This window comes from Nymphaea colorata, chromosome 6 (assembly GCF_008831285.2).
Source record: "Nymphaea colorata isolate Beijing-Zhang1983 chromosome 6, ASM883128v2, whole genome shotgun sequence".
Lineage (NCBI taxonomy): Eukaryota > Viridiplantae > Streptophyta > Magnoliopsida > Nymphaeales > Nymphaeaceae > Nymphaea > Nymphaea colorata.
In genome coordinates, this window is record NC_045143.1 from 5,822,652 (window position 1) to 5,963,404 (window position 140,753).

Consider the following 140,753-nt stretch of genomic DNA (forward strand, 5'->3'; position numbering starts at 1 on the left):
AAAATCAAGGTCCATCGACTTGTAATGCTGGATGTGGTTGGAAATGAATCTGCAAATCGGCCGGTGAACATGCATGGGCAAGAAAGATGTGTCATATGCAAATTGTTTCTTATCGGTTTTGTTGGCATTAGATCACTATTCAGTTCCTGTTCACTGATCAAGATCGCAAGAATGGAACCAGCTTTGTTCTGAAACAAAAGTAGAGAATCTATCTTTCAACCAGTGTCTTGGATATAAAACGAAATAATCAGGAAAAGTCGCGAGATTTTAAAAATCTTGCTAAAATAAAAACCTCCCGATTTTATTTCTGTTTTTTTTTTCCATCGATTTTAATTTTTGAAGGTTTTTTATGATTTTTTAATTTTTTAAAAAATGACGTAGACATTCCTGAAAAAGAACAACTTCATGGAAAAGTAGAAAAGTAGCCGTAAAAACTTCTCTGATATTTTTCAGAGAACGATATTTGTGATAATGCTTTCTGTCTACCTAGTTACAAAAACTTAGCCCTTGTTACGTTTTAACTTGGCCGTCGGTGGCTCTCCATTTTAAGGTCTTGAGGGTTCGAAACTACAAGCTTCCAACCTATTATGATCTTATGCACCAAACTCCTCAGGGACATCGAGTTCCTGCTTAACTTGTATGGTGAATCTTGCCAGTGGCTGAAGAACATTGCGGAACTCTTACTGAATTTGGACATTGTGCAAGTAATCTTGCCAAAACATTTTCCTTAAAAATAGGTCCATTTTACACTGTTTACAAAAGCACATAATATCACGATTTTTATCAGATGAAGGCATAGTTTCTTTGTGCCCATTGAGACTTGAAGCCAGCACTGTCTCTTCTCTCTGGCGTCCTGCTGTAGGTTTCATATCAGGGGAGGAGCACAAGAGTACCAGAGGCTCCTCATTTGTCAGAGTCCTTTTTCGCCTAATGTATGGAAATACTTTGTCTCCTGGTTTGTTCAGAACTGTTATGGTCGAGAAGAAAGAAATTCTCTTAGTAAGGAGTTCAAGCTCTCTGCTGGGCATCTTTGTTTCGATATTGTGGTATGGAAGGTGTAGAGATTCCGAAACCTATTCTTGCATGAAGGAAAAAGCAAGAGAATTAGTGAGGCAATTCAAGAGGTGCGGGCTGCATGCTTAGAGGTCTTTTTGAAGCAAGAATGATTGGTGGAAGCTGCTACTTTAGGCTGTGAAACTTTGGTTGAGGACACGAGGCCTTTACTCCATTTTGGAGGATTCGGAACCAAGATATTATTCACATAATGAGCAGCAAAGAATGCAAGACATTATTCACTCTCGCACTGTTGGAAACTCAACTGCTAGTTCAGTTCTTGAATGAGATTCGTGCAGTGGTGGAAAGTGCTTGTGATCATCATAATTGGCGTAGATGGAAGCAGAACTGCATTACCAACAATTTGTATCTTGGGAACCTCTCTGTTGCTGTTGATTTCATTTCATATGATATTCTACTTCTGCATGTGTTGATTTCGTTTCTGTTTGTGTTGAAAGATGTGGTTCAAGGCACTATTCGTAGGACCCAAATTTTTTTCGCATGGTTAACTCTTACAAAGAATGAGATTTCGTATGAAACTTGTAGTGCTTTTGTTGCCTAAGGCGAAGCAGCATGCGGCGGCTTCTTATGCAAATATTTTGTGATTTATACAAGCATCCAAACCGATTTTTAGAGGTCAAAAAGGGTTTTGCTTCCAAAACGCCATGTCAAGATCAGCATTCAGATTATACAAAATTTTTGGCAAAACCAGTTTTTTAGAAAAGAAGTGAGCAACCCGACACCTATCAGATCATTCACAAAAAAATGTGTCTTGGTCCCATTACCCAAACATTTTAAAAAGCCAGTTCTTCAAAAAAACTGATTAGAAAACTTTTTTTGTTAATCACAAGTTTTCATAAAACCAAAAACTTTTTAGCGCTACAATAAGTTTTTTGCTTCGTATTGCATTTCAGTAAGTCAATACTTTAATTGGCTTTTCTAAAGTAACTCCTCATATTCGGTGTATGGATCTGCATAACCAACCTTATGAAAACGCCTCTATGTGGTCACTAAATTAAAAGGTTTCCTAGGAAACCGAAGGCAGTGTTTGGTGGGTTTGGCCGCTGATCAATTGCTGGCAGTGGCAGTTTCCCATCCTGGTTGCTTCAAGAACCTGATCTATAAGAATGTTTAATCTGGATTTGAAATCAACGGATCTGATGTGGCGTATTTTTGGTGATGTGGCAAAAGATTCATAGTAAAGTCCATGGTTAGTCAAACTATGGATCTTGGGTCCTATTTATGATCCACATTTAAGATCTTTATTTTACATATGAGAAAATGTCATATTTAAGATCCGAGGGGGAGGGTCCAGTATTAATCCACGGTTTCAAATCTTGTGGATCTCAAATCTGAGGCCTGATTTTGGGTTGGAGCCAGCCTTTAAAAGGAATTAGGTTGATGGCTTAGGTAAACTCTCATGAAAATTCCTTGGTGAAGACTTGCTTCAAGTGAATTTAGACAAAAGCAAGTTCAAGGCCCAGTCATATGGCGACTTATATTTTTTACCAAGTCGTTCTTAGTTTTCTTTCCTTTTATCAGATTTTGACAATATTAAAGCATTTTTTTATCCAAATTCAGCTACATTGAGGTTGCATTTTGGAAAATTCTCAGAGATCTTAAATTCGCGTTACATGTTAAAAATCATGAATTTAACGTCGGATTGGTTGGGAGATCCGACCCTAAATCCACGGATCTGAGATTCTAGTGATCTCAGAGCACCGCGGATCTGAGATCGGTAATGAAACAAACACACCCGTGTGAAACTGAAATGAAGTCTTCAAAGTAATTACAAATGGAGAGAACCGAAGAATCAAGAACTGAAGGTTGCACCTCAGTGTCGAAAAAAAAAACGAAAAAAACAAAAAAATAGGGAGCTCCCAACCGCTGATTCGTTGATGATCAAAAGTATTATCTACAATAATATTTTATATAATTATAAAAAAACACAAAAAAAAAAAGTTACAAAATAACAAAAGCTTTAAAAACGATTAAGGATTAACCATACAAAACATGTGGCCTCCGCCCCTTCATCAGTCGACTCATCAAATTGATGAGCGACTGCTTTCAATGGGACGATGCTGCCAATCTCCAGTGTTCTCATAATCGGCTGATTTGAGCCCAATTGGATTCCACGTTAAATTGAAGAGTGCCACGTGTCAAACATTAAATCATTTTTGTATAATTTTTTTTATTAATTATTATAGGATAGTTTGGCAGCAGACACATTTGTGAGTGTTTCACTTCAAAGATTGAAGAACTATATATTGTTCCGTGAACATGTTCCAATCATTATGACATATTTATTGAACAATCACAAAGTGTTCCAGTTACCAAACGGGACTTGCATAAAAAGTGGTACACTTATCAACTACAATGTTGCACATCTATTGTTTGCAGTTCAATAAAATAATATCTACAAGAATCAAGCCATGATCAGGGCGATTCGGCCAGCTACACTACCCTCCTCAAAGCAACAACTTCTTTTTAACTCATTAACAATTTGCGCCAGAGAAGACCCTATGGAAGAGCAAAAGATGTGGTTGTGTGAACCCAACCCATTTAATTTGGGTCCCTCTTCTCTCAACTTTTTCTGCTGGCGTTATGGGCATGGGCCAACCCAGTTCCGTCCGCATGCGACAGAGCATTTAATGCTTGAAAGCTAACTCGGTTTTGATTATAGACCTTAGCGTTTCATGTCCTTGTTTGCTTGAGGAATGCAACAAGTGTTCCAAATGTTTAATTGTTCTCGCTTCATACTTTAAGAACAATAATAACACTCGAGCAGAGTGGTTGTGAACGCTTTTAATATGGTAGGTGTTGTCTCGTCGGCATCCGCTGTGACTTCCATTATCTTACCCTTCATATCAAGCGGTAGGTATCCTTACATTAAATATATAAGGATATATATATATATATATATATATATATATACACACACATTAATGTCCTACGGCCTCAGATATATATATATATATATATAATTGTTCGATACATAAAGTCAAAGTTAGGTGCATTAATGTGAAGCGATGCAATTTTGAACTTATGTACGTAAGCATCATGTCTAAAATTTTAAAATATGTGATATCTTGGAAAAGATGAACAATGAAAACTAAGAAGGTAAAAATGATTTGTGAAACTAAATTATATGAAAAGCTGCCTATGTATGTTTTTCTATAAATTGAAACTAAATATAGATGTATGATCACTAACTTGAAAAATGTAAGACAAAAAATATTGACTCTCAAATTATGAAACTTGTGAAATACATGCACAGCCGATGAAATCAAGTGGACAAGTCTTCTTCCATAAAATAAACTTGATGTTACGTAATATCAAATTTAGATATCTAATACAATCTAAATGAATCAGAAAGTGTAACAGCATAACTGATAAGAACTGCTACCGGCCGATCTGCCATTTCTGTCTGCCTCCATCTAACTCAAAGAAAATGATAAGAAAGGCAGGTATAAATACTCATCCAAACTAGAACAAATCATCACTAAAAGTCATACAATGTTTGCTGGATAGTTTGCCGAACAACATAGCTGCATTCAACCAGACATGAAAAATGGAGGTCTTTTCTTTAATGAAACATGCGGCCCTTCTTAACTGCCGGGAGTGTCCATTATCAGAACACAAACACGATGCGTGCACTCCATCTCGCCAGAGGCATGCGCGCCAAGTCAAATATGGCTTCCATGTGCTTTTTGGAGCATTTTACTATTTGAAGCACAGTGATGCGTGATGCCTTGATGTGCACGCATCTAACAACAACATTGCTTAAAATTTAAAAGTAAGTCATTAAATTATCATCACAACATTAACAATCTCTAATACCAATGTCATGTGTTTTTCTAGCAATAATGTTTTAAAATTTTAATGATATAATTAATACGAGCCAATGATCATATGTGTGTGTGTGTACAAGTAGGGTTGAAGAAATCAGGTTGTTATCGTTTGACATCATGTGAATGCTTGATCTTGAATAATTAGTGAATGACAAATCAACGAGGCAAACCGCAGCTCAGCTATATATTATATATGAGCGGAAAAGGAGTAGGTTTTTTTGTTTAAGCTGTACATTTTTTAAAATAATTCGCAACCTAATAATGGAAGATGTTATATGTCTAAAATATTACTATAGTGTAACATGAATGTGGACACATTGATTTGGCCCTTGTTCAATTAAAGCTGGTACCAAGCATGGGCATCCACAACAGATAGTAAAAGTGACTTATAGATCTCGTAATTGTGCTAATGAAGAGGTTAATAGTACGTTATAATCGCTCACATGAGCTTAATAAGTGTTTTATAAGACTACCCACATAATGCCATTTATGAGTCCAAAATGAAACTTAGAATGCATGTTTCTATGTATATCTATAAACATTTTCAGTTTATAAAATTTGATTATCACATTAAGAAAATAAATAAATTTTTATGCCTTTGTGGATGGTTAGGTCTCACTATCATAAATGGCATTGTTGGGTTTTGACCACATTAATCAAACAACCCCAACTTGGTTGTAAACAGAAAAAAATCTTAGTTATTTAATCAATATTCGTGATGTCACGAATTATGTCATTGCCCCTTTCAAGGTTTTTGCTTCCATATTGCACCAAATCCATGTGCTGGTCATCACTCACATAGCTCCTTCCCTTGGGCAAACCCTAGAGAGACAAACTTGAGCAGTATTTTTTATGACATGAATAATGTAACATTACTTCCATATCTTGTTGTGATGCACCCACTGATTTATGTTTACCAAATTATATATTGGTGCTTGTTGTTCTTATAGTGGAAAACTTTTGATCCAAAGAAAGTTACAGTCCTATTTCCAACTAAATCTGATGGATAACTGATCTTGAAATATCTCCAAGACCAGTTACTAAAATGTTTGGACTTGCTATGGGACTTTCGGTGATCTGAACAAACTATTTTCCTCTCTTTTCTTTTCTTTTGTTTTACTTGTGGAAAACCACCCTGTGCGGAGAAACTTCTCCACCCCGAGGGAGGTTAGAGCGAGAAAATGTTTTCATGGAGCGCTAAATATATAATTAACAAATTTTCAATTGGCCTTAAAGTAGTGACACCGGGTCTCATGGAGCTGCTCCATATAATTGGAGCAGCTGGACTCTGTTTCAACAGGTAAATTCAAAGTTTTGATCATGTGGATAACGTTACGCTTCAACAAAAACACGAACTTCATGAACTCGGCCGCATTTTGGATTATCTAAGCTAAACGCAGATTGTGTAGCAAATTTTCTCCTTATATGCACATTTGCCAGATTCGGCCTCACTAAAACATGATTCCTCTTGCGGCCACATCAAAAAGATGCAAAAATATCCCGTGAAATTTCTATCCAATGGGCACTAATACGTCAAATTATAACTTTGAGAGGGCAACTAATGTATGAACATGTGAAAAACTATGAGGGACTCGACTCGCTTACCATTTCGATCTGAAGTGTAAACTCGAACTCAGTTCGTTTATAAATCAGTGGAGCTTGAGCTGAACTTTTTCGAGCAAGTTCGACTCGAGTCCGAATTGGCTCCACTCGTTGTACAGTCCTACTAACACACAGATGTGCAATTTATGTGTTTTGTGCAGGCAATTGATCAAACAAGTGCATGTACCTCCGCAAATGTCTTTAAAGTAGTTTCATATCTTAAATCTAAGGCGCAGATCTACTAATCACATATTTTAGATCCGAGACTATCAAACATAGCTTTAACACTTTTGACTTCAGGATAGGTTGGATTTGTGTCGCTAAAAATGGTTTGGTCAGCGAAAGGAAAGCTGCCCGCAATTTCCAAAAGTACCAGGTTCTTAGCATTCGTCAATATTTTATGTTCTATTAAATATTGGAAAATGTTTATTGAATTTAGTTAGGTAAAAATAGCCAATGACCAGATATGGCTTGACGTATGTTGTGATACATTTTCATTTTCCAAGGTTTTCTATCATAAATAGAAATCAATATCGGTGTGTTGCTGACGAGAACACTTATAAAAAATAAAAAAGAAAAGAAGAAGAAGTTCAAGCTGCTGACTGACAACATTGGGACTTGATTTTGGGTCTTTGACTAAGAACTTATTCTTACGATATTATCTCCTCTTGGTGGTCAAACATTGGATTATTTGAGGGAAATAAGTAATTTTTTTTGATAGAAAAATGGGGATAATTTATCACAATTCGATATTTGTAGTAATCTTATGGAGCATGGAAGATCACAGGGAAGGTGCGAACGAGGGACTAACCCAATTCGGTTTCTCTTCTTCCGGTGTGAGAAGTTGATCGTATCGTGGACTTCACGATTTGACCGGACATTCAACCATTCTTACCGAACCTTTTTTTAGTCATGAGCCTTGACCATGGAACTAGGCGCGGTCCATACGCCTACTTCCATGGTCGTGCTTCCCACTAAAAGCAACTTTGTAGTAACCTACGGGACAAATTATATGTGCATCTTTTTTTATTTTTTGCTATTTCTTATTAAGAAAATCATGTATCTTTTATTATGTAATTCTTTACAAACAATCCTTAAGAACAAAGTTTCATTTATAGAAGACAATTTTGAATTCTTCAATGTTTTTTCTGTTTCTTATTAAGAAAATTATATATCTTTTATACTTTTATTTATTAAAAACAAAAATTAATAAAGTAGTATTTAATATTAATGAAATTAAACGGTTAGTTGTGACGCCGGCAAGAGTGGGCCGGGAAGTTGCACGGAAGATCAGGCGGGCGAGCCAATTGACCCCCAGCGCCCAGCAGGGAAAGAATGGGCAGCATTGTTCTTCCGTACTCCATCCAGCACGTTGTCCATGTGAAATGCCAGAAATGCCCCTCCTGTCGCCGTCTTCTCCTGTCAGTCCCGTCAACCGCGTCTTCCCTTTTTTATTATTAGATTTTCCGTCAAGCCGTCTCTTCCTTTCAGGGCTGTTAATGGATCGGATATGTGTTTAACGTCTACCCAAAATCCAATATCAAATATAATTTTTATAAACAGAAAAAAGGTATTACGATTTTGTTTATTTTAGTGATACCTTTGTTAAACATTGATACGAAACAAAAATTGCATTTTAGGTTGAAAATTTTTAATTTAAGAGTGGAGATGATATATAATGCGGGTGATGGGGTTTCATGAATGTGTCTTAATTTTTGTGACACATTTATGGAGCTCTTTTTTTTTTCTCAAATTTCTCTTACCAAATGATCCATAAATATCCAATAACATTATATAGCAATTCATTTTTTGCTTAGTATGCGGTTGACAATGCATTTATTATTAAATGGCGAAACCACACCCAGAGAGAGAGAGACATTCTCCAACCAATTCTCAACATTTATGGTCCATATTTGCTTCTTGTTCAGTAATACTTCGAGTCCATATACTATCTATTTCATTTCTTATTCACTTTTTTTTCTTTTTTCACAAAATTACTAAATTAAAAACATGGTCATAAGAATTCAGAATAGATCATTTAAAAGAAAATTGAAAATCAGTTAAAAGGAACTGAACTAAAGATCATTTGTGAACTGACGAAGACTAAAAACTATTTATTTAACTTTAGTGTGAAAAGTACAAAAAAAAAACTTAAGAGAAAAATGAAAAATATATAAAAGTTAGTATTATAAATATTAATATATCAAGCTGTGTTCACAAAAGGGTGTTTGACATCAATAACACTGATACTGTTTTGTTTTATGAATCTGTTTAAAAAATAAAATAAATTTATAAAATAATAGGTTACAATATTTTGTAAATTTGTGCTCATTTTTAAAAGAAATTCATGAAATATTAACAATTTATTACTGACGCTTTGAGTTTTGTCGTGTATGATAGCCTCATCCCACCAAGATCTTTGAATCAACCTTACCTGAAATGGAGCTTTCTCATGTGATGCGGTCCACATATTAAATTATAATAAAATCTAAAAGTCATCGGGACAAAATTTTTGCGAATTTTTTTAATTTCGGAGAATCATATTCTATACGGAAGAGACGCGTTCATATGACCTGTAAAAATACACAGAAAATAAATAAAAGAAAAATTTTCCCATAAGTATACAAATCCGTGTGGTCCGATATCTGGATCCGGGGCCCAAAAGCAGCCCCACTGCCAACCGAACCCGAAGGGCAACGTCCCGATGTCTTTTATCATCACAATATTTAAAAATAGGGACCAGCCGACAGAAGTGTTGAAGAAACTGGCTGGGGGTATTTTCGTCAATTGAAGAAATCGACACGCTGGTCGCGATCAAACGCGATGTGGTGGAAACCGGAAAGACGGCGAAGTTTCAGAGACGGTTTGTTTGTTGAGACAAGAAGAACGGGAAAATAAATTTCGGGAGAAAAAAACAAGGAAAGGAAGGGAAGGAGAAGGTCCGGGGGAAGCAGGAAGGAGACATAATTTTATGGTGACCTTTCTCGGTGGGGTGAGACTTCGGATCGATTTCGACATTTAGCCTACCAACTTTAACCGAATCCTCAGCTGAGTCGTGTTTGACACAAAAGATGTTTCGTGGATTTTTTTCTCTTATTAAATTAACTGCAAGTTGAACATAACTTGATTAGTACCAAATCTAAGATTGGGAGATTGAGCGCCACTAGAGATGTTGATGGATCAGATTTAAGTTGAATAATATCTTTAACTGTATCTGCTTTTTCGGATATTCATATTTTCGAATTTGAATGCAAACAGAAAAAGTTACATATGAATCTGAAATCTGATTTCATAATCTGAAGCTAATCTAAGTATGAATTGTTTACATTCATATCCAAATCCAAATCCAAATTTTGAACGAAACCCAATTTAACCTAGTTTCAAAATGTAAGAGAGTTAGATATACTATATTTGTTTAAAAATAAGTCTGATAGAATATTTATGTGTATCCAAATCTGATTGGAAGCCATTTCTTAAATCCGAAGTTGATCTGATTTCTTAATCCGGTATTAATTTTGTTTTCCATATTTGACTTCTTCAATCGGATATCCAATTTAAATAAGATACATTGACGTCCCTAAAACCAGTGAAATCGATTCGAGCCCGAATTTAATGACTCAGTAAGCTTGGTCCAGGCTGCATGGCTCGCACTGGCTTTCCAAGGTTTAGGTGAAGTCAAAGAATCTCTAGGGTCCTATAGGAGGGACAATGTTCAACTAAAGAACGTAATGTCTCACCCATCAAACGCCAATTTGATGCTTTTTTTGCCATGCAGCCAAATTAACTAGAGAACAAAATACTTACATTGTTTTTGAATGGTACCTTTGAAAAAGGTTGTTCTGTTCTTTTAACCTGATTTTAGAACCTGGTTTGTTTGTGTAGGTGAAGAAAAACGCGGTTATGTCAAAAATGAATTTTTCACAAACTCAGTTTCGACTATCAAACACAAAAGCACCTATAATTAGTCTTAATTAACTCGTATTAACGGAAAATTGAAACAAATGTCGAACAAGGATTTGTTGGATCAATCTCCCTGCGATTCAGTGGTAGGAAGAAGACGTGAGATGAGATCATGGTAGTCGTCCAAAATCTTTTGGGGAGATTAAAAAAAAAACTGAGTATGCAATGTGAAGGATCCGACTCATGGCCGTCACGGATAAGTCAAGAAGAAGGGCACACGTGAGAATCCGAGTGTGGCCGGCTCCTCTACTCGCCATTAACCACGGGTTTGACTATGCACCAGCAATGGCCCATGGAGGAGGAGAGTTTGAAGGATTCAAACTCGGAAACCGATGCACCCCAACTAAAAAAAGAAAAGGAAAAAAAAATTGGAGAAGATGATGTTGACCGCCATGGCGTTCAATAAATTTGACTGGTAGGAGGCATTCAAGGAACAAGGAAGCACGCTTTCAGATTTGAGCAGAAGAGTGCAGCACCTTTCTCTCCAGCAGAATAAAAAAGGGCGGCCTTTGAAATCAACAAGCACCGTCACGTTCAAAATTCTCATTCTGCTAGCTTCTCTCTCTTTTGAGAGAGAGAGAGAGAGGAAGAGAGGGAAGGGCCAACGACCCACAAAGGGAGCAAACTCACTCTCTTTAGTTGACGGTTTGACAAAAGAGGAATTTCAAGGCACTCCCACTGTGTATATAAGACTCGGGGATCCGGCCAGGGTGTTGCACGAGTTGCATCGAGACCCAAGCGAAAAGAAGTTGGTGATAAGCTCCCGACTTAAGCCTGTCCTTCAGGTTTGTGTGGACCTTCTGCTTGATTTTCTGTATCTTGTTGCTTGGATGGATTCCCTCCCAGAGATCGGTTTGTGAGAAAATACAGGTCTTGATGAAGAAGTTAGAGTGTTTCTCACATATCCGATTTAGTTCTCATTTTCGCTTCAATTTTTAAGGGTTCTTGGTTTGAAGAAATCAATCAATCTTTTTTCCTGTTGATATGATCTTTGGAACATCCTCCCAGAGACCTTCTGGTTTCCTGGTTTTCCTAGTTTTGCATGAATGGCGTTTTAATTGGGTCCTTCATGATTTAAACTCTCTTTTCTCTTTCTGTCTCCCTCTCTCTTTCCTCTTTTTCTCTAACCAATAAGGTGGTGGGATCATGGGCCAGCCAAAATGGAAAAGCTAAAGAATCCAAGGGCAAGCTTTTGATCTTTCTTGAAATTGGTGTACAAATTGTCATGTATTCTAAAGTTTAAGCCTTTATGCAATCTATTGGCTCTTTTTATGGAATAAACAGTAGTCAGCGGCATCCTGGTTGCTCTTTTCATGCAGATAAACTTGCCTTTTCAGGTTCTATAATTTTATAAACTCTAACTTTCTCTTCTGTGTTCAATTTTTTGCCAGATCCACAAAAAAATTAGAGTTGCTGCAGTGCTTAATTCGATGGGCGTCTCTCTTGATATGGTCCCATCTGGTTGGGAGAGATTTGGAGACCTCAGCAATGAATTGACTCCAAAAGGCAGTGACACAGTCACGCTGAGGTCGGTCAGTTTCAATGGAAAGGATGTAGAGAAAACATTGAGAACAGTTAGTTTCAAGGATTTAGATACGCAGAATTTGTTGCAGTCAGATGCGGCCAGCAAATTTGTGATAGAAGAGACGGTTGGTTCCAAGAAATGGGAGCACAAGAACCTTAAAGTTGAAACTGCAATCTCCTTGAACATGCAAAATTCAATGGCGTACCATGGAGACTCTTTCAGTTTCAGACCTCTTGCTGATTGCAATTCTGCACAGCCACTTGGTCCGAGTGACTCCAGCAATTCTATGTACAAAGAAAACTCATTGAGTTCTCCCTCCGATAGGGATGCCGCTGCTCTTAAGCTGCAGAAGGTTTACAAAAGTTACAGAACTCGAAGAAATCTGGCAGATTGTGCTGTCGTAGTTGAAGAGCTCTGGTATGTCCCATCGCTTCCTCTGATTCAGTATATGAACCTTTTCTTCTTTCTTCTTTTCTTCTCCGTCTATCCTTGATTTACTGACTTGGGGATTGATTATGTTTCAACCAGGTGGAAGACCTTAGACTCTGCTACTCTTGACCTAAGCTCTATTTCATTCTACAACAAAGCAGAGGAGTCTGCTTCATCACGCTGGTCCCGTGCAAGGACAAGAGCTGCGAAGGTATTAAAAATTTCAGAGAGTTTGGTGCGAAATGGTAACTTTTCTTTTGTTGTTGAGTGCTCACTGATCTGGATTTCATCCGCAGGTTGGGAAGGGTCTATCCAAGGATGATAAGGCTCAAAAGTTGGCTTTGCAGCATTGGCTTGAAGCAGTATGTTCATTTGCTTCTCTGAATTTCTTTCATTGGTTTTAAGGAGCTCTGGATGAAAGTCTTGTTTCTGTGTTTTTCTTTGTTCTTGGTAATTGAACTTAACAAAAAGTTTAGCATCTTCGTCTGAACCAGCAAGTATTAATATGTGAAGCTTTGTCCTGCAGATTGATCCCCGCCATCGTTATGGCCACAACCTTCACTTCTATTATGACCTGTGGTTCGAAAGTGAGAGTAGTCAGCCCTTCTTTTACTGGTTAGTATTTAACCCGTCCTTCATGTTTTGCTACTTCTTTTCCAGGATTATCACGGAAATCAAGATTCATTCGTTTCCTGACATTTTCTTCTGAAACCACAGGTTGGATCTTGGAGATGGCAAAGAGGTAAATCTAGAACAGTGCCCTAGGAGTGACCTTCAACGCCAATGCATTAAATATCTTGGTCCGGTAAGTTCTTTATATAAGCAGCAACTGCACGTATATATATATATATATATATATATACTTTTTTCAAAGATAACTCTGTATATCAAATCCTCATACTCTTCTTGATTTTTTGTTTCTCAGAAAGAAAGGGACGCCTATGAAGTGGTAGTGGAGGACGGGAAGCTCATCTACAAAGAAAGTAGGAGCTACGTTGACACGGTTAAAGAGAATAAGGGATCCAAGTGGATATTTGTCCTAAGTACAACTAAGAGACTCTATGTTGGGCAGGTAAATGTTTGCTACAACCTTTGTGGCTATATATTATTAGTTACACAGATAGTTCATTTATGATGACATAGTTTGGTCGCTTAACTAACAAACTGCATGATAATTGCCCTCAGTACTGCGTTGCCATTAAAAATGATTTACTTATTCAAGTTTATGTATCTTCCACAGAAGAAGAAGGGCGTATTTCAGCACTCAAGTTTTCTCTCTGGAGGTGCAACATCATCTGCTGGAAGATTGGTTGTTGATTATGGTGTCCTGAAGGTATGCTCAATAGGATCAAAACATGTGGAACTTGCATAATATCCTGTTCTCCCATTAGCTTCTGCATTTGCTTAGTTTGTTCTCTGTTTCAGTATTCAAATTTTTTTCTGATCTGCATGTTTATCAATTCTTGCAGGCAATTTGGCCATACAGTGGTCACTATCACCCTACAGAGGAGAATTTCAAGGAGTTTGTTAGCTTCCTCGAAGAAAACAATGTGGATCTCACTAATGTTAAGGTTAGATTTACTGCTCCCCTTCCCCAAAGATTTTGTTGGGATACACTCTATTTGACTGGTCATTAAGTTTCAGTTGTTTGGTGCTTCATGTCTGACAATGTCCATCTCTTCTTCTATCTGCAGAGGTGTTCTGATGATGATGACACCCCTCCGTCTGAAATTAATAGTGAGGCTGAGAGCAAGATTAAAGGTTCAGCAAGTAGCAAGTCATTCCTTGATGTGGTCACAAAAGCCACTGCTTCAAACAAAGCTGCTAAAACTAAGCAAATGGAAGCCACCTTCCAACTGGGCAACCGCCTGTCACGCAAATGGACCACGGGTGCAGGTCCTCGCATTGGCTGTGTTAGGGACTACCCTGCTCAGCTGCAAACCATGGCACTGGAACAAGTTAATCTCTCTCCCAGAGTCATTCCTTCACCTTTTGGCGCCTCCGGACCAATTCCTTCACCTCGTCCTAGCCCAAGAGTCAGGCTTTCTCCACGGCTATCAGGAATGAGCCCAAGGCTGTCGTTCTATAATGCTTGAACAGAGCAGTACTGTAATGAAGGGTCTGCATAGCCTGACGTTGTTAATAGCAATTCAGTTGCGCAAGCAATTCTCAAGGTTCTGACAACAACGGGATCACCTTCTTGTCTGATACATACAATCTTATGGCAGGAAACCTTTTGAAACAAAAGGACTGCTGCATCCTGCAATTTAGGAGCTGGGCTATATACTTCTATCCTTTCCAAATTTTGTAAATTCTGAATTTTTGATCCATGGCCTGGTTGTTTGGCCATATTCCTTTTTTTTTTTTCAATTTCTTTTCCTGTAGAAAGAGTGTATGTATCTAAACTGAAGCAATTTTTATTAATTTCATTTATTATTGAAATTCGTTTTCAAATTCCAGTGAGTGTTCAAGAACTAGCAGTATGTTGGATACTTTTCAGATGTCAATTCCACCCATTTGTCCACTCAACCACCAATCTAAAACACGATTGTGTGTGCTAGAAAAAGCTTCAGATTCATGAGCACGGCTGTTAAGTTCACTTGGAGCATGACCTTATATTATATCGGGAACTGCACAGGACCTAATTGGGTACTTCTATTTCACATTCAATCTTTGAGCTGGACAGCAGCTTGTCTAGAGATTACAGATCTGATCTTGGAACTAAATGAATTCTTTGGGTTTTTGAGTTGCTTGCTACAACCCAGCAAGTACAGGGCAATTCCAATTCATGGGATCTAGGGAGCTTGATGCTTATGTTTAATGTGTGAAATTTTGCAGCTTGAATGCATGATTCTTGAACTGTCTCATGCTTGACTTGCAAGAGCAATCCTCGTATGTGCCGTTTGCAAGAAGGGATGTGACTACTTCCTTCCCCCAACACTCCACGCATGATGGAATAAACCAGTTTGTGCCTCGGCCCACCATGCGCAGCAGCAGTCGGGAACCAACATGAAGATTCGAAAATTTGTTTGGCACAGTAGGTTCTGGCGTTCCAGTCCTAAGTTTGAGCTTCAGCAAACCCAAATATTGGTTTATTCTTGTAAATTCTAACCAGGGGTTACAATGAAGAATGAGAGATTGAACAGGAAATCAAAGCAGAAGCTATTGAAAACAACTTCGGAGAGCAAGTCATCAACACCAAATGGAATAGATAAACAAAAAGAAGTCACTATCTTGATGTCGGAATTAATTTCACCAGACATCCAACCACGATATGTCAAACACCTTGGCCTTGCTTGTACCTCGCCTTAATCTTGAAGTTGTCAAAGATGCTTAGGATCTGCCCCCAAGTTGCTATGGCGTGTACCTGGCAGAACAAGTAAACCAGGGGTAGCGATAGTGACTGGACTTCCAACTTCCATGACTACACAGTTTGAAAACCATGACAGATCACCAGTAAGATATTTTATTTATAGAAAACCCATACAGCCCAACCGAAACCATAGTAAATCTTCGGTAGAGGTCCTTCAGTGAAAATTTGACTTGTTTACAGCATAATCATATACAAAATCGGCAGAACTAGGCCCAAACTGCAGTAGATCTTCAGCAGGACTGGATTTTTTACAGCATAATTAAATAAAACTATAAAAGTCAGGGAGGAAGAAGTCGCTTGTAACTTCTCAGTCCTCACCACTATGTTTATCTCCATCTCTCTTTAGCATTTAATGAAAAGAATGATGCATATAATAGCAAAATTTGTCATTTTTTGGCAGAAGCTGGGATCTAAATTCAAGCACGGTTTGATGGATGGCTATGCACGTATTGAGCAAGCCATAATAAGGTGATGACCCTTTACAACTATGTCCTGTATAATACAATGGTCGTTGAAATTTGTGAAAGCGCACTGTTGAACTACTGCCACCTCCGTAGATAGAGACCTGTCCACCGAGTAGGTCTCAGGACGACTCCATCTTGGCCATGAAGACGCGGTCCCCTGGCAACAAGAGGGTCCTCCAGATAAGAATCGAAGACCCTTGGTTGATTTTCCCTTGACGGTGACTCTGTGAATTTTATGGAGACAAAATCAGAAACTGAAGGTCAACAGGACCCTGTTACGCAGAAGTTACTTGAGTTAGTGGAACCAATGAGTTGTTGGAATCATATGTACTAGAAAGTAATGCTTAGAGAGAGAGAGAAAGACAGACAGACAGAGAGAGAGACAGAGTATCATAAAATTATTAACTAGCACTTCGACTTATTGATAGTGAGGTTAGATAACAAAGCAGAAGTTTCAAGACGAAGACTCTTGACAGTATCAACACCAAAGATACTTGACAAATTGGAAAAGGCTAGCAGAATGTCCATGAAAGGATGGGAGTTGATGAAACTACTTTTCTGAGTATGTTGAACAAGCACAACAAGATCTTGGTCGAGAAATTTGTACAAGATCAGGGAGAGGGGCAGCCATGACAAAAGTGCAGAGAGAGAGAGAGAGAGAGAGAGAGAGAGAGAGAGATTCGCCTCGCTCGTCATTGATGATGATTTGTGCTGCAGCATTGAGAAGAACTAATCAATCAACCATGTCCATCAATCGCCAGACCCCATAAATGACCATGTCCGCAGCAGAAAGTGCCAAGAAACATATCAATGCATTTCAAAAATCAGTTTTTCAAAAATGGAAAAGGTTGATGTCGACCATGACTAAGAGCCTGCCTATATCCAAAACAGTGGCTGAAATTTCTGGTTTCCACTTGACGATTATTACAAACTTTTTGCCTCCTCATCTGCAATTGAGAAGGCCAGTGCTAACCTCCTAAACACTTGTTTTTGAGCTCCCTCTTTGTCCCCTTCATTTTTATGATTGAAAAACTCCACGGACATCTTTTAAATTTTTCTTAGTGTAGACCAAATTTTATGGGAGCATGAACCTTTCGTGCAATAGAATGCCGCACGAATGCCAGAAAGATGTTGATTCACATTTCGGTGTCAAACAAGCAAGTACCATCTTTGTGCCCAAAAAAAATGATTAATGAGTACTGCTCTGTAGTGTTACAAAAATCGGTTTGTAAATCGAATTGGTGGGACTGCCGATTCTGGTACAAAATTTGTGAAAAAGAATAACCATCATTTATTATAAAAATAAAGAATTAAACATATTTGAGTTGATCACAGAATCTAATCGATTTGCCAAGGATTCAATTTTGAATCCGCATCGATTCAGATAACACTCGTCCTTTATTGTAATCTTATCTACAAGAATCAAGTTTTTGCAGTTTATTCTGGTAAAAGGTTCATGTTAATATGAATTTCAGGGCGTTGGGAAGGTGATTATCATCTTATACTTTTGGAACATGATTTGTATTTCTCTTCATGTTTGCGTGTATTTGTATATACCCTTTTTATATTTTTTATTTAATAAAGCTGCAAAGGTATTAACATGGATCTTCACATATAGTGTAAGATATAGGAAGACCAATACAGTAAAGTCCACACGCTTTCATCTTTTCTCTTTACAAAATATTACACGCACAACTCAATTTTATGGACTATCTACGGCGTTTGATAAGACACATATTCTTAAAACAAATGTTCTAAAAGCATCATATTTTTTGTTCCAAGAACTATTGATTATCAATGTCGTTCTGATACATAATAATCAAATCTCTTCACAACCACAAAAATGTTTCTTGAAACAAACAAAAACATGGTCTCGAAATATATGCATAAATCATAATGTTCTAAAAAGATGTGAACCACTTTCTTTTTTAAGATTAGCTTCAAAGTGTTTGTTTCGGTTGCCGATTCCCACGCTTTCACTTCTCTCGCTTCGGAAATCACTTCTTATATTCTTCTTCATTTATTGTTACGTCTGGCCCAAACTTAGGACTGTACATGAGCTGAGTCGAGCTTGAGCTCGGTAAGCTCAACTCGACTTGATTCATATGTTTGAAAATTACCCGAGTTTACTTGAGTTTAATCGTGTGAAATCCATGTAACTCAAACTCGACTTGTTTATAAGGCCGAGTGAGTTCGAATTATATTCGAATTGCCTCGACTCGTTGTACAGCCCCAGTCAAACTTGCCGAACCTGTGAAAGAAAATCATTCTTAAAAATCTTGAATGAAGACCTTGACTGCATCCACCCACCTAACCTTGAGTAAGAATCAAGATATATATTGGCACAACGCTATTTCCTCCTGCCAATGGAAATTTGGCTTGGGAAAGAAGTTCCTTTCTTGTTTTCTTCTTATTTTAAATATCAAGTTGGCCTGGCATGCATTCCCCGAGAATCACAAGATCTCAGTCTTGGTTGTTGGTCTTTTGTTTTTCAAAATAATCATCCTCACTCTTATAACATTGTGGAATCTCTTGATATCTGCACATTTATATAATGAGTGACTCGGTGACTTGTGAATTTCACCAGTTTATGCATTAAATTCGTAGCTTGTGTCTTTTACTGCGAGTTTGTATTGAAAAGGCCAAATTTACTCCACCAGGCAACCTTTCGATGGTTGACTGGTACTCCAAAACCGAGCTGGTGCAATCCAAGTTCGGAGTAGAGCTATCAGGATTAGCAAGAACGGGGGCATTTGAATCGAACCTACTTCTATTCCATGGTTGATTCAACAGTGCCATGTTTCAACTTTTAGCTAATCTTTTAATAATATTGTAAGAGTTTTATTTTAAAATTATTCTAATATATTTTCCATTTACCCTTTAAGAAAATAGTTTTTTTTAATATTTGTTTGGTTGATTCACAATTCAACTAAATCAAAGAGTCAGCCGATTCACCAAATTTGCAGGCTGGCAATTTTAATCGACTTTTACAGCATTAATAGAAGCATAAGCTTTTCAATTTTTTTTCTTGTTTCCATAAAGGGTATAGCTGGTTGGACTGATAGAGCGGTGAAAGGTCAACAGTTTGATTATTGTGGGTGCTACTTTCTTGGACTGCAAATGATAGATGCATAACGCTAATTTGTTGATGAATATTTCACTCCCCACCTAAGTCTCGAAGCAATTCTGAACCCTGGGTAATAGGAACTCTTGTTTTAGAAATTAAAACATTTTCAAATCAAATATATGAAAGATTTGTTGCCAATCTATTGGATAAGCAGGTATATTCTTCACATAGAAAATTGAGATTTGAGAGTATGTAATGAATTTCTAGTTCAGCTGCTATGGTCTCGAATGGCGTAACATAGTTGGTCGTGCTGGAGGACTGGTAAGAAGCTGGTAGTCAGTTCGATTTTTAGGGACGTTATTCTGTTGAAATGCAAATAGTAACAATTGTAAGGAGCGGGGTTTCGGCTTCTCACTTAACTGAGGGGTTTCCTCCAGCTTACCCAGTTTAGTTGGTACCAAAATAATGTATAAAACCAAGATGAACCAATGCACAAATTATCTTCTTCCTTAATACACATGTTAACAGAGATTAAGACAAAACCAGAGCCAATTTGTATGAAGAGTTTATAACAAAATGCATATCTCAAATATGTATTGTGAAATCCACTGTTTGCTTTGGCAATGAATTTTACCCATCAATCATAGATACCAAACTCTGGACAAACTTGAAGACTCGTTTCACTTTACAAGGTCGTGTGAGTCATTCATTTGGTTGTCATGCATGTGGACGATCCCAATTCATTTCCAAGCACGAACTTTTTATTTTTTTTGTTTTCGTGGGGAGGGGAGTCAATCAAGGCTTTGTAGTTTGTCCTCTTTAATAAAAAAAAAATATGCAGTCTGAACTTTGTAGAATCTCAAGGACTTTTTAGTCTTGGGAAGAACATTTCCAGCATATTTATTTTTATGTATTCGATCTGTGTAACTGGTCAGATCTATGTCAGGCCCATGTCCTCAAATAATCAAGCTCATAAAAATCTCATCATTTGAGTGGGACTTCTTATCAAATGGTTAAAATTTAAAAATTTATTTTCAAAAAACAAATAAGGGTTTGTAGTAGTTTAGTGACGATTTATTGTATTTTTTAGAACAATTATTTTATTTTAATATCTGGCAACTAAGAGGCACATGATAGCATTGACTTTTTGTTTCTTTAATCTTTTGCTAAAAGTTATTTTTAAATGAAATATAAGCATCATATATATTTATAAAAAAAACTCTTTTGATATAAAACAAGCTTTTGAATCAAGTTGATTTTTCTATTGTCAAAATATTGATGTTATGACAATCATTCATCTTTTGTTCAGTATGAAAGCGTTAAACCCAAAAAATGATCAACTTAATATATACTTCGCATCAATGCATCCTTAAGATCACATTGGCAAGGTTATGTTAAAAAAACACTTTGAGTACCATATTTAAAGGGTTTGGTTTTCCTCCCTAATCTATTGTTCTGGTTTCCATCAATCACTTTAGAGAGAGAGAAAGAGAGAACGAGAGGGTGGGAGAGAGAGAGAGAAACAAGTCAGGCTAAGTGAACCGGATACTTGACCAAACCGGCATTTCAAGAGTGTTCATAGTCACCGGAAAAATCTTCCCTTTTCCTCAGTTGCTATTCATTTCAAATCTTACTTTTCCGAGTCCCTTCACCTATCTCAATATAACACGCTTTGCTTTACGAGCTTAAGCAAATAAACTCCTTTTTAATCGATCCACTAACCACTTAATGCGTGCTTAGTTGCTAGGTCTGTGCACCACAAGCACTCATTAGGGCGTCCAAAAAATCCGGCAAATAAAGTAGAAATGTTCATCTTAAGGTTGTGGTTGTTTCACCGCCGCAGAATTGAAATTTGCAGTGATCTAAGATATGATTCATAAATTTAATACATATGAATCTATGGTTTTTTAATATGTAGCATGAATTTAAAATCTATGCGATTGAGGATCTTTCAAAACACATATTTTTATGCAGTTTGGGATCAGACGCATCGTACGCCATTCTTTGCTCAATTTCTAAAGCTTAAACCATATACTAATACAAGTAAATGTCATTAAGCAATCAAACGTGTTCTAAATCCAGATCCGAGTTCAAAATAATATTTACCACATTTGACTAGTCAATGGTTAAACGAGTCTGTCCACGGCATCTGGTTGTTGGATTTGGTTTTGGTCTCAGTTAGAAATCCGTTCTTGGTCGTCAGTCACCATGCCAAGTCCAGGTCCAGTTGACGTTGGAAAACGGATCAGAATATGCCAAGGAGACTGCCGTACGGTTCGGGTCAGTCAAATCTGATGTCTGACCCTGTTTGGTGCAGTACAGATCATTTTCAAACGTATCCCCGTCAAGTATGGTGTCTCGTGCACGCATGAACTATGAAGTTCAAATTCAAAAAACCGGCGACGACAGGTTCACACACTCTTGAAAGGATATGAGATCCAGATCCGAAAGAGATCCCGTTCTATATCCAGTTAGAAAAAGTCTTATCGGTACAAATTGGGTTCAAGAGAGATTATTGTGAGAGAAAAAAAGAATGATAATATGGATAAAGTACATTAATATTTGGTTTTGTATAGGATTCGTTGTATTATGTTGAGATTGGTAAATTTAAATGAACAATTAGAAATTGAACGATAACAAAGAAATAAAATTTTTCTTGTTCATTTATAAGTTAGGTCCCGCTCAGTCTATATTTGAACTGAATTGGTGGGTATTGAACACATTATCAGATACATGTGTGGGCTGTTGCCCACACAAGTCCCACAAAATTCTTTTATTTACATATGGGTGGTTTCCAAATAATTTACTTACTCATATATTGGTGCCCTTCATTCATTTCATTGTGTTTGGAAGGAATTAAAAATTCGAAGGCAGGCTGCTCATAAGTGCGAGCAGGGCCAATAAAAGCCATTTAATGTGCCATCCAGCGCTATTTATTATGCAACAATGATGTGGTGAAAATGCATGCAATTTATATGTGTGGACTATATTACATTTTTTGTGCTTTTCTCTCCCAGTCCCGGAGTCATCCCATTAAATGCTATTAACCATTAATGGTTTTTTGTTGTAAAAAAAAGGGGTTTTTTTTAATTAAGTCGGTGGTTAGATTCTACAGCCAATGAAAAAGGGCCATGCTTCTAACCATAATGTTTTATTTCATTATGTTTTTTTGTACGTTTTCAGTTTTTTAAAATGGTTTTTTTTTAATTTTTAATTGATTGACTTAATAGTCACAGAAAACCATGTTTTTTTTTTTTGAAAAAAAAGTGATAAATTAAATGACCTTTTTAAAAAAAAAGTTAAAAATGTCACTTTTTTCCATTTTTTTAAAGCCAAACCGTTTGTTCCTTTTTTTTTATTTGTTGTAAATCTACTTATCTTGTCATGTTTGTATTATTAGTTTCTCACTTATTTTATTTTCTCTCAATTTTTAGTTTTTAAAAATTTGTTATATTTTTTTTATATATTTTTAGCTTTTGTTTGAAGCTCACTGTATTATACCAAAAAAAAATCTCGTTATTTAAAACTCCAAAACATTATTTGTGACCATAGTTAATAGGCAACTTCACAAATTTGGTTTATATATATATATATATATATATATATATATATATATATATATATATGTGTGTGTGTGTGTGAGAGAGAGAGAGAGAGAGAGAGAAAGAGAGAAGGGAATTTACTTTTTGGCAAAGAGATGAAACTTTTAAACCTCTATTTCATAGGGTACGGGTCTTTTTTCGGTACCTCGAGGTGCCATGAGGCCCTTTTGTGCGTCACACATGTGCTCTCGAGATGCCTATTTGGTTTATAAACTTTAGAGGCATGTCTCATTTTCAAATATCAATATAAATGGCTACTAATAAAGGGCAGACCAGACCGTATGTTTCACATTCTTTCTTGAACAGAATGAGAAACTGAAAACCGTTCAATTCATGTTTGAGTGAATGTTTGTACACTTCCCTCATTATTGAAAATCTGTATCAGTCACTTGCAATTTTTTGGAGATAAGTACCTTATGGTATAAAGATCTCACATGGACAATAGCCGAGTCAGAAAATTTTGGCTAAGGAGTACTAATAGATCTCTTCTTAGGGATAATGAGTGATTACAGAGCACCGATTGACTAAGGCCTAGTGTGGGTATCACATGCTACTGGCCCGAGTTGAACATTGGTTCAACTTAATCACAATGCAAGATTTTATGAGCTGGTGTGGGTAGTGACACCCTAGACAACAGTACGGAAGTGGTAATGGTATTCATAGAAAAGGGATATGAAATGAATGACAATAAAATTGGACTTAAATGCATGTAAGCGTTGGGTCATATGTTAGTCACCGAATTCAATTTTGAACTTAGAATGAGTTCACATACAATCTGATCGAGTGGATTTGGATGAAAAACTAAATCCAATTTGAGTACGAATTCGAACCATTTTACATTGAATTTTTATTGTGGCCAAATGAAATTCTTTAAGAAATTTATATAGTATTTTATTTTTTTTAAAAAGTAACGGAATCGAATTGAAAAACCAAAGTTTATGCATTAAGACATTTTAATTGATGGCGTTATGTAATCGTGGCAGTAACAAAAGAACTACTTTATTCGCCCTTAGGCCTTTACATCTAGTCTTCTTTTAGAACACATACATCGGAAATCGTATTGAAAAACACAAATTTAGGGAAGAAATTCCAAACGAAGGCAAGGATTCTGCGACTTTCTTTCCGCTGGTTTCCATTTTCGCACAAACGCAGCCACCATAGCCATAGGTGGTGGAAGCGGAAGGAAGAATAAAACGGATCGGGGCTGATGGAGACTCGACCCGAACTTGAAGTGAGCACGCGGATCCAAGACGAGATGCTTTCGTGCCGTGTGCATGCCCCGACGGTAAGGCACGTCCCCGCAAAGCGAGGCAGGACAGGGATGTAATTTTCTCGTACCCCAGTGGCTTTATCCAGCGTTTCGGGTCAAGGGGACACTGACCGCTTTACCGTCGCGGTCCTTTTGTCCGACGGTCTTTATTCTTTCATTTAACGCTCCGGATGCCGTCCGTTTTAGGGATCGACGGCTCTGACTGCCGACCTCCGGTGCCACCGTACCGGCAGACCGCTGACCAGACCGCCAGACCTTTTCTCGGACTTCGATAGAGAACTGAAGAGGCTCCTTTGTAAATATTCGGACAAGGGGGGTTTCTTTTATTTATAATTGTTTCTTGGGGGATCAACGGTACTGGTGCTGTGCTAGTGGTGGTGGTAGACCGCTGGCGACTGCGGGGGAAGGGAGCGGGCTAAGCCGTTTTCTTGCGTTCTTGTATTCGAATTTCGAAATTCGAAAGGGAGCCGCTAAAAGTTAAACGACATTCTGTATGCCTCTGAATCTTTTGCACGCTGAGAAAGCTTCAGAGAAATAAATTAAAAAAGAGAAAGGAGAGAGAGAAGAAGAGGAAGAAAAGGAAAGGTGGAGAGGAAGACGGTTCCTTCTGTCTAAGTGAAGTTTTCTTAAAGATGGGGGCGTCGGGGAAATGGCTGAAATCTTTGATTGGAGCTAGGAAGTGTGACAAAGATGACCAGGTACTCGTTTGCTTCAGCGCGTCTTTTGCTGTTTTCTGTTTCTCTCATGTCAATGGTAGGCTTCCTTTCTTGGTTGGTCATTGGTGTTCTTGTTCGTTGTCTTTTTTGGTTTTTGAGTTTTTATGGTTTGGTTTGGCTGTGCAGGAGAAACAGTGGAACAAGGGAAGTCGAAAATGGAAGATATGGAAGGGTCGGTCTCCATCGTCAAGGGCTCCATCCGAGGCATCGGATTGCTCGCCGAAGGTGGCGGAAGATGTTTACAATGTGGTCATTGCTACGATTGCTCGGGCTCCCGCCAAGGATTTTAGAGTCGTGAGAGAAGAGTGGGCAGCAATTCGCATACAGACGGCGTTTCGGGGGTTTCTGGTATAGTTTATTTTGATCTAAAACTCGTTATGGTGCTTTTGTCACCAACCTTTTTCTTAGTAGTCCAGTAATTCCTCTTCTTTTTCCTCTTTGTTCTTTACTTTAAGAGAAAAGTTACGCATCTTCATTTTTTGACTCCCATAGTGACGTGTAATGGGCCACTCGAGTTGAGGTTATGACATGCTGGAAAAATATGCGAAGTCGCAAACTGCTCAGATATTTCTCTAAGGCAATGGAAATATGCCTTGTGATTCCTTTACAGTCTAATAAGTTCGTTTTTCTTCTTACGTACTTGCTCGAACCACATTGATGCTTGTCATTCATCTTACTGATGTGTGTGGTACCGAAATGGCTGAATCGCAGCTGTTCGCCTTCTTGTGTTGTTCCTGTTTTCCGCTCCCCATTTTAGAAACAAGTTGAAGAAAAGCTGCACTTACCTTTTGTCTCACTGAGGCTTCACAAACAATGAAGGCTTATGAACGAGATTTGGTTCTAAAAATGCTATGGACGATTCATGAGCATCACTAGCCATATGACATCTATCTTGGAGGTGAATAGGGTTTATGGTACCCATTTCATATGTCCTTGAAAGTTGCCGCTCCGAGCCATACTGATTCTTGTAAAACTTTGCAGCTGAAAATGGTGCACTGCACACTAAGGCTGAGAGCGCAGTTTGCTTCATTTTCTCTGTTGAACTGTTTCTTAAGTCAATACCAGATTCAGGAGCCTAATGAGTTCCTCACTTCCAAATGTTGCCGTTTCTGATGCTGAAGTTTTTTGCAGCAAGGGAACCAGCGTATTTGTTAGCAGAAACCTTCTCGTTTGCAGTTTCTCGTCCGGAAGAAAAAAAAAATATTGTAGCTTACTCTTCGATTTAAATCAATGGACATGATACGTGGGAATAGAATGACAGACAGTAAAAAGTGCACAACACTCGTTCATTTTGATAATGGCGTGCATTTCTCATGTTAAGTCTTCAAATTAAGTGTCGAGGAATTGTGGTTTGTTATGTTGCAGAAATGTGGGATGTGATACATACAAGGCTAAATTGCTACTTGAATTTTGTTCTGTAGGCTAGACGGGCTTTGCGAGCTCTGAAGGCTGTTGTTCGGCTTCAAGCAATCTTTAGGGGTCGGATGGTAAGGAAGCAGGCTGCTATCACCCTTAGATGCATGCAGGCACTTGTGAGAGTACAAGCACGAGTGAGGGCGCGGCGTGTGAGAATGTCTAGTGAAGGTCTAGCTGTACAGAAAATGCTGGACCAGCGAAGAGCAGAAACTAATCCCTTGAAAGAGGCAGAGGTACCTGCTTGATATGAATATCCTTGCATGGTTGTATGGCAATGGCAATGAACTTCATACGGAGGGATACTGCAATGTCTTCAGTTGTGCACTTAATAGCAACTAGTATCATATGTTCATTGTAAAAGATCACAAAAGATTGTTCTTTCACGGAAACTGCTCCTTTTCCATTAGAGTGCTATGCTAACCTCAGTCTCTTAACTGCCTGCAGGAAGGTTGGTGTGACAGACAAGGAACTCTTGAGGAAGTCAAAGCAAAGCTCCACATGAGGCAGGAGGGGGCCATCAAGAGGGAAAGGGCTCTTGCTTATTCTTTCTCTCAACAGGTTTTGGTTTCTGCTTTATTCATTTTTTGATTTTTTTTTTTTCCTCTGTTGTTTAACCCTTTTCTTCTGTTAATTTTCAGTTGTTGAGATCAAATCCAAATCCAAATGCCAATATAAATCCAAAAGTGAATTCTAGGCCAAATTTGTCAGTGTCCAACCTGAAGAATGATTCAGATAAGGGCAGCTGGAGTTGGTTAGAGCGGTGGATGGCTGCCAAACCATGGGAAACCAGATTAATGGAACAGTCCAACGCAGAGTCTGAGACTCCCCGCTGTGCAACCTTTGTTGATCCCTCCAGAACACAGTGGAAGCTTAATGACAAATATGTAGAAGCTCTGCCAAAACAAAAACATAATTCTCAGATGCTTGCTAAGCAAAATGAGTTTGTATCAGTTACAGTCCAGAAGAACAACATATCTACCAGGATTCGTGCTAGGCCTCCGGCTGCTTTTTGCAATGGCCATCATTCATTCCCTCAATATTCGTCAAGCCCAAGTTCTGAACTCAGATATGGCGAAAGCTCAGCTTCTTCAGCAACCACTTCCACTCCAATATCTGGCAATACTCATACAGCATCCGAAGAGGGCAGCATCGGTAAACCAAGTTACATGAATATGACAGAATCCATGAAAGCAAAGCAGAGGTCATGCTGTTCTCACCGACTAGGCAGGCAGGGCTCAGATGAATTTCAGCTGTGCAAGAAATCTTTTCTTTCTAGTGGAGACTCAGCTAGTGTTAGATGGTCGGATAATTTGTCAAAGCGAAGTGAGAGAATAGCAATTAGGGATGGAGAAAAACTATTGCTTTGACGTGTGATGTATGTAAATGAGGTTCAACAGCTTGTTGTCCTGTACTAGTGAATGGTTCTGTAATGGTTTTTTTTTTCTAATTGTATTGCAATGTGCTTAAACCGTTCCCGGCTGACTTATAGAGTGTTGTTTATTGTTACTCCCTTTGTTGGCAAATAAGATAGCTGCAGTATTTCCTTCAGTTGCATTTCTAGACTCTAGAAATGTGCCTGTGTTTGCTGTCGATCTTCTGTATAGCGACCTTCCCAAAGGGCATTGCTGTCGTTGCTTCTTATATGATACAGATATATGGATACACAGTTGCATGCAGCATTCATGCTTATTAATTTTAGAGCAACTAGAAGAGTTTATCAATTCATATCTTGTCATGCTCTCCATGTACTTATCTTACTTCTGCACGATTCTCTCTCTCTCTCTCTCACACACACACACACACACGTGCATTATGTCCCAGCATGTAGAGACAGTACTCATCTATTCTTGCTGTGGCATATTATGGCTGAATTTATTAGACATGGACAATCCAGGTAATGGTTAGACAAAAATTCTATAAGAAATCTATATGGTGGGTTTATATATGTGTCGATAGTTGTACATTACAGGCTATACATTACAGGCTATCTGTGTAGATAGACCCAATTTAAGGTAATAAGTCTGAATTGGTATCATCTCATCCGTATATTTTAGAGAAAACTGAAAGCGAACATGGCAAACTACTTTGTAGTCCGTCTATTCAGAATATACTGGGTTTCATGGACAAGGAATGGCAACGTAAAGCCATGGCAAGCCGGATTATGTTGATGTTTTTCCCATTGCCAAACCACCTGAAATGAACTGTTATCAGCTAGGAGGGCCCAAGTAGCTCATAATAAAGTCCGAATCCTGATTTACACTGCATGAATATTCCATCTGTAATTTTGCAGTCCACAATCTTGAAGCCATTCTCTCTCTCTCTCTCTCTCTTTGCACGAACACTCTTATAAGGCCTGGATAGAAGGGTATGCTGTAGTGATCAGGAGAGCCCGCAGTCTAGCTTTGACTGTCAAAGACATCGTAGAATCTGCAAGTTGTCGGAGTAAAACGTGGGGCAGGTGGTCGTACCCAAGTGTTTTGACTGCTGTCCTCAAGCGGCTCCAACTGGGTTACCGCAATTGCTGCACCTTGAAATCCTTCTTCTGAAGATATTAAATGTCACCATTAATGGATCAGCACCTGCTGAACAGAGCCTGCTTAGGTCCGCAGGGAGTTAAAGCCAGGAGTTCATGGGTTTCCATGTTCACTTAATATGATGTGGATGAATCAGGAAGGAGACATTAATATACCAAAACTTACAAACATTTACTTCCTTGTCTGTTGCATCAGTTAATTCACACTTCTGGTAGATATTCAGAAAAGCAAAGACATTGATGAACAATCAAGTGGAAGGCGGTCAGCTATTTGTGAAGACGACTAGGCGACCAGCATCTTTGGCAGCTTTTCCTGGTTTTACCACTTGTGTCAATACCACAATAACTTGATAGTGGTATTCTTCATGCTATATCTATAAATGAGCGAAACCATGCAAGAGCATAAATGGTTCTGCATATTTCTGTAGTTGTTTAAGTGGGCGACAGAAAAATTATAAATGCATTTACATTTAATGCTCGACTCCAGCATTCTTCTAATAAGCTTATCCAGATTTTATGTGTCCCATTTCCTTACATGAGTTGGCTGTACTTTTTCTTTCCTTCAATGATGAAAATATCTCTGGACATAAAAGCTACAGACACCACATTTTTGGTTCACCAAGGAAGTCTGCTCCTACCTTTGATGTTTTGGCAAGATGCACATGCTACGAAAATATTGAACTATAAACCATATCAATTGAAGGTTGGAAGAACATTTAAGTTTACAAATCTGCAGAGATAGTAACGTGGTGATGGGGGAGAGATGTTACAAATGCAGCGAGAAGTTCAAATATCTCAACAATGGTGGCGCCAGAAAAATTTTTGGCTGAGTAGTTTTACTTTTAAGGAGCACTCATATGGAAATAAACAGTTCAAGAGGTATTAATGTAGAAATAAAGCCATTTTTGTGGGTTAGTATGGGTAATTACCTACAAGTAGGGCAGTATAATGAGTCGAGCCAACTCAAGCTTGACTTGAACTCTCTTGGTTAAGCTCGATTCAATTAATAGATCGTTTAATTTGTGTTGTCTTTATATATATATATATATATATATATATATATATATATATATATATATATATATATATATATATATATATATATATATATATAAACAATTTCTAAACTTAAGACTAAGGGAAGGGATCACGTCAAATGGAAAGTTGGTAAACAAGTTGAGATTATACAACTCGAGCTTGAGCTCAAGCTGGTCGATATATGAGTCTAGTTGAGTCGAGCTCACCCAGCTCGTCCTAGCTTGTGTACAAACCTACCTACACGTGCCTCTATCACCGAATGAGCGAGAGGCATACTTTATTTTATCGCATGGAACAGAAAGCCTCCTCTTTTCCCTGCCTTCAAGGTCTAGATTCTCTAGAACTCCATGAGTGATTAATTTATTGCCAACTACTATGGTGGGGGCACTAGATCAATAACCTTAATGTTTTAAGGGGCATACATACATACATATATATATATTATACAACCAAATATATGAACCAAATATATGAAATTATTAACATAAAAATAAGTAAAGTTTGTGAGGCTGGTGTGGACGACTGCCCACACTAGCCACCATGTGGCTCCGCTACGGCTAGTATGACACTCCCACTTATTAATGGAGGTATAGACCAAATGAGAATCAAAGAGATCGATGATGAAGAGCATAATTTTTATTATATGTTTAAAGATAAGCAATGTGGTGATGGAGAGGATGGTTAAGTAACGCTGGCAGAAGTGACGGTGGTAAATGGTAGCAGAAAAGCGGTGATGATGATAGCAATATTAAGTGGAGGTGGTGTGGTGAAAGCTTAAGTTACCAGGGTGCGCCCTGTTTGGCCTCGCACCCGCGTCGACACTGTGTGGGTGCGGGTGCGCACCCAAAACAGTCAAACAAGAGTCGGGTGCGGCTGACCACACCCAACTAAAATTGTCCTTTTCCGACTCGCACCCGACTTGCGTTTGACCCGAGTCGGGTGCGGTCAAATGCGAGTCGTCTATTTTCGTCCAATTTTTTGGGTTTTTTTTTTATTTTTAACAAAATCAACCACCCTCGTCGACCTCTCCCCTTGCCTCTCGCATGCGTCTTCCTCGCTCCTCCTAGATGTGCTTTGCAATATATGTTAGAAAATTTTGTCGATGTCCTGTTACTGAATTTTAAACTACTTTTAGTTGTCATTTGTTATACAATATAAAATAAATGGCGAACTTGTATGCTCTTTTAGTTTTCCCTAATAATGAAACTCATTTTGGCGACTTAACATCAGCTTGATTTTATTGGAATGTTTTTTTTCTTGGTCTTCAAATTTTCAAAACTACTGGGTGGAGACTAACTGAATTAATTTTGATTTTTGTATATGAATCAGGTTTTGTAAATTAATGTGTACTTGTGTAATTGTGTTATTCAAGTGCATGTGCATTTGTCCATTTATGACTCAAAGTGCTAAGAAGACTATCTAATTTTAAATTTGTTATATTTGAAATTTTTTATTTTTTATTTTGAATTTGAAATTTTTTATTTTGGACTTTGAAGGTAAAACCATAAAAGAAGATAATAATAATAATAATAATAATAAATTAATAATAATAATAATAATAATAAAATACTCTTTCCGCATCGTCGCACCTAAATTTTTTGAGATGTGCCGCGCCGGCACCCACACCCGCATTGGCACCCGCACCCCGCACTCAGGTGACATAGGGTGAAAGTGATGGCTTCATGGCAGTGGCGGCAGTGGTTGAGAGGTTGATGATGAACGTGGTCGTTAAAAAGAAGTTATCATGAAATAAAAAATAGATAATGAAACTATAAGTGTTTCTTTATTTATGAAAGCAAGTACATCCAACTTTAATTCATTAAGCCTCTTTTGGTAACATAAATATTATATTTTTTGGAATAAATGTTTCATAAAAACTTTTTGGTAATAGTAACAATATGTTATTGTTCCATGTATTTACCACAAAGATTGAAATAGATAAGTAAAAAGTGTTTTATGAACCTATTCGAATCATAAGGTAGATATAACACACGCATAGTGTTTCTTTATTTATGAAAGCAAGTAAATCCAACTTTAATTCATTAAGCCGATTTTGGTAAGATAAATACTATATTTTTTGGAACAAATGTTTCATAAAGACTATGTATTTGCCTCAAAGATTGAAATAGATATGTAGAAAGTGTTTTATGAACCTATTCGAATCATAAGGTAGATATAACACATGCATAGTGTTTCTTTATTTACGAAAGCAAGTAAATCCAACTTTAATTCATTAAGCCGCTTTTGGTAACATAAATACTATATTTTTTGGAACAAATGTTTTATAAAGACTGTTTGGTAATAGTAACAATATGTTATTGTTTCATGTATTTGCCACAAAGATTGAAATAGGTATGTAAAAAGTGTTTTATGAACCTATTCGAATCATAAGGTATATATAACACACACATAGTGTTTCTTTATTTATGAAAGCAAGTAAATCTAACTTTAATTCATTAAGCCGCTTTTGGTAAAATAAATATTATATTTTTTGGAACAAATGTTTTATAAAGACTGTTTGGTAATAGTAACAATATGTTATTGTTTCATGTATTTACCACAAAGATTGAAATAGATATGTAAAAAGTGTTTTATGAACCTATTCGAATCATAAGGTAGATATAACACACACATATTGTTTCCAAACAGCTTCTATGGGCATCTGAAATATATTATTGTTATACTCCAAGATTGAAACAGATTCATGAAACACTCAGGTTCTGTTCTTATTAGGGCAAATATTTAATGCAGATACATGAAATTGTTCCTGCTCTCAAACAACTCTTAAATGTAGCTTAAAATTTCCTATGGAACCATCAAGTACGAGAATTTCACAAAAAAGATCATAATTACATCTAAATGAGGGAAAGAACAATGTTTTCTATGTTGCATCTTGTGTTAAAATTAAATAATTACAATGGTGAAATATTCACATGATAAGACGCTCATGAATTTCCGAAAACCTAATTGCTAACAAATGCTTTTCAAAAAATGATTTGGGAGTTCTTAGTGAACATTTGAAAGGAGGAAAACTGGTCAGAAAGTGTGGTTTTTTTTAACAAACATGGCTTTTTCATTCTTCCAAGTTCCAAAAGTGAGAAAATTGTTACTAGCAAAAGGTTTTCGGGGAAAAACCGATCCCCTTTTCTAGCGAAGGCTTCTCCATCAAGAAAAACACTTCTAGGCTTTGTGGTGTTAAGTTTTTGCTCCTGAAATCTTTTCTTCGCATTGACCTTCTTATGTGACAAATACAAACAATACAAAAAAAAAGGCAGTGAAAAGTTTTAATAGCAGGATTTCTACTAGGCAATCTTTTGGGGTTTTCTAGCAAAAGATTTCTCACTTCTGACCGGGTTTGCATTCTGAAAAGTTGGGGAGAGATCAAAATAACTATATTTCGTTTTATTTTGATTCAATCTCTTAATACATATTTATATTTTTGAAGGACTTTAATGCTAAGAAAAACATTTATATAGATTGAAATTGTTACTAATAACAGAGATAAAAGGTAGCGACACATTGTTTCATGGTTCAAAAGCATAGCATTCGTGGGAATTGAAGTAGCCACACATTGTTATATATATATATATATATATATATATATATATATATATATATATATATATATATATATATATATATATATATATCATTTGGAGTTTTGAATCGGCAGAAGAAAAGGTGTTATGGGTTAAATAATTGAAAAGCTATAGGCTGTTGATTTTTTTGAAGCTAATTCATGGGTTATGGCAAACGATCTAAATGCCGGTGGTGGGAAGGTCAAGCATCTCTGACAATGTTGCTTTTGGATTTTATCTACATGGTCTCAAGTTGAGTTGTCCTGTTTTGAGGAGAATTTTTATTGGAATGAGTGGGCAAGAATGTTAGTTCATAAAATATCGAAACCTTGTTTTCGTGAACGTGATTCCAGGAGGAATTTTTAGCTTTTTGGTTCACATGTGTCGGTATAAATTTGAGCCCATGAGCACTCTCCACATATTTTATTAATTAATATTCACTTGTAGGTTCAAATCCCTTCATATACACATCCAGATCTTTCTTTTTCTTTCTGTCAAGTTAGTTTCATGCAGTATTTTAGAACTCCTTGAGTCAGTGCTTAACTCAGCTCGAGTCGGATCCCAAGTCACCGACTTTTAAAATATTGATTTCATGATCACAAAACCAAGTATAGGAATTTAGAAGGGGTTAAGATACATTCAGAGAAACTTGTTGATTGAGCATTCATATTAAGTTGTCATTGTAACACCCTAGAAGTTTAGTTTTGTATCGAAGATTGTGAGAGATCTTCACGGACTTATAAACGGAGACCATAAATGAAATGATTGTCTTGGTTCATAGTTCTTTTCTGGTTAGGGCCGAAACTGCTAGGAGGCGGGTTAAGATCCATCGAACCAGGGGCTTCGGTGGGGTTGTTATAGTCATGGAAGCATAACTCTTAAAAGGATCACAAGTACCAACATCAAACATCGGTTGTGAATTTTTTAATCAGTATCTGAAACCTGGTTTGTGTGTTTGAAATGTTTTGCTTCTAAAACAACATTTAAAGATGACACCCAACATATGTTTTCATCTTCTGCATGAAGAGTTTATGATGCCCTTGTTTTGGATATTAACCTTGTTGAATAACATTTTATTAGCCCTCTCTATATGGTTACTAATTAATTAGATTTTTTTATGACTATTGGTCCTTTGGTTAATCCCAGCCCATTCTGCTTTTCCTTTATGGACGCATTTGGGAGTCTCAAAAGGCAATTAAGAAGCAAATCATCTTGTGTTCTTTTGTGTAGACTTAGTTAAACATTTCAAAAGACAGGTGAAGTTTCCAGTTCCATTCTCTAAGGACCGTTTGGAAGCAGTAACATAATATTGCCGTCTCACGCATCTAACCCAAAAGTCAGTTAGATTCATTGAACACTTTAAGAAGCATTCCATGAATCTGCACCACTTTTAAGGGCAAATGCATGGAACATAACACACTGTTACTGCTAGGGCTGCACAACGAGTCGAGCCAGCTCGAGCTCGACTCGAACTCGCCCGGTTAAACTCGGCTCGAGCTCGACTCGTTTATAAACGAGTCGAGTTCGAGCTTACAATGAAACTCGAATGAGTAAACGAGTCGAGTTCGAGTTTTAAGAACTCGACTCGTTTATACTCGACTCGACTCGTTTATACTCGATGAGTAAACAAATTTCATCCCACGTCATGAAATTTACTAGATATTTTAAAAAGAAGGATCATATTTTATTTAGACGAGCTAATCGAGTTAATCGAGTCGAGCTCGAGCTCGACTTTATTTAATCGAGTCGAGCTCGAGCTTGTGTTAGGTAGCTCGACTCGAGTTCGAGTCGAGTTCGAGCTCGAGCTCGTTGAGTCGAGTCGAGCTCGAGCTGGGCAAGCTCGAGCTCGACTCGGCTCGTGTGCAGCCCTAGTTACTGCTCCCAATCAACATCCTAAGCAGGGGTGGAACCAAGGTAAGGCCCCGCATGGGCCCTTGCCCCACCTCAAATTTAAAAAAAAAAAATTACATGTAAAATTTTAAAAAATTTCACTTGTTTTATATAAAAAAAAATGATATTTCAACCCTAGTCGAAATTTAGAAACTTTAATTCGACCTGCTCCATAAAATATTTCTGGCTCCTCCCCTACTCCTAAGGGTTGATTGATCATCGCAGACGAAACTTCTTGTTGATGTTTGGTACTCTTCAAAATCTTTTATATGGGATATCAAATGCCTGCTAAAGGAGAGTAGTGTATCTCTCTTCTTCTTAAGGAGGAATCTGACATAAATCTACTAGTGTATACTTGGCGAATCGATTCATGATCCACAAATAAAGGAAAACATGTTTAATCCTATCAGGGCCGTTTGGCAATGCAAATAGTGACGTATTAGTCCATGGATCTGACACAATCTTTGGAGTAGACATCTGGACTAGTCCCATATGCCAAACAATCTCATAAAGAAGCACTAACACAATGTTTGTAGTGCAAACATCTCCTTAGCAATATTCAACCTTTTTTCTCTCTCTCTTTTTTTAACATAAAAAGTTGTATGAAGAGTGAATTTCACAAAGCTCATGAACTTCATTCTCTCTTTGGCACAACTGTCTTCCTAAATCTGGTCTCGCGAGTTCTATTGTGATTATCACAATGCCCCGATCATCACCAATTGAGTAAAGTAAAAACCGAATTAGCCAGGCAGAGTAGTTTGCTGTTTGATAAGGAAAACATTATGTTCTTAGAATACGTAATTTGAAAAATGTTCTTACAAGTGTAATATTATTTTCATTAAACACTAGATATATTGAGACCATGTTTTATAGAATAAAAACATAGAATAATTTGCACATGTGTTCCATGAATACATTGTTCTTCCTATCGAACACTTTTTGATTAAATTGAAAACGATTTTTCCGTGTTCAATATGCCAATAACAATAATCAATGTTCATCGAGCATTAGCCATTCCTTTTCCATTAAGTATTCGAATTATAACTTTTTAAATCCTTTTTCTTATGCTTTATATATTTAAATAGATTTTCTTTGTTGATTAATTACACCACTTTTATCTACAATGTTAAATATAGGCTCCCATCTCCACTTTTCCGGACATGGGCTCTTTTTTTGCTTATGAATGTCACACAGGCAGGGGTGAGCCACCTGAGCCATGGCTCCATCCCAACTATGAAAAAAAAAATATTGAAAAAATAAAAAAACTTTAGTTGTGTAATGTATTTTTTGGATTCGGATTAAGTTTGATCCTACCCAGATCGAATGTCACACAGGCAGGGGTGATCCATCCCAACTATGAAAAAAAAAATATTGAAAAAATAAAAAAACTTTAGTTGTGTAATGTATTTTTTGGATTCGGATTAAGTTTGATCCTACCCAGATCTGATATTAAACTGTTTGGCCCATCGGCCTATGATTTTACCTTAAAAATTAATGAAAAAGATAATGATACAAAGGCTATTTCCTTCCTATAGAAGTTACCAGTACAATGGCCACAGGTCCATATAACAACGCGACAGAGAAATAATTTAAAGCTGCTTTTTAGCAACTGCAGAGAAATTGAAAAAAGTAAGTGGTCACAATTTAATATCTATGATTATGGCCAAAAGGCCCATAAAAAGAAATTCACTGTGTAAGTATTCATATTCAAGTTCATGCTTATATCATATTTAAATTGCATTTGACATGTAAATGCCTTTTTCTTTTTCTGTTTCTTACTTGTGGAATTTGCACTCAGGTTGAGAGGCTTCATAGAATGCTTGGCAGTAGCAGAAATACATGGGGGCTGATGTAGGCCACTGCTCGCAGCAACCTATCAAAGATTTCATTAGAAGAATCCAAAAATACATTATGATGACTGAAAAATTATATGAGGTGCACACATCAGACCTGGGCTGGTAACTTGAGCGCCCCTCAATCAAAAAATTCTAGCTCTGCCATATATAGAAGCCCAAGACTGCTCTCCTTGCCTCTATTGTCATATCACGTGTCGACAAGAGAAATGAGTAACACTCATAATGCTTGAAGCAGGAACCACCAGCCAAAAAGCCTTGGCATCGGCCTGGTCCGATAGGGAGTCAGGCTCGGGCCGGCCCAACTCCCGGAAACCAGGCCTGACACTTAAAACCTGAGCCTTGGCCCACGCAAGGCTTGATTAAATTAATATATATATAATAAAATATTTGTAATAAATATTACAATTATATATATAAATTCATAAAATATGTATTAAAATAAAATATTATCAGGTCCACCCAAGCCGACCCGATGCCTTTTTTTTTTTAGTCGAGTTGGGCCGAATACCGAGTACCCACTGGTGACCTGACCCGATGCCCAGCCGGAACCTGTGCCAAAACCTTCAAAGGGCTTCTGCTGTCGAAAGGAAGCACCATACCAATAAGCATTTCCTTCAATTCGAATACTTCTCTTCTTCAATTGATTCAATATAATAGAAGAACGGATAACATTTAGGAGGCCAAGTGTAAAGGATTAGAAACCTCTCTAGTAAAGAATTTTGCACTTTCTTTCTCTTGTTGCATATAATGTGTTGAAACACCAAAAATTTAGCAAACGCCACAATGGCAAAGTCTTAATGTGTATCTGATCTAAAACACATGAAGCATTCTGGTTGATCCCTTCTTCAATGTTACACCATTTTGCAAATTCTTTTCTTTCACGTCGGTTTTTCAAAATTTAACCACTTGAATATCGCCCAAGTCATGTCATCAGAACAAATTCATTTGCAGATCACGATATAGAACTGGCTTTTTGACGAATTTCAACGGTCACAATTATTTGTGTTTTTCAAGTTTTAAGAATGATATTCGCCAAAAAAAAATGTGGTTAAAGAATTTATGCACAGCATAATGATCCTAATTGAATGCATCTTTTAAGATCTAATTTGGTCAAAATGCTTTAAGACAACTGCGTAACTGGTGTTGTAAATATTTGTTTCCCACATGCTCTAGAAAAAACAATGGATGGATTGGCTTAAAATTTAAGTTAAGTTTAAATTACTATCGTTTAACATATTGGCTTGTATCAGAGAGTTTAAATCTACTAATGTTAAATTTACTAATGTCAGATGTTGCTGGATGATTAAAAATTAAAAATTTATCAATGAAAAAAAAAATCACCAACACCTTATGGTGTGATAATGATGAATGACACTTTGAATAACAAATTATAGCACTTTCTCTAACAATCCCGTTCTTGGCCTTGAGCCCTTGGTTTGGCGAATCCCAACCCATTCCCTAACAATTTCGGTTTTAACCCTGAAAAAACTGGGAACCAAAACAACCACCTAATACATGACTAATTTTTTAAGGTGTTACACTTTCAACAATGACATTTGGTAGATTTGAATGTTATATATATATATATATATATAATTATTAACATTAAGCCAACAATAGAAAAGATTAATATTGAAAGTCTTGTCCTTCTTCCAATCAAAGGGAGAAAGTCAAACGCCTTATGTTTTATAGTAGGAAGCCTTTGTTAAAAATATTGTCATTATTAAGACCGATATACTTTTGGTAAGCTTACAATCTGCATAATGAAATGGTTGGACAAAAAATGAAGCCGATAAGCAATAACTTTTCTTTTATTATTACTTTTAGCTTGATCACTTAATCCGTAGTTGGCTTTTTCTTAAGTTGGTAGTTGTTTTTAATGATAATTTTCAATTTGTAGACATCTGTTAACATCAACCTTAGGTCGATTTCAATTTTCCTTGATAAGCATTAATATCATCTTTAAAATAACAAATTTTTATTTGTTTCATATAATCATAAAAAAACACGCTTAACTAGCATCATGCAAATTAGGAAAAAAATTTACCATGTTATTAAAGAAAATCTTATGAACCAATTGGACAGCCCGAGCCCATCTCAAAGCTTGGTCGACTCGACTGATTCTAATTGACTAAGTAGAGTTTTGTTTTGTCCCTGACCAAGTCACCGTAATCTTGACTTGGTTAGGAATTTGAGACGGAATCCATTATGGCTAAAAATTGAAAAATTATTTTTAAAAAATAGTTATCGTCAAACATTAGTGATGGTTTATGGTACTTTTTAATGTATTCATGGTACCTCTAAAAATAAATTATAATGCTTTTAGGAACAAAATTTTATTTTTTAACCATTACATCTATGTGAGACAGATTTGAATCCTCCGTTCTTTTATTTTTTCGATTTTGTGTAATTAAAGTAACTAACTAAAACTAATTTAAATTAATTTAAAATGAAAATGAAAAAGGAATTCTGGGCGTATTAATTGGAAACGATTTTGCTAAGATTGTTACTTAAACGACTCGAATTGATTAAATATGTAAGTGTCAGATTTCGTGTCCCGGTGAGAAGAAACAAAAGAAAAATAAAAGATATATTAAAAGAACGACTGTCCTCCTCGTTGCGAAGGAAGGGGATCACAGACTCCGCGTTATTTGATATATAGAGAGAGAGAGAGAGAGAGAGAGAGAGAGAGAGAGAGTCGTCGTCTATCATCATCTCCTTTGTATTCTTCGTCTCCTTCCGCAATGGCTTCGCCCGATCTCCGCGGGCTGTCGCCTGCTCGAAGCCCCTAGATCCTCTAGCGATCTAGCCATCTTCTCTCATCCATTTTTCATGTCTTCTTTCCCTCGCTTGCAATTGCAGCGATCGTCTACCGATGGGCGTCGATCGGCCTGAATTTGGCGCGATTCTGGCGGGAGCCTTCTCCGATGGAGTAAATCGATCTGGTGTCGTCTGATTGACCCGTAAATGGTTCTTACCGTCCTTGTCTTCGTGGGATTCGTTGATAGGTTGATGTTGTAAGAGACATATATGTTGTGAGTCTGGTTTTTCCTTTGGGTGTTTGGGTGTGAGGGGGTTGGGGTTGTTTGTTTTAATTGGGGAATTGTCTTTTGACTGAGAATCGTGATGGAGCCTCGCGTTGGCAACAAGTATCGCCTCGGTCGTAAGATTGGGGGCGGCTCGTTCGGAGAGATCTACCTTGGTTCGTTTCCCTTTGCCTTTCTTGAAAGCTCTGTTGTTATTGATTTGCTTTAAGGTGACGACTCGCGTTTTGATTTTGTTAATTTATCCTTTTCAGGAACAAATATCCAAACTAATGAGGAAGTCGCCATTAAGCTCGTAAGATATACGTTTTTGTTGTTTGGTGTTTTTGCTTGCATATTTGAATTTTGTTATTGTTCTTCTCTTTTTTCTGTATTGATGGTGGTGGAAGATTTTTTATTGTTCGTTTCTTTTGTTTGGTCTCATTGGAATAATCCTTTTTTGGCTCTTATTTTTGCTGGTGATGGTTTTTGGTTGCGACGTTTTCTAATTGTCGACAATTTGACCTTTTTCTGCGACATCTGATCGGCCTGACAACTCAATACGCGCTCTTGATCATTGTCCGACTTGCTTTCGGCTTTCGCATTGGCTCACGTTACACGTAGCGTAGCACTCCTTTGATGATTAGTGAATCAGATATCTTATCGTGTAGATGATGCACTTCTTTGATCGTCGAGTATCTCTTTGTTTAAATAGAGATCACTGTTCCTGTATGCGGTTGACTTCGTTGTCGCTTTTTTTCACTCCTCCCCCGGCTTTTGTAGGAACCATGTAGTCTTTGCGACAAAATTTTCACCTCCTTTTGGCTTAAGTTTCTGATGCACCTGATCATCCACGGAGATGTGGATGAAGAGCTTGCGTGATTTGGACCGGGAACAGGAATTGTACTTGTTATCTGACCGTCCTATCAACGGTTGCGTTTTTTGGGAATGCATTTATTTTGAGAAATGTGTAATTTCTTGTTGCACGGTTAAGTAACTCACTCTCTATAGGAAGCATGACCATGTCAAGTTTTAGGAAATCATATATGCAGGGAAAATTTTGCAACTTGGTCATAAGTCAGGGGCCATTTATACAAAGGCTTAAAAATACGCAGTTGAACACCATGTTGCATTTGCAGGAGTGATGTACTGTTTGTGTTTGTGGAAATAGCCTTGACATTTGATGGACCATATGTGCTACTTTCAGTAGTACACCATGCAAGATTGCCCATGATTAGAAACTGGAGAGTCTATGAAAGCAGCAGATTAAAATCTTCCCCATGCAAAAGCAAGCCAGCTGGCAAGGGGAAATGTTGTATATTAAGGAGCAGAATTTATGGCATTTGGCCATATATTAAAAAGTGTTGTTGGTTGGGATTCTGTTTCATTAAGAAGTAGAACACTATGTAGGATGACTTTAGTTCAAGTATACATACCTGAAGCTATAGATGAGTGAGAGTTCACATGAGTTAAGTTCTTCTTTTGATGCAACTCCACAGGGTTGCAAATCTTTGTTCCTTGGGCTAAGAGCGAGATAAAGAAAGAGTGGTTTGGTTGACGTTCTAAGAGAAGGTAATGTGAGATTGGATTTTGGGTGGTAACAATATTTTACCCTAGATAACTTCTCTGAGTTCAATATGATCACTTTATTGGGTGACAGGTGTTATTCTCCAGGAAAAGTTTAAAATTTTAAATTGCTGCGTGGTGCCTGCACTTTTTCTTTTGCTTTTGTTTTCTTTATTATTAAAGCCTCTGCTAAAGCTCAAAAACTACTCGCGAGCTGCTAAATATGAAAGTAAACCTAGTTTCCTTGTGGAAGTTATTTTATAGTTGTGTTACATGGAGTTTAATGACTGTAGGTATTGAAGTATCAGCATGGGCAAAGTTTAGAAAGGTAGACACTTGCACATGGGATCATTTCATCAATATCAGAGCATATCGGTCCATATTGGTATATATCATGTCGGCACCTTGCTGATGCAATATGGGGCCCAAGGCCCTTTCAAAAATGTGCCAGTATGAAGCTGACTCTGCCGAAACGGGCAGATAAGTTGATGAAAAATGCCTAGAAGATGATTAAAAAATTTAAGCCATCTACATCTACATGCTGATGCAAAATGATGCATATCACTCATATGCAACGGTTTTCAAGGCTTTTCATATGAGTCAGAAGCCAGTTTTTACAACACTGCCATATATATATATATAAAAAATATGTGTATGTATGTATTTATACACATGTATTCTATGTCACTTGGGGTGCTTTGCTCCCCATGTTCATTTTCCTCATTTTTTGGCGTCAATATTATCATGGATTAAACTTTAAAGTTAAACTAGATTATTTGTCTTCAGTTTTATCATCATTGAAACATTAATTTTTATCATTTCATCTAGTTATTTTTATGTCTTTTTATTAGTTTCTCATTTACTTTATTTTTATTTTTTACCTAGTTTCTTGGATGTTTTTTCCTTTTTAAAAATTGCCAAGATTTTCTGGAGGAAAACCAATTTTTCTGAAAAATACCCGAGAAAAACTTTGCTGTTGAAAACCCAAGAATTATTTTTGTGCAATGCTTTATTGTAAATGTAAACCTATACCCTCGATGGGTTATCTGGAAGATGCTTCTGGTGTAAGGAACGTAGTGGTTAGGTAGATTTGACAAAAAATGATCTCCACAATAAAACTGGAAGGACAGGTCCAAGTAGTAGGAGCTACGAAGGGACTCAGGAGGTAGTCCAATAAATGGTACAAATCAACTTGTACCCATAAATTATTAGGTATTATATGGTGACATCAAATTATTGTTGTTGTTGTCCTTTTTCATATTCTTTGTATATTGTTTAAGCCCTATCTTGTCAAGGCCCTGGCAGCGCTAAGGCAAAAAAGGCAACTGATTTTTTTTATTAATTTTTTTAGTTATGTTAACTATTACATAACAAAATTATGTACTTACTAACTGAACTGTAAGCTTCTATTCCAGGTGTGCCTGTGACCACTAACACAGACATGTGTAGTACAAAAATGTAAAACATGAAAAACTATTCTGTTATGTTCCAATTGAATGATTACACTTTGTAAGTAAAGCCAAAAAGCAAAACATGAAAAACTGTTATACTCTTGTTTACATGGCAGATTAACAGTACGTTTCCAGTTTGTTTATATACTGGAAAACTGTTCTGTTCTGTTCTAGCCGATGCATTAGTTTGATACACAAAAGAAGACACATCATTTTTGTTTACATACTGGACACAATGCTTGCATTTCTTAGGATCAGATCCCATCAGAATCCAATGCCAGACACATACCTAAAACATTCTGACTCTAAAACAACAGTTTCTCTAGATAAAGTACTGCAATAGAAAAACTAAATACGAGTTCTGTTGTAAATAACTGTATATCCTTTTATGAATTGAAATCCATTTTATGTAGTACCTTATAGACTATTTCATTTGAATCATTTCAAACAAAAATCGTATCAGAACAGTACATATAATATACATTACAACAAATTGTATATATAACATATAATATACCTTATACTGCTTGTGAAAATCAGTACATATCTTCCCATGGACTAGGCGTGCTGGCGCCTAGTCCATCCTAGGCGCACCTAGGTGCCAGCCCCACACCCATCGCCCAAGTGATGGACTTAGGCGACAGGTGTGGACTGGTGCCTGGTCCACGCTTAGGCATGGCTGAGACGGCGCATTAACAATATAGTTGGAGCCTTGTATGCATTTTGGTCACATTCTTTATCTTCAATACACCTTCCTATTAAGGTCAATTGGTTTTGCTTTAGATCTGCCGCTTTGAGTATCTTTTGCTTGTGATTTTGGTTCATCAGCCTGCATGAACTTAACTACATTAAGGATGTTGCTTACTTGTCTCTGAAGCAAATTTTTTTCATTCTGCGTTTCCTTTTGACAGGAAAGTGTGAAGACTAAGCATCCTCAGTTGTTATACGAGTCAAAGTTGTACAGAATACTTCAAGGAGGAAGTAATGAAAATACTGTTTCCTTCTTTTTATGTGTGATGTGTGTGTGTGTGTGTGTGTGTGTGTTTGTGTGTTTGTGTATTTCTGCACTAGTCTTTTAGTTGCTAACTTTTCCAGAAACATTTCATATGATTATAGCTGGAATTCCAAACGTTAGATGGTATGGAGTTGAAGGGGACTACAATGTGCTTGTGATGGATCTGTTAGGGCCAAGTCTTGAAGACCTTTTCACCTTCTGCAGTAGGAAGCTTTCACTGAAATCTGTTTTGATGCTTGCAGATCAGATGGTATTGCTTACTCTTAGCTTTTTAGGTTGAGATTGTGTTCATGATTGATATTAACTCCTTCATTTTGAATTAGATCAATCGAGTTGAATTTGTTCATGCAAAGAGCTTTCTTCACCGAGATATAAAACCTGACAATTTTCTTATGGGCTTGGGGAGGAGAGCGAATCAGGTACACAGTTTAGATAGCTGATTCTACTTATTAGACGGGGTGAAGTAACATATTATCATCCTGCAGGTTTACATTATTGATTTTGGCCTTGCTAAGAAGTACAGGGATTCTACAACCCACCAACATATTCCTTACAGGTAAGATGAATCACATTAAGTTTGGGATTTTAAATTGTGTATATTTTGACAGCTTTTAGTTGAGTTTTTTTTATCAGCTAGAGATATTTAGCATGTCTGTTGTGCATTGAGTAATGGTTTTGTTGCATACAAGTTTGCTTTGTATTTTCTTTAATTTCTAGTAGAAATGAAAGTACTGTTCAGTAAATATGATACATATACAGGTTTAGGTATGTGAGATCATGTGTTCTCAACCTGGGTCAGTAACCAGTCCCAAAAAAAAGAAAAATTTCTCAACCTGCTGGTTTTAGCTATGCCAAACCAGTCTTCAGACCTTTGTTTCTGCCCAATTTCCTTTAATGTGAAAAATGTACATCTGAGACCAGCTATGAAGACGAACATCCAGCACCCCATGGAGAACATCCAGCACCCCATGGAGAACTGTCTTCTATTCCTCAGCTATTCATGTTAAAACTGTCCCAAGAGATATGGAGAAGAAAGAGAATCGATCAATTACACTCGCCCTAATCCCTTGTTAATAAGGAATTAGAGTCAATAAATAAAATTATAAAAAGGTTCTCGAATAAAACAAAATTATTAAAGGCACCCCGCAACATCTGAAAATATGAAACAAGCACAACTCCTAAGTATTTACCAAATACTACTACTTTATGGCACCATTCTCAACACTCCCCCTCAAGCTAAATTTTTTGACTTCTTTTGACCAGGTTGATAACTGGCTTAGCTGAATCAAATTGGTTGACTGTGGCTAGTCTTTAGGCACTGGTAGATACTAGTTTGTTTATATAACATTTTTTGAAAAGGTGTGTTTACACATGTCTATTTGTGAGCCGTCTGATCATATAAAGTGAATGGTTGGGATTAGTGCTCACACATACAGTCATACACACACACAATCTTTGTGTATTGAGGATTGTTAGATTGAGCCCCCTAGGTGTGCCTCGTAGTTTGAACGTTATTTTGTAAATCGAACCATATGATGGATGTTTAATGTATGACATGACAAGATTAGCATAAAAAATCAGGAAAAGGTGATGCCTAGATTGGATTCATTGAGCAGATAGAGCTAACATCGTTCTAGAATTTGATTTACATTTCTGATCTTCATTGTATATATATATATATATATATATATATATATATATATATGAGAAAATTGGGAAAATGATTGACTGTTGAGTCTAATAGATGTGCCTATGACCTATGTCACATGGGTGCTGGGTGCAACGAGCAAATATACATATATACAAAATTTGTTATATAGTTAATTAACTGTTTGATAGCTTTATTTATTTATATTTACAATTTAGTCATTATAAATTTTTATATTAGGGCTAATTGAGTTGGGTCTGCATCTAAAATGGTCAGTTTTGCCCTGACTCATATTGATGCATTTGGTGCCATGTCGGAACTGCACCAGAACCTGTGTTGTGTCGACGCTGGTGCAGCAGCTGTTTAGGTGCACCCATGTGACGTAGCTTATGATCCAGAAACCTACTAGCCACTAGATGACTGTTAGGGACCATCAGACCTGTCATACTAGTCAGTCAACTATTGGAAGCCAGCTATTGGAACATGGCCCATTTTAAGTCATGGACTAGTCTAGCAACTTGTTGCCCAGGTTGACAATACAGAATGTGTGTCTGGATGAAATGTTTAGATAATAGAGTTCTCATAATTTTTCAGGCTTGTCATGTAATTCAAAACAATGGATCCTTTCTACTTGAGCATGGATTCCACTTTTTTGTACTTCTTGTCATTGAAGGTTTTTTCATTATGCTGTTTGTGTTTTTATCAGCATGGGCCTTAGTTCTTTCTGTTCTTTTGGTGTTTGATATTTACTATGGTTCATGAATTACTAGTATTTCTTTTTAAGTTGCATAATTGACTTATGTGCTGATATTCATAATAATGTAGAGAGAATAAGAATTTGACTGGAACAGCAAGATATGCAAGCGTGGACACCCATCTGGGCATTGGTATGTCCCGACTTTGACTAGCTTCTTTAGGTTTCTGGATTTGATATGTCACTTTCTTGCGTATTTGTAACCATTATTTTCCCTTGTCGAAGTTTCAGGCATATCCTTCATGCTTTTACCATGTACATAAGATGTATTAACTGATGTTATTTACTTATTTGTTTTATTGGCTTCTGAAGAACAAAGTCGAAGGGATGATCTAGAATCTCTGGGATATGTTCTAATGTATTTCTTGAGGGGAAGGTGTGAAATCTATACAATTCTTTCTTATTTAAAAGGCTATTTGCTATCCTTTTGCCCTGTTTGATCCTCCATCCATGTGCTTTTGCAGTCTTCCATGGCAAGGTCTTAAGGCAGGAACCAAAAAGCAAAAATATGAGAAAATCAGTGAGAAAAAGGTTGCTACTTCTATTGAGGTACATATACTAAACACTTGTTCTATATATCATCATATATCTGCATCTACTGTCATGCATACAATTGAACTAACTAACACTGAAATAATCTGCCAGTCCTTGTGCAGATGCTACCCATCGGAATTTGCTTCATATTTTCATTACTGTCGTTCATTGCGTTTTGATGACAAGCCGGACTATGCTTATCTGAAGAGAATATTCCGTGATCTTTTTATTCGAGAAGGTTTGCTACATATTGCAGATGTAGTTCTTGAGGTTCCTATGCCTTACAAGCATAACTACTGCATGCCAGATGTCGGATGATCATAATAATCATTTTTTTCTGCGTCTGATGTTGTAGGTTTTCAGTTTGATTATGTATTTGACTGGACAATTTTGAAATATCAGCAATCCCAGATTGCAAGTGGTCCTCCACGTGCTCTTGTAAGTACCTGTTGTGCTCAACTAGTAAGTGTTTGTTGTACTCCTGGTTGTAAGATCGTCCTTTTCCTCTTTTCCAGGGTGCTGTTGCTGGAACAAGTTCTGGCGTAACTCCTGCTGCTAATGCTGATCGACAATCTGGTATGCTTGATAATGCATTTCCTGCTTGAGTTTCTATGATATATGGGAAAAGTGGACACTATGAACTTTTGAATTAATATGATATGACCTTCCCGAATCAACTTAACCTCTAATATAGAAGTTACGCGAGCAGTTTTCATTTTCTTCATTTTTTTTGCTTTTCCTTTCTGATTTATTAATTTTGTGGCTAATGTGTCTAAAAGAAGCTCCACTGGGATTCAAGTCTTAGTTCAGTTCTCCACCAAGATGAATTTGGAACTTCTGCTTATCTCCTCCATTTTTTTTTTGTTTTCAGCACATTAAAGTGTCTTTATAAATTTTAATCATGTCTTGGATGTTCATCAAGTTTGGTCACACGTTGACGAAGCTGAAAAGTTTTAATCTCCTATAGTCTAGAGATCTCATATTACATACAGAAGCATGCCTCATCAAGCATTGACTTTTAGGTATGAAAGCAGGTGCTGTTTTGTCTTACATTGTCCAGGTGCTGAAGAAGGAAGAACAACTGGTTGGTCTGGATTTGATCCTTCTCGTCGGAGGGCATCAGGGCTGGCTGGCAATTCTGGTAGCTTAATGAAGCAGAAAAATCCAGTTTCAGGTGAAGCGATGGTCAACAAAGAGATGGTGAGCTTGACAAGTTCTGTACTTCATATTCTTGTACAGGTGGTTCATGTAGTTCATCTATAAAGTAGGAATTTGTTAAGATTGCCGAAGGAAAATGCGGCATGCAAGGATACTTAGGAAAAAGTGCAATAAGCCATGTCATCAGGTGGCTTTCTCAGTCATGAGTTTCTGATCTTTGGTTTTGAAAGGACAACCAGCAGAGCAATTTCCTTGATTTTGGTTTTTACCGTGAATGGATCTTCCTAGCCTCATTTTGCTTTATTCTTTGGTTTTCCTTTTCTTTCCTTATTGTCATTCTAATGAACAAAGTCATGAGCTTCTTCTGATACATATTTTGTTGACGTTACATGAGCACTTTTGGGGAAATTGTTCCTGTGTCCTTTCTAATGCTGATATTTGTTTGATTTCACCAGTGTGGCAAGTTCAAGCAGTTATTGATGTACAACGAATAAAGTTACTGACTTCAGATTTGGGCGTGTACATTGACCACCATTTTGTTTGGATTTGCAGCTAGCAACTTCCGCGTATATAGGTAGGTCTGGGGGCTCATCAAGGCGTGCTGCTGTCTCTAGCAGTCGAGATGCTATGTTAGGGAGTGAAGCCGATCCTTCTCGTCCCAGAACTGCAGATGCAAGTCCAGGTGGGTTTCGCAGGATAGTCAGTGGGCAGAGGGGGTCACCTGTTGGTTCGTCTGAACAGAAACGTACATCATCAGGCAGGAACACCACCAACATTAAGAACTATGAATCTACTCTCAAAGGCATGGAATGTCTGAATTTCGATACGGAGAAGGAGAGGATGTATTAGTATATCCATTATGTTGCATTTTCTGCACAAGCAGACTGTAAATCTTTCTGGTGTACCATTCCCTTAGGACGGGGTATTTTCTTCTTCTTTTTTTCAAAATTTAATTTTGTTTTTCCGGTGATGGTGAGGGGGATGGTTTGAACATGAAAATAAATTAATTCGGCTCTCGAGACCTGTAATAAATGAAAAAAGGAGAAAACGGGTCTGGTGAGCCAACCAAAGTCTTCTGTTAATATACCGCCGGTTGATAGGGCACAATTTCTGTTGCTTCTTTGTTTTGATCTACTTTACCCAGATTGTTCCAACTGAAAGGGTAAGTAACCAATTTGGGGGTGTTTGGATGACACTCCAAAACTTGGTTTTGGAAAAAGGAAAAACTTAGTTTAACCTTTATAATCAGATTTTCAAAGTGTTTGAAGGAAAATCCAGTTTTGACAAGACCTGGTTTTGTAAAAGGAAGCAGCCCGGTTTTGTGAAGGAGCAGGTTATTGAGAACCAGGTTTTAGATTTGTCACCTAGACACATAAGCAAAGTTTTTAAAACTCGTTAAAAAAATGTTAGTGTTAACAAGACAGTTTTTACAAAACTGGGTTTGATGAAGGTGCAATGCAAACGTTCCCTTGATCTTAACTATGATATATTTTATTTTCATTGGAGGCCTACCTTGGCGTGGGATTGAGACAGAGTACTTATATAGGAGACAAAGAAAACCAGGCAGACGGTAGCTGAGGGACTTATTTTGCCCAGATAGATAGGTGTACCAACTTCATATTTTACCAATCTTTCACCTGTGGACATTTTCTTTCCTCCCTTTTACGTGTGACCGATGGTCATTTGGAGGGTGTTTACAAGAACGTTCTGTTTGTGGAACACATATTCTTAGAACATATAATTCAGGAGAAGATATAATTTACGAACAACATGTTTTTGCTTAAAAAAAACATAAGATAATTAGTCCCTAACTTTAAAAATAGTTGTACTATGTTTGCAGAAAAAATTGTTGGTCACGACATCTAGCTGCAAAATTTGCAACGAGAGACCCAAGGGATTGGATGAAGTTAGTTCCAGAGATTTTGGCGCACTCCTTGAGTATCAATTTGAACCCACTGATCGGACATGGCCAACTGACTAATTAGGATTTTAAACGAGTTTGTCTGTTTTAAACCATAATTACAAGCCAGCAGGCCGTATGGGATAACAGAAAACAACAAAAGGATCAGTGGAATAGTCATTAATTAGTGAATAGAATCGCAAATATACAGAACAACGCATATAAGAGCTGGAATGAAGACGAGAACTCTTAAGAGGGAGTCGACAGTTTCCAAAGCAAACCATCAGTAGGTAGCTCTTTCAAAGCGGATGGAGTTAGGCATCTAAGAAACAGATCTGAAATTCAAAGCACACAAATGCCTTTCCTTTTCATTGACTACTGGCTTTAAAATTCCAAGCATGTCAGAATGACCAAGTTCATGAAATTTAGGATTCAGGCTAGCATGAGAAAATTGGCCAAGCAGGTGAGACCTGCATAAGAGAATAAGAGATGTATTTATAGTAGTATCACGAATCAGAGGCTCTTAGAAGATCATTAGTTTTCACCACCATAGAAGTAAGGGGTTCTTTGTGTGTGTGTGTGTGTGTGTGTGTGTGTATATATATATATATATATATATATATATATATGTAGAGAGAGAGAGAGAGAGAGAGAGGAGAAGGGGGTGGGTAGTGAAGGAAGGGGGGAAGGACAAGAACCGATCCACTTGCGGCAACAGCACCCTTGATGCCAATATTATCACTTCTGATAGCACCCTCCAAGACTTGAACAGAGTATCAGAGTAAGTGGTTAATACAGGCCGCCCAACCAGGTTGTCCTATCCGTCACTTGGAGAGACAGGACCAACTTGCCTCAGAAGCCTAACATTTTCGGAAATTAAATTGATGAAGAGAGAGAGAGGCTATGGCTTCCCTCTTGAAATACTAACTATGAAGGTCTGGGTGTCCGTCTCCTTATCACTTCCTCAACATCAGGGGAAGATCTGTCTGCTCACTATGGCTTTTCTTGGTCGTTTGTTGACGACGTGATCTACGAACCTCAAGTCCTAACACTGCTAAGGGCCAAAAAAAAATGGTTAATGAGCATCTCTAACGGCTAGTGGGATATCGACAAGTGCTACAATTCGCTCCTATCGTTTCTTATAAGAATTTATCCAGTCTGTCGTCTTATATTATTTCATTAAGGCTGTCCGAATATGAAATTAAGGCCAGTGTTGTACAACTAAATTGTACGTATTACTAAATGATAAGAAAAACTAGAGGCCGGGAATAAAATGTTATGAAAAATATTACATTTACAATTAAACCTGGTTATATTCGTTATATAGTTACGATAAAAATACCTCCATATACAAAAAAAAAAAAAAAAAAAACTTGTTGAAGAGACAAAAATGAAAATCGAAAAAATTTAAAAAATTATAAAAGCCATACTTTTTAGAAAAATACTAAAATGTCCCTTAATATAGATAGCCCTTATGTAATATACATAGCGCACTCACAACGGCGCACGCAACTCGCTCTAATTTAGAATGGCATCTGAACCCATCGAGGCTTATGAAACGGGAAGTGAAACGGGGGCACGAAAGCAAGCTTCATAAAAAGGAACAAAAGAAAAGAAAACGGCGGGTTTCCTATGGTGCTCAAAGCTACAAACCTCTATATTGGTTGCCATGGCAAGCGTCATATTTGCAGAACAACCTGATTGAAAGAAAGAAGCAAGAGAATGCAACAACCGGATTCAATGAATTTTTCATGTCTTCTTTCTCTTTTCTTTGTTTCTTACATGAGATTAGAGACCAGAACACATAAAACTGAGAGAGGAAGAGAAAGAGCGAGAGAGAGGTGGTCTCAAAAATCAATGGAAGAATTTGTACGTGATGGAGGCTGAGATCTGCCTGATGTCCTTGGATGGTAGGTTTCGACCTTATTCCCCTTACCATCATACACAACCTCCTCCTCCTCCTCCGCACCGCTGGGGACCTTGCATTTCTCCCCCAAGATGATCTGTTTCTTCCATATCAACTCTCCCTCATCCATCGTCTTCGACGCCGCCCTCCCTCCCACTCTCCTTTCGCTTCTCGTCCAGTTTCTTGTGAGCCTCTGGCTGAGGCTCACCATCAGCCTCTTCTTGCCGCCATCTCCCCTGTGCACGCAGCTGGACGCCCGGGTCATGGTGCTGTTGAGATTCATCGGCGGTGGCGGTGGCAGCGGGATCCTGATCTCCTGGTCGTCGTGCACGATCACTTGCGACGGTGGCGGCGTCGTCTCCGTCGACGTCGTTGTATTCGATTCTTCGGACGATGGCGTCGGCGGTGGTACAGGTTTACGTGGCTTGGACGCACAGAGGAAGAATATCAGCGCCATAGCTAGCTGCCGATGGATGATGCTGATGATCGAAACAATCAGTGTTGCATGATAACCAGAATCACGATGGCATTTGAAGCTGATGGGTTCCTGGGGAATGACTCCACAAGTTCATGGTAAAACACAAATCAAGAAGATCGAAGAAGCTCTCTCTCTCTCTCTCTCTCTCTCTCGTTCTCTCCCTCCCTGTGGGGAATATGTGTCTCCCTTCTTCTCATCTGATTGCAAGGGCTCTATATTCATGGTGGTAGTTATTTTTAGGGATGAGAAGTTCAGAAAATGCCCCTATGGTTGAAGTCAAGGACAGGAGGGAGCATGGGAGGATGTCAAGTGTCAACCCCTGTCACAAGCTGGTGCTTAGCGGACATGAACATCTCTCTGGTTGTATGATGGTTGTTCCATCACAGAGCTATATATATATATATATATATATATATATATATATATATATACATATATATATATCATTTGGTATGTTAAATTTGTTCATTTTCTTGTGGATGGTTGATTCACAATCCAAATCTGGGGGCTGTTGGCTTCGGATATATTCCAATCAGGAACCTATAAATGGACAGGCTAGCAAGGATTCTATCTACACTGTTCGGCGACGGATGTTGATCCCTTGAAACGACGTTCTTGGTCCTATATTGGGGTCTCTGATCCCTCAACTGTAGGGCCATTAGTGATCCACAATGGGCTTGCTGTATTAGGGCGTGCGGTTTTGGGGAGGAGTTAAGGTGCGCAGGCTCAGATCTGCAGATGGTAATGAATTGATCCAATATCATATGTAGGATCCGACCCGTTTGTCATGCGACCAATATTAATTTTCTAGTCCTATCTATGGTTCCCCTAATCGCTAAACTCTCTCTGGATCTCCTCTAGTTTCTCTTGTTAATGTTTCAGGAGAAGGATTAATAAATGTTTTGAAGGATAGCCAGCAACAAAGGTAAAAAGCAGTAACCTCTGTTGCAAGGCAGTAGTTTATCAGATTTCGTGAGATTGTTAAATCAATCAAGATGTCGTCCATTAAATCTGGCACGATGAGAAAAATGAGTTCGACCTGTTTAGTGTTTTGACTGGTCCTGCTAAAGAACAATCTAAATTCTTGACGATCTCATTCGATTGTTCAAGTTTCTTACTTTTGGAAAAGAAGAAGAAAAAGAGTTACTGACTTCCATTTATTCTATCAGAATGGTGCGAGTGTCAGATTGTCATTAGTTTAAGGAGTACATTTCTCATCGAGAGAGAGAGAGAGAGAGAGAAGCGTGCACATTGTCATATGGTTTATAAGTTTGGGTTATAGCTTTTCACTGAAATAAACTTGCGGTAGAAACCGCTTTCCGGGTGAGCAGGAAGAGAATCTGTCTGCCAGAGTGAAGACAGAAGGCCACCCCAGAGTCTAGAGCTGTGTTGGTGCCTCGGGGTTGCACCTATAATAGCTGCATGTCAACTAGTGTATTGCTTTCTCCTTATTTGCGGCATAGAGGTGGTGCATGCACCTTGATTCGAACTAGCAACCAACTGCCTACTGCCTACTGGCCACTGGCCCCATCAGTGCACCAACATCCAGCCTTCGGGGCAGAAGAAACTGATCTTACTGCTTGCTATATATAGATTGGTGTCTGGTGAGTGTCTTGATAGGAACCATGATGAATTTCATGAACCAAATCTACAGTCTGCGTTTTGTTAGCCTTGGAACTAAGATCTGTGGTGATTTGAGACCCATATTGCTGTGAAATCCGTTATTTAGATGACCAGTGGATTTTCATCCTCAGTTCTCAAATCACCTTGGATCCTAAATTGGAGGTTACCAAATGCTGCCAGAGTTCAAACAGGCTGCTAAAGCATTGATATGGTTAATAGAAATCTGAATTCAAATTCATGTTTAGAACACCACCACATCAAGTATTAACTAGATCAGGTGCTTGTAACATGATGAAAATTGAACCTGGATCCTTTATATGTGCAAACCTCACGAGGTAATTTGATCTGCATGTGACGTAAAAAGCATGCGGACACTTTCATTTATGCAAACCTCTATCCAGTGTGAGTATATCTAGTCTAACATGTTCTACATGTTTGATCAAATTGTAGACTTGATCAGATTGTTCATCCGTTTGCGACCTTAACTAATTAGTCAATATGTAATTGGAAACCATGGACCTAGTTATATATTTATTCATGTGTATATGAAAGAGAGAGAGGCAAAATGCATAACACTTGTATACTTGTATTTAGTTGGCCAAGTCGTCAGTACAGTGGGAGCTGCATAAATAAGATATTGAAACTGATTGGTTGGGTGGGAGCCAAATTAGTAAGGGCAGGTGTAATCAGTCAGGTACTAACTAAGCACATCTTGGGTTCAGTTTTTCTAGACTCAACCTGCCTTGTCCGAGCTCATGTCAAGGTTAACTCATCAATTAAGGTTGTTAGCGGCGTCAGTTTCAGTTAAAATTGAATATATTTGGAGTTAGAAAAGCAGCATGATTAAACGATTGTGAATTCAGGAATCATCATCCCATGTTCAAGAAAATATACCGTAGTTTATGGCTGCAGCATTCTTTCAGCTTAGTATCCAAATTAAAATCTTAAAGCTGCAAATGAATATATGTTTCCTAAGAGTGTGATTATCATTCTTCATTCTTGCTCTCAAATGATTGCAGGTTTTGATTCCAAATCGACTAAAGGCATGTCCCTTGTTGCAGATTCCCTATTTTTCCAAAAAAGACCTCAGGAAATTGTTGGTAGACTGTAAAATTCACTGGCATGTGGTCGATCATTGAGGATCCTTTAGGGGAAAGATAAGTTCAAGGCCATAGAATTTTCGGGGAAAAACTCCTGTCAAAAGGAATGCTGCCATTAGTAATTGATTTAATCCAGGATCAAATTAATACTAAGCACAGTTGGACAGAAAGGGAGCAGGCAGCTTTTACTAGCTTATAATCAAATATGGCGCATGATGAAGGAATACTATATTGATTAGGCATCTTGACAAGCAAAAGAATTTAGACTGGAATTATGTGAGATATTCTCCACTACATGCGCTATTAGAATTACAACAGTATATATTCTGCTGCACAAGACAAAGATTGGTCATTGGATACCTAGTTGAATGACTAAACATGTGTTTCTTCTTGTCTTCACCCAATTCAAACAATCCCTCTTGCTCCTCTCATTTAGTGAGAAGCACCAAAATCCAGAAATCCGTATTTCGATACATGTCATATTTGTAAGAGGAATCATTTCTAGAATCAAAGAAAAACTTACAGCAATATTATGTGGGAAAAGTTGTTCTGCTTTCGATGTTGTGAATGTAGCGGAAGTGAGAATGTCAGCTTGAGAGATCGCTAAAAGGTTATAAACAACTGCAATTTGAATGGTTGGCCATAATAACCTGAAATTTATGTTTCAAAATATTTGAAAACTGCAAGTTTCTGCACTTCAAATTATACCATATGTAACAAGAACCTTTAGAGATGATGATGCTCCTCTAATAAAGAATGTGCTTTACGCTAATAAGATTGTACCATCTGGTGATCTTAAGACAAGAATTGCTAGCAGCAAATTATTAAGTGTTCTCATATGCTGTACTTGACAAAAGAATCTGTAACTGCAGATGGTTAGTAAATTTAAACTGGAAAGCAAGCAAATCCATGATATAAACCTTTGTTTGTACAGTTGTTTTTTTTTTCTTTTTGTTTGTGAAATAACAGGTAGACGACCTCTTCCCAGGAGAGTCCCAGTGGAATGGTTTTCCAAACTAAACATGGCAGGCCAAACAGGAGCTCAGATTCTATTCATATGGGATACTAGCGAAACCGATGACAGGTACAACAATGATAGATTAATCGACCAAAATATACAGATCTATTGTACACATAACACACTCACACGCTAGCAATATCTCTATTCTCTCTCCTAAGTAAAGGCCAAAAGTGGAGCTCAGATTCTGATTTATGCGATACCACACCGACGGTAGGTAGGACATCAATCAATTATTCAATCAAATTCATTCAAAATAAGTTGACTGTATTTGTACTAGTATGAGATCATTGGCAGGCCAAAAGTTTGACATGAACATTGTGGATAGATTAATGATTAGAACAAATTAATGTTTGCACTAGCAAATAGCAATGATTCATGATGTTTTCAGCAACAAATTTGTAATTTTTAGCCATCCAGCAACATTCTGGAACATGGTAAAATAAAATTCTGTTATACATATACTCACAATAGCAAGAAGGGTTGGAATTATAGTTGGTTTGACAATTGGACTGACGGTATCCAAATAGGCTACTCCTCCTGTATCAGCATATCCTTTTCACATATCTTTCAACTACTCCATCATCTTTTTCTGGAAACACTCATATACATCTATAATATGTGAGGCTTCCTTGCCAGAAATAAGATAAGTCTTTGTCTTGTTTGTGCCAAGAACTCATATTTCCTCCATTGCTTCTTGCCAACCTGCGCTCAGCTGCATGATTGAATGATTGCGCAACTTCATGGTGTGTTTCAACAATGAGAGCAGTTGGTATGGAATATTCTGAAGACATAAAGTTCGGGGCCTTCTGGTCCCATTTGTGACTTAATTGTCACCACATAATGACTGTGAAGAGGCAGGAAAGCGGTCGATCGAGACCAATTTAGGTCCTCACGAATAGTTTCAAGCATGCTTGGACCAGGTTCAACAGTTTCTTCTGTTAGCTCGGGCATCACTTCACTGCCCATTGATGTCATGATCATCATCTCCGGATTGACGCAAGCGTGAGCTGAGATATCTCACTAGCAGGAACCTCAATAAAAAAAACAGCCTTGAATCTTTTGTTAGATCCACCTTCGTTTATCAATAAAGGAAATTTTGTTCATTGAAAACAACATGAGAGATCATGATGATCTTTTGCTTCTCAATATCTAGATATTTATAGCCTCTATATTTGTTATAATAACTCAAACTATGCCTCGTTATGTTGACAAAAATTATTCAGAGACATCTCGTGTATTCATCAGCTATTGATGACCATATCGATCGTGAAAGCAAAGCGTTTGACTCCCCAATTGAGAATTTAATATTTGAGGTAAATAGATCGATTTGAGTTGAATCGGTGGCACCATTTAGTTCCATGGCCAATCCAAAAGTACCATGTGTCAACTTTAACTGCAACATATTTTAAGCTTTTCTATTTTAATATTTTTTTACATTTTTTCATTCGATTTTCGAAAAAAGGAAACTCTTATATAAGTTTTTCCGATTTGCAGCTGGTTCTGGGGAATCGGTCGATTCACCAAATGGGCTTTTTATAAGTAGCAAGCTCAATCACTTCTTAATTACTCCACTAATGGTTAGCTTTCCAAAAGAAACCCCCATACCTTACAACGAGCATAGCCGAGTTTTGAACTAGAAACACTCCTACAACATGGCCCCCAAGCTCACGCATTTGCACTACGCGCAGGGCAAATTTGACTAACTATTGGAATTATCTTCCACAGAGCCTCTCTCTCTCTCTCTCTCTCTGTCTTGTGTGTGTGTGTAGATGTAATCAATGTAAAAAATCATAAAACACTATTTCCTAAGGAGTTACTGGCTGTTTGATAAATAAAGAAGTATATTAGATCAACCCAGTTTGATGTGGTGTGGGTTGAGATGGGGTAGCACTACCTATTTTGCAGCCGCAGAAGATTAGTTGTCAAGTACCTCATGAATAACCTGCATATCAATTATTGGTTTAGGGTGCACTTAGCAACAATGTTGTCATTATCAGTACTAGATATGAATTATTTTATGCAAAGATACAAGGGCCATAATTAACTAACATATTTTAATATATTTAAAATGATTTAGTAACATAATTTAATTTATAATGGTTAAAAGGGTACAGGAAGATTAAGCCCGTCATTTTTTTTTTCATTTCATTTCAATAAAGGGCCCTACACGATGCATACAAGCCAACGTAGACTGATGTGCACCTTACATTTTTTTTATTTTCTTTGATTGATGGTCACACTAGTTTAAACCTCTCTTGAGTGTTGCTAATACGGGTTTGTTTGGTAACAGTAACACTTTGTTCTTTAGAATGGAGTATTGTTCCATGAATATGTCCTAATTTTTGAGGTACATTTATGTTATTACTGAATAAACCATATTGTTCGTTAATTAAACTCACAATTGATTAATTAAAGATTTGATACACTTAATGGTAACATGAGAAAAACAATCTCGAAACAATAAGCCTATAAATTAGAATAAAGGAAGAAAATCTACCGTTGTTTCATACAGACTTTGTTTGCTTCCTCATGCACAAAGGAAATAAATTAAATGATAAACATAAAGGAAAAATAATAACGATGGCAATCAGGCGGCATTATTGTTAGCTAGTCCAAAAATATTGTGCACACAAGCATTAAAGAAATCCTAAACAACCACTTTTATTGCGTGTCATGTCCTGCTTTCCTTAGTTTATTAGATTCACGACATCTTTGTAATGCCTCTCTGTCTGTAACACCTCCTTCACAATAGTCTAATCCAATAAATGCAGATTAAGACAAAGATTAAGCAACCTCATGCAGAAAAAAAATGGTTAAAACATTCATGATCGAGCCCTTCGATGCCGAAAACACCGACATGGTCAAGATCCTGTTTGTTTGTGCTGATTTTGCTTGTCAAGATCGTGAAATGATAACGGTGCCACATCGCGACCACATTAATTTTGATGAATAAGGCATGGTTAGCAGACGATTAAGGAGAATTAAAAGGGAACTTAGAACACCAATTTAAAGTAACTTGACTAGTATGAGTGAGTAGGAGGTTAACACAATCACACCATTCCAAACGAACCCAAGGGTCCCTTCATTCTCCTAGCCTTTAGAGTCCTGGAGCTGTATTTGGGATCTGGGTAGGTTACGATATACTCTTTAGCTTGAGTATCGTGATCCTACTTTTAATGGATCAGAAGAGTAGCATCCATATGAATTGAGCAGGCATGCCTGCCCAACCAGCTATACTACGTCCCTTGAGGCCACTTACTTAACTAATTGTGTGTGTATTCTTTTCATGTTGATTTCTGTTTGTAGGGTAGGAAGCTGCACCTCCCAGCAGCTTTGCATGGGAACTTGTTTTTGTGCGTTTATGTGTGTGTATATATGTGTGCCTATGTATATTACCTGTCATGGATATTTGAAAAATAGAAGATCTATTCCATGGAGAAAGAAAAGGCTGTGAGTATATAGAGAAGAAATGCATAAAAAAAGTCATCTAAAAATGAATACAAGCCGGTCATCTCTTCTTAAGGAGAAAAAAAAAGTGAAAAGAAGGGATGAGTTAATGTGTTAGGGGTTAATAGGAGGTGCATCTTACCTGTGACAGAGCTACATGTGGGCTGATGTGGCCAATGCACACACCATCCGACACCACACCAGCTCATAAAAATTGCCTTAATTACATATTCGTAACTCATCAATTTTTATTATCTGAGTGCTCCTTGAAGATTAAAATTACGCTGACATGTGTGTAGACCTTGACTTTGAAAATGACTTGTGACGTACAAAGCACTCGCAAAGCGTAGGGCTGATTCAGACTCACTCTGGTAATGTATAAGGTGGGTGGACTAAAATTTCATCTTCTTCCGAGTCCAGCACCTTGGAGAGGTTTTTAGAACCTTCTTTGATCTTCTTTCAAGTGGTTTGTTAGTCTTCTGATTGAAAAGCCTCCTTAGAAACACAACGCCTTTTAGCCAAAAAAAAATTCTGGTTCTGCCTTTGCATCTTACCCCTACCCATGGACAAGTGCCCCCCGGGGAATCTTCCTCCAAAAAGAAAAGGCACATAACTTTTCATCCATTTACAAATGCACACATGAACTTTGAAATATTACCAATAACTGCCTAGATATTACAAGTAATTTTTTTTAAAAAAAAAGCACTTAGATTACCACCGCCCACTTGGCTGCAGTTATAGATGAACTAGTCACTTAGTTGAGTGAAATGAGAAATTATTCCTCTATTCTATAGTACTCTATGGAGCCATTTGACAATAAGAACAACACGGGATTGTTTCATGAATCTGCTCAAAATTTGGATAGATTCATATGATATTTGAAGAAGTGTTTTATGAATCTACTCTAAATTTAAGGCATATTCATGGAACGCCCAGACAATGTTCATAGTACCAAACAGAGCCTGAGCCTGTAAATGCTTAGCTTAGAAGAATGAAAACCTGGTTCAAGTTTATATTAATCTATCTTAAATTTAATATAAATTCATGAAACACTTGTACGTTGTTCCTAATACCAAACAGTCCCTCTAGATGCTTCACTTAAAAAAGAATGAAAACCTCCCTTTCATACTTCCAAGGTTCGTCCACATCATTCATAGGTACCATTATTGAAGACCTTTATTCTAAGCTATATCCATATTATTGTTTTCCTAATAATTAGGTCCCCATGTATAATCTGCATTTATCTTCTTTTAAGAAGTCAAAGTCGCGTATTCATTGACAATGTCCTAAACTATAAATGGCCAACTTGTGGATGGGGTTATAATTCCACAGTAGTTAGCCAAATTTGTCGACTTTTGTTGGCAAATGTTATTCTGCAGCTGGATTGATCCGACTCTTTTGGACATGAGCAGTTCTGTGCATGCAACAAGTATGTTCCAAAGAGGATGGAGGACATTTTTTATCTTTTCATAAAATTAATGTGTAGTTTAGACTTTATATTTAAAAAAAAAATTACCATTTTAAAATGTTTTTTTATTTTAATAAAAGTATTTTGGTCATTGTACACCAGGTGCACAATTTGTCATGCACAAGGCTGTGCACATAACCAGCTTCGGTTAGAGGTGGGGCCAGGCTGCAGCGAAAGGAGGATATTGGTGTGGTCAGAGGCCCCCTACCATAAATAGCTGGACCGTCTTCCGCCAACCCGAGCTTGAGTAAACACAGCTGGTTGTGCCACACCAGCCACACGTCAGCCTAGAACACCTAATTGGCCAAGTCAAATATGAGCCTCGTTCCGGTGTGGTTCAAGCCGAGGTGAATTCAAAGACAGATCATGGACAAAACGAATGCATGTAGAGGGTTACATGTCTAGCCAATAGCGGAGCTAGAAAAATTAGCTGGAGGGACACTCGTTTAAAAATACTCATATATGGTGGGACACCTATATATATATAAAAACATAAATGTTTAAACATGTCCATTTAAAAATAAAAAAATGTTAAGAGACTGGTGTGGGCAAGTCACCATGTAGGTCCGCCACTGTGTCCAGCACTGTCCGAGCTAAAGGAGGTGGCAATTATTAAGCAAGCAAACATAGCGGTACAACTGATACTACGTGCAACAGTAACAAGTTGCCGGATTTGTGCAAGAATCAACATTCTTTCCACCCATTGTCCTTCTCATCGTATGGTAAAATTTCGCAAACTTCTCAAGGTTAATCATGGAACAGTTCACTCATGAGTGTGGTTCGCTACATGTTGATAAGTGGTGACCTAAATTAATGCTAAATGATGAAAAATTTTATGACATTTGTCTCTTACTTTTTCTTTCAACCATCCATCATAAAGATGACCTTCATGAGTGAGTGAGTATGGTGACTCGAGATAGCCAATGTCTTCATTCAGTTTTCCCCTCTCTCAAAATGATTTATATAATCAGATTTATGAAAAATTAGCAGATATATTTGGTAGGCATAATTTCCTTAATTTTTTTTATTTTTTATGTGATTTATTTGCATGATAAACCCAAAAACTCATGTCAAAAGAAATAGAAATCAACATTGAAATTAATGTGCTCACCTTTAGTATGCATATCAAAGAAAATGATTTCCTATCAATTTGTATGGTCCTAATAAGAACAATAACAAACTGTTTCATGTATCTACCCTAAAGATGGATCCGGGCACCCTTAAAATATATAGTAGTCCTGATGAGTAGGTTAAATTTTGGTTGGTAGGGTGTCCTACTCAAAAGAGTTGGGGAGGAGAGGACAGGGTACATATGGTCCCCTTCCGTTTATTGAAATGTGCCCTCAACACGACGATGCCAAGGCCACAGGGTTCTGTCTAACCGACCCTCCGGTGGGGCAATGGCCGGCAGCTTTCCACAGTGACCAGTGCCTCCATTACCATTGTCTGCAGCAAGTCAACACCAATAGCAACTGGTCAGGCATGGAAGACGAGAGGGACCGCTCCTTGTGTGAACGCATGGAAGATGGTGCAGTTTCTGTACGCAGTACGAAATTGGGAGTCATCAATCAATGAGTCCATGGCTTGCACGACTCTTCTCCACTCAGAGTCGTGGAAGCAGCCATGGCCAACTGTTGCCACCTTCCTTCATTCCATGGTCCCCTTCACCGTGAGGGTTCCGTGCCGTTTCCCATTTGATCGCGCATTTAATTTACAGTGGGTACATTCCAAAGGCAGATTCAAAGGCACTAAATATATGGTTAACAAATAATTTTCAATTGATCTTGAGGTGATTACTCAATATCGTGAGACTCACCCATGGAGTTAATTTCTATCAAATTCAATTACTGAAAATAAAGTTTTATATTGGGCTCAGTCAAACATACACTATCTTTGCCCTTCTGGTACATTCAAACTCAATTAAGCGACCCCTTAAAAAGAATTAATATTTTAGAAAAACTGAGTTTTTAGACAACTTGGTCAAGAATGAGGTAAATGTGGGCACTGCTCACACAATTGCCCACATAGATTTACAAAAAACTTTTATCTTCATATGTGATACTTTCTCGAAATTTGCTTCATTGGTACTTTCTAAAAATTTAAAAATTTTTACAACTAGTGCCCTTAAGCCAAAATTTTTGAATTCTAGCTCTGTTTGGGTGACAAGATTAAAACACCCTTTTGTATTAATAATGTTCCCTTATGAAAATGTTCTTTTATCAAACTTGAATTTCTATTAACCCAATTTTGATGTCATATATATACGTCTTAAGCGCCATCTTTTTGAAGGCAAAACCACATTTTGCCTTCAAAAATATATTTATCGGTCTTATTGGAACACACCCTAAATATTTTTCATGATTTAAGGTAATGAATGGAGCTAAACTTGTTGAACTTGAATAGATAATGAATGGCCCCTCCTCACATTTTGGAAAAACAGAACGCCCCCTTTCTTTGCCCACCGGCCGGCGGAGAGTCAGCGTCACCCTTCGTCGCCTATCGGCGGAGAGATTCGTTCCCAGAAGCAAAGCTTCTGGCAGGCGTTATGCTTACATTTTTGAAAACTTTTTAACTTCAAATGTAAAAATTATCAAAAGCATTATTCACCCTGTATAAATTTTGAAAATACTATTCAGCCTTTTTGAAAAAAAAAAAAAAAAAAGGTGATGGCTTCGCCCTTAGATTCTGCTTTTTTAGAAAAAATTTATGGGTTCGCCTCGAGATTCAGCTGAACTATTCTCCAAATCTTGTGCTAGGCGATTTCTCCCTGACATTCATCTTTTTCCGTGAGTTTGGTTCGATCTGTTCGAGTCGTTTAGGAAAAGTCTGTATCTATGCATGCATGCATGTGTTTGTATTTGTACAGATTTACTTGTTCTCTTTCAAAGAACAAGGGAAAAATGTGGGTGAGAACGTTCGCTTTATTCCCTCTTCATAAAGGATGAATCTGGGCAAGTACAAGGCACACATGGGCATGCATTAATTTAAACGGTGGAAGAGTACAGACACAAGAAGTTCAATACAGATACGTACCATCCGTTCCGTGAGAGTCTTCCAATGTGGAAAATGGCTTTTCCCATTTGAAGAGTATTCCTAGGAGTAAAACTTTAAGGCTCTTTGGTGCAGCCGATGGGCTGAGCCGCTGTTAGCAGCAGGTGGTCGTTGGTTCAAATCCCGGAGGGGCCAAGTCCCTGCAAAAAAAAAAAGGCCTTGAAGGAAGGGTACTAGTTCTGAAGTTTTAATTATGCTGCTGGGTGATCGACAATATCGACTGAATTTTTCTATAAGAAAATTTGGCTTAGTTTTTTGTCATGGTTTCATGAAACTGTTTCAAGATTTATGGAATATTAAATCACAGTATTTTATGAATATGTCCAATGTAAATTCATGAAACAACTGTTCTCCCAAACGACCTCTCAGGATCACATCATGGGTTAGAAAGGGCAAAAAGTTGTCAGTAAAAACTTGAACTAATGACTGGCTGCTGACCCATCTTTAGGGTATATATATATATATATTCAACGAACTGATTTCTAGCTCAACCTTTTTCTTCTGTTCCTTTTCTAAAACTATCATCTCTACTTTAAATTGGTACATAATTTAATAAGAGAAAAAAACCTGAAAATCCAATCTCTAACCCAACCTTATGAAACTGGTTTTTTTTGTTTGCCATATATATATATATAACGATGGATCATAATCGATATTTTTTTCACATTAAAAAAAAACTTAGTTGCCTCATAGGAAGCCTACATATATAGTTGTGCAATGATCAATTTGTTGTGTGCATTAACGACCCTTTCCCCAACCTATCAACCTTGAGAACCTAAAGATGAACTAAAATTGGAAAAGAAAAAGAAATAAAGGCCAGAAATGCATTTGGGTGCCAGACTAACTTTCAGAAGTGCGCTGAAAAAATGAATAAAAATCATATATAAAGGTACAGTTAGGTGAATTATAGATAGATTAGCAATGAACAAATGTGCTAATTATTTAATCCATGGAGCATATACCTTTCCAACGCCAATCTAAGTCAACCGAATCAAAACAATGAAATGGTTGAGTACTAATTATAAAATATATGCATATGCAAAACTAAGAATTTTGTTAAAGAATAAGCACTTTAATCAGACCAGCTGCTGTCCAGTTGTGTTGGGCAGAAGTCCGCTATTCTCTCGAAGGAAAACAATGCAAAAGAACTATGAAGTAACTTGCGCTGCAACTGAGACAAAATGTCGTAGGAGAGGACAGGTTACTTGTGGAGATACTTACTCCCTGGATCGTATGTCATATCATTTATGCTTTCGTGTTTCAACATTATTTTATTCATTTTCGAGTGAGCAAGAGAGACACACCGTCCCGCCAAAGGCAGAAGTTTTCACCCAACTCTACATCCCCCAAGAATACACATAGTCTGCTTTCGGTGCCTTGAGTACCACTTCCTTCACCTTATGTTTATGTGTCATTCCGGAGCCAACTCCGTCAGAAACAATAACATATTTATTTTGTAGCATCCAAAATGATTAAGTGTTTATCTTTCTAATTATGACCCATACCTTTTCAATTCTTATGAAAATTAAGCCTATTATTGTCGGTCAGTTTCTACCATTCATAGTTTGATTAATATTATTCATCGTTTGAAGACCAAAATTTCCGCCGGCGACCGGCGCCGGAGCAGCATGCAGTAAAACCATGTACATTCTCCGAGACCTTGGAAGATGATCCAGTACTCAACCTTCTTGGAAGCAGCGGGAGAACTCTTTGCGTCCTCCTTCGGATCAGGAGTATTTGTCACACCTATACTGTTAATCCCACGTAAAAGTTATATATGCCATCAACTTTATATGTTTATGATGCATACCCATTTTAATTAAACCATTTAGGCTTGATTTCTTTAAATAAAATTTAAGCACACGAGACGCATATAACACTGCATTTCCTAGAAACTAAACGCAACTATGTGTAAAAAAAATCTTGAAAATCTAATGCGTAAATCAATTTTTTTTATGATTAATAGCTTATTTAGCTGATCAAATATAGTAATTCACATATATTGGATTCTCATGTTCTTTTTGTATTTTTAAACACTGGAAGGCTCAGTGCGTACATATATAGGTTGCATATTTGGGCAGCTTGATTTTATTTATGTGGAGAGAGAAAGAGAGAGAGAGAGAGAGAGAGAGAGAGAGAGAGAGAGAATCTTATGCATGCTACCTAATCGTTGGGACCCAAGCTCCATTTAAATAGCATTGGAGAGCTTGAATATATTGACTTTAACAAATCAAAGTTAAGTGCTTAATTGCTCATTTTAGTGACGGTACCCAGAGCTCGAGCTCGACTCGTTCTTGCGGTTTGTTATTTGACTGCGCCTAAGCAAGCCTGCACCGAGCTTCGGCTCTATCGATTCGTAAATGAGAAAAAAAAAATGACATCACCCAAGCCTCCACATAAGCAAATTAATCCCACAAACAAAGAGTAAAAGTAAGAAATTAACTACTCAGAGACATTTTGGGGTAAGTAGGAGAGAGAGTGATGGCCCATTAATTTGTCGTTGCCATTTGGACCATGACTGATGCATGGCCCCATAGGAAACGGCTACTGTTACGCCATTGTTTTTTGCCACCCAATAGTCTTTCCTAGGAATTGGATTCCACCTAAGAAAGCTGTCGATCGTGAATAACACTTATATCTCTTTCTCATTATAAAAAGGTTTCATTGTCATGGAAAATTCCGTGGTGCGGTAATTCCTGTTGCCTTTAGAGTTGGAAACGTTTTCTTCGTGTGAAAATGCAAAATAATTGCCGGCAACTTACGAGAAAGTGAACTGATGACACATATCGTGCAGCTTTCCAAATGTATCGTGTTGAAGTACCTTATAATTAAGGGCACGTTTGATTGGGCACACAACCTTTATTTCACATTGTACAAGTTATCATTAATGCAGGGAAAGCTGCCCAACACAGAGGACAACTTGCGTCCTATGAGATTAATGCACCATGAAATGGTTATTGTAAGGGCCCAACTCACTCCCACATCGGGTTTAGGCTGGTGGTTTAATCGATTCAAATTTGCTCATTAATAGTTTTTATTTTAAACTGTAAAAGGTTAGAAGCTAAAATAACCAACTACTTAACTAGTGAATTTATAAGTCTCTCAAGATTCTTTACAATCTTATGTATATATCATTAAACTTCTCAAAGTGAAACAATACAATATACCTCCATTTATAACTCTCCCAAAATTCTTTACAATCTTGTATATATGATTAAACTTCTCAAAATGAAACGTTAGAATCTACCTCCGTTAAGACATGCATTTTCGTATGTATGGTACCCTAGATATGAGTGTTGAACCATGCTCTGATATCACTGTAACAGCACGACTGACGGATCTCAACCCCGCCCCTTCCTTTTAGCAACTTCGGTTTAGCCTTGAAAAACTAGAAACCAAGGCAACTAATCGCTTAACAAACCCTTTTTATAAGTCCTCCAAAACTTTTCATAATTTTAGATAAGGATTAAACTTCTCAAAGTGGAGCATTGTAATTTTTTCCACCCTATGACACATGGCCGTGGAATGATATGGCAACAACCTGCTCAAACACACAGTGTAGAAAGTAGATATTTTTTTGCCATATATGACAGCCATGGAGCCCATTAATGAGAGCCAAGAAGAAAATGTTATATGTTTGGGCTTAACAAGGAATAACATGTTATAGTAAAATCATAAGTATCTATAGTAAAATCATAAATATCTATTTTGAACCTAAAGTTAAAAAAAAAAGACTTTTTTCTTGAAGAAATGATAAAAATATCCGTTTCTTTTCCAGAAATGATTGTATAGGAGCATGACACGCTTGTTCCAGGCCAAACACGCAAAGGGCTCATGTGGAGGCCAAAACCACATGGCCCATTTGGATTTTTAAGAAATTTTTAAAATACATACACTCATGTTTTCATGAACAAACTCTTATTCTCTTCCTGTAACTGACAGTCTTAAGGAGCATAGCATAACGGGTCTCTGATCATTAACGTTAGTTAGATTTCTATGGGTGTCATCCAACAGTCTCGAACCTGAAGAGCAGCAAGAAAGGGAAAAAAAAACTAATATCTCCTCCCTTCCCTCCTACAACTAAAAAAAAGTGCATGATAAGCGTGTGCTTGTTAGGCTTTGTTTCTGTGTTGTACAAGAATTTAGCAACCTTTTCAACGAAGAAAAAATTGAAAAAAAGAAGATGCTTTCCACTTGGTATTTGTTAATGTCCATCGGACCTCTCAGTAGATGGAATTCCTTGTCATCCTGTACGGGTGTGCCGATTATTTTTCTCAAGGAGAAGTGAGACAGAACAATGATTTTGTCGTTTGGAGTAAATTACAAAGAGGTACCTAATATATTAGCAATGCACAATTCAGTTGCCAAGATATTTACTCATTTTAAAACTTTGTTCCCTGCCATTTCCGAATGAATTTCTGTTCATGGAAGTACAGCTACTGCGGTCTCTTTTACATGAAGACTTAAATGAAGCCAATTCAATCACTTCTTCTACAAATAGGTGCTCAATGCTCAAGTTTTGATGGTTTCACAAAAACACTTCCATTCGACTGCTTGAATTGCAGACAAAAGGGAAGGTGGTTTATTGATACTCGCATTACATAGGAGGTTTGTCGCATTCCCTCGAGCAATAGCGAAGCCAGGATTGTTTGGTTGAGGGGCACTCGAGTCACTAACACAGGTTTGAAGTTGGTGCTCCATGTAACCATGATATCATGGCAATATAATTTTGAATTTTACTTATAAACTTTTGATAGGCTGGTGTGGGCAGTATCTCTTCGGACCTGCCCTTTAGTCGACCTTACCGGCAACCACACATGCAACCCATCTGATGCAGACACGTAAACCCTGCTTTAGGAGCATGTTGTTGTTATACCATAGAAGAATTTACCTTATGCAAATCCCAAAAAATCAATCATAATATATACCAAAAAAAAAAAAGAATTAACAGTATACTTCTTTTACCATGTACCCATCTAGCATGTAGTTCTTTGTACTTATAGTGACTCTCATGAATATGCTGTAGAACTTAGGAATATCTTCCTTGGGGATTCTTTCCCGGTTCACGTGCATTTTTGGAATATAAACCTAACCTGCACCAAATAGCACTATGATGAATCTATACTGATATTTTTTCCACTGCCATGCATAGCTAAGAACCAAACCCATCCTCCAGCTAGCTACGGCTCCATCGCTTCGTTAGCAGTTCTTCATTTTTAGTTTTCCCCTCTAGTAATGAGAAATCCACCAAAGAAGAACTCATTTAATCCATTCATTTCTACCTTGATAAGGAAGACACGGATGAATCTGTCTATACCGTTTGTTTGATGTTGAGAATTTGGCAGCTTGGTTTTACCATGCTCTACTGGGAGATAACATATCCCTAGTCTTTAGGATATTTTATCTCTTGCTTATAAACATGTAAAAATGATTGACCATACTGGGAAGACTGGCTACTTTCATCTGCAAACAAGTCATCCGGGCCAAAACTTGTTTTACCATGCAATCAAACAGGCCTTCAATGTGAGACGGAGGCTCTACAAAATCCACTTGCATATGAGGAAGGAAAGTTTCTCGTAGCGTATCAGCTTTGCAAGATGGAGCATCGCACGGAAAAGTCACCCCATGTACTGGGAAGGTTTGAATTTGATCTACCAAGTTCGATACATGGGGCTCTTGTTTGCATAAAAAAAAAGAGTAAAATAAAATAATTTATGAGGCGGATTATTTCCTTAAAAGAATCAGCAATCAATTTTGATCACTCTTATCATCTATCAAAGAAAATTAATCAGCTTCAAGAACACCAAATCTACAGTTATTTTAATGGTATGACATTATGGGTCTCACTTGAACTTCCAAAATATTCTTTTAATCGCTTAAACAACCAGTTACCAATAAATATTATAATCAAACACGTAAAAGTAGACAAGAAAATAGAAGCAAACCGATTTAATTTGATCGCTTACCTGATATGAACGGGCCGGCCGATTCTACAAAATTGCTGCTTGTAGAAGTAGCAACCCAACAGCTACTGGGTCCTCTTCTTTAGATTGAATCAAGAATCATTTCCTTCTAATAAATAAGCTTTGACAACAGTAACCATCGGTTCCTGAGACCATCCAATTTCAAGCTGTCTATAAGCGTGTTCTAATGTGGGTCTGAGATATATGTGATGTTCGGGCATTTTCAAAAAATAAAAAAAAATAATTAAAGAAAAAAAAAATCTGAAGGTTGTGACCCTCAAGTTTTGCAGGTGGTGACCTTTCATTGGCAGCTTAAGTTTGAACATGGTAGCCAGAAAATCATCATCCCTTGTGAAATGAATGTGACATGGAGGCCCTTTGGGCAAGAAGACAAAGATATTAGCCTATCTAAAAAGATAGACAAAGATATTATATATGATAATAGGCCCTTAGGTAGTGGAATCTAAAGGTGCATGTTTGTGGTGTTACGTGTATGAAGACTACACTAGTCTATCGAAGTTGAAATGGAAAAGAGCTTTGATCATTTGGTGGATGGTGGGGAATACAGAATTGGAAAGCAATCCATTTTCACCAAAAAGGTAACAAACAAGGAATTGGTTAAAACAGTAGAACAGAATTTTTACTGTGAGGAATGAATTCTAATGTTCTCAACATTGTTACCAAAGCGAACTGTCTTCCAGAATAAAGAAAACAATTGTTATTTCATCTTGGAATCAAAGAACGAAAGCAAACATATTCAAATCAGATGGCTTGCAGAGCTGAAGTTAATGTGTGTTGCCTGACGTGGGCTAATTTGCACCCATATTTTCAATTGCAGATCCTTCTGTAAAAAGTATTGTTTCTTGGTGGAATATCTATGTGGTGAGTAGGGATGCTGAGAGTGCTGCTGTGTTTTTTTCTGAGGTTTCAGTTTTTTCTTTGTTGGGTTCTAGAGATTCTATCTGATTTCTTTATGTATTTAGTTGTTTTAGTTGAATTTGTTTGGAAGTGTACGTCTTCCGGTTTCTTCTTCAATCATTTAACAGCAGCGTCACCACTTGTTTGAATGGGGCGGCACGAGGGGCGGCCGAAAGTTCAGCCCCCATGAGTACCACTCCTTGCATAATCCTGAGTCAGGGCGCGCACTTGAGAGAGTAACAGTGTTTTTCGTTCTTCTTTTGCGAGAAGCATGATTCAGTAATCCTTTGCTCCTTTATCAAGGAGAGATCTTTTCTTCTTTTATTTCCAAATAAAAAAGTAAGCACCTAGTAAGGAGCAAAGTAATAAACTGGCCCACGGGATCCATCTTTATTGAGATCGTTCATGGTTAAAACTTAAAACATTATTCCAGTCGTTTTCATCTTCAAGTTCCATGCGCAGGTAAACCTGGAGGTTTTGGAATGGTTCTACCATAAAAAAGGATGGTTGTCGGGGCTCACCTAAGGTTTTCCTCGCCAACAGCAACCACACTTGAATAACCATGGAAGAAAAGATAAAGAATCTATATCATCTGTGTAAAGGTGATTTTAATTTTTTTCTTTTTTACTTCTCAAAGATGTTTGTTTTTTTTCTAGTGCTCAGTCAGAGGCATCTGGTAGGCAGACCAATGGCCTCCCAGAATTGGAATATGCTCCAGTAAGATAAGATAAGATAATTGACCTAATCCCAAGACTGATTCAACTGTCAAAACTCAAACTATATTGAAATCAGACCTGAAACAACAGTCGATCAAGGGCCTGATCTAGGCAAAAGTTGAATATAGTGTTGGCTTTATGAGTTCTAACTCAATCCGAGCCAAGACCTCCCCACTGGTTCAGTAAAGAAATGAACAGGTTAGATTCGGTTCGCATGTTGGATATTTCCACTGTTAGCACCAATTGGTGGTTGAATTCCGCACAGTTAAATGCATTGGAAGTCGGGTCAAAATCGAATTTTGTATAGTAAAACGTGGCAAAACCTCCTAATGAATTCGGCGCATTTGCACCCCTGGTTGCACAAATAAGACCCAAAATTAGATTTGTTTTAAGTTTTTGACTAAATCAGTATGCATTCTGCACATATAATTAGCGTTGGACATCCACATAAAGAATTGTGCTAACTGGAATATGGACATCCCCACTGCCCACCATTAAAATTTGGCAGTAAGTTCCTATAGACTTTCATGGGTCAGCTTCTACGTGTAGGCCCCAGCTGGTAATGATCACCAGGGACTTGTTGGTCATTCTACAAGTCCACGGTGAATGTCAGTGGCCATTGACAAGAACACTGGCGTCAGCTTCTTTTTGAGTTAGTTTTGGCTGATTTTTAATTTTTCAAATTATTTCAGGGGTAACATCCCTGACACCCGCAAGATAATCCAAGAAGGGGTGAAGACATTGGGTTCTGTGCTTTTGTTTTCGGAGCAGTTTGAAGGTGATATTTAGAACAAGATATGTAGCATCATTCTTGCTCTATAAAGATGCCGGCAGGGGAATAGGTGAGAAACTGCTGTTTACCAAAAGAGAGACTGGATTGGAAAGGAATGCAGAATGTGGCCTTTATGTGCTTTCCATGTGCATTATGCGCTCCACATGTTGTTGGAGGCGTGAGGATGGGCTTCCCGAAAACTTGATATCTGAATTTGGAGAGGCTGGATACTTCTGGAACTGGTTCTATTGTCGTGGTGCCAAAGTGAAAATTCAATTTAAAAGGGCACTTTCCTTTTAGTTTGTGATGGTTTTGTGGGTGTGATGGAGAGGAATAGAGTGAAGAGATTCAAAAGGATTTGTGTCTTTTGTGGGAGCAGTTCAGGGAACAGAACTGTCTTTAGTGATGCTGCTCTTGATTTGGGGAACGAATTGGTTAGCATCTCTGCTTTTTTTTATTTGAGGAAAAGTTGCTTCCTTTTGTGGGCATCTCTTTTATTGTCTTTCATCTTTTTAATTCTTGCATCCTCTTTTTGTTGCTTATGGTTCTCACGAGATGCGGGATTCCTGTTGTTGTGGCTTATTCTGTGAGCTTGGTCAGTGTTGAAGGCCTGCAAATGGATGGGAGTGGAGCTTTTCTTTTTTCCTTGTGATGGTCCTTTTGGGCTGTTCATTTAATAATTTGATTACCCTGTTCAATACTTGCCTTTTTCCTTTCTTTGGCTTATGTTTCTTGTGTGAACAGGTGAAGAGAAAGATAAATTTGGTTTATGGTGGAGGAAGTGCAGGATTGATGGGCTTGATTGCTAAGACTGTCTTTGATGGCGGTTGCCATGTCCTTGGGTGAGCAGTTGATCAAATTCTAGCATTACTGTAATACTGAAGGGACACACTTTTACAAATTTTGCACTACAAATGATGTTCTCTGCTTTCTTCCTCTGTTGCAAATTTTGCCTACAATTATGCTGTTCTCTTCTTCTTCTTCTTCTTGCTCTTTCTTCTCTTCTTCCCTTTTTCTTATGTTCCCCTTTGTCTGTTGTTAACCACAGAGTGATCCCCACAGCGCTGATGCCACTAGAGGTATTAGACAGAACCTGCGGCTTTATTTATATTGAACAGCAGGCTTTTGATTTCCATATTCATTTTAATCTTTTGCCGTACTCGTTTCCAGAAAAAATATGTGGAGGTATCTTGAGCTTGTTTACAGAGAGAGATATTTGATGCGATGTGTAAATGCTTATCTTGAGCCTTAAATATCCCTCTGCACAACAGACTCCATTTACCTTTCAGAAAACAGGATTTCAATCTGGATATAGAAGGAAATTTTTCATCAGGAAGCTGGGAATTCTTCACCTGTTCCGTCCAATTAAGAATACCTTTCTCAAAGTTGCAAGGCGAAAATTACTGGATTTCTAGCTAAAAAGGTTCTGAATTAGTTAAAACTCTGAAATCCAACAGAACAATACTAAGAGAAATAAGAGAGAGAGAGAGAGAGAGAGAGAGAGAGAGAGAGAGAGAGAGATTCTTTGCTTGTTAAACATGACTGCTTTGAATGGTAGTTATGGTATTAAAAATTCAAGATTGTGGCCTTAGGTACTAAATGGAAAATTAGTTTGACGCTCTCAGCTATGGTCAGTCATTAAAGTCCATCTTTCTTTTCTAGCATATCCTGTTCAGTACAATACTTACCGGCTGTATTCTTTATTTAACAAGCTAGAATAAGGTCAAATTTTTTCTTCGTTGGACTTTGTCCCAATCATGAGAGAATTTGCTGCAAGACCATTTGTTTATGTTAGAATGTGTGTGCACCTCAGGGTGACTAGTTTGAACTGGCAGCTAGATTTTTTTCTTGATGATCAGTAATGCCAAAGGAAGAATGTAAACTTTCGAAATTTTGATAGAGCAACTGAAAAATTGTAAAAACGATCTTTGCTCCAGATTAGAACTAAAGGAGCCTCTGCTAGCCCAAATATCTATTTTTCTCTTCCATACATCATCCGAGCAATGTGGTTCAGCAGTTCCTGGAGTGAGCAAATAATAATTCACCTGATAAAAAACATTTCCCTCGAGCTTACATCCTGTAACTTCTATTATATAACCGAGGTTCAATTGGTGGGAATTGTCAACATTTGTAGATATGTGGCAAACCTGTTGGTGATGTAAAGAAAGTTGCTGACATGCACGAACGCAAGGCAGAAATGGCGCGGCAATCTGATGCTTTTATTGCTCTACCTGGTAACCCTTTATCAATTTGAATATCTAGGAGAGTAAAGACTTGGATACCTGTAATGGTTATATATTTATCATATGCATTTACTCTTGCTGGTTTTCCAATGCCTTAGGAGGTTATGGAACCATGGAAGAACTACTGGAGATGATTACTTGGTCACAGCTTGGCATCCATGACAAACCTGTAAATTGCCCTCCCCTTATGCTAGTCTGTCTGTTTCCCTTTTGGGAGCCCCTGATTGGTTTGGATTACTAATCATGCTGACTGTAATTCACTCAGGTTGGTCTGTTAAATGTTGACGGATACTACAATTCCTTGCTTGCATTATTTGATAATAGTGTTGTTGAAGGTTTCATAAAACCGGCAGCCAGGCATATAGTTGTCTCTGCACCAACTGCCCAAGAACTTATACTTAAGATGGAGGTACTATCACTTTTCTTTTGTGTGCTTACTCCCCTGCTTCATTATTAGCATAGTCATCTAAATTTTGACATAGCCAAATGTCAACGTATAATTAGACAATGGATGTCTTACTTTAGAATCGTGCATATGACCTGCCAGTATCAGATGTTGAGATCTGATTTAGCTAGAGCTTGATAGGAACATCTAAGTTGGTTAATCTGCTAATGGTTCAAGTTGAACCAATCAGGCTGCTAAGAGCAAATTCATATGAACACTGAGCAAGTTTGCTTGTTTTAATCATGATTGATGCTCGTGCGCTCTCCACATTGAATATGCAGGAATACATTCCACTCCATGAACAGGTGGCACCACGTCAAAGTTGGGAGGTCGAACGACTAGAATACACGGCCAACGTTGATTCTTCTGATGATCAGACTTGATTACAGGACTGTTATATGCCCAGTCGATTCTTTTCTTTTCTTTTCAAGTTGTGTATATGCAAGTGGATGTAAAGGTCCATCAGAAGTTCTCACTTCTCACCAATTATATTCTAATAAATCATCTTTCTTGTCTTACCATTTTCACAACTTTGCATTTCATGAAGAATCAAACAAACACTTCAAATGTATGCCTGCAATTTTCTGTTCCTGGAAAGTCAGGCCAATGTAGAGCATCTGTGCTCGGGCCCAACATGTCGTAAAAGGTCTCACAACAGAGGCAGGCAGAACACAGAGACGCGACATTATAACTTAAAATCACGATTACGTTTGTCATAGTTCTAGCATCAAACCTGGAAGCTCTGCTAGCAAAATGCGTGAAACTGTCTGAATGCCATTGGAATTTGTTGTACAGGGCATCCATGTGATGAGAATCTGAAGCAAAAAAGAAACTGCAACAGCCTGCAGATTCTGATGGGCTTCAGTTACTATTCACAGTGTTCGTGCTTATCCACTATTGTCACGCAATGTGTGGTGAAAAGCCAAACTTTGGTGGTCCTGGTGCTGGAACTGTTTGCTGGTCTACGCGGCCACAGTAGGGACTGTCCCCATGGGTCCCTCTTCCTTTCTGGTGTTGCATCCTTTTCTGATATGGATGCTCACTCAACTATTGGCCCCCAGTACTAAGGGCATGAGGAGGTTGATGAAACTCTGGGCCTCCTGTTCATTTATGTTATCATGTACCATTTCCCCCAACCCCCTTCCTCCAAATTTCCTCTCTCTTTCACCCCTAGTGGTGGAGAACGGGTTACGTGGTATAGGTTTCAGCAGTTGTCATGGCTGGGTCGGATGGTACAGGTTGCAGGACAGCACCTCTCTCTCTCGCTCGCGTAAATGTGCAGCATGAGCTCCCAGTTGCCTTTCTTTTTCTGTCTCAGTAGTGTTGATTAGGAGAAACGTGTAGTGCTTGTACCACCCTAGATGATGAATAAACATAAGAATGCTACGGAGAAAAAGACTACAGAAGTTTGGAGATAATAGTTCCTTGGTACCTCTGGCGAACAGGAAGGGATGCAAAACTGATTCTTCTGACTGCCATGTCCGCAAGAGGAAAAGGATACTCTGAGAGAGAGAGAGAGAGAGTGAATTTGGAAGTGTTTGGCAGCTGGTTCAGACTGAAGAGAGAGTGAGGAAGAGAGAGAGAGAGAGAGAGAGAGAGAGAGAGAGAGAGAGAGAATGGGTTTGAAGTGTTCGGCAGCTGGTTCAAACTGGTTTGGAAGAACACAGCTGGGGAATAATTGGAGCGTTGTTGTAGGTGTCCAGGCTCATCGACCTCCACCCTGCACAAAGCAGATCCTACACTCTACCCGAGGCTGAACGCCTACCACCTGCACTGCACCCACGCGGTTCTCATACTTGTATTGCAGTCCCCCGAGTACCCTTTGCCCAGAATCTGCTTCTCCCATGAGGAAAAGGTGAAATTAAAGCCGAAGTCACCCGTTGTTTTACACAAGCATGCCAGATACCTCGCATATGCCTGTGACAGGCTTCTGAAACAGTGATGCATTGTCGATGAATGGAATGGTTTTGTTGGTATTTTACATTTCTGGGACACCCTAAAGAGTTTACTAGTTGAACCTTGTAGCAAGTGATTATCTTTTGCTTGCTGTGACTTTTGAACATGCCACATCTCAGTCTTGAAGAGGAAGAGAGCACTTACAGACCTTTCTATTTCTTTGTTCGTGGATTATTAGTAGCATGAGCATCATCCAAACTGTAACCAAGACTTGCTTGGTAGAAGGGAAAGTTAGTTGCGATTTTTCTTTTGTGGGATAACTAAAAAGGCAAGGTGGACATGCGTGCTTTACAGACCTGAAGGGCTTTTGTTTGAGTTTACACTGCTGAGGAGGTGACTGCAAGCATATACATGTACTTGCTCTGACGTCCATTTTCTCTTCTTAGCATTACGAGAATCCAACCGCGTTGCACCCAGATTGTCAGATTAACTGAATTGAGCATGCGAAATAAATAGGATTAGATGAGAAAAGATTGTTCGCGAGGATTTCATTGTAGTGGATTTGGAATGGGTATGCATCAATCCAAGTCTTATTATTGGCCAGTTTTGTTAGAGCAAATGAAATTGGTTTTCGCTTCTGCATCCAAAATCAAACTACAACCCAAATCCAACGGATAAAGTCATAAAACTGAACTGATGACATGATACATACCAATTAGCCAGTGAAGATTTGATGTCAGCCTTCCTCGACCCAACTCTAAATTCGAACCCCAAAATCCCATTATGATGGAATCTGCAACGCGAGATTGCAAACCAAACTTACTGTACTTTATATTCCTGATGCCCATTATCGCAGTGTGTCCCAACAGTTTGTCGCTGATGCTCCTTTTTCATGGAGTTGGAAAATTTTCGGGCTTGACCACCTTTATGCTAATTCAAATTCCGAAGAAACAAATCTAACTCTGTTTAGGAATCTTAGAGCTTGCCGGACAACCTATTTAACTATTCTAATGCAGTGTTTTAAACACCTACCCAAGAAGATTTCCTTTGCGAAATCCATTTTGCCATTCACAATGAACAGTGCCAGGCATGGAAGTCACAAGGGATGGTTCCTAAATGGAGCCAGAATAAAATCGGAAATTGCTTTCCATTGAAACCATGCAAGTGCAACCCGAGGTGTGAAAAGTAAGGGCTGGAAAACCAACCAGGACCCTGATGGGGCCCTATTATTCTTTCTGCTGCCAGGAAATTTCAGAAGAGCTGCATTCCTTGACAATAAAAATCCCAGCTCTCTACAGTCTATGAATTTTGAAGCCCTTCAGAAAGAACAAGTTGTTCAACCTGAGTTCACATGAGACGAGAGCCACCCCATGGAGAATGAACAAAACATCAAGGGATGTGGAAAGGTGGCTCCACAATTATTATCACAAAACAGGTCCGGGGAAGTTCATGGGAATCTGACCAATATATTCAGAAAGTATATCTGTAATTTTGAAAGGGAAAAAAATCTGCAAATGGATGGATTCTTACAGTTCCATCAAATGACAAATCTTTGAGACCACATATGGAATGTCGGTAAAAAAATTAATTGAATCAAATTTTGGCATATGATTATGCTAGTCGGGATCACTAGCAGCAGGAATGAAGAGCAGTACACGAGCACCACCCAGGAAATAAAATACATAATTATTACATACAATAAGAACAAAGGAGAGAGACATACATAAATAGACATATCTGTTCAACTATCTGTGCCTTCTTGCAAATCATCTACCAGCTCTTCCTGCTCTGATATCTGCGGCAACATGCTTCTTGCTGCCCGTGTATTCTCTTGGTTGACCTTGTCAAGGTTCTTCTGGAGTGTCTGCATTTTACTTTCTTGTTGCTTAATTGCTGACGTCAATGACCTCAAATCTGAACGCTCTCTCTGACTAAGAGAGAGGGACTGCAAATTCATTAAGGAAAACTAAATCCATCAATATGGCTAGACCAAATAATGGTCACACGTCTAACTAAAAGCTAAGTGTTAAGTGCAAGGGGAAAAACTTGAATGATAGAAGTACTCTGATATATACATGCAGATACCGGTGTTTACATGCACATGCATGTGTGTAACCGTTAGTCAGTTACACATTACTGTTGTGTTTAAAAAGTTTAGATCAAAAAGGATAAAAATAGGGAAATTATATTTCATGTGCCCAGGGGAAGCATCGACATATATCTTTGACTACTCATTCTCTCTTGCTCTGAGCTCCTATTAAGAATTTTTTCAAAAAGAAGGTAAAGAATTGAGCAGCATCATTCCTTTTTGCCAGCTCAGATGGAACTAGGCATTATACATCTGCATTCAAGAGTAAAGAACAATTCTTCTCATTCAATGACATGAAAGTTCACACATATACTCCATTTGCCACCACCATCTTGGCAAATAAGCACCGGGGATCATATGCATACTAGAAACTAAACAGTTAGTGGAAGAATGTGAAACCGCAGAGAGAATGATAAAGTTAGATAAGTGATCTTTTATATGATTTAGAATAGAAAAAAATAAACAAAAAAGTGAGCAATTTAATTGGCTTATGCCACTATGGATAGAAATTAAGTATTGGATCTGCATTCTTTGTGAGACAATTCTCCTACTCTTTTCTCTGAATTGTTTCTTCAGAGTTCACACCCCTCAACTGCATGAAACATTGGTCCTCTACATTAGTCAACTTCATTACCTTCTACAGCAGAACAGTGACAGCTTCTAGCTTGACTACCTAGTAGTATTCAATAAAGAAAAGGAAAATCACCACACCGAAATGTGGTCCATTATCATTGTGCACTATTAAAGGTAGATAGCAGTTTTATGTAGTCTAGAGAGAGAGAGAGAGGAGAAGAAGAAACCCAGCGTCATTCTGTTTGGACCACCTTATACACAGATAGTAATTCTGATCGTTCATTTGTTCCTTCGAATCTCTGTAACACACAAAGCTGGGAGACAGCCAGAATGGCTCTAGCTGTTGCCTGCTTGTTTCTGAATCTCTAAAGCACATAACGCTGAGGCCTTTGGACTTCAACTCAAAGATATATGGTCTGAAATGGTGAACAGATCAAATCTGATGTATGCTTGTCAAAATAGGTGCTACTTTACCAGCAAAAGTACTTTCAGAGTTGGAGGTAGTCTAAACTGTACCTTCATGTCCTCTAAAACAAAGTTTGAATCACATTATATTTGGTCAATAAACTTATTTTATGGTGAAGCTATAAGTTTGCTCCTGGAATACGCTATCTAAGCCAACCTACTTATTTTGATCATGAACACACATCTAGTCTGTAAATAAATTGGTTTCCACTGAAATGACTTCCGCATATCTAAGCTAATGCACAAAAGGAAAAAATTGTAATGGCTTTATATGTAAACATTAGATTTTAGCCAAAAGAAGATTCAGATCTGGAATCACTTCCACTAAGAAGCCAATCCAATTCTAAAAGAGTCATTGCCATCAATTCTGTTACTAAATCAAGTAACTTTATAGTTGTATCATGTATGCAGGTTCAAATTTAGGTAAGATTTGCAGAGCATCATGTGGTTGCCAGAAAACAGCAAGGACCTGAAATATAACATGCAACGGGGGTAAGATGCAAAATAAAATTAGGAAAGAAAGAAAAGACTTCACAGCTCATTCTCTTGAACTGCAAAGTACAGGTACAGGTAACTACAGCTTTAAAGCTGCATTTATAGGGTGTGCCTCCAGTTAGATTTTAACTGTTAGGGTGATATGTCACTCAAATTACATGTCCTTCCTTATGGGGGTTGTTACTCAAATTTTACCAGAGAATTATTTGCGACTTTGCTATCTTGTGACTGAAAGATTGAAACATCTGCAACACATCATCTCTCTAAAACACCATCAAGTTATAAATTTAGTATAAGCATCTATGAGAAAATGATTCCTGTCAATACTCCTTGAAAATTGCTCGCCCTCCGACAGTCGAGTGTTTATTGATCCAAATGAGCATGACAATTCAGCTCCAGAAAATGTTCTTAAAGGAACAGCTGAGAGACCTTTGTACACCACGACTCTTAATTTTCTCAGAAAAAAAGAATTGGCTTGATACTAAAAGATAAGTTCCATTGTCCAACGAAAGGAAGTTAAAGGGTGACATTATGAAACTCTCTGTTGTGTCCTAATGTTTCTTCAATTTTATTGCCCATTATGATCTAATCTACTTCTCTGCTAGAGAGGCTTGGGCTAAAGTGGTAGTCATTACTTCCTAATGGATGTCCCTCTTCCATTTATGCCCCATCAAAGGACTCTTCTGATCTCCTCCATACTAGATCTAGGTATTTGCTTCATTAGATGTGGCTAAACTGCTAATTTCCTTTTTGATAATTGAACCAATCCTGTGGAGTCAGTAGAGTACGCATATAAATGCTTCTGTGATGGAAGATCAGTTCAAGTAGAGATGTCCTATTTGTGTGATACGTGGTGTATAAGTTCTTCTATAGGAAAAGCACCCTTTTGTGAAAGGAAACAGGAAGAAAGAAGCATAAAGAGTTTAACCAATAAAAAAGGAAATAAACTATGGGACAATCAAGATCCGACACAAAGTAAAATATCGCACTGAATGATTTGGCCATGACAGACAAAAACATATAGCACCACAAGAAAAGGTTAACTAGGTATAATTTGGAAGGAAGTAAGAGAAAGTGCAATCAAAGGGAACTTGGAAAGACACCATGCCATTTTCAAAATTATGAAAGATTTTGGGGTGGCAAAGTGTTGTTACATATACAAACTCGCAAGCAGATAAAGACCTCGTAAAGCACTACCAATTCGCCAGAATATCTTTCTTGTAAGATAAAACAAACATGTGAAACTACAGAAACAGAACCACCCTTAAAAACAGTGCAGAACTAATACAACAATTGCGCCTTGACTACCAAACAAATCTAAGGTAATGAAGCTTGTCCTTTTGTGCTTTTTTCCCTCAACAAATAAAGGGTTGGAAGGAACCTATCGGCTACTAAATTATAGGAGTTGACACTTGACAGTAACGAATTCCACTGGCAGAACCCACCCACATTCATGTGAAGGAAATATCTAGCAGCCAATTCTATGGATGCCAAAGATTAGAAACTCTAATTCATGAAAATGTGAAATAGACTCATTTAAATAATGGACAGCATTCCCAATTCTCTGGAAAGCGAGGCCGTTTCCTTTTTTTGGACAGAGCACAGCAAGCCACGTAACATAATGATACAAAGTTGTAGATGTCACCAAAATATGAGGCCTAAGATTATAAGCAAACACGGGAGAAAGAAAGACTAGCAAGTGGCAGTCACGGGAGAAGACAAACACCTTCTCGAGCACCGATGCTCTCTGCCTGAGATCATCCTCCGATTCCGCCTGCTTGTGAATGGATTGAAGAACATGCAGTACGTGAGAAAGAAGGAACTCATCGCAATGTTCCTTAATGTTGCACCAAGGCACGCTCGATCCGCAGCCGACTTGATGGAAGGGGCACTTAACAAGCTTCATGGGGCAGACCGTGATGCAATGGCGATCCATCTCTCGCCGCAAAACCATCTCTGAGCACCCTTGCTCGCAATCCAGGATCTTCAGGGGGCAAGTGGAATCATGGTTTTCCAAGTGCACCGCACAGAAGGTAGCACGACACCCTTCGTTCTCGCAATTCATAACTCTGAACGCGCATACCTTCTTGTGATCCTCGAGTTCCTCCGGCGTATCGAATTTCGCCGCGCAGTGAAACTCATTTTTGAAATCCACATTCTTGATCAGAATCTCTGCTACCGGCTTCCTCTGGTCGATCGGCCAGAACCCACGTCTCCCCAATTCCTGAACTACATCGTCAATGTTGTCCTCCCTTCTCTCACTGAGCAACCACCCCGAAACCCGGCTCCAGAGATTCCTCTTCGTGGTCGTGAAGTCGTCGATCATGTTGGAGATTATCTCGGTGGGATGGAAGGGATCTGAGCTCTCGTCCACGCCATCCAGAATCACGGATTCGGCGACGAACGATTCGCTCTGTTGCTGGAGATAATCCACCATCTCTTTCCGGAACTCTTTCGCGATCGAGGACACGCCTCTGAAAAGCGCCCCACTAGTATTGTCCGAGCAAGCAGTGGCCAATCCAACGAGCAGAATCTGAGCGATTTCGTGCGCCAACTGAACATCAAAATAGTCGCAAGGACAAAGAGGCCCGTCTTTCTTCGCCTCCATCTTCTCGTCCACTTTCAGCTCCACCGTCTCCATCTTCTCACTGTCTTTCAATTCCAACGACTCCATTTTATTCTCTTCGACGTTCAAGTCCACAGAATCCATTTTCGTCTCATCGTCGTCCCATTCCTCAGAATCCTTTTCCTTTTCTTCGGCGTATGACTCCGCAGATTCCATTTTCTTCTCGTCGACGTTCGACTCCACGTGATCCATCGGATCAACGCGACCAACAGCAGGAATCAAGCACAATAGGGCGCTCCCACCATCAAATTGTGATGAACTGAACAAGAAAATTCATCACCCAGAAGCCACCACCATTCAAAACCCAAATTAAAATTAAACGAGAAAAGGTAACAATTTTTTGAAAAGGTCTATAGCCATCGCTGATGAAGCCCCTCCCGCCGAGAGAGAGAAGGAGATCTCGGCTATTAATGGAAAATAGGAGAAACGGCAAATTTCCTCTTGCGTGGTCAGTAGGATCCCAAGGTTTTCAGCAATTCAAAGAAGGTGGACGTCAGAATTTTCTGCGCCTTGCTTAGGAAATTATGAAGTACGTTGAGGGCAATGCATTCTGAGTTGAATATGCCTACTTTGATTACTTTTGCGCAAAATGAGCTCCACAAATCCGACGATTTTGTGACCAATGTAATCTTGTTTGAGATCGAGGCTTGAGCTTTGTGTTATTTACAAGAATTATCTACGCATCAAAAGGAAAGACTTGCACGTCAACTGTAAGAGCGTGTTTGATTGTCAATGGTTATTAAAGAATACTCTTTGTGCACGACTCAATCAAATATAAGCGAAGAAATCTAGGGACTTAGACAATTAAACTCCAATAGCTCGTGTTTTAACCACTCACATGCCTAACTAAACTTAGTCTTTGGAAGTAATGAGATAGTCGCAATGAGTTTACACATAGGGCGAGCAACTTAAGTCTCAAGTTTTATTAACATCAATATGCATCTATCATATGGAAGAAAATGATAAGTTTAGGAATATGCTTCAATCTTTAAGACAGATTAATAGAACACTCACATAGTGTTTCAACTTCCAAACACTCTAAAAGAGAGCGCCAATTGGTTGGGTTAGCGAATGGTAAAAGATGAGTTGGTAATTTGATGCTCTTGAGTGTTCATCCTTCCATGTGTTGAGATACTAGCCTTAGGGTGTTGCAATAAAGAGTAGAGATACCTGGTCAGGTACCCAGCCTGCCTGATGCCCACCTCTATTGATGACCGGTTTAATGAAGCTAAAAGTATGATAAAGATCTCCTTTTTTTATTAAAATAGTTTGTTAAGTACATGTTTGGACTATAAAATCAGTTTTCAGATACTGTTTAGTAGTACCTACTATGGTTTAGTATTACCTACACGGTTACTTAGTAGTCACGTTCTCGAAAGTTGAAATTTCATGGAAATTACAAGAAGCCTTTTTGTGGGACATAATATAGTTGGGATTTTTTATTTGTTGCATTAACTCTAGCGGCTTTCATTATGTACCTTGTTATTTAATGAAACCCACCTACCCAAAGAAGTACATTAAAAATATGATACGAAAACCTAACAGAATTTGTAAGCTGTTCACCGCAATTTATTAACGTTTTTTTTTTCATTAGTGACTTTTATGAGGACTTGAAAAGGCAAAATTGACCAATTTTCCATTGGGATCTCTTTTTTCTATCTTTTACAAGATGGCACCATACTTTTAAGGGGTCCATAAAAAAAAAACAACAACAACAATTTGTAGGTAATCATTGGACTGTGAGGTGATGTTCCATTCCTTAAACGAATTTAGTGACTATATATATACAAAAGGTGGAAGTTGCGATGTGCTAGATAGTTGTTGGATTTGGATTGTTAAAATTTAAAAATCTGTCGCTAAAAAGCTGTCAAATCACTGTAAACAGTGGCTAATGTAAATTTTGTGGCTATTTTATGATAACAAATTTTTAAAATTTTCTAAACACGGCCCCATTGAACACACACCCGTTCTGCATGACATGACAACATAATGCTCTTCTATTTTCAATGTTGAATAAGTTGTAACATACAGTTTTCAACTGCATATTACTCATATTAAAAAGTGCCGGCTCTGAAGATTAGCATCATCAAGAAGAAGTAAGTTTTGCATGCAGGTCAAGGCTGCTGACAGTTCAGACCGCATGGCATCGACTGCATCGTCAGCCATGAAAGCTTCTTGCAGATCAGCAGGCCCCGGTTCACAGTACAGCACACGAGTTTAAGTAGATCGACTCACAGCTATTGTGAGGACGACGGTACCCAAAACCTTTTGTCGTTGTCCATCTCTCCGCGTATACTAAAAACCAACATCGAGCCAGGTGTACTGCTGTTGACCCAACTGTGGCTTGAAGGCCTGAACCTCGAAACTTTATAGGAGTACATTTCTAAGGTACTGTGGCATCAGTTTTCTCAAATGAATCGAGCAACCAGTTGCTTGGCTCTCAATCTGCTCTTCAAAAGGTTTCTGTGGGTTAATAGAAGAAACAAAAACTAAGATGTTAAAGAAATGAAAAATGAATAATATATAAAGGGTGGTACTCTTGAATCGGCCTAGTGAATTGAATCAATTTGTCATGGATTCGATCAGAATTTTCGCCGATCATATCCGAATTGGCCGGGTTATAGGCTAGCAGATTCAAGCTGACTTTGACAGTGTTGGTTTTCTCCAAGATATTGCAGGTAGATTGCAGCAATCTTGAAGTGCTTGAGATTCTGGCGATCTCTGGGTCCTCTGAGCTTAGATCTTTTTTGGTTTCTTCTCACATCACTACTCGAGGTGATAAAAAAAGTTTGTTTTTAATGCGAGAGTTACTTTTCAGGTTCAACTTCATGTCCCTACAATCTAGACAAGTTATAAAATTCATCCTTATATTGTGATTGACAAATCCATTCTCGTATTTTAAGTCGAATTTCATTTTTTTGTTGGTTCAACCAAGGTCAGCAGCTTACTGTAATCTCAGTAAAATGAGCTTTTATATGATTATATCTGAAGAACACCTGTAAGCCATTCTAATGGCTCCTTACTTTCTTTTTTGTTTTTTAGGATAATTGCACTCTTTCATTCAAATTAGACGAACAAGCTTAATACCAAGCTCTAGTTAATTTGGTATAATGAAGTACAAGGAGCAGGGATAATTTTTATCAGTAGCAAAAAGACGGATTTTCAATCACCTCAAAGTCACAGATGAGTTCGATCGAAGGCCAAATCTTTTCTATGCAGCATGAAAATGTTCGTAATCGGAAATCAGGAAGACCTGCACGGCCAGAATTTCTTGGTTTGGCTGAACTGGACTAAGGGTACCCTCGTCTGAGCTGTGACAACTTAGAATTGTCAGATATTACTCAAACAGTTCCATCAAGACTTTGAAATTTCAAACAATTCTGTCCAGAACAAAATTGAACTGTTGTTTTAAGAAATACCAGTTATGGGCTTAAAGTGGTGTTTTTTAGGTACCTTCTTAGTTTTTATGATAAATATAAAATATAATTATTTTTTGAATTGCTTTTTCGATTAATTGTCCGATCCAGGTATGTAGGTGTGTGTGTGTTTGTATAGCGTTAGGGTGCATATGAATTTGCATTGATATTGACAACGCTAGTTGAAGCACTTCTCTGCTTCTGCTCCTGAACTTCTTCCTTCTGAAATCTGACATATCAAGTCCCAAGAAAATGAGGGTATCATGAAGTGCTCTACCAATCAAATTCAGACGTACCAAAAATTTGTATAGCGGCCTGTTTTTGAAGCAATTTGATGAATGATATACTTAGACCAAGATGTCAGCAGCTTTCACATCCATGGATTAGTGCTTCTTAAAACCTATGTATATATTCTTCAACACCATTTCTTCTGCATTACATTCAGTAACATTATTTGGTTTTCTTGTGATTGTTACTGGATTACAATTGATGGGTCTTCACAGCATTGATGCCATCCTCATTGGGAGGAGGTTTGGAAGTAAGAACAAAGAAGAACTACAAGCTAGGCATATAAAAAGATATGTTAGGAAACGAAATCTGCTTAACAAGTTGAATTTTGTTCTCTCGGTTTGACATGAGGAAAAGGGATGAGGAAAATTAGAGAGCAAGATTGGATAACATAATGATCAGGAAAAATTTTGCATCATTTTTGTTCAACCTCTCTAGTTTTTTTTCTGTCCTCTAATTCACTCCAATTTCAATCAATGGGTTCAAGTACATTATCAAGGCATGTCTGCTATGATTAGTAGCCCTTCCCTTAGGTCCATAAATCTAAGTACATTGAGTATGTTTGACGACCTCAGATCTCATATCGGCAGTTAATCTCAAATCCACATTTTCTGTAACTCATTGTTTAAACAAACAGCGAATTTTGGGGGTCGGACCTCAAGCCCTCGGTGTTCTCAGGTCACCTTGAATCTTATCTGATGTAAACAAACATAGCCTTATATTTGGGGCAGAACCTCCATAACTAAGTGTCAAAACATTTAGTTTTGACTCTTCCAGATGGAATAGTCACCACCTACTTATAAAATCTTCTTATACCTAGGAATTGGACCAAATTTATGGCCTCTATCAGCATGAAAAATGCAACCAACTGTCCCCTAAATTCTTTTCAAGTAGAGGGAAAACCCTTCATGTGTGTAGCCCCACAAATTTGTAACAAATATTTGATTGAGAAGTTAAAATTTGAGGCCGAGTCTTTTTCAATGAGATGAAACATTCGTTTGGAAGAATAAGACGGAGAGGTCAGTCCCAGAATTGAAACATGAACTACCACAGGGAATCACGCTTCTTGTTAGGAAGAAACAAAAACGGAAAATTGAAGCATGAGAAAGTAGGTGAGACATCACTATATTTTCGTTGCGAGATACATCCATTAACTAACTGCTAACTCTTGTGCCTCATTATTTTCTTCGATTGTGTTATAAGAAACTCGTGCATTGAATTTTGATGGGGAAAAAAAAAACCCTTCGTGGGAGTTGAGACCAGATTTTGCCATGAAAGTTGCATGACTCGGGAAAAAGGCCGTACCATTAATGTTGGGCTTTCACCTGTTTTCCTGTCTTTGTTCTTTAAATCTGCTGTCGTCTTGGTGAAATGCCAAATTTTGACAGAGATGTGTGTGAAACAAACAGAGCCCTCGGCTTGCCACGAATTTTTATGTCAAAAATAAGCTGTACTGCCAGAAAATAGACAAAAATTTGGAGTAGAGTGAAACAAACAGCATAGCAAGAAAAGCATGTGTGGGTCCAACATTAATGAAGCACCGAATTCATTCGCAGGTCATGCTATTTTGATGGCAAAATTCAGTACCAATGGGTGAAATAGATGAGACCTTAGCTCTGATTTACTGAACTGGTAGCTCCTACTTTTTCAAATATTCATCAACTATTTCAGGCTCCCAACTTCTGCAAAGGAGGAAGAAGGTGGGATCATGTTATGGTTATATGCTTATCAGGTAGCTCCCATTACTGTAAATTGATACCTCCTACTTTACCAAATCCATGAACTGCCTTCACTTCTCAACCACTCCAAAAAGAGAAATTTATTTGAGAAAAGCTCCTTGCTGAACGACTACCAATGTCATTAAAATCCATTATATTACTCCTGATTCGGCTGATAATAATAGTCCAATTGATTTCAGAATAGTTTACTGCAGAGAATGAGGCAGCGGGGAATCGATTAGGTCCAAACGATAGTTTGTCTTTTTTCTTTACTTCTGTTGATTTCTTTTTTAAGAACGGAGAAGATGACCCAATTGCATTCTGTACAGGATCGACAGTATAGGTTCGCAGTAATGCAGTCGGCGAATAAAAATTTTATTGGAGAACCAAGCACGTTCTTCCTCCAAGGTTCTCAGCCATCAGTCAAAGTCCAAATTTGACTGCAAAAGCCAAAAAGTTCGGCCCTCCACTGGAGAAGCTGCCTCGCACGTTTTCATCTGAGGCCAAAATGCCGACGCTCTGTTCGACTAAGACAGTCATGGACATCTCCTCCCCATTTCTGACTCTGACTTTCCTTCTGTAACAGCAAATGCCATAAACGCCCATGGTTGCTCTGCTTACCTAACCTACGCGTATTCTGACAATCTTGGCTTTTCGTCTAAAGTTAAGGTTGCTAGTGTCAACTTATTAAGCAAAATCATTCCAACACCCAAGAATCTAGTGATTTGAGTTTGATTAGCTGACAGCTCAAGTCTCAAGCATCTGTATGTGCAGTCTATAAACAAAGTGGAGGAATAGAAAAAAGAAGCAAAAAAAAGAAAAGCAGGAAGCAGGAGAAAGAAAAAACGATTGCTTTGAGAATGTTACAAGGACAATCACAATTGATTATTTGATGGTAGTCTCCTCTCTTCTCCTTTGAGGAGACCACCACGCCTTTTCTGAGTTTTGGGCACCCACTAACAATCGAGTTGAAATTTTTTTGGTGGGTACCATGGAAGATTACAGATCCAGGTCATATGCTGATGGGAGGATGGAGATGGAGGCCTACAACAGGGGATACCCGGCTCCTGGCATGCATGATATGAGGAGCCATAGTGCATCCTATGCCTCGCAGCCGTATCCCAGAGAGATGAAGGTGAAGAAGATGAAGAATAGTGGAGGTGGATCATCTGCCAAAGGATGGAGTCTTAATGATCCGGAGTTGCAGAGGAAGAAGAGGGTTGCTAGCTATAAGGTGTATGCTGTGGAAGGGAAGGTCAAGGGGTCTCTGACGAAGAGTTTCAGATGGCTCAAGGATAGATACACCCAGATCATGTATGGATGGTGGTGAGGGGCCTATGTCGAAACCTCCACAGCATCAGCATCATCATCGCCGTTAGGAGATGATGGCCCTGATAGTCCGTGCTTGGCGGTTGTGTGTGGTGAATGGGTTTTCTTTGGTGCCGTTACGAGTTTGGCTTAATTTGTCGGTTTGGTACTTGAACGGAAACTGATTTGATATCAGCAAAACCTTTGAAGTCTGGCCTTCTTTTGGGGTTCAATGCTGTAGCCTTTTGTTCTTTGCTTTTAGTGATGCTATATTTTATGTAAAGATAACCCTGTTTAGCTTTTCATAGTTTTGGCTTCAAGGAAAGATCTCTGGCTGGTTCTTGATTGTTCTGGTTGCTGCAACAAAGGCCTTTTCTTTCCTTTTTTCTTCTTCTACTTTTCTTGTCCATTTTCACCTATTTTACTAGTCTGTCTTGGCTTTACTGTGTTATCATGTGGGAGATGCTATAAAACTTTCTCTGATGTTAGTGCACCATTGCCCACTTCCAAATCATGTGCCAATCTTTAGCAATGTTCATTTTATGAAATTTCCAATTGTGGGTATTAAAATTTGTCTATCTTTACTTCAGCTTTCGATACAAGTAGCCAATAGGCGCTTTGTTCAACTTTTGCCATCATTATTCGATCTTCTTGAGACTGTGTAGAGCTCTAGGGAACTTGTATCTCATTTGTATTCGCTTGTGGCCGCCGCCATTTCAGGAAATTATTTCTTACTAGTGTTACCATCGTATTTTACGGAAACTGAAATTTGTTCTGCTTTGGCAATCGATGTTTTTGCTGACTGAAGTTTTTCGAGGAAAAGAATTAGCGTAAATAACATGAACAACTTTGCTTCTGTATTAATATGACAGCACCTTGAGGTTGTTTTCGAGTTCAGATTCCTGGATCTGTGTTGGTGTCCATGGCAATACTATCGCAAAAGGAAAGTATTTCCGAAGTGTTTACTTCAAATGCATACTCAGTTTCATTTGCCACTGAATACAGAACGGAAAGTATCAAAATTGGTCGAAGGCAAAGTGCGCAGGTGATGTTTGCTGGTTATTTTCTTACCACCTTTATGATTTTACCACAATAATTTTCCAAGCTTCTCTATGACATATTTATCATTCTCAAAATATGTTGCTTGAATAATGGGGTTTGACAAAGCACCCCCTATTTTGAACGCAACTTCAGACTTCCTTTATCTGAGATTAAAACTTGTAAAGCTTGCAGCTCGAGCTTAATAATATGTTGAAACTTGAAAGAGATTCCCTCTGTAATGCAATAAACATGTGGGAACGGTGGAGACTGGAGCTGGTGCTTCTGGTACTTAAAAGGCTTGTCATATCTTGTTTTAGAGTTCCCTTCTCCTCTGTTCTTGACTAGTTATGCTCATTTTTTCTTTTCCATCTATCCTTACGTTGCTATGGTCTGAACTCATAAATGTATTTCAAATTGCAGTAGGATACACGTTTCTGAAACATTGTCAAACAGAAAGAATCCATACTTGCTACCCAGTGTTGGAGTTCAGAGTGAATGGATGCCGCCTCTCTTTCTCTCTCCTTAATGCTTTATGGAGAAATTGAGGCCTCTTTTCTGCCATCTGATTCAACAATATCCAATCAGTTTCGTACTCTTCAATGCAAACTCAGTGAACTGGAAACTTGATTTGTAATATGAAGTGATTCATGCTTCTGATTGTTCCAAGATAAACAAGTATTATGGTGTCATCCTTTATGTGCTTGTTGAATTACGTGCACCCTTTTTACCTATATTTTAGTGTCTTACAGGAAATGGCGAAAGAGTTGATATTGCAGCTTACTAGGCGTTGTTCCAAAAATACCATTAGACATCAAAGGATGTGACTTCAGAATTTACACCGTGGCGTGCTTTCCCTGTCAAATTCTTCTAGATGTTCCTTTTTTGCCATTTTTTTATCAAACAAATGGTTCTTCTTGCTTTTTCAGATGCAATGGATGATCTGTCGAGTGCATATCATAACGAATTCAGATAGGCCCAAGCTCCATTTTGGCGACTAATGGCTTAAGAAAGTTGTTGGAACAAAAGATTAGTAGTCATCTTCCATGTCCCCACTTAAAATATTAAGATGAACTGGAGAAGTGCTGACTCCCTTCCTACTTGAGGAGGTGTTCAGAAAAATTGCTGATATTGGTGGTTTCACCTCTCTTGAAGTTGGGTGCCTTCTCGTTCAATAAAATCCATGTGCAGTTTATCGCTTCCTATTCTGTAAAGTGTCTAAAAAGCTGCAAGAATATTGTCAGTACCCATTGGTGCTACCTTCGGGAATCATGTCATCCTAGTGATATGGATATACGGTTGGGCAAGAGAATTTGGTCATGTGCTTGGTGCCAGCCATGTCTAGAAGTTCGAGATAAAACGATGTGACTGCTACGTGTTGCCAATTATTAATTCACCATACGCACTTGTTTTCGCTTTCTCCATTTAGAGAGAAATCACCATTTTAGCTTCTGCAGAATTCACCCACCATGCCTGTGTTTAATTTTTCAGATCGTGTTTTTGTTCTTTTCATGTTTTTATGAATAAGCTCATATACCAGCTTTCCCCAATTTACTGATTTTTTAGTTGCCTCCTGCTTGTTTATCAAGCTGTCTATGGCTTGAAGACAAACCCAGTGCTCTGTAACGTGCTCCTTGATAATAAGTAGCCGTATCATAAATGCATCGGTGCTCCATGTGTGAAATATTCTTTATCTAACTCTCATTCGTGAAGTTTGATGTCACAAAACTTCATGAAAGACTGTATCGTCTTCTCTCACTTACGGTTCAAGTAAAGAAAAGTCGATTAATGCATGCCTCTGGCTCTCTTTCTCAGATAGTGTCTACACTTGATGACTCTTGCACTTTTAAGTGGCAATTCTTCTCATCCATGCACGACTCCGTCTCTGCTTCTCTTGTAACTATTTTCCGCATGAATCTGTGGTTCTTTTACTTTCACCAGACGAAAATGTATGCATCTAAATCAGCTCTACTTAGAGCTACCATGCCCTTCTCGAAACTCGATGGTCCTCTACTGGTAAATAGCTTCAGTAGCTTGCTTCCAACCACCCGTTAGCTGCACTAAGTGATATAAATTCTATTTGTTGCCTCAGTTTTGCTACATAGTCATTACGTACTACGTACTATCGCTAGTGCTGTTCATATCAAATGTGGATTTACCAAGTGGGTATGTTTGTTGTGTACATCTCAATTTTTGAAAAACATAATTTTGATGGTTCTCTTAAATAGATCTTCTTTCCTGGGGCATAAAAGCAGCCTATTGTACCAGTAACTTAAGCATTTTTTTTTCTTTTAGAGTATGGCAGTTGAGACTCGCTTAAAAGTTTATCCTATTGATATATTGTAATGCGTCATTCTAAGAAGTTCAGTCCCATATTAAAGATTGTGTGAAATATTCAAAGAGTTATAAATGAGGTTGTTAAGTGATTGACTGTCTTTGTTTCTAGTATCTTTGTGATTGGAACCGACACTGTTTAGGGGTAGGTTGGGATCCGCCTAACCAAGAGTGCAAGCCCTGTGGAGTGGGCCAAATTGTTACATCTATAATGAAACAGCTAAACATTTTTCTGCGGTTCCACAGTTTACCATGAAACCTGCAAGAACAGCTACCAGCTATGTGTGAAGTTGGGTAGGTTCAACCACGTTCTTCTCTCCGCAGTTTGTCTGTGCCTTTAGATTGGTTTGTGCCTTTGTGGCTTTCCTGTCTCTCAGCCTTCTGAGAATGCTAACTGGACGTTCTTAAGGGGGCAGATACACCAGTGGTCTGGTCATTAATGGGTTCTGCTCCGGAAAAATTATAGTAAAAATATTTTCCTCATATGTTTGTGTGATGATCATTGAATGAATTAGTGTTCCAGTAGATGAAGGGCAGGAAACTGATGATCCGTATCAGTTGTATCTGAGAAGACAAGATGCCTTGTTTATCAAACACTCTAAAGCCCAATCGCCAACATGTTCTGTGATCTAAACAAGAAAAAATACCAAGTACCTCAGCATTCACTTCAGTTGGGTTCAGGTTCCGACTCAAATTAGCAGCGGAGCTCCATTCAGATACTTGGATCTCCAGACGGCTTAACTACTGACTTTCACAAACTGTTTCAAGATTAAACTTAGTGCAACATCAAAATCCTTACAAGTTTCTTATCAATCATTAAGAAAAGTAATTCAAAATACATTTGGATTTCAAATAATCTATACGTCATCTATATGATGAACAATTTTTGTAGAGCTTGAATGATGATAATTGGAAGAACAAGTTTTTCTGAAGTTGATTCGGTGCTAAAACCATGATGTTGGAATCCTCTGAACCGCAGTTGCTAGGTATCCTTCCCCAAATCTTGCTTCTGGACTCTTTGGGTTGCCTTTGATTATCACAGATCTGAAACCCATGAATTTAAAAACATGGATTTGAGATCCGACTGCAGGGTTGATGCTGAAAGTCAATAGTTTGTTAAATGTGAACAAACTGTGGATTTGAAGGGGGACGGGGGTGCGACTGGCAGGGGCCTTGGCCCCTCCCTCTTTAAATTTTAAAAAAATAAAAAATATATATATATAAATTTCAAAAATTTTAGTTTATTATATATAAAAAAAAAATTAAACTTCTATCTTTGATTCTGTTAAAATTTTAAAATTGTAGTTCTTTCCAAGTGACAGAAGATTCCTACTTTTCGATGTCCCAACCTATCCTTTTTTACGTTTGGATATTTGTACTCAGATCTCCATTACCTGGGTCCACATCCAACCCGTTATGCAGTTGAGTACTTAGAGCCCTTTTAACAGGTGCTGTTTTCCCCGACGTCCACCGCCAACGTGCGAGTAACGGAGTCTTCCTCTACGCCCCGCGAAAAGCTGGACCTTGTAACCTCTCTCTCTCTCTTTTGCCGCTCTCACGAATCGCTCTGCAACTGCGGTTTCAGAGCAGTTCGATCTCCTGCAAGAGCCATAGCGAGGAAGAAGAACACCAGCAAGTAAAAGTTTCCTCTCTTGGTCTCTCTCTCTCTCTCTCTCTCTCTCTCTCTCCCCCTCTCTCTCTCTGTGGAGATTCAGTAGTTATTTACGTTTCCTTATTTACTACGTTGGTTCGTGGAGCTCTTTCTCTCTTAGAGGGGATTCAGTAGTTGTTTATGTTTCCTTTATTTACTACGCTCCTTTTGCAGCTTCCTTTATATGTCTTTCTTATTTTCTTTTGAATTGTGCGTTTTGGAGCTTTCGTATTTTCTTTTCTGAAGTTACTTTTGCTTTTTCCTTTTTTTTGTTTGCTTCTGGAGGAGGATGGAATTTGGGTTTCTAGAGTTGGACTCATTTTCCGGATTGTTTGTGGTTTGGATTCACGTGGAGTTGGAGTTGAATGTGGTTTTCCCGAAGCTCCCGGGATGTGTTCTTTCTTTCAGTATTCTGATCGTTGTCATCATCTCATTGTTTTCGGCTTATTGTGCGTGCTGTATTTTCTGAGGTTAATTTTTATTGTTCCTTTTCAGTTTGTTTCTTTCTTAGGTTGTATTTGTTCAGTTGCGATGTAGTAAGTTTGGCCTGTCGACGAAACGCAGAATGGAACGTTAATCTTTTGATGCTTGTAATTACTGTCTGAGTAGAAGATTTACTGCTTTTCTATTCAGCTGAGTCTGGTCGCTAATTCAGAAGAAGGTTTTATCTTCAGAACAAGTTGCGGCTACCAACTAGTTTTACAGTTCGGTCCTCTGCATGATTTTTTTAGAACACCCATTTCTTTAGTTTATGAATAAAAAAAGAAAAGAAAAAGAAATCTCCAGTGCTGAACTTTGATATAGTTATTGACCCATAAGAATATGATTTGATTTTGTGTTCTACCTGTGATGCCTTTCATGCACCAAAATTTTCCTTCCCGTTGCGTGGCTTGATTACACTTGCTGTAAGCGTGTTCTCTCTAAACATTTTGACTTTCATCTGATAGGGTCTAGTTTATATTTATCTAACATGGATTATGTGCCTGAGTGAGATGTTTGTCTTTGTCTCTTTGAGTAGGACATGGGTGTTATTAATTATTATGCAGCTGTAGTTCATCGAGGTGGCGTTGGCTTTCTTATGTTTCTTATACCTTTTGACGACAGATGGTTGGTCTTCTAACTTTTGGATACTTGTATGCAGCAGAGCACCTTTTTAGTAGCTGATTGCATAGTCCCTTTAGAAAGTGATGCTTGTACATATCTTTCTTCTATTTACTGTTGTTTCGTTTTTCCATACTTGACTTGTCCGTGGTGCTTGCTTCAAAGGAGGGTGTGCGATCGATCTGATTTTTTTTGAAGTTTTTGTTATTTTGATAAAGATTGTGGTCCTTTTCTTATTGTAGGCAATGGCAGGACTAGCACCTGAAGGATCACAATTTGATTCCCATCAATATGATGCCAAGATGAACGAATTGTGAGAACTACCAATTCCTATGGCATATTTTCATATTCTGCAGTTTCCTTTTCCTTTTCTTTTTATCTATATTTTTTAGTTTGGTTGGGGAGGGGGATGATGGCATGCTTAGCTGTCTTTTTTTTTTCGAAACAAATAGTAATTGTTCTCTCCTTATGATAGGCTTTCAGTTGATGGGGATGAATTTTTCACACCTTATGAAGAAGTTTGTGAAAGCTTTGATTCCATGGGTTTGCAGGAAAACCTGCTCAGAGGAATTTATGCATACGGTATGTCCTTGAAATGCTGATTGATTTATGCATGATGTACAGTTTGATAAGTGCTAAGATTGCCAAGCTCTGTTATGATTATTGAAGGTTTTGAGAAGCCCTCCGCCATTCAGCAGAGAGGAATTGTTCCATTTTGTAAGGGCCTTGATGTAATCCAACAGGCTCAATCTGGTACTGGCAAAACTGCAACCTTTTGCTCTGGAATTCTGCAGCAACTAGATTATGGATTATTGGAATGCCAGGCTCTGGTTCTTGCTCCTACTCGAGAACTTGCACAACAAATTGAGAAAGTGATGAGGGCTCTCGGTGACTATTTGGGTGTGAAGGTTCATGCATGTGTTGGTGGTACAAGTGTGCGTGAAGATCAGCGCATCCTTTCAAGTGGGGTTCATGTTGTTGTTGGCACTCCGGGGCGTGTCTATGACATGCTTCGCAGGCAGTCCCTTCGTCCTGATTGCATCAAGATGTTTGTTTTGGATGAGGCAGATGAGATGCTCTCACGTGGTTTCAAGGATCAGGTTTATTTCTGATCAACATGCTTTAATCCTGTCCTCCATTGCTGTTCTATTATTGTTGTGGTTATTTCTCAACATGCTTCATCCAAATAGCAAATCTTATATCTACTTGTACACATTAAATTCACAGCATCTTTTTGTTCTGGCTTATATGTTTATTCGTGTTTATTTTTTATGGTCTTCTTGTGCAGATCTATGACATTTTCCAGCTGCTTCCTTCTAAGATCCAAGTGGGTGTTTTCTCAGCCACGATGCCGCCAGAGGCTTTGGAGATCACCCGGAAGTTCATGAATAAGCCCGTCAGGATCCTGGTGAAACGAGATGACCTCACTCTTGAGGGTATAAAGCAATTCTTTGTCAATGTTGAGAGGGATGATTGGAAACTTGAGACGCTCTGTGACCTCTATGAAACCTTGGCGATCACTCAGAGTGTGATCTTCGTGAATACGAGGCGCAAGGTTGATTGGCTCACTGACAAGATGCGGAGCCGTGATCATACAGTCTCTGCAACTCATGGGGACATGGATCAAAACACAAGAGACATCATCATGCGAGAATTCCGATCAGGTTCATCCCGTGTTCTGATCACAACCGACCTGTTGGCTCGCGGAATCGATGTTCAGCAAGTCTCCCTTGTCATTAACTATGACCTGCCCACACAACCTGAGAATTATCTGCACCGTATTGGCCGTAGTGGAAGATTTGGGAGGAAGGGAGTTGCCATCAATTTTGTGACCAATGATGACGTAAGGATGCTTGCAGACATCCAGAGGTTCTACAATGTGGTGATCGAGGAACTCCCAGCAAATGTTGCGGATCTAATTTGAGGCTGAGGATGACCGACTGATATACTTGAAAGGAAGCGATATACTGAAAGGAAGCTGGTATGCTGACCATCTGTTCTGGTCCTTTTTCTCTGTTTCTTTCTTTTACTGTAGAATGCTCCAACGATGACTAACGAGTCACTCTGATACAATGCAATTTCGGATTCTATAGACGGCCATTTTTTGAGAAACGCACTAAGAAGAACCTGCTTTTTTCAGACTTCATGGCCGTAGAGGGCTGTAATTTTTGTTACCCGTTAAGTGTCTTGAAGGACGGCAACTTTCGTTATAGTGGTTTTTCATTTATTGTGAAAGACGGCAACTTTCGTTGTAGTGGTTACTCTGTCTGCTTCTCTTTCTCCTTCTCGCTCACTTTGATTTATTCTTGGAGAGTTGGGCTCTAAAATGGACTGTTTTAGAACATCAGGGTCACAAAGTCTGCATGAAACGAAAAAGTTATCTCAAGTCGAGAACCATGTATAGGTTTATGGTCAATACCATGAACAAAATGATCGTTCAAGCAGGTGCGAGCTCAACCTTCAGCTTTCTAGCTATTCTTGAAAAGTAAAGGTAGCTGCGTCTACTTCATGAAGGAGCTGGTATCACCGAGATCGGCTGGGTTTTCAAAGTTGGTGGCCCCTCCCTATGGACATAGTGTCGTGAACCACCCAGCTGTTCATCAGCTGAGAATTGTCCTCCAATGGAGGTATGAATATACAGGCTGCTTCAGGACTTGGGTGGGAAGTGGGATATCCTTCAACTTAGTGCAGAACTTAAGTGGGAGATAGAACATCCATCAATTAGAGTGCAGCAGCTTATCTACTATTTATAATATAGAGAGAATATAGAGGATCAACACCCATGAGATACGTTTTACCGGTCTGCTAACCCTGCCCAGCTACGCAAGGCGTCTGAGAATTGTCATCTAATGACTTGCAGGGGATGGCTTTTTGCCAGTCATTATTCCTCACGTCTGCACCAAAAAGGAAAGTACGATCTGTATTACTGGACTCAAGAGAGGTGAGAGAGCTATCCAGGTCCTCCAATATGTACGTTCTCTGGGGATCCGATTTTGAGAGGATTTCGATCGGGTTTTGAAAACAACGATTCCTATCTTCACAACTGGTTCAGCAAACAAACATCCAGTCTCTTGACGGAAGTTTGGAAGAATATTTCCACATACCCGGACTACAACCAACGCATTTACCTGAAAAAATCGACTATTATCCCGAAAAGCGCACTCAAACTTCTTCTGCTTGAGGCATTTGAGATGGGTTATCGTGTTTACTCGACGTTTGCCCAATATTTCCGCTATGGAGACCACCCATCCCGATCTCACTCCAAGTTCCAACTGGTTTTATGCGCATTTCATTTTTAGGCCGAGATTCCAACTGGGCAGTTGAAACATTTGATTTATTCAAGATATCTGGCACTTTAGCTGAAGATCTCAGCAGCACTCGAAACCATTTCGAGGGAAAGCCAAAGAGAGAGGGAGGGAGGACTTGTCAGAGCAGCCAACCTGGTGGAGAACGTAAGAGCTTTTGGGATGTTTCTTTATAAGCCATAGGACGAGAGGCCCTTTTTAGCTTTATCATAGTTAAGGGGAGGAAGACGCCACTCTTTTCCTCTTTTCTCTTTTCCAGACTGTGGATACAAGCGTCGGATGTATTCTCGGACCCATGGTGACGAAGAAGATGATGGCCATAACTCGATCAAGTCTTACAGGATAAACATGTCGTCCGCTAACTCATGTCTGGAGAAGGCTGGATCAGCCTCCTTGGATGCATCCTAATCTCTCATGTGGAGATATTACAGCACGAATGAAGCAGTCACAGACGATCGTAGGTACAGAATGATGATTGTAATGATCATGGCGCGGTCCAATTTAGGGACTAATAATTTTTATTTTAACTTATTTTATATTTTTCATTTTTTCAAAAAAAAAAAAAATTTCCAGCCGATCAGCTGATTCACCAGATTGGCAACCATTCTTGAGAGAGCCTTTTGGCCCGAACCAACATTTAGATGAACAAATTCTGATAGTTCTACAAATTTTGAGTTTTTATTGGACTCGTCACGTTTAGCAGTTTGAGGGTAAATGCAACCCATAGAAACAGCGCCCAAGATAACGGCAGAGTTCAACATAATTAACTTCAGAATAATATAACCGAAACTTTGCCAAACATGCGTTCAATTAATTTACGCAGAGTTTCGAGTTGAGCTCCATAGGGTCCATGATAACGGCAGAGTTCAACGTAATCAACTACCTACAAGATAATACAAGTATAACTGCAACTTTCCCAAGCAAGCATTCACTTAAGCACATGGTTTCAAGTTGGAGATAACAAGTTAAGCTCCATACCTTGCTGTCAGAGAAAACTAATTTCAAATTTTCAACACGACACTCATGGCAATGATCTAGGTATCAGACTATGAGTTGCTTCTCTACGTTGAGCTTATGGCAGCAAGCAGAAACCAAGATTTAACACTTCAACAATGTCCCAGAGAATAAGCTAAACAGAATAAGCTAAAATGCCTTCATTGGAACTGCTACCACAGCAGGGATCTGTTCCTGCTTCATCAGCCACATGCTGGGAGGAAAATCCGCCAAAAAAGAATGCTTTAAATAAATGGGCAGATCTTATTTCAACAAATATTTCTTCAATTGCTTCTACAATAACCCAACAGAATTACACTTATATTGCATTGAAAACAAAAAAATATAGAAGGATCTTATAAGGACGTCCTATTCGGCCTCTCCAGATACGATGGCATACACAGGCTAAGCCATGATGACAACTTTGCCCCTGGAACCTGCAAGGAAAAAAAATAAGAATATGAACTTACAAAATTTACAAGAGAATGGCACGAGTATGAGGTATTATCTGTCCTACATTGCTCATAAAACTCCTTCGCCAATTGTAACATTGCATCAGTCTTCTCAGCTAGCCGTTGAACCCGCTCTGCTTCCAACATTGCTTTGTATGCCATCTGTGATTTGATTTCAGCTTCAGCAATTTCAGATGCTATAGAAATTGCTGTTTTCTCAACCATGCTGTTTGTTGTATGAAGAGCAGAATTTGCCGACAACTTTGAGCGATGAAATGGGTCTGTCTGTTTCGGAGTTGGAGTTCTTGTGCCAAGTGAAGAATTGATGACCTTGTAACCATTGTGGACCTACATCTCATGATGCTAAATTTTAGCTAGAAAATTAAAAGCAGACAAACACATCAAAGAGAAAAGGGAGGATCAACATGCGGAGATAAGACGCTATAAGCCTACAATCGTGACCTAAAAATAGATGTTAGAACAGAAAAGAACAGAAGAGAACATGCTTCGTGAGTGAGGTAAGTATTAATTGTTTCCTATTTTGAGAGCCATTGGCTCATCACTTTAGTAACAAACATGCTCTTATCAAGTTTATATGCAGAGCTTTAGTATACATGTAGATTACTTGCATTCAGGCAGAGCAGGCAGGAGGTATACCTTCATTATACACATGGCCTCAACATATTTGGAACCAGATATAATGCCCCAATCAACATATATTTTAACATACAATCAGTTGAATTTAGTGCACATCGAACTAATTTATTCAATAAAAGCTCAGTAGCCTAACTCATTCAACAATCAAAGCTCAGCGGGCTCAAAAAATTTAACCAAGGCATAATGCTCTCAGCTATCCTACAGAACATTAAGTAACTAATACAAACTGAATAACGAAGAACAAAAATGATGGTGATTGGTGAACATCCTGAGTTCCTTTAGGATGAGAAAGAATGACATAATAGTCCATTCTTGATGATAAATAAGTGAAAAATAAACTTAACAAAATAAGTATTTGATATAGATATGTTAACAAACAACAAAATAATCTTACCTAAAGAAATATGTGCAAAAAAAATAAACAAATAAGAATATTCTTGAATCCAAAATTCAGCATTTATCGGGGTGATATTGGCAGCACGATGAAAACTCTAGCAGCAGCTGTATCTGCGGAAACATGCGCTGATCCCAACATTTTATGTTAGAGAGCAACATTGTGCTAGTGTCCTGAATCATGTACGATACCCTGGAGCAACAAAATCAATTCAATATGCACCAACCAACTGAAACATCACCTTTTCAATTTTTCCCTGCTGAGCTAGTTGTCTCAACTTTGAACTCAACTTCTTTCTAAAATTTGGCGGAACTTCATGCTTTTCCTGTACAAACATCATGTAACAAAAATCAGAACTAAAGTAAAATAATAACATGTAGTACTGATAATTCACAAACTCATAAAGAACAATCTTAACTTACAAATAGTTCAATAAAGTAATTATCATGATACAAGTGTTAAGATTCCAAAACAATTGATTGCTCATAAATTGTTACCATCTGCTACTGCATACTGGCACACAATAGATGTAAAGATACCTAAACTTTATCATTGATTCATTTTTAATTTCTTAATGATTTCTCAATTCTTGACATATCCCTGCAGCACCTTCACGCTGAACCAATGTACCAATATGCTGAAATAGTGGTTGGCCGAGTTAGACTTTGCAATATTCAATTTTACAGAGAAGCACAGCAAAAACATGAAATCGTCACAAAATCATTGCTACTTTGAAAGATATCATGACATTTTCTCAGGCAAACATTGTACAATGCAAAACAACATAATCAGAAGACCCACCTTCTTCAGAATTTTCTGCGATAAACAACATTTTCCATCTTTTTCTTGTTCGTTCTTATATAATACGAACACCTGATATTTTCCTAAGACTTCTGACAGATTCATTGAAATATCTGAAAAGGTTTCCCATGCATTTTGTCAACAAAGAGTTTATAGTTTATACACAGACGTGTAGGTTTTCCATTTTTGGGAATTCCAAAATCCAGGCATGGCAAATATCTAGCCATGTGTCAACTTTGAAGTACATATCACATATGCAGTAATAAATGTTTGTTATTTCCTCTAGGAGGGAACTTAGTAGTCAAAAACGCTGGGCAAACCTAGGTGGTCAAAGGACTAAGCAGTGCTTGGGGCCTAGGCAGTTCAAAAACAGTAAAATAAAGGGGAAAAAGAGGGAGGAGGAGGAAGGAGGTGGAAAAAAACAAGATACGAGGAAAAAATAAAAGAAAGAGAACTAAAAAAAGAAAAGGAAAAGAAAATGGGGGAAAGAGGAATTTTACAAGATTCTTTTCACTTGGACATTTGGGCGATCCAGCCTGGTCGAAAAACAAATAGGTGGCCGCATAGGCATGATTTTGACTACAAAGGAGATAAACAATGTTATGCAACTTGAATCTAAAACAAAATAGACAAATGCACCATATAAGAAACCAAAAGTTTTCAAAACTAAATAACTTTATAAATTAGATAAAACCTAAACTGAATTTCACACATAAAATCAACAAAATAGTATCTTAGACAGATGTTATCAAACTCATTTTTAACGGTGATCAATGGATTGTGAACCTGAACACGGTGAGAGTCAGCAAAAAAGTAAGTTCAAAAGCAAAGCAGAAACCAAAGAGTAGAAACAACAACCTCAATGAAGCGCACAATGGCACCAACTTCTGTTCCATTGGGGTCAGGTAGAGCTGAAAAAGCTTCAAATATCATTTCAGTGTACCTATTTGAACAAAATGTCGGCCATCAAATACATTTAGAACAATATTCATCGGCTAGTAGTAAAAACCGTGCAAGTAGAACAGCACATCTCCTAAACGGAACAAAAAATACACAAAAATGGCACTGGAGGCAAATTAAAACAAGAACTTTAAAGAAACCACAAAACATAAGCAATAGATTACCAGCCAAAAAAAGAAAAAAAATTTGCAGCCAGGTTTTACACAGGGAAGGTCCACTACCATCAAGAAATCCCTACAGAAAGTAATGCATCAAAGCAATAGATATTGGCCTTAAGTTTCTCAGCCAAGAGATATGTGCAAATTTCTGCTTCCATAGTTCACTTTTATCTAATGAAGTATGGTACTCTTGGAAGGTGGAGAGAGAGAGGGAGAGAGAAAGAAAGGGAGGGAGGAAGATATTTCCATGTAGAAACCAACCATATGTTCCCATGATAAACCTAACAAAATTCCTCTTATATATAAAATATATGCATCAAGAGAAAACAGAAAAAGAAATCAATGAAGGAAAACCAAATGTCGTCGTCAACCTCATGAAATTATGTCTTATAAGGAGATGTATAGAGAAACCAAAAAAACTGAATTAGCAGGAAAAAAAGAAAAAGCAAACGACATTGTGACACAGAAGCAATCCATTCAAAACGGGTCCCAAAAGGGATCCATTCTATTTTAGTTCTATTGGATTATATGTTTTCATTTATTAGATTGAGTTTGGACCTTATTATTTTAGTTTCAGATCCAAGATCCAATTAAATAGGAAGCTATACTTAAAGGGATGTGTATTTCATTTGGAGATTGGTGAAGATGATTAATCAAAAACCCTAATTTATCTTGTTATCTCCTTTTGTTCCTTTCCTTGCTTTCCTTTGTTTTCGTTCTCTGTTCTTTGTTCAGTTTATTCCTCTGTGGAATTAGAGTGAAAAACTCTAATCACTGTGTCACATTGTCTAAAACATGGTGGATTTGCAGTCTTATACTGAAGCAAATTTTTCTTAAGAGCTGGAATGGCCACAAAGATACAGTTGCATACAGATGCAGGAGGAGAAAAACAGGATAGATAGTGCTCAAATGATAATTTGCTGGTCGTAACCATCTAACCAGTAAGGCATCCAGGATATAGGATGGTTGGGAGGAAGCAACCACAGAATTCCACGTCTGAAAAGCAACAGTTTTTCATGAAAGCATGCTCTTTAGAGTGTTAGTAAGGGGTAGCATAAAATGTCAGGTCCAGACCATGTTTCATCAATTCTAGATCACGAAAACTTAACCTTGCTGGTTTTCAGAACTATGTATCACATGTAACTACCAGTCTGAGTAATCAGAAAAACAGAAACAAAAATTCTAAAAATGCTAGAAAATTGCACTAAAGAAAAGAGAAAGAAAGAAAACCATCAGAATAAATAAATTGTGAAGAATGCAAGACCTTGACGCAGGGTATTTCCCATCATTTAAGCCCTTTGAGCAGTCAGCAACCTTTGCAGGTAATGCATCTGGGACTTTATCAGAGACCATGGCATTTACTGACGGAGTATTAGGATTGGCTTTCAGCTTTAGAGACCGTGACTTCTCTCTTGAGCCTTGACCACTTGCGCTAACATTCATATTCCTCCACTTATCCTGAACTAACAAGTATTCACAAAATATGAGCGTCCATGGCGCCAAAATTTTGAAAATCACATTTCTCAGATTAGCATGGAAAAATTCACAGAACAAGAAAGGAACCATTACGCCTAGTCCGCTTCCCATTCTAATACGAGATTTTCCTCTTCTCCCATGATGGTTTCCCAACAAGATTTTTACTATTCGACTATCGAAGAAAATATCTCCGCAGCTTCAATTACCATGGTCCGAAAGCTTGTCGGTAGAAAGACAATTCAATACAAGGGAAGGAAAAATAAGGGTTGTCTTCCAATAGTTCGGAGAGATTATCAAAGATCGTTAGTCTGACAATTCAGGTTCGAGTTTATCAACGATATCACTCCCCAATCCACCTATTCCAATTGCACACACATATTTTTGACTCACAGGCACATGTCAGCTTCGCACAAGTCTTCAAATCACTTCCCTCTAGTAGGGATCCAGGACGCATAATAGGGAAAGAATCTGAAAGCTACGGGATAGATTCGTAGAAGAGAACAAAAAAGAAAAGATCCGACGACCGGCCGGATATTAATTCATACTTCTTCGTGCCCAGCTTCACTAAAGACCAGAAAACAAAGTCCTGATGAACAGTGACCCCTTTCTTTCATTCTATAACGAAGGATTCCAAAGTTAACTAAAGAAACCAACGGACACAAATTTCCTTCTCTCTGAAGCAAAAAGACCCAAAACAGAAAGGGGGCAGAAGGCAAGAAAAGCAAAAGGATCAAGATGCTGCAGGACCACGGATTCCAGAAGGACGTTGGAAAGCACCAATAAGAAGTAAAAGGGGATGAAAACTGAGAGATGCAGAACTTTAGAACCCCATGCTAGGAAAACCAAAATAAGGAATTCCTTCTGAGGTCGTACCTTGAGGTCGATGTTGGAGCGAGCGGCGAGCCAACAGGCGAACTCTGGGTCCTTCTGGATGTTCCGCCACTTGCCCGCCCCATGCTTGTCTACCCCGGCACGGAGTGCCTCCTCCTCCTCAGCCGTCCATTTCTGTTTCGGAGCTCCCATTATTATTGTTCTTCTTCTTCGAGAAAGAGAGAGAGAGCGCGCGCGCGCGAGAGAGAGAGAGGGGTCAGTGTCGTGGCGCTTGCTGCTGCAGGATTATGGAGTAACGTTCTTCGGTAAAGACGGCGAGTACGATGGCCGGCAACGGGAACTGGGTTTTCCTTTGACGGAAGGACGGCGGCATTTGGGGGGAGGAGGAAGCCGGAGGATATCCGCCGGGATTTAGAAGGCGTTGGCGGCGACGAGGGCCCCGGGATCCCTGCGACAAACCAAAATAGCAAAACTACAGTATAAGCCAACCAATCACCTTTTCAAAAGTATCACAAGATCTGCACCGTTGGTTTGACCATATTGAATTCGACCAGTTCCTGTCAAATCCACATTCAAATTTATGATTCTGATCCAATTAGCATGATCCTTATCAGATCTCAATCAGATGTCGGATTCGGTTATGAAATCGAATATCAAACTCAAATCGAACTAGTGATCAGATCGTAGTCTTTTTATGACATTCGACAAAATGAATTAAATAAAGCAAAATCATACGTTTGTAGTAAAAGGAAAGGCGTAAAAGAAAGAAAAAATTATGAAAAGGTGCTTAATGTTTAAAGGCACATAGCAAAAATTAATCACGACGTTCAAGAGAAGTTCTTATAGAGCCTTTTATTGATAGAAAACCTTTTTTTTTTGTATTAAATAGTAAAAATGCCTCTCTTCATATTTTATTTTCATTTTTTATATAAAAAAAATTAATGCTTCCTATTAATAGGTTTCTTGTCCGAAATTTCTTTTAAAAGTTAAGCAGCTATATGTTAATTTTTTAAAGTCCAGCAGTGATTGTTATTTGCCCAAAATTGGGTGGTACTTATTTGCATCTTTGTCACACTAGGAGAATCATTTGATCTTAAAGAACAACAAGAACTAGTCAAAAATATTCTTTTTGTAAAGCAAATTACTAAAAAAGGCAAGTCTATAATAAAACAAATAATATGAAAAATGTCAAACTAACTTATTTTTAATGTGTCAACATTACCTTCACATTTCAACTCAAACAAGGAACATAAACTTGTGAAAATCGCATCAAGATCATGAAAAATCAACATGACTCTATTTGGCAAATGCAGCTCTCGCTACAAAGTCTGAGTTTGATGCATATGATATTAAGCAAATGATATCATAAATAGGTTCAGTGGGTTTTGGCCAACCATCTCAAAAAGGAAAAGATTGGCAAGAATCAAGGGGAAAGGATTAGCATTAACGATTTGTTAAGCTCGCGATTAGTTTGTCATTAGCTCGGTTAAAAAAAACCCACCAAACCATTTATAGGAAAAATCTGTTTGTCTTTCAACACTAAGTATAGATCATCTACTCATCCCCAAAGACTATAAATTAGACTGAGAATTCTTCAAGTTTCAAATCAACCAACATTGTAAGATGGCTCAAGGCAAGTGCATGTTGAGGGCCTTGGTGAGTCTCAGCCTGGCTCTTGTGCTTGCACTTGCATGCTTGACACAACCAACTCGCGGCGAGACCAGCCTGAACCCATGTATCTTCTTCACCAATGCTCCCCACATAGGTTGCGAGTTTCCGAAGCCCGGCGGTCCGATACTTCCGCCGCCGTCGAACAAATATCAACGTTCTTGCTCCACGATAACGCGTTGTGAGAGGGGGACTGTAGACCCATAAGTGATCCAGTTTCTCCAACTGAATCTAGGATTCATACCTGTGGAGAAGGCAAGACAAGAACAAGTTAGAAAGAGTTAATGAGAATAATTCTTGATGGAGTTGAAGCACCTAAACACATTGCTTGGAAGGATGACTCCTCAGTCCCTATATCTTATGAATGTACTTGGTACTTGAGCTTTTGGTTGATGTGTTTGTGTCAATAAGAAATAAATTCAAGGCTTGATTGATCTTTGGCTCAAATTAAAATATGTTGGTAACAATGGTGTTCAGTCTTCACTGTTTCTCTCATTGTTTTTTCTTTTTTGGTTGTGGTAATTGCTTCTTTACCTTGCCTATCTGGAAGAAGAATCCTCAATGACGTGAAAACATAAATCATCCGTCAGTAATTGTTGGCCTTTTCTATCGACAATGTGCTAATGACGATTATTGGTGCCTTTTACTGACATTTTTTTTTTGGCCCGTCAAGAAAACTGGATTTTAAACTTGTGCCAAGGCAAGGTTAAGGATGTCAATATATCATATTTGAATTGGATATCTGGGCCAACAGTTTTGAAAAAAAATAGATATGGAAAAATCTTAATATTTGATTAAGAAATTGGACCAGATTTAGATCTAAGAATTGACATCTAATTAGATTCATATTCGGATATGCATATCCAATTAGATTCGGATATTCTTTCTAATCAGATTTATTTTTACACAAATATCATATAATGCTTTTACATTTTGGAAATCAGTCAAAGTTCAGTTTAAAATTTGGATTCGGATAAATCAGATTCAGATATGATTTTTTTTTATTCGTATTTGAAACTGAATATATGAATACCCTAAGAGTATGCCCGGTTCAAATATGATCTATTAACATCTCTAGGGAAGGTGATGGATGCACGGCGACATAATTAAGGGAATTAATTATATCTATTGTGCTTAAGATAAACAGGTATAAGGTCTTCCAACCCCATCTTGAAGGAAGTTCGTTTTCTAAAGGGACAATAGTTTGGGATCTCAAGAGAGAATAAAATCTTTTAATCTTATATTATCATGCATAGATAGTATTTTGAGCATGCATTTTCAGTCTATATTTTAAATTTATGCTATTAATGTATTTTTCAAGTGGCCCGTCAAAAAATATTGAAGCATCCTAGTAGTTGAGATTTTTCTTCAAATGAGAATTTTAAGCATACCTTTTCAATTATTTATACTAGCTAGCAGAAATTTCATGATTTTACATATCGCTTTTTTGTTCCAACTCATGAATGCAGGTAGATGACAAATAATATGTTTTAGAAAGTTAATAGTAGATTTTATACCTGTTGACAGAAATGAACATTTATCTTACGAAATACCACACCTTAAACTCTTATGTATCTCAAAAAATTGTAAGTTCAAATAAAAATTTCCAAAAGAAACATCTTTCGAACTGAATCTTAAATTTAAGATGGATGCAAAATCAAAACTGTTATATTCATTCAATGCCGTCCTTTTCCTTAAAAAGTAAAGCGGGCTGTATACTCTTTTTTACATGTCATAAATTAGGCTCTACTTATATTTATATATAAAATTGTGTGATGCAATAACCAAAACATCTTGTTCAATGTAGTTTTACATAACTTATTTGATAAATAAAAACTTTTATATCACATCAGTTTATTGTGTAATTAAGAATGAAAAATAAATGGCTCAATATGCATCCCAAACTTGGTTGGCTAAGATTACATGACCGTATTTTAAGAATATGATCCAAAGCGCTACTTTTAACAGAAAGAATATTTGGGTCGTACCACTCAAATCAGAGCCAAAGCTTCTTCATTTCCCTTACCCTCAGGGTCCAGAGCTACGTCGTTGTCAGGCGATGAGACAACTGCATGCTTCAACTTGCATGTAGAGCCAATCCAATGAGTCAATTCAGAAATTGTTTTTGAGCAACGGAATCTTGGAGGATTTAGTTATGGATTAACTAAATCAGCTTTAGAACCGCCCAACCCTAAGCTATTTCATTGAAATTCTAACTATTACTTGATATCTATTAAGAAATAGACTATAGTTGTCTATTAAAAATAAACCAATGTAACACACATGATTTATTAGTTGTTATTACTGTCTTAATTGCAATTAATTACTTGATATTTTATGGCAATGTTCCAACTTCATCATCAATTTGTGAAGTATATACATTATAAAAGTTTATGACCTATCCTTGATGAGTCATTGTGTCAACCTGTTAGTCATAAAAATTTGAGATATAAGAGGTGCTATAAACCTTGGTAACAGAAAAATCCATAATTTCAGGTTTTCAAGCACATTACGAGTAAGAGAGACACAATGAACGCTGAAATATTTCAATTTAATGTATGATCATTCAAATTAAAAAATTTAGATTCCTAAAAGGAAAATGCACCTAACCACAATAAATTTTATATATATATATGTGTTGAAACAATTGAGGAACCCTAAGCAAATTAAAAACCTAGGGCGTAATGTATGAATTAATAAGTAAATGGTTGGAGACAACCAATATGTAAACAAACATATTTTTGTGGGACAATGTGGGCAACTGCCAATACAAGCCCGTATGTGGTTGCCCCACTGCCCATAATTCACCTAAACGATTATCAAATTTTATGGCGGACTGAGTCTAAGTTACTTAGATATACTTAATATGATTGCTTATTCAATGTTTCCTACGAACTATTATTTTTTTAGTGTGAACAAGTTCTATAGAGACATTTGGTTGTCGAAGTAATTTGTTGGTATTATATCCCTTAAAATTCTTATTGCAGAGAACGCATATGTTGATATGAACATACACTAATTCAACATATTTGCATCATTAAACCAATCAGAAATTATACCGATCTAGTTAACTAAGCAAAATTAAAATCTCATGAATTCATATGGTAGATGTATCCAAAAGCAGTTTAATCTTCAAAGAGGCGCAACTTGCATGCATCTTGCTGCAAAAGTCTAAGAAAATGAGAGGAGGTTTTGAACTTACTATTTGAAAACCAAATAAAATGTCTGGGCTCAAGGGAAGGATTACCTTTAATTTTTTCGGCTAATTATGGTTGAGCATCGTCCATTGGTTGGTTCGGTTAAGAAGGGCCACTAAACTGCTCTTTAATTATAGAACAAATCTGTTATTTCTTCGAGACTAAATATGGATTGTTTATCAAATCTCCAAACACTATAAATTTCATAACTCTTGGACGATCAAACCAAGCAATAGCTCAACATGGCTCAAGCCAAGTCTGTGTTCATGGCTTTGGTGAGCCTACTTCTGGCTCTTGTGCTTGCACTTGCATGCTTGACTCAACCGGTCCTCGGCCAAGCGGAGCAGCAGGGTAGCGGGATTCTTCCGCAGCCATCAAACAAATATACCCGCGGCTGCTCCTCGATCACACATTGCGACAGGTCGAGCGACCCATGAGAGTTGCAGAGCAGCATGTTCCAGCTTGAATATCCAGGACTGGGAGGGAAAGCTGCTTATCTGATATATATTTTGAATGAGATGTTCTTAAAGCACCTGCACCTGTAATTGCATTGTTGATGCATGTTTTATAAATAAGAGATTAAGGAAAGTGTTACCTTGATTCGAGTTAAAATGTGTTGGATCGCAACAGTTTTATGCTCCTCTTCCGCTTCCTCTTACTTGTTCAATTTATTAGAATGGATGTAAGATTACTTGAATTACTAAGGTATTAAAATGTTTTGAAGGGTTTGACACACCGGCTCAAGTTAGTGGCTGGTAGACAGACGATTACTAGTTCGAGCGGCATGAGCACCACCGCCACCCTCTTAAAAAGGCCTATCTATGTTAGGACCTTAGGGGTGAGGGAATGCCTTTAAGGTTTTATACGCCGGAGTAAATCATCAAAGTTTTTGAAGGGGTTGGCACAATGGTCGGAACCGAGTAGGTGGCAAATTCTCATCCAGAGACACCAAAAAACATGCTTTATACCACGAAGAGAAGGGTTGGATGGAAGTTCTCCTCTCCTCAGAATGAAATATTTCTCCGACTCATCCATAAATAAATCCTATAAAAAAAAAGTCATTACTACAATAATAGCAAATAAATCCTACTTTTCTAATAATCTGTATATTTCTTTGACAAATTATCCTCACCACGCAGCTTATGTGGCCTCTTGTAGAATCTGCAGAAAGCTTGTGAAAGCATGCACAAATGGTTCAAATTTGGATCATCCTTGATCCAATTCGATTTAATTGAATTCCCTGTAATCGAATCCAGATCTGAGGTCATATTCCTGACTTCTTTTTCTTCAAAACCAAATAAATTAAGGAGTAATCGAATTCAGATCTGAGCTCATATTCTTGTTTTTTGTCTTGAAAACCAAATGTAAAGGGCAACGATGCAGCCGGTTTGGTTTCGAAACCAAATCACATCAATTGCTGCTTGAAAACTATTTTCAATTAGCATAAAGTCCATATATGTAACTGAGTTGGATTCTTAGGGGTCTGATATATGGGGTTGGCTTATAAATCTTCAGACCTGACCATATCCAATTAGTAATTGGGTCTTTGTTTCTCCGCCAGATCCGTCCAAATGGATCCACTAGTCTGGATATATCCGATCTGTTTACAAATCCAAGTGTAAAGTGACCGTGCCCTTTAAATTTCTGGGTTTCTGTCTTCAAGAAAGCAAAGTAATTTAACGTTTATATTTATCGGGAGCAATGAAAGAAGTTTGAATGAAGTTGGTTAATTTAACGTTCAATAAAAGGTTGTGATAGGCTGCAATGGGATCCGTTCAGGGACAGGGGCTGGAAAATATCGGCGATATATATGACACTGGTGATTTTTTGTTTTTTGTTTTTTTTTTTTCTGGTTTTACTTTTCAACAGAATCGGAATAAAGCAGCGTGTAGCGTGGTTGGTGGGGACAAACAGGGGACTGGGAGACTAATAAAACCCTAGTTTGGGGAAGAAATCCTAAATCTTCTCCCGCTGGCACGCTGGGACGCCGTCATTCGGAGGGCTCTCTGGGCGCCCGTTAGGGTTTCTATCCCCAATTCACCGTATTCATGGTATTGGAGGCTTCGGTTCTCAGGGAGGTCTGTTCTCACGCTTTTCTGATATTGAAAGATGAACTGGTTCTTGTTTTTTTGGTTAAGTTCGATGAAGTGTTGGGTTTGGTCGCATTCAATTGTGTTGTTGTTGGGAACGTTGGAGACGTGATCCGCTTCTGAAGCTCAGTTTGAGAGTTTGAGTTTCTCTCTCTCTCTCTCTCTCTCTCTCTCTTTTTTTCCCCTTGTTCGTTGTTTGGTAATGGTGTATTCTCACCGCGTGAGGATGTTAGGGGGCTGAGACAAGTTTCATTTCTTGTTTCAATTTTGGTGCAATGTGAATGTTTTGGTGGTCATCCAAATGAATACAGCAATTAAATAGTAGTTGAGAAAAGTGGACTTTCTTTGGGAGATGAGACTTTTCTTTTTGTAGTCCAAATTTGACGCTGATTGTTCTTTTTCTTCTTTCCGCTTCAAGGGCATCTATCATCAATTTGATGGTCGGACAGTAGGGTTGGTTGCAATCCTTGTATATGTTTGAGTTGAGATTGCTTATGTCGGGCCTACTTCGTGTAACATTTCAAATATATTGTCGAGTGTGATTTTGTAACTGCAATTGCTTTAGTTGTTGCTTTCTTGTTTCACGTATTCAAATTTTTCTCCTTCGTACCGTAATGGTTGCAGTAGCGAGATGGCCGAGGGTGGAAGAAGTTTCGCGAGGAGGGATCTGTTGCTGAAGATACAAGCAGAGGTGCAAAAGAGATGGGAAGAGAGCGATGTGTTTCGCGCTGAGGCTAGTTCACAGCCGCCTGAGCCGGGTGAAAAATTTTTCGGCAATTTCCCTTATCCTTATATGAATGGTTCTTTGCATTTGGGTCATGCATTTTCCCTGTCGAAACTCGAGTTTGCTGCTGCTTATCATAGGTTGAGGGGAAGTAATGTTCTTCTTCCTTTTGCATTTCACTGCACTGGAATGCCCATTAAGGCTTCTGCTGATAAGATCAAGCGGGAGATTGAACGGTTCGGGAATCCACCAGTGTTCTCTACCGTGGAAGAGGAAGAAGGCGATGAACAGAATGATGAAGGCAAGCCTGAGGAGGAAAGTGTGGGTCAAAATCCTCCAGACAAATTCAAGAGTAAGCGGTCTAAAGCAGCGGCAAAGTCAGGTGGTGATAAGTTTCAGTGGGATATCATGAAGAGTTTTGGGCTTTCTGACAGTGAGATTGCGAAATTTAGCGACCCATACCATTGGTTGACTCACTTTCCTCCTCTAGCAATGGAGGACCTCAAGGCCTTTGGACTTGGCTGTGATTGGCGGCGTTCCTTCATCACCACTGACATGAACCCTTACTACGATTCATTTGTTAGGTGGCAGATGAGAAAATTGAAGAATGCAGGAAAGATAGTGAAGGACATGAGGTACACCATCTACTCTCCTCTAGATGGTCAGCCCTGTGCAGACCACGATAGGGCTTCTGGCGAGGGTGTTCAGCCACAGGAATACACACTGATAAAAATGGAGGTGATTCCTCCCTTCACTGGAAAATTGAAAACTCTGGAAGGGAGGAAGGTTTTCCTTGCTGCTGCAACATTGAGACCTGAGACCATGTATGGGCAGACAAATTCTTGGGTCTTGCCAGATGGAAAGTATGGTGCTTTTGAGATCAATGAAACTGATGTTTTCATCATCACTAGGAGAGCAGCCGTTAATTTGGCATATCAGAAACTGTCTAAGGTTGATGAGAAGCCAACCTGTTTAGTTGAATTAACTGGGCATGATTTGATTGGTCTTCCGCTAAAATCTCCTCTTTCATTCAATAAAATCATATATGCCCTTCCCATGTTGACGATTCTCACAGACAAGGGGACTGGGATAGTTACAAGCGTGCCAAGTGATGCACCTGACGATTATATGGCTTTGCATGACTTAAAATCAAAGCCAGCTCTTAGGGCTAAATTTGGTGTGAAGGATGAATGGGTGCTACCATTTGAGGTGATACCAATCATCAATATTCCAGAATTTGGTGATAAATCTGCAGAGAAAGTGTGCACCGACTTGAAAATAAAGAGCCAAAATGACAAGGACAAGCTTGCTGAAGCGAAGAGATTGACTTACCTGAAGGGCTTCACTGAAGGAACAATGCTTGTTGGAGATTTCAAGGACAAGAAGGTTCAAGAAGCCAAACCTCTAATAAGGAACATACTTCTGAAGACAGGTCAAGCTGTGATGTACAGTGAACCTGAGAAAAAGGTTATGTCAAGGTCTGGTGATGAGTGTGTGGTTGCTCTTACTGATCAGTGGTATATCACTTACGGGGAGGATGAGTGGAAGGCAAAGGCTGAGGAGTGTTTGGCTGGAATGGAACTTTATTACGATGAGGCTAGGCATGGATTTGAACATACATTGAGCTGGCTTACACAATGGGCGTGCTCTCGTTCATTTGGACTGGGAACCCGTCTTCCTTGGGACGAACAGTTTCTCGTTGAATCGTTATCAGATTCTACACTTTACATGGCTTATTACACCATTTCTCATCTTCTGCAGAATGGGGACATGTATGGAAAGGCTGAATCAGCACAAGTTAGGCCAGAACAGTTGACAGATGAAGTATGGGACTACATATTCTCGGATGGTGAAATTCCAAACAACTCGGGGATTCCTTCGGCCCTTCTTGACAAAATGAAGCAGGAGTTCAGGTACTGGTATCCCTTTGATTTGCGAGTGTCTGGAAAAGACCTTATCCAGAACCACTTGACATTCTGTATCTACAACCATACAGCACTTTTGCCCAAAAAGTTGTGGCCTCGCTCTTTCAGATGCAATGGGCATATCATGCTCAACTCTGAAAAGATGTCCAAGTCTACAGGCAATTTTAGGACCTTGCGGCAGGCCATAGAAGAATTTTCTGCTGATGCCACTAGGTTTGCTCTGGCTGATGCTGGGGATGGGATGGATGACGCCAATTTTGTTTTTGAAACAGCAAATGCTGCCATTTTGCGTCTCACAAAAGAAATCACTTGGATGGAAGAAGTACTGGCTGCAGAGTCGTTGCTGAGAGAAGGTCCAGCGTCCTGCTATGCAGACCATGTCTTTGATAACGAAATCAATATTGCCATCAAGCTGACTGAGCAAAGTTACAAGTCCATGCTGTTTAGGGAGGCATTGAAGACTGGCTTCTATGATCTGCAAGCTGCACGGGATGAGTACAGGTTTTCTTGTAGTGCTGGAGGCATGAACCGTGCTCTGGTATGGCGTTTTATGGATGTGCAGACCAGGTTGATATCTCCCATCTGCCCACACTATGCAGAGCACGTCTGGAAGGCGCTCTTGAAGAAAGACGGTTTTGTCATAAATTCTGGTTGGCCTGTGGGTGAGGCTCCCAATCTCACTCTTAAGCGAGCTAATAGATATTTGCAAGATCTTATTGTTTCAATGAGAAAGCTTCTTCAGAAGCAGGTTTCTGGTCCAAAGAAGGCCAAAAAGGGGATTCAGGTTGCCCAAACGATAGCAGAAGAGAACAAGCTGACTGTGGGACTGATGTTTGTGACTGAACAATACGAAGGTTGGAAAGAGGAGTGCTTGAAGGTACTGCAAAACAACTATGACAAAGATCGCCGTGCTTTTGCCGCAGACCAACAGATTCTTGAAGCTTTAAAGGCAAGTCCAATTGGGCGAGCGACAAATTTTAAGGAGATACAGAAGCAGTGTATGCCCTTCTTGAAATTCAAAAAAGATGAGGTACTTGCTGTTGGTCTTCAGGCGCTTGATTTGAAGCTGCCTTTTAACGAGATAGAGGTCCTCCAGGAAAATATTGAGTTGATAAAGAGGCAGCTTGGCCTTGAGCACGTTGAAGTATTTTCAATGTCAGATAGGAATTTTACACCTAGAATGGAATCGCTGCTTCAGAAGATGGTTCCTCCATCCCCAGGAAATCCAGTTACCATCTTTCTTACAAAGTCGGAGTTTCAGCAACACATGAATAGAGAAATTTTGGAGAACCTTGAGATATAGTTTTCTTCTATATTTTTATCTGTTTTATTGAAGCTTATTGTGTCTAACTGAAAATGTTCCTTTATTGTGGAATACCTTTTTTGCTTCATTTGTTTTGACATTATCATTTTTCCGTCTACCAGTGTGATGATTCTGATGTTTGTAATTTTGATAAAAGCTTGAATAATCATGTTTCGTTGTAATGTGCTGGTGTAGTGAGCAAGCTCATATTGAAAATATTTGTTTTCACTGAGACCCGCAATCTTGCATAGTTTCTCAAACTCCAAGCGGTATTATTTGCTCACTGTGAGAAAAGAAGCGGAAAACTTTCTTTTTACGTACCTTGGTTATCTGAAACTGAAAGAATCCAAGTTGAGACAATGTAATTTTACGGAATACTCTCCTTTAGTGCTTTTCTGCCGTGCATGTTGCCCGCCATAATTCCGTCGACTGTGAAGGTTTTTTGTCATTTTGCTGTTCATTCGTCTCTATAATTTCCTTGACCGTCTGGTCACCTGTATGTTTGATAATTTCCAGACAAAATTAGCGTTGATACATTTGCCTCGGTTTATATCGCTCCTCTCCATTTTCGTGTTGTAATTTTATAATAATGTACGCATGGACACACACATAGACAATAAAGACAATGGAAGCAAAGCGATAAAGCCGTGAAAGAGCCGGAAATTTGAACTGAAGCCGGAAATTTTCCTTTCCTTTCCTCTTCTTCTTGCGGATTGTGTTCTGAAGTCATGAGCCAACCTGGACTTCAACGATATGGTGAGAAGTGGAACAGCCAACTGCCGCGGAGCCTGGCCGCTATGTATCCCTGCGATCCCTTGACCAAGGGAGGATACGACAAGCAGAGGTTCCAGTACAGAGGATAGGATTCAACTAAACTGAGTAGGGTCGGGTTTAGTGATGAAGGAGACTTGGTCCTATCATCTACGTATATTCCTATTAAGATACATATTTTAAATGTACAAAATGTAAATTATCTTTTCTTTTCTGCGTATAGTATAGATACTAGGGATGTTAATGGATTGGGTTTCTAACCATATGGACCTTTTATTATACTCGATTTATCGGGTGTTCACATATTCAGAAACAAATACGAAAGAAGAAATGTCTATGATCTAACTCTGATCTTTAAATTCATCCAAATCTGATTTTTATTTTCACATCTGAATCGAAATCAGACTTCTAGATATGCAACCAAATCTGAACCACAATATGGTAGGTTAAATAACCAACTTTCCAAATGTAAAGTTAGGGTATATAGGACATTGATTTAAAACTGAACATAAATCCATGTCTAAATCCGAATAGTATCAGATATGTATTTAGAACCAAATTTGATATTGGATTGGATGTCATCTCCTAAACAATCCACACATATATATTCCATATTCAATTTAATTTTTTGAAGGAATTCGGTTGGATATCCAATCTGAATCCGCCTTATCATCCCTGTATATAACTGTCATAGGATCCGGACCTAGGGCTTTCTAGTGATAGCTAGGTTTGATCATTCCAGACAGAGAGCCACCTTTGGGTAAGGGTGAGCTAATGTCCACCTGACCCAAAAGATTCAATTATGTTCTCCAAATTTAGGGCGGACAATATGCATACCTTGAACTCAAATTGAACCACACAATCGCATATTTAAAACTCCATCCCAAATTTTTATGGAATCCTTCTTTGTCACCAAGGTCGACCCTAGACCTGGGCTGGGCCGGCCCAATGTTCGGGACCGATGACCGAAACCAGGCCCGGCCCGGTTACAATAAAAAATAATTTTTAAAATACAAAATATTTTTTTGAATATAAAACATATATTATTAATAATAATAAATATTATTTAAAAGTTATGAGGCCTGCCCAATTAGACGGAGTACCCATCAGCGGCCCAGCCTAGTGCCCAAGTCTAATCGACCCCAAAGCCACCATGTCGATCTCTTCATGTCAAATTTCAAACTTAAATAAAAGGGTTTTACATAAATGAATGCGGCAGGTTTCTCGTCCGCGTAACTATGTTGGTATCACAGGCCGACCTTTTCAAAGTGGGTCTTCGTTTCAAGCTCAAGCATAAGAGATTATTGAAGTGCTGCACTTTATTGTGAATTTCACAGATACTACAGATACTACCTGTTAAGGTTGTGTTAACCAAATTTATAAAACTATTGCCATACATTGGTAATTTTTATTTATTGGTTCTTGATTCCAACTAAATTTTCTTTTCTTGGCAGCTAAGCTAAGATATAGTCCTAATCACAAAAACAATTTTTTTTAGAAAAAATGTAATAAATTAAGTTACTGTTTAAAACTTAAGAAACACATTCTTTTGAAAAAAACATTAAAAACAAAAAAACACGTTTTTTGGATTTTTTTTTCCACTTTTTCACCGTTTTCATTTTTTTAATGCCAAACAGTTCCTTTCATTTTCTATTTTTTATTTGTTGTAAAACTACTTATCTTTTGATGTTTATGTTATTAGCTTCTCCCGAAAAAAACCTCGCTGTTTAAAACTCTGAAACATTATTTGTGACTATAATCCCATATTTTATAAATCAAACTGCTTATTCTATATAACAGATCTTCGAAACAGCCAAGAAGCTTCTCCTTTACATAAAAATGCCCTTGTAGACATTTTATTGTAATGGTAATACATAACCAAACCAGGAGTTAGCGCTGGTATATACCTTTGTGTTTAAAATGATAGAGTGCAAGTGCGATACCTTAGTTGAAAGGTTACCCAAACGTAGAATGAAACAGATAACCAGTAGAAAACTAACCGTGCCAGTTGGTAAATACCTTAACAAAGCCTGTTTGATTGGTGAACAGAACACCCTGTGCTTGGAACAGAGTGTCCCGTTCCAGACATTTTATGCCACTCCATTCCTTTTTTCTGGAACTCACACCTCAACAAGAAGGGAAAATGTTCAAGAAAAATTCATCCACATAAACATATTTGAATGAATAGCAAAACGTCTGAAGCCCCCCACTCGGAGGGATATGCACAGAGACGACCAGTGCTCTCCCGAATCGACCAACTCAAACGAATCATCTCGATTCGATGTCAATCAGATAATTCTGCCACTCATCTGCTCTCTCTCTCTGACGCAGACATTCTGATCAGGTCTGCAAGTGTTAGCTTTTCCTTTTACTGTTCTTATCTGGTAATAGATTTTTTTATTCTTCTTAATCACATCTAAGTTGTAAAAAAATCAACAGAAACAGCTCCTTACCTCATACGCATGCATTTGAGAAGAACACCACCAAAGATACTATGAATAAACAGTTATACGTAGGCGCACCAGTCTTGGTAAAAATGAGAAACAAAAAGGACAGTGACTTCTGCACTATACATATGAGCGCAGATCGTGTACCATTAAATGGCATCGAAGGCTGTCAATGCTCTATTTTATATGGTTACAAAGACTAAACGTTTTCACGCCGCCCTTTGTGCAAAGCCAAAACTGAGCTTCCGCCACCACCTTGGTTGGTGCTTATGGGCTTTTCCATTTTGTCTTTTTCCAAAGCTTTGCCACCTCCGTAACAACAAGCCGGGTGCGGCGAGACTAGCCCAATACGTGTCAAGCTCTGGTTTGAACTAGCAGGGTCTTTTTCCCGGTCCACCACTATTGGAAAGTTCGATCCCAAACTTTGTTAGCGAGGCTCTTTTTGGATACTGACTGTTCCATAATGAGTCCTGACCTTTAAAGAAAGTCATGTCCATCACCTTTTTGGACCTTTCAATTGCACAAAGCACACACTCGCAAAGCGTAGGGCTTTACTCATGACGTGACGTGATGGTTGCCCAGATCTTCAACAAGCCAGCTAGCATCGAAAAGGAAGAAAAGGTGGAATCGTGCATTAGAAGTGGTTCCCAGTCGTAGAAGGGGATGCTATGTGTGTAGCAAGGCTAGTCTTCTCCTTCAAAGCATCTTCTCGAAAGAAAGGCATTCGTCGAAGCCTATTGGTCCTAATTGCGCATTCCCTTCTTTGCAGCCTATGCATCAATCTCCCCCCTTCCTTCCGCCACTGATCCCATCATTTTTCTATGTCCACTAAAGGTTGAAGAAGCTAAATGGCCCCATATTGGTATTATGGGACCTCTCTTTCCCTTAGAAAGGGAATTAGGGAACCTTTCAACATACAACAAAATTTGAGCAACAATGAATCATACGAGTTTCCAATATTGTTACGAACGTCACAAATTTCATGGTCAATCAACCGATGCGGTGATCTTAAATTTTTACAAAGAATAAAAGTTTAATGCGAACAAGAGTGTACCCATATCTAGCCGTTAAATGCTTGCAAGTTGCCTATTTCTTTTTTATCGTTCCTTCATTTGAACAGGGACTGCTGTTAGAATCTATAATCAAATGAAATAATGAATAAACGTTAATTTACAGTAAAATATGTTCATAAATTTGATTGTGGGTAGATAAAAACACTTGACTATCTTAAGTATTAATTATAAATATCAATAACATTGATGTCCTTACATAGCCAAAAAAGTTGACTAGCTTGACAATCCCATAGACCTAAAACGAACACATGAAATTGTAAGATGAAATTCATTTCATTTGATAACTAACCTGGATCCTTCATTCTCCTTTCGTTCTCTTCTTTAGTCATTTTAAAATCAAATTAGTGAAGACAATAAAGTGTAGCTGGCATGTATAGTTGCTTCTTTCTATTGTCAAAACAATCCTAATGAGCGAAAAATGCTTGGAGAGAGGCTTGAAGGCTTTTCTATTCTCCCTACTTTTATGGTCTTGAGCTGCATCTATGCCAGTGATAGCATTTCAACTTTGATGTTGCACCCTACCATTTTATTATGCAAAAGCACAACCCTCATGAAAGTAGAGCTAGAAAATTGTCGTCCCACAAGCCCTTAGCCCGACCAGCTAAGTATGCCCCTTAAGGCATTGTCATGATAGATCAAATGGTCACATGTGAGTCCATTTTATTGAAGAAAACCATTGCTCACAATTTATTTCATATGCATAAAACCGCGGAAATGGAGATCATATAGCCGTTTCTTCTTGTTCATCGAAAACTATAATGGACTCAACCAAAGGTTAGTAAAAAGACAAACTACCTCTAGGTACATACCTAAGCTAATAGCGTAACAGCCGAGACCAGTTCATACTACCCAATAAAAAAAATAGTAAAAGCGCAAATTAACCTGACCAATAATTATTCTGAAAGAAGAAAAATTATACAATAAAAAGGAGGAAAAATAATAGATTAAGGAACATCATCTTTCCCTTGCAATTTATTAAATTTGATTTCACAATGATTGATAGTTGCCCTTACCCTTAAATGAAAAGCTCATACAGCCACATTTTTTACTTTGAGTCGATGTTGTTTTTGCGCTTCGATGCGCACATAAGTAAACATAGTAGTGCATAAATTTTCATGCTTGGACTCACACAAGTTATGTGTTTTGATATAAGATTTTAGTCTTTCACACACACAAATGAACACACTTTGGTACAAGCTTTTGTGCTTTGGTGCCCTAAGTAAACTTGCATTGGCATATGATTTTCACACTTCATGACATACAAGTGAAGGTACTAATATACATAAGTTTTCAAACTTCCATATTATAGTATAAGATTTTGAGCTTTGTTGCACCCAAGTAAACTTATTGTTGCATAAAATTTTTTGAGCTTTGACACATACAAGTACATGCATCTCAACACACATTTTCACATTTGGATGCACATTTTCATGCTTTGTCGCATACAAGTTTTAAAAATTTACAAACCTACAAGCCCCTGTATTAGAAGCACTCACATTTTTATATGAGATCTACAAGAACCCGTATTCGTTCGTCATATCTTTCCCATCAAAGCTGTGGAATATTCCTGTTGGCGGTTACATGCATACTGATGATCATCCTTGCCTTTCTATACCTGCAATCTTAGTTTAACTGTTTCCCTCATTGCACAGACGCACCGCACGGTGTATGCACTAAGCATATTAGCTCTTTTCATCTCATTCATGTCAGTAGCTCACTGAGGGCTAAGAGTCTGGATCATTGGAAAAAGAGGGCCTCCAAACTGTGGCCTAAAGAATGTCACGCCTGCGACACAGATATTGGCCATGGACGAAAGCATGTAAAATAGCGCTGGCAGAGACCAGAGATGTTCTACGCCCATTGCCACGCCATCTTTCCTAATTTTCAAACCGGAAAATGTCTGAAACATCACAATTTTCTGGCTGCACTGATCTCACAGAATTCCGTCTTTTATGAACTTGACTTTGTGGGCAGTGAGTGCAGGAGTCCTACCTTGGGAGGTTGTCGTCGTCACAATTTCAGATCAGCCTGGTTCGAGCTATGAGTTTTTCCGTGCTGCCGAATTGAAGGGAAAAAAAGAAAACGTTTAAGGCAGTGAGCAGAAATTCAATTTTTTAAGCTTTTGATGTAAACTAAATCCAGGACGTATTTCACTTATTGTACAAGACAGTTCTATTGACTTTGATCTCTCATATGGTCACGTTTACGAAAACACACAAATAAATATGAACCTGCAAGTTCATATTAGTGGACGAAATAAAAATTTCTTTCCTAGTTTCCAGATCCCTCGAAAATCTTTTCCCAATCTTTTGTAGGTTGTGGCCATGTGGTCTGCGTTCCCTAGGAATCTTTGCTTTTGGTTGGAAATCATCCATGCAGAGCGACCATTGGTCTTGGGCGGGACAAAGATTGTAGGCCACGGAAGCCCCAAAAATGGAGGGACACATTCTCACCAAACTTTTTTTAAGGAGTTTGGTTGACGGGCTGAAGCTTAAGGCTGAGACTGTGCCAGTCGTCAACGTCTCTCTGTTGCCTTCCACGTCCCACAGCCAACCATATGGAAACACCTGCTCTCCCTTTTACCAGAAAGGCGTTAACAGTAGACGAAAAGGCTTCAACTGAACACGAAACTGGCTGATAAATAAGGAATTTTTGAGGCTATTATGGTATTTACACGACGGGAGATGAATCTAGGCGGGGCCGGCATGTACCCGAGATTCCATCTCTTCTCCCTGTATACCGCTCCTTTTTTCTTGGGGAAGAAGGTGGCAGCTTTGGCCTAACATTTTTAAGGGCTTCTTGTTCTTGGGATTCTCCTCTTCCCCTTCTTCCTGTTTGTGTGATTTCTTACTCGGAGCATTCTCGAGCATCTTTGTTCCAGAGATCTCTTCGGTTTTGGTTTTGGTGGTGGTGGTGGTCAGAGAATGGGGGATTCGAAGCCGAAGTCGGGAGCCTGGCAAACCGTGAAGCCATTCGTCAATGGCGGGGCCTCCGGGATGTTGGCCACCTGCGTCATTCAACCGATTGATATGATTAAGGTGATGTTCTTTCTGGGATCTTCTGTTTGTGTTCTTGCTTTTGCTTTTGGTGTTTGGTTTTTGTCTTGGGGGGTCGATGATGTGATATGGCTATGTCGCGGCACATTGGGCATGTGGATTTTTGGTTGGTCCTTGAGAAATGGAATATGTGGATTTTGGATGTAGGAATCAGCTGGGATGATGAATGTCAGGTACCTTCTTTTGTAGGCTTACTATGAACTTATCTAGCTTTTGCGGCGATGCATTTTTCTTTGTCTACTTGTCCAAGTTGCTCAGAATTGATTCTTAGCTGTTAGATTAGGATATATTGTTAGATTTCTAATCTTATTTTTGGATGAACAATGCATGATCAGTAGATTTTTTTTTTTTAATGTTATTGTCTGTTTCTTCTTTTTAGCCTGATTATTTTGCACGTGCAGGTGCGGATTCAATTAGGTCAAGGATCAGGCTTGCACGTTGCCAAGACAATGCTGAGCCAGGAGGGCGTGGGTGCCTTCTATAAGGTGCTGAAGCTGCACTCAAGCGTCATTTTTTTTTAAAATGTTATTTTTGCACTCAAAAAGTTTGGCGGTCATTATGATTTGGTTCAATGTGTCGTTGAGTAATTTTGGTACCAAAAAAAAAAGGTTGGACTTTTATAGAACTAAATTAAGATAAAATTTCTCTCCCTAACTTGCATTAGCACATCTGTGAACTTGGTGCTGTTGTTGTGTATTTGACTAGTTATTGTTCTAATGGTGTGTCAGAATTTTTTCAACTTGCATATCTTGCATATCTTTATATTCATAATTTGAATTTATTGGGATTCATTATTCTTTGTGAAATAAACAATAACAAAGAAAATGCTGTGTTGTTGCATTTACCTACTCCGCTATTGTATTTATGGAATCTTGGGACCTGCTTGTTTCTGGGGAACCTTGAGACCTGTTGTTCTATGTAGTCTTCGCCTACAAGCACATAAATGTAGCTTATAAACCCTTTATTTTTCTCATTGTTTCTGTTGCTAGATTACAATGACTTGTCTTGCAATATTGGTCTTTACATGTACAGTCATTTCATATAATGGGAATTTCAAAATTAGACCAAGTTAGGATACAGTTGTTTGGCTCTTACACAGGAGAAGTATTCACATGGGAAATTGATTCATATGTACATGACAAAAAATTCACATAATTTGCACTGGCTGAAACAACTCGAGACTCTTGCAGTAACGATGATCATATTACACATTAAGAAGGGTGAGTCAGGCACACGCATGGGATTGACATATGAATCTTTCTTTTTGGTGTAGCAGCTAAGCAAACAGTGGCTAGTCTTGGATAGGTGCTTTCAGGTATAGAGCTGGGTTGATATCATGCAGACATTCCGTTTCTTAAAATCTACTGCTTGTCTATAGGACGAGTCCGCAATACACCTGATCTTGGATCTAACTATGTGTTGAGCTAGTTTGGTGCAGTGCCTTGTGTTGATTATCCTGACCTATGGATACTGTTTATAAACATAACATTTAGTTATAGGTTATTCTGTAGCTGTGCTTTCTTTGATGATTGGTCATACATTGGATATTTATTGTTCGATGCTGCCTTCCCTTTCAAGTCATCATTATAGATACTGAATATCACTTGAAGGTACAATGTGGATACTTGCTGTATCCTTCTTTTCCCGTAACTTGGGATTTGTTGAAACAGGGCTTGTCTGCAGGTTTACTAAGGCAAGCTACTTACACAACAGCACGACTTGGATCTTTCAGGTAAAAAGATCTTGTGTTCTTTGGGGCATCAAAATAAAACATTAAAGTATTTGGCATCGAACATCATGTTTATTTTGATGCAGATTGGAAGTGACTTTTTTTTGTGTTTTTCTCTTTGCATTTACTTATTTTTGAAAAGACAGTGCTTTTGTTGGTCATTGGACTTTAGTGTTTCTTAACAGTAGATCAGGAACAAACTGGGAATTATTTTCATGCATTCAGAAAAGCCTATTTTGGTTTTTTTTGTGATTGTTGCAGCCTTTGATTGAACAGGTTCTATGAATACGCATTGAAGATGCCACTAGTTACATATTCTTCACTTTATTGGAAAGAGAAACATCTTCATTCCAGTTCATATTCCTTAAAAGTAAATGTAACTGACGTGTACATGTTTGGAATTATGATAAGAAAACGGCATGCAGTTTCTTGAGAAATAAATATGATTTTCCTAAATATACTTTTACATGTATATGCAATGAATTGGAATGTAGGTAATGTGTACATGCTGAAATTATGATTCCAAAACAACATCGAAGGTTCTTGAAAAATAAATAAAATATAATATTTATATTGAAATTATGATGCTGAAAACAGCATCGAAGGTTCTTGAAAAATAAAAATTATTTCCTAAATGTACTTACACAGTTACACTATCGTCTATAGTCTCAAATTTCAGTCTCGGGTTATTATCAGTGAGGTTTTTCTCGGACATTATTTGGAAAGCTAGTTTTTATCAGGCAAATTGTGGTAATTCAAAAAGTTTAAAATATATAAAAATAATAGAAACATTACAAAATTATAAGTTTTCCTAATTTTCTTTCGAAGGCATCCAATAACTTTAAAATAGTTATAAAAATGTTAGTAGAAAGTTGCCATAAATATCATTCTCAGATTTTTGTCTGTGAGGTTTCTCTCCAACATTAAATGAGAAACTTATTTCTTGGGGAAAATCGTGGGATTTTTTTAAATTCATTAAAAAAATTTACAATGGAAAAATAAGAAAGTTTGACTTTTCTACTATTTTTCTTACAAAAAACATTGACTAAATTTTAAAAACATTTGTACGATAAAAGAAACACTAAAAAGTTAAGCTATATCTAAACCCGTTGTTTTTTCATTGAAAAGGGAAATAACATGGAAAAACGAGATAAAGTTTTTATATTTGCATTTTGGATTTTTTTTTTTAAATATTGCTATTTCCTGTTTCTTTGTTTTCCTTTATTTTACCCTTTTTTGAAATAAACACCAATATTTGTGACTGGAAGAAACTTAAAAAAAACTATAGGGCATGTTGATTGGTTTTTCTTGGAAAGTTTCATGAATTTTTCATTTTGGTGATATTTTTCAACTCTATCAATATTTTCTTCTTTTTGTCACTTGTTTTGGCATTTATCACAATATTTTGAAAATTTCATGAATATTTGTAGCTATGATGGGGAAAGCAACATTGCAGCTGCATGACAAATAATGAAGTCAAACTTTCTTTTATTTGTATTTTTAATGAACAAGTTTTTCTGTCATTGCCAAATGATGAAGAAATGTGGTCAGCTGATGCATATGTGCTATTTTTATTTGTAGGGTCTTAACAAACAAAGCTGTTGCTGCTAATGATGGGAAGCCACTTCCTCTCTACCAAAAAGCTCTCTGTGGACTTACAGCAGGGGCAATTGGTGCATGTGTTGGCAGTCCTGCAGATCTAGCTCTTATTCGTATGCAAGCGGATGCCACTTTACCGCTTGCTCAACGTCGAAATTACACAAATGCCTTTCATGCACTTTACCGTATTATAACTGATGAAGGGGTTCTAGCACTTTGGAAGGGAGCAGGTCCCACTGTTGTAAGGGCCATGGCTTTGAACATGGGCATGCTTGCTTCTTATGATCAAAGCGTGGAGTTTTTTAAGGATAACCTTGGGTTCTCTGAAGTGAGCACTGTAATTGGTAGGCCATCATCTTACTTCGTCTTAGTTTCATTTCCTTTGGCCCTTTCCCCTTTTCTTTGAAGACTATATTTGATGATTTGATCAAACACATGTTGGTTCCTAAAGTTGCACTTCCTCTTTTCTAAAAGATCTGAAGTTTTCTCTCCTTTCTCCACTAGTGATAATGTGACTCTGGGAAATGATTGAAACCCAAATTGAAGCGTGGGTTGCCCTTTAATACAGTAACAATCTAAAAGCCTGATGTTATTAGAGGACTTTTAGCACATTCTGTGTTTATTTATATATTTACTCTACGTGTCCGGCCTCTCACACATGCAGCCGATATATATATATATATATATATATATATATATATATATATATATATATATATTCGGCTGCATGTGTGAGAGGCCGGAGCATCCAAATGGCTGGAGAATCCACGACCTATATATATAATATATATATATAATTCATTTTATAAGATGCGCAAAACCATAAGAGTATGGAACAATTGCATGATCCTGCTGATTTCTCATCAATGTGATAATTTGGTGCTAGTCAGACGTGCCAAAGATGAAAAAAGCCAAAGAAGGAAATATATTGGATTGAATAATGGATATAAAAAAGTTTGATTACAAGTATGTTTGTTTTTTTGAAGCTGGAAGTTACTTTGAAAGATTCAATTTAAGAAAATTTCAGGAGTGCATACAGAAAGTATCAAAGGTTTTTCACTATGTTGACACTAGTAGTTCATTTAACATTTGTTTACTCAATTCCCTTTCACTGTCTTCAAAAGCATATAGTTAGTTAACCTAATACTTATTGGACTGGAAAATATCTGCTTATTCTTTTGTTGGTTGATTATAACATCAAAAAGTTTGTTTTACTCTTCTACTGCCTGATGGAAAGTTTAGTTTTTTGTATTGATGACAAACTGAAGCAAATTAGGCTGCAATTCTGCATAACTAAGCTACAAGAGAGCATAGGTGAAGCATCATACTTGTCAAGAATATCAAGAGAGAACATAATAGTTGATGGCTTCCTTACAAGGACAAGGAAGTTATGGATTGTGTCACATGGATGTGATGGTCTGAGGTTGCCATTCAACAACTATATTTGGCATGTATGTGCACCCGTAACTGATGCAGGTAGTTCCATGGGAGGCTGTCCCAGACCATGCCAACTGCAAATGGTAGGTGCATGATGCTTAGTTGAGGGGTGTTCCACTCCCCACCCAGGTCACGAAGCAGCCTAGACCTAGGGTCAGAGGGAAAGGGGGAGGAGCTTCGGCCTTTTCAGGGTATCTCCTCCCCCTCCCCCCTCAAAACCTGGACCATGCTAAGGGCCTTGATAGTGTATGAGAAAGCTACATGAAGGGTCACTACACATGTTCACATACACACATAGATGCATACCCTTCATTAGAATAATTAAGAATTTGTGCAAATATTATGCAGTCACTTGCAAAGTTAGAGCCTCATCTTATGTTAATCTTGTTTCCCTTTTTTCCTAAACTTGGACCAATTTGGAAGTGGGTAAGTTCCTGTTATCCCCTGGCTTTGTGGTGATACCAAATGATTGTACAGTTAAACGTCTAGGTTCAAGAACTCGTATACAAAGAGGGAGAAGAGGAAGTAGACATGTATATCAAGTAAAAAATTGGTCGAAATTGGTCATTTGACCATGCCCAACAACTGTTTTGAAGCCTAATTGTATAATTTGTTTAAGAGAAAAAATTTACTAAAAGTTGAGTCTTTTGAAGCCTAATTGTATAATTTGTTAAAGAAAAAAGAACCAATAGGTAAATCTATGTTTGTTAATGAAAGTTGCATTCTCATGGGGAGATCAGATGTCCCTGCAAGTGTACCATCGTGGCACAATTAAGCTTTGGGAACTTTTAGCTTGCAGCATGGATGCAAACTTTCCAAGATAGGCATAGACTTCCAATGACCATGATCTGCAATTCTGTCCAATTGTTTGGGTGGATGATCATATCCTTAGCAAAAGTTGAACTTTGTTGCTCTTTGGCGTTGCAGGGGCAAGTGCTGTATCTGGTTTTTTTGCATCCGCCTGCAGTCTGCCTTTTGACTACGTGAAAACACAAATACAGAAAATGCAGCCAGATGCTACTGGGAAGTATCCATACACTGGTTCTTTTGATTGTGCCATGAAGACGCTGAAATCTGGGGGCCCTTTCAAATTTTATACCGGGTTCCCAGTTTACTGTGTTCGTATTGCTCCCCATGTTATGGTATGTTTGTGTTTGAACTTTTCTCAACAGTTACAATGTCTCAATACTTGGCTAAAATAGTATCTGGGTGATCTCATTGTTTGTTTGGTCTGTGATTGCAGATGACGTGGATATTTTTGAACCAGATCCAAAAATTAGAGAAGGCTGCTGGGTTGTAAGGTTGCCCATTCCTTCTCTCTCTCAATGACTTTGTCCCTCCAATTGAAGAATGCCTTCAGTTAACCATGGTTCCTTTTACAATTTGCTATGCCCAGGTTTTCTCTTCTCTGTGGCATCATTTTGTTTCAATGGCAAACTGACTAACCAGAAAATTTGTAATAAAGTGAAAATTTCAGTGCAACACAGTTAGCTTTTCTTCATACTCTTGAAGTTTCTTGAATGTTAGCTACTTCATAGTGAAATAGAATGACTTCGAAAGGCCAGTCTATCAAGTGGACTGCTAATCTTATGTACATAAAAGTTTCAATTTTGTTATGTAGAAACAAATTTGATAGTGCTAAGTCTGCTGTAACGTTTAACCAATTTGCGATTCCTATTAAAGCAATTGCATATTGGTCGAATTTCATACTTGCAGAGATGGATGAACTCCCATTATTATCTTCCCAATTGCATTCTATAGTTTATCCATGCAAGAATGACTGGTGAAGGCAGGGAGCGACCTCATTACATGTTTGAGCCTCAGCTTAAGTTTCAGATTACCGGCTATTGGGTTATATTGGACCCTCAGCTATTGCTTTTTTGTCTGCTTTTACTACCAAAATTGTCGGGGTAGACTCACCCTCTTATGAAACTTTAAAAGCTATATATCCTGTCTTCTTGGTTTGAGATGAATCCTTCTGTTCAATGAATGACTTCAAGCTGCAGACTTGGACTGTCAATGATAAAGAACTTCAAGGTGAAATGTTGAAAAACTTTAAAAAGCAAGGTGATTTTAGTCACAGTAGCCCTTTCTGCTAACAGCTTTTTGTACTATTTATTTGAGATCCAAGCTGCAAACTAATTCTATGTTTTTGGGGATGATGAGGCAAACTGTGAAAATTCTTGGGCGTGCCAAATTTGCTGACTAGAGAAGCACAAACTTACTGTGCCCTGTTTGGGTTCTTCCCAGTACAAAACCCCTGGGCATTGCTTTTTTATGCACCAGGAAATGAAATTCTTACCTTTTCTTCAGCATTGTAGCAAATGTACGCCATTGGTATTGAATTATAGGTCCACTTCCCCTAGCCAAGCATGTGTCCCATTTAGGTACCTGATATTGTACCTGATGTCCATATCTTAGAACTCTGGATTAAATCTTGAACTGAACCTTGGTTAGCTTAAATTGGAGGACCAGAGTTTTCCTTCTCTGTTGGAAACTAGTACAAGGACTTTCTCTGTAACCTAAGAGGATCCTCCGAGGTTTTGTCACAATCATAAGAGGCTTCACTCTCAAAGATTAGTTCAACAGAGTGGCTTTTACCTGCTTGAGCCGCTAGTTTTCAATTCCTTGATTCTTGTAAATATCTGGTTGGATCTATCTGAGGAGCAAAGGTCTCAACCTTAAACTCTTGGGGTGTGTTTGAAAATAGGAGTCGTCATCCAGGGCCACACGTCATCCTGGTAGAGAAGTCAGTCCTTTTCTCACCATTTTTTCCTGTAGAAAAGAGAGAAGCGGGTAAAGATCTAACCGTGTTTCAAAAGGTAGCGTGTTGGGCAGGAAAAATTTAGTAGTATAAAAAGCTCTAGATAAACTTTTGATAATGTGATCCACACCGATACATGTCCTATTGCTCCAAGCAAATAAGTAAAAATCACTTTCATAGTGATAGTGGCCATTTTTCATCTTTGTATTATCATAAGCAGTTAGGTTCAAAAAACTGCTTACTTAAAGGTCACAGCCCCTCAATTTACTCATCAAGCAAAAAAACAGATTTTTTACATTTAAACAAGCATTAATTTAATTAGGAGGGAGTTGGTACCTGAAGCACTGCTTTGAAAGGATGTTTGATTGTTGTACCTGGAACGCCAGAAACAGATGTTCCTCTTAACGACGAGACCCTGAGATCAAGAAGTAGAAACGAAGTAAACACACAAGAATACAAGGAGGTAAATGGTTCAGAAAAACTAATAAGTTTCCCACATCTCTTCATCATCTAAATAAAAACAAATACGTGGAGTTTAGCTCAAAAATAACAAAAGTAAAAAACTATCAAAATTTTCGCTTAAAACAGGGATGCCTATTCAATCGAGACCAGACTTCACACCCCAACAGTTCTAGCGTTCTAGGAACAGTTGTCTTCTTACTGTTTGGATAGAGTCAACACTCAACACCTATAGTTCAGCTTACTAATAGATGCCCGTTCAACTCTGTCCCACCCCATTTGGGTGGAACACCTGATTCAACAGATTCAGAATGCACACAATGCTCGTGTTTGCAACTACTTCTTCAGGGAACGCTGCGTTCCAGGCACCGAATCAAACATGCTGCGAGGCACCCAACTTGCATCTTCCGATTCACCAACCTGTTGCATCCAGAGAAGTCAGTCGCTTTCTTCATCGTTGATAAAGAAAAGGTGAGTAAATTTTATCCTTTCCGTCTATTGGAATTCATTCAAGAACAAGAGCATCAAAAGGGGTCATCCTTGATTACAAATGATGAATTTACGAGTCTCTATTTAATTAATTGAGCCATCTTTTCCGCAAGAAAAAGAAGAAATGGACCACTGAAAATGCTATTCAATTATGCCATTCCAAAAGTTGCGAAAACTCATTGCAGGAAAAAGCTAGAATGATAGCCAGCGCTCCCGCTAGATTGGTCTCACATTAGGACCATTACGCACATGAACACTGTCCGTCCAACTCCAACTTGCTTCTTTAGAAAGAAGAAAAAGAAGATTGTACTAACATTCATGAATAGCTTTTGTCCACTTTGGTTAGGACTCCCTTTTAAGACTTGAGTACTTGAAGGAGGCAAGGTGTTTGGCAGTCAGATTTTGCTTCTTCTTAATCAAAGGATAGAGAGAGTGAGAGTGTCATCGAGGGGGTTAGTGCAATGGCTTGGGATGTGTCCTGGTAGACAATTAGTCTTCATTTCGAATTTCAGGAGTGTCAACCTCTTGTACTGCAAAAAAAGGGCTTACCGATTCACAAGTTGAGTTGAAACACAATGGAGGCGTGTAACACCTTGAAACACTCAAAGCTAATCTCGGACTTTAGGGAGTCAAGGAGCTGGGCGGGAGCTTTGCTAATGGGTCTCTCCGACCCAAAGAAAAGAGAGAGAGAGAGTGAGAGAAGACGGACTTTAGGGAGTCAAGGAGCTGGGCGGGAGCTTTGCTAATGGGTCTCTCCGACCCAAAGAAAAGAGAGAGAGAGAGTGAGAGAAGAAGAAGAAGAAGAAGAGCAATCAACAAGTGCTTCTACAATACCACTAACACCTTCATCCCAACTTTTGATGTCATCAATAGGAGTTGAAGCACAATGGAGGCAACACCTTGAAACACAGAAAACAGATATTGTATTTAGGGAAACAATGAGTTGGGTGGGAGCTTTGGCTTTCGGCCTTGTGATGAGAATTAAACAATAAACACTAATTAAACCCTTTTTGAGAGAGAGAGAGAGAGAGAGAGAGAGAGAGAGAGAGATTGATTTAGTCTTTATCTCACTTGAAAAGATGAGCATCTTTGGCCCTTATTGTGGAGGGGACCAAGCCCCTAGTGTATAATTGGTGATGCTGCCTTTTTAGAAGTTCATCTTATTTCATTCTGCATCAAAATATGATGGGGACTTTTTTCTCAAAGGAGATTTTTATTTGAGGGACCACATTTTGATATATGGGTTTAAATGTTCTTGTTTTCTTTAATTATTTTTTACAATGTCAAATAAGAAACTTCTTTTTTTTTCCACTATTAAAGGCGTTGGTATTGACACAACCGACAGAGTGCTTCGGAGAATATGCATCATTGCATACTCCCAGCTCTTATGAGGCTATTTTTCGTTTTCATTTGAAAAAATGACCGATAAATGTCTTAGTATATTGGTTTTTCTTTTTTTTCATTTTTTCTAATTTGGGTTTCAGGGAAACAACATTATCACTTGCTCAGCAACCTAAAACGTTGAGACTAATACCCTTTGAATGTAAGAAGGTGATGCTCATAGGAATTGAACCACTGATTGGCTTAGTCTCAAGCATTTGCCTAACCAGTTATGCCAAACCCTTGAAGCCCTTTGGGTGAATAGAACAACCTCCTATGTTTATGGGCTTCTAAGCTGTGACAGCATTAGTGATGGCAGCGGTGCACCCTTCAAACTTAAGTACCATGCATTTGCTTATAACACTGAGGTATAACACCTACAAAAATTGAACTGGAGACATGCTGCTTGATGGGTCTCACGACCAACCAATTACATTATATCCCTTTGGAGCCCTTATAAAGGGCTTGAAAGTACTTTAATGAAGGAGGCATAGCTTTTGCTACAAAAACATCATTGTTTTGTGGGCCTCAATTGTTTCTTACATTTTTCTAACAAGGTAGGTCGTTCTATTAGGGAAATAAGGAAGTTTTACTCGAGTAGGTGTCACAAACAACGTAGGCAAGAAAATAGGTGGAGCCCAATAAAAAGGTTAAGCCTACATTTGATAGCCTCAGATTTAAGATCCAAAGTCATTTTAGAATCGCAAATTTAAAATCCATGCTTCTGTGGTCTGACCCTCCACTCAGATTCTAAACCATGGATCTAGAATCTAGTGTTTGTTTGAACAATGGATTTCACAGCAATAGTCCTCAGACATCTTGTACCTTAGATCCAGTACCATCAAATCCAGCTAAATCAAACATAATTTGTCGGGTCATTTTCATGGCTACAATTCAATCTTACCTCCTTGATATGATTGCTCTTTGGCTTCAAAAACATTCTCATGAAAACTTTTCTTTGTTACCTGGGGTTGAAGCAATAGTGAGATTAACAATCTTATCAAATTATGCCAATAAAGTACAATTGAACTCCTAAATTTCAACCTCAAGATCTTAACTCCAACTACCTACCCAGGTGAAATGATGCTCTTGTTTGGTATAGCGACAATGTTGACAAGTACAGGTGAGCATGTCTTTGGGCCTACATGAGTTGGGTACATGAACATATTTCATGTTCTAAATCAAGACCACAAATTAGACCCACTTTGGGGCTTCCAATTTAATTTCCCCAAGTTGAATTGGTACCCAAATCAGCTCTGCCACTAGGATATAAGCTATGAGAAAGGAGATGACTGAAAGTTTTTCTTGTTATAAAGTTTCTGCTGCAGAGGATATTAAATCATGACTTCTCACAATCTTTAACAACTCTGACGTCCTTTTCATGAATGCGCTCTCCTGCCCATTCAATAGAAAGGAAAACAGAGAACTCTCATTCAAAAACCATGGAAGGTGCTATCGAGATTGTGAAAAGTTAGAATCCAATTCTTCATTGCTGTATATATTTCCAGCATGCAAACTGCAAACACATAAAGCAATCGACAGCCAAGGATACCAACTGGGCTATTTGCATCATTTTTTTCAATTCATGGTACTTTGGCTCCAATGAACAAAGGAAATCCTTGTTAATTTTCTTTCTATCGTTCCAATTTTTGTCGAATGTCACCAAAAAAGCTTAAGAATTGATGAACATAGGCATAGCATGTATTCAAGAAGGGGAATCCATCTGAAATGAGCAAGTTACGATCTGTCAGAAGCAAAGATAGTTGGAGCTAGCAAAAATACAAATTATTGAGATACGAACCATAGCTGTGTTTTTGAAGCTGAATACAAGATTTATTAAACAGGCTTTGCTTAGCATCATAAGATCTTCCGGTGTTTAACAACCCACCATCCAAGAAGTCTCCCCTGCCTTCGGGGCTCTTGCATGCGTCGGACATGGGTGGGATACGGTATACCCATCAACCAAAGTGTCATGATCTCTCTTTTTACTGTCCAGATGAGTAACGTCCATAGGAATCGAACAAACGATGGGCCTTCTACGTACCCACCTACCAACCTGCTAAGTTATGCCCCTTGAGGCTTACCATCACAAGAACTTGAATTCTATTTTCTGATATTTTATATGGTTTTGCAAATTCCCAACTTTCTTTATTGTTGCATAAAGTTTAAGCCTTAAAATTGACCGTAGAAAGTAGAAGGAAAAGAAGTCTGAATTTACTTCCTGATTTTAACACCAAAGCCGTTCGATGGATCATATTTGAGTTCCCAAGTTGATCTGAAATCCCTTTTATATGATACCCACGTAAGTTATAATCAGTTAGTCCCGGAGGGGGTTGGTTGGCATGATGGATGAGGCAGGTGCATTTTGAATTATAGGAACGTTTACCTTTTGTTCTATACAAAGAGGAGCATCAATATGCAAGTTAACATATAGTAAGGATGTCACCCCTAGACATCAAATTGAAAGCGGGTCTGGCATCTTGGGGATAAGGGGAAGGTGGAGACTTCGGTTTTCATTTTAGATGGTAACAGAGGTGGAGACAGAAATTTTTAATGAAAGGGGCCGAATTAAAGTTTTTAAATTTTGCCTGAGCCCAAAATTTTCTTTTAAAATTTACATGTAATTTTTTTTTTAAAAACTTGAGGTGCGGCCAGGGCTCATGCGGCCCCCCCTTGGTTCCGCCCCTAGATGGTAGGGCAATGTTCCTCTTAAGCAAGTTAGAATCGATTAATGCTAGATTTCACATAGTATAAAAATGAGGATTGAGATGCAAAACCTTATATTCGATATCAAATACCTAGACCTAAGGACCTCATTTAGATTTGAGATATAAGGGAAACAAATGCCTCTTGAACGTGGGCCGAGGTAGGGGCCGGCATGGGCCATGGCTTCCTTTCAGATTTAAAAAAAAAAAAATCAAAAGTTTACATATAAGTTTTTATGACCTATATAAAAATATGAAAAATTATATTTTGGTCTTTATTAAAATTTTAAAACTATAATTTCGTCTGGGCCTTAAAAAAATACCGCACCTCTAGAGCAATTAATCACGGCAAAAGTGAAATATAAGAAAGGAAATATAGCTGACACGTAGAGCATTTATGCTATGAAGGCAATCATGCATTTACACGACCGTCATCAATATTACAATGTTTGTTGAATGTTTCAAACAGTTGAAAGAAGATGGGCATAGAAATTGAAAGTACCAATATTCGATCATGAGGACCAGGGTTTGTGCTGTTGGAGGGAGAAAAAATTCTTAGCTTTTTGTACTCAATTTTTTTGATGAATAATTGGAGTTTCAAGTCAGCCATCAGTTTTTGGTAAATATCTTGGATCTCTACTTTCTAGAACTTAGAGATGCCTTCCCATGATACCCAAGAATGTATCACAGACCAACTCCTCTCAAGAATTATTTTTGTGGCTGAAACCAATCACTGTGTTTGTTTGCACCTAACACATAATGCATAGAAGTTGTAACGATAGTCACAAATAACGTTTTAGAGTTTTACCAGGAAATATATCATGGGCCAACTCCTCTTAAGGACTATTTCTATGGCTGAAACTAATCACTTCTTTGCCTGCACCTAACACATAATACATGGAAGTTGTAACTATAGTCACAAACAACTTTTTAGAGTTTTAAATGACGAGGTTTTTTTTTGGTATAATACGAAAAAAAATAGAAAAATATGATAAATTTTTAAAAAAATTTAAAAAAATAAATGAGAAACTAATAACATAAACATCAAAAGATAAATAGATTTACAACAAATGAAAAATAAAAAATAAAAATAGACTGTTTGACATTGAAAAAATGAAAAAAATAAAAAAAGCGAAAAAACACAAAAAAAATGTTAAAACACGTTTTTGCCGTTTCTAATGTTAAAAAAATGCTTTTTTAAAGTTTTAAACAACAATTTAATTTATCACATTTTTTCATTTAAAAAAAAAACGTTTTTTTGTGACTATTGCAACAGCCTCCCATATAACTCTTTTTGCTCTCCTCTCTCTCTCTCTCTCTCATATTAATTGTTGGAATAGAATGAGGCCAAGTTTCTCTTTCTTTATTCACCAAGAATTTTAATTGCGGTTTGTCTGCATTGTACAGTTGTTGGCCAAGGAAATTTTCTGAAAATTGGATTTTCATGAATACCCAAATCTAGACAAACAGATTAATTGGCTTTGGCGAAGATGGACAAAACTTTGACCTCACGTAAAAGCCACTTCATGGATACCTGGCAAGTCATAATTACTGACGTGCAGTTCCACAGAGAGAGAGAGAGAGAGAAGATTTGTGATCTTACAATTTTTTTACCCCCTAGTGGGGAAGGAATGGCTGGAGTTTTGTGAAACTCTGAGTGAAAAAAGGAAAAAAAAAAACAAAAAGAGTTTTCAATGTCCTGTTGTTCTGATGCAGGTGATCTTGACAAAAGATGCAAAGGATCTCACTGTAAGTGGAATTCCTGACAAAATGGAGTGAGCCACTTGTGGATCCTGAATTATGTTTGTCTCCTAATCCTGCTGTGTGCTTGGCAATATTCGAGGCATGGTTAATGGGTTTTGGTCTCGACTCAATCTGTACCATATCTTTGGAAAAAATGACTCAAGTATGTATTACAGATTAGATATAAATTCTTATTACTCAATAACTCGAGTTTTTCGACTCGTTTGCAGAATCATATTCGACCATGCTTCATTTGAAATCTCAATTGGGTTTACTATCGAGTGATTGAAGAACTCAAGCTTTGCTTCAGATCCTACTTAGCTAAAGTGATTCACGGATCTTCAATTCATGGGCAGCATTTCAAATGACAACTATCTTCTCAGGTGAACAGTAACTCGCAAAATCCCGTTGCCCGATGCAAAACCTTTAGACCATGTTGAAGATCTGGTTTCATCTCCCAAAACAGGCTATTTTAAAGTTCTAAACTACTTTTTTTGCGCTAAAAGCTAGTTTTTAAACATTATTCTTAGCATCATAGAGAATTGGCCTTTACCTTTTTTCTAATTTTTTCCCCCGCAGATCATGCGTGAAGGATCATACTTACTGTCAATGCCAAGAAAAAAAAAGTTATCTGGGACATTCCAGTACAATGAGTTGCGGATTTTGATCAAAGCTCTCCTGAAAAGAGGGAAGCACATCTGTGAGAGGGACTTATGATCCAACAAGTTCACATGATAATGTAAATGATACACCAATGATGTGCAGAGTTCGGTCCCCTTAAAAGGAGTAATCTGCTCGGTCAGTACCCACTGTACAGTCATCATGATGAGCATGTGGCTGCATCAGAATCCACGCATCCGCATTCACTGTATTTTTTTAATATTTACAAGCTTTAACTATTATTGATAACGGACAAAATTCTGCTGCCTTTCTCTCCTCAAGCCACTTTATCCCTATTTTAAAGCACGAGTCCGTCCTCTTTTACCTTCACTCATTCCTCAGTTAAATTAACTGTCGGTGTACCTCTAGATTCTTGTCACTACTTGAAAAATTTTATCAGAACTTATCAGAACTTATGAGTCATGCCTTTTACTTTTCACGAGAACCCTTCTGACATGATGGTGATGCTGATCATGATGATGATGATGATGATAGAACAGTTAAATGTAGTTTTCAGGATGGCGGTCATTAGTACCATGTATTGCTATACCATCTTTGTACTAACGATGTTTGTCAGATTTTTTTCGTTTAGAATATGCATGACTTAATCTTACACTTGGGGATATGAACAGATGGGACTCTCAGTAAATGTAGCAACTAACTGAGCTTGGATGTCTAATAATCTTGCAGAGTCTGATTCAGATTTAGATTCAGAGTTGGATGATCTCATATGAAACTGATATTGGGTCGATCCATCGTCATCTCCACTTAGGTCTAGATTGAGTATAAATCTGCAGGAAGTTAGATATTTTATCAGGAAGCAAATTCATTCCGTCCCCATTGGCAGTTCTGTGCGTGGATGTGTTTATGATGGGTAAGGCTTAAAGGTTACTGTGCATGAACAGGAGAAACAAATCTACGAAGAACCATCGAATTAGATTATGATTCATGTAAGAGGAACCACCTAAACATTTACTGCAGGTACAGTTTTGGATGATGAACTCCAAGGACGACAATGGAGATTAGAATTTTTCAAAATTTAGTGTCTTCTTCCATTTAGTCCTAGCCTTTATCAGTAATAACTGA

General features: G+C 38.1%; 10 protein-coding genes across 16 annotated transcripts; 8 read left to right on the plus strand and 2 right to left on the minus strand.

Annotated features, from left to right (window-relative positions):
• Positions 1-10,881: 10,881 nt before the first annotated feature.
• On the plus strand, positions 10,882-14,862 carry LOC116256512 (IQ domain-containing protein IQM1-like). The gene is made up of 10 exons (XM_031632894.2): positions 10,882-11,251; positions 11,858-12,408; positions 12,520-12,631; positions 12,717-12,782; positions 12,947-13,035; positions 13,138-13,225; positions 13,346-13,492; positions 13,661-13,753; positions 13,890-13,991; positions 14,115-14,862. Exons 2-10 carry the CDS (start codon positions 11,897-11,899, stop codon positions 14,514-14,516), a joined length of 1,611 nt encoding a protein of 536 aa, XP_031488754.1. The 5' UTR covers positions 10,882-11,251; positions 11,858-11,896; the 3' UTR covers positions 14,517-14,862.
• A 9,719-nt stretch (positions 14,863-24,581) lies between these two features.
• Positions 24,582-27,876, plus strand: LOC116256272 (protein IQ-DOMAIN 6-like). The gene is made up of 5 exons (XM_031632591.2): positions 24,582-24,894; positions 25,039-25,260; positions 26,334-26,561; positions 26,773-26,886; positions 26,967-27,876. The coding sequence occupies exons 1-5, from the start codon at positions 24,829-24,831 to the stop codon at positions 27,693-27,695; spliced, it is 1,359 nt and encodes a 452-aa protein (XP_031488451.1). The 5' UTR covers positions 24,582-24,828; the 3' UTR covers positions 27,696-27,876.
• An 11,974-nt stretch (positions 27,877-39,850) lies between these two features.
• On the plus strand, positions 39,851-49,488 carry LOC116255958 (casein kinase 1-like protein 2). The gene is made up of 14 exons (XM_031632052.2): positions 39,851-40,425; positions 40,522-40,562; positions 44,175-44,244; positions 44,380-44,528; positions 44,602-44,697; positions 44,764-44,834; positions 46,752-46,813; positions 46,993-47,056; positions 47,145-47,229; positions 47,326-47,452; positions 47,570-47,652; positions 47,730-47,790; positions 48,275-48,414; positions 48,925-49,488. Exons 1-14 carry the CDS (start codon positions 40,350-40,352, stop codon positions 49,219-49,221), a joined length of 1,422 nt encoding a protein of 473 aa, XP_031487912.1. The 5' UTR covers positions 39,851-40,349; the 3' UTR covers positions 49,222-49,488.
• A 23,151-nt stretch (positions 49,489-72,639) lies between these two features.
• Positions 72,640-75,944, plus strand: LOC116256211 (cytokinin riboside 5'-monophosphate phosphoribohydrolase LOG8-like). 3 transcript variants are annotated; one of them, XM_031632500.2, is made up of 8 exons: positions 72,640-73,169; positions 73,291-73,383; positions 73,480-73,577; positions 73,784-73,814; positions 74,870-74,969; positions 75,077-75,147; positions 75,244-75,387; positions 75,705-75,944. In XM_031632500.2, the coding sequence occupies exons 3-8, from the start codon at positions 73,528-73,530 to the stop codon at positions 75,804-75,806; spliced, it is 498 nt and encodes a 165-aa protein (XP_031488360.1). In that variant the 5' UTR covers positions 72,640-73,169; positions 73,291-73,383; positions 73,480-73,527; the 3' UTR covers positions 75,807-75,944. The 3 variants fall into 3 exon arrangements, with proteins under 3 accessions (XP_031488360.1, XP_031488359.1, XP_031488358.1); XM_031632499.2 differs by having other exon boundaries at positions 72,641-73,169; positions 73,291-73,577; XM_031632498.2 differs by lacking the exon at positions 73,291-73,383 and having other exon boundaries at positions 72,642-73,169.
• A 2,943-nt stretch (positions 75,945-78,887) lies between these two features.
• LOC116256462 (uncharacterized) lies at positions 78,888-84,192 on the minus strand. The gene is made up of 2 exons (XM_031632833.2): positions 82,668-84,192; positions 78,888-79,264 (listed from the first exon to the last, which is right to left on the minus strand). Exons 1-2 carry the CDS (start codon positions 83,757-83,759, stop codon positions 79,061-79,063), a joined length of 1,296 nt encoding a protein of 431 aa, XP_031488693.1. The 5' UTR covers positions 83,760-84,192; the 3' UTR covers positions 78,888-79,060.
• Positions 84,193-89,709: 5,517 nt separating this feature from the next.
• On the plus strand, positions 89,710-90,693 carry LOC116255530 (uncharacterized). The gene has a single exon (XM_031631386.2). The coding sequence runs from the start codon at positions 89,981-89,983 to the stop codon at positions 90,317-90,319; it is 339 nt and encodes a 112-aa protein (XP_031487246.1). The 5' UTR covers positions 89,710-89,980; the 3' UTR covers positions 90,320-90,693.
• A 4,453-nt stretch (positions 90,694-95,146) lies between these two features.
• On the plus strand, positions 95,147-98,631 carry LOC116255576 (eukaryotic initiation factor 4A-10-like). Of its 3 annotated transcripts, none has more exons than XM_031631447.2 (5): positions 95,147-95,305; positions 96,664-96,734; positions 96,897-97,003; positions 97,091-97,521; positions 97,710-98,631. In XM_031631447.2, exons 2-5 carry the CDS (start codon positions 96,667-96,669, stop codon positions 98,343-98,345), a joined length of 1,242 nt encoding a protein of 413 aa, XP_031487307.1. In that variant the 5' UTR covers positions 95,147-95,305; positions 96,664-96,666; the 3' UTR covers positions 98,346-98,631. The 3 variants fall into 3 exon arrangements, with proteins under 3 accessions (XP_031487307.1, XP_031487306.1, XP_049934325.1); XM_031631446.2 differs by having other exon boundaries at positions 95,168-95,324; XM_050078368.1 differs by having other exon boundaries at positions 95,183-95,305; positions 96,640-96,734.
• Positions 98,632-100,963: 2,332 nt separating this feature from the next.
• LOC116256838 (single myb histone 4-like) lies at positions 100,964-106,927 on the minus strand. 2 transcript variants are annotated; one of them, XM_031633346.2, is made up of 6 exons: positions 106,491-106,927; positions 105,406-105,599; positions 103,882-103,966; positions 102,464-102,547; positions 101,237-101,519; positions 100,964-101,156 (listed from the first exon to the last, which is right to left on the minus strand). In XM_031633346.2, exons 1-6 carry the CDS (start codon positions 106,638-106,640, stop codon positions 101,125-101,127), a joined length of 828 nt encoding a protein of 275 aa, XP_031489206.1. In that variant the 5' UTR covers positions 106,641-106,927; the 3' UTR covers positions 100,964-101,124. The 2 variants fall into 2 exon arrangements, with proteins under 2 accessions (XP_031489206.1, XP_049934490.1); XM_050078533.1 differs by having other exon boundaries at positions 105,406-105,604; positions 106,491-106,631.
• Positions 106,928-113,219: 6,292 nt separating this feature from the next.
• On the plus strand, positions 113,220-117,587 carry LOC116256008 (leucine--tRNA ligase, cytoplasmic). The gene is made up of 2 exons (XM_031632122.2): positions 113,220-113,391; positions 114,028-117,587. The coding sequence occupies exon 2, from the start codon at positions 114,035-114,037 to the stop codon at positions 117,353-117,355; it is 3,321 nt and encodes a 1,106-aa protein (XP_031487982.1). The 5' UTR covers positions 113,220-113,391; positions 114,028-114,034; the 3' UTR covers positions 117,356-117,587.
• A 6,585-nt stretch (positions 117,588-124,172) lies between these two features.
• On the plus strand, positions 124,173-131,096 carry LOC116256439 (mitochondrial dicarboxylate/tricarboxylate transporter DTC-like). 2 transcript variants are annotated; one of them, XM_031632805.2, is made up of 7 exons: positions 124,173-124,684; positions 125,104-125,187; positions 126,373-126,434; positions 128,013-128,374; positions 130,395-130,609; positions 130,711-130,768; positions 130,864-131,096. In XM_031632805.2, the coding sequence occupies exons 1-6, from the start codon at positions 124,571-124,573 to the stop codon at positions 130,765-130,767; spliced, it is 894 nt and encodes a 297-aa protein (XP_031488665.1). In that variant the 5' UTR covers positions 124,173-124,570; the 3' UTR covers position 130,768; positions 130,864-131,096. The 2 variants fall into 2 exon arrangements, with proteins under 2 accessions (XP_031488665.1, XP_031488664.1); XM_031632804.2 differs by having other exon boundaries at positions 124,176-124,684; positions 130,711-131,092.
• The last annotated feature ends 9,657 nt before the right edge of the window (positions 131,097-140,753 follow it).

Bases quoted from the DNA above. Each gene is read 5' to 3' on its own strand.
- LOC116256512 (XM_031632894.2), top strand. From the start codon at position 11,897: ATGGGCGTCTCTCTTGATATGGTCCCATCTGGTTGGGAGAGATTTGGA. The intron at 12,632-12,716 runs GTATTAAAAATT...TTTCATCCGCAG, and splicing joins CAAGGACAAGAGCTGCGAAG to GTTGGGAAGGGTCTATCCAA. The intron at 13,992-14,114 runs GTTAGATTTACT...TTCTATCTGCAG, and splicing joins TGGATCTCACTAATGTTAAG to AGGTGTTCTGATGATGATGA.
- LOC116256272 (XM_031632591.2), top strand. From the start codon at position 24,829: ATGGGGGCGTCGGGGAAATGGCTGAAATCTTTGATTGGAGCTAGGAAG. The intron at 26,562-26,772 runs GTACCTGCTTGA...AACTGCCTGCAG, and splicing joins ATCCCTTGAAAGAGGCAGAG to GAAGGTTGGTGTGACAGACA. The intron at 26,887-26,966 runs GTTTTGGTTTCT...GTTAATTTTCAG, and splicing joins CTTATTCTTTCTCTCAACAG to TTGTTGAGATCAAATCCAAA.
- LOC116255958 (XM_031632052.2), top strand. From the start codon at position 40,350: ATGGAGCCTCGCGTTGGCAACAAGTATCGCCTCGGTCGTAAGATTGGG. The intron at 44,698-44,763 runs GTACACAGTTTA...ATCATCCTGCAG, and splicing joins TGGGGAGGAGAGCGAATCAG to GTTTACATTATTGATTTTGG. The intron at 47,653-47,729 runs GTAAGTACCTGT...CCTCTTTTCCAG, and splicing joins GTGGTCCTCCACGTGCTCTT to GGTGCTGTTGCTGGAACAAG.
- LOC116256211 (XM_031632498.2), top strand. From the start codon at position 73,059: ATGGAGAGGAATAGAGTGAAGAGATTCAAAAGGATTTGTGTCTTTTGT. The intron at 74,970-75,076 runs GTAACCCTTTAT...CCAATGCCTTAG, and splicing joins TGCTTTTATTGCTCTACCTG to GAGGTTATGGAACCATGGAA. The intron at 75,148-75,243 runs GTAAATTGCCCT...TAATTCACTCAG, and splicing joins TTGGCATCCATGACAAACCT to GTTGGTCTGTTAAATGTTGA.
- LOC116256462 (XM_031632833.2), bottom strand. From the start codon at position 83,759: ATGGATCACGTGGAGTCGAACGTCGACGAGAAGAAAATGGAATCTGCG. The intron at 79,265-82,667 runs GTGTTTGTCTTC...ATGAATTTGCAG, and splicing joins GAGCATCGGTGCTCGAGAAG to TCCCTCTCTCTTAGTCAGAG.
- LOC116255530 (XM_031631386.2), top strand. From the start codon at position 89,981: ATGGAAGATTACAGATCCAGGTCATATGCTGATGGGAGGATGGAGATG.
- LOC116255576 (XM_031631447.2), top strand. From the start codon at position 96,667: ATGGCAGGACTAGCACCTGAAGGATCACAATTTGATTCCCATCAATAT. The intron at 97,004-97,090 runs GTATGTCCTTGA...TGATTATTGAAG, and splicing joins CAGAGGAATTTATGCATACG to GTTTTGAGAAGCCCTCCGCC. The intron at 97,522-97,709 runs GTTTATTTCTGA...CTTCTTGTGCAG, and splicing joins CACGTGGTTTCAAGGATCAG to ATCTATGACATTTTCCAGCT.
- LOC116256838 (XM_031633346.2), bottom strand. From the start codon at position 106,640: ATGGGAGCTCCGAAACAGAAATGGACGGCTGAGGAGGAGGAGGCACTC. The intron at 105,600-106,490 runs GTACGACCTCAG...TTGTTAGTTCAG, and splicing joins GCTCCAACATCGACCTCAAG to GATAAGTGGAGGAATATGAA. The intron at 101,157-101,236 runs GTAGGACAGATA...TTTTCCTTGCAG, and splicing joins GAAGGAGTTTTATGAGCAAT to GTTCCAGGGGCAAAGTTGTC.
- LOC116256008 (XM_031632122.2), top strand. From the start codon at position 114,035: ATGGCCGAGGGTGGAAGAAGTTTCGCGAGGAGGGATCTGTTGCTGAAG.
- LOC116256439 (XM_031632805.2), top strand. From the start codon at position 124,571: ATGGGGGATTCGAAGCCGAAGTCGGGAGCCTGGCAAACCGTGAAGCCA. The intron at 124,685-125,103 runs GTGATGTTCTTT...TTGCACGTGCAG, and splicing joins AACCGATTGATATGATTAAG to GTGCGGATTCAATTAGGTCA. The intron at 126,435-128,012 runs GTAAAAAGATCT...TTTTATTTGTAG, and splicing joins GCACGACTTGGATCTTTCAG to GGTCTTAACAAACAAAGCTG.